The sequence below is a fragment of the Vulpes lagopus genome, chromosome 11 (assembly GCF_018345385.1).
Source record: "Vulpes lagopus strain Blue_001 chromosome 11, ASM1834538v1, whole genome shotgun sequence".
Taxonomy (NCBI): domain Eukaryota; kingdom Metazoa; phylum Chordata; class Mammalia; order Carnivora; family Canidae; genus Vulpes; species Vulpes lagopus.
The window spans coordinates 11669470-11813648 of NC_054834.1; the positions used below are offsets into that span (position 1 = coordinate 11669470).

Here is a 144179-nt window from a genome sequence, read left to right on the forward strand (position 1 = left end):
TAGTTAACATACAGTGTAATATTAGTTTCTGGTGTACAATATAGTGATTCAACACTTCCATACATTACTTGGCACTCATTGCAACAAGTGCCCTCTTTACTAAAATCTCCCACCTACTCCACTGTGAGTACAACCAAATTTCCAAAGATTGTCCCCTTGTTACAAATGTCATTAATGCGTGATGTGTAATGGCTAAAATGCTTCTAAATCAGCAATTCATCTTTATATTTATGCTTAACTGTTTATTGTCTGGGTATTTATTGCACGTGGATGTTCAGAATTACAGAATAGGTAAATGTGTTCTTGGATATTACGTTGCTGGGATAAAATCTGGCTTGTGGGACTCAGTAGTCGTATGATATCAGGGAAGTTGCTTCTCTGTCCTCAACTTATTTGTGAAATGGAATGAAAATAATCTCCTGGGTTACTGAAAAATTAAGTAACATATTAAAGCTTTGCACACAAAGCTCTCAGATTAAATGTTTGGCATTAGTGGTCCATATTAGCTATTATTACTTAGAGTCATGGTGAAGAAATAGTAAAAGTTACTTACCACCAGTGCTTTTTTCAGGTTGACTCATTCATCTAAGACCTAATCTTACTTTGTAATACTTTGTAATATTGCAGGTGATTTTCCTGGAGGTTGTTGTTTGACTTGATATACAAGCTAGATTCTGAGTTGTCTTGGTGGTGATGGTGGTGGTGGATAGTTTACTATCAGGTTGTTTTGTTGTTGGGGTGTCCCTTCAACCTAGATCAGAAATGTATAATGTGACCTGTCTCTCATTAATAAGTCTTCATCTTTCAAAAGAACAGAAGATACTAATAAATGACTTCTTTTAGACATACTACAGCTACAGCTCAAGACCACCTCTGCCTACTACACCTACCTCCTCCTCTTCCTCAAGAGCCTGATGTACTCCATCATCACCGCCTTCTGTCTGTTTAGGAGACCAGCGCCCTGTGGCAATGGGAAGAGTCCTAACACATGGTGGCACCAAAGGTCCATTGGCTTTTGTCGCTAAAAGTTTTTATTGAGGATCTAACTGGGCTTGCCTTCTGGTTTTGGGTTATTTCAGTTCACATGTGTCTTCTTCAATTGTGTCATTATTGCAGAACAGGTTTACAAACCCCTGGGCAAACAGAAACTTCCACTCTGCACCAAGAACAAATTCTGCCATGACTCAGTGGCGGGGCCGGGGGGCCATTCACAGGGGCATCAGCACTGCTCTCTCCTTGTGTCCACCAGTTCCTCCCTCTACCCAGTACCCATGCCTCTGAGTACAGCCAGCATATAGCTTCTAGTCACATCCCCCAGGGCTCTTTAACTGGATAACTGCCTGGAAGCCTATTTACATGTCCAGAACCTGCCATCTTTGCTACCTGAAGCTTGTACTGTCTTACATAATAGGCACAATAAAAACAATTAAATGTCTACTTTTGCCTCTGTGTACTATCATTTGGCGCCATCTGAGAGTCCAAGATAAGGGACAGCATGACAACTTCCAATTCAGTGCTGGTTGTAATACTGATCAACTCCACATTTCTAATTCTTGCCCTGAGATAAACCTTATGATGCTTTCTTTGGGGCACTGGCCCGGGAGAGCCATAACCAGTGAATATGCCCAGGTTATTTCCCCTTCAAAGGTCAGCAGGTTCATACTCATTTAAGACACTCTGGTGGTGACTGATGGGTGAACTCAGACCTTATAGCAGTGTTTCATGAGCACCATGTTTCCTGATTTCACAAGAACCCCATGAGAGCTGCACTAACATCAGAAAAGTAGAATGGTGGAGGTTTAAGTGCTTGGACTCTGAAACTCAAGTGCCTGGGTTTAAATCTTGGGTCTATAGCTATTTGAACTCTCTGTGCCATAATTTTCTCATTTGTAAAATGAAGATATAGTGCACCCTGTCCCTGGAGTTGTATGGGTGAGATGATCTAATTTGGGGGTACATGCCAGTCCTCAATGCATTAGCATCTACTGTTGGCAGCTCTACTTTAGAAACAATAAATAATATACCCACACACATTAGCACACACACACACACACACACACACACACACAAACACACACACATACAAAAGGTATGCACGAAGATTTATGTGCAATACCATAATACCATTTGTAACAGTCCCAATCAACTCAAATGCCCAATAAGAAATTAAACAAACTAAATGATGTCGTATGATGGGAGTAGTTTGCATCTACAAAAAAATGTAGACTGTTAAAAAAAATGGAAAATTAATCAGAAAGTGTTGTTGAAGAACTATGCATGGCATGACCCTACTAAAATTGTTAGATTATACCTTCATGTGGCCAAAATCAAAACACTCTGAACTAAGAAACCTTCCTCCAACCATTGTCTCTACCTTCCCACCACTTACAGGTCACATTCATTGCTTGTGCATCCTTCCAGTTTTTATGTATGTGAATATGAATTTATAGATAAAATATAAATGCACATAAACTAATTTTCTTCCTTCTAACACAAAGGTAGAGTACAATATACATTATTCTTGCACATCCTTGAGCTCTTTTTATGTCAGTATAGAAGGACACTTAGCTGCACAGTTATTTCACTGGTGACTTCTTAAGATCAATTCCTCACAAGGAATTGATACACCAATGGATTATTTCCAATCTTTTAGTATTATAAAATATACTGAAATTATAATAGTTTTATGCCACTTTGGACTTGTGTACTAGTCATTTTGGTAGAAATATTGCCAACTTACTCCAATAGATCTAGCACCATTGTGTACTTCTGCCACGATGTAGGTGGATGTCAGGACACTGCTATCAAACATCAGGATTTTGCTAATCTGACACATGAAAAATAATATCCCATCATGGTTTGAATTTTTCCCTGATGAGTATAACCATATTTTCATATGTCGAGTCTGTTTATATTTCTTTTGTATAATATTTGTCCAGTCTTTTGACCATGATTTCTACTGAGTAGTAATACTACCAAGTATGATATTCATTTACATGTGCGTATCTCTTCAAACGTGTGTAAAACAAAATGTTCAATGCATGGTAGGTGAGTGAACGAATATGTGATTTTTTTTCTCATTTTCTCATTAATCCTTTTAAACTAGAAGTTTTATGTGTTAGAATAAAACAATGTCTCACTTAAAATTGGGAAGGATTTTTTACTTACAATCAGCTTCAGTGAAACAGATACCTTTGAAAATCAAGTAAAGGTTCCTATGTAGAAGTAATATAAGACCCACCAGATGCAAGGAAGAGGAAATTTAATCTCGATCTACTCATTGATTCTCAGACCTCTTTAGGACAAATGCCTGGGCCTCTGCTTAGGGATCTAGAACTCTTTCTGCATGTGGAAAGCACAGAGGCACAGAGGGGAAACCAGCAAATGATGGAAAGCTGAGTGGGCTGATGTCCCTGCTGGGGCTCCTAGGCAGTGTCTCCTGTGGCTTCCAGTATCTTAGCACCTTCCTTCTCCAACCCAACCTCGGCTGCCCTGGAGATACAAACTGGGGGGAGGGTGGTGGTACAGGAGATGGCGTGAGTGGCAGGAGGGTGCTGGTGTGGTGGTGGTGCTTTATTTTGTTTTTTTGGTTTTGTTTTTGGGTTTTGTTTTTTTTCTGCCTACGTGCCCTGTCAAATGTGGTCAAGTCATGGAAAATGCTTGAAGTCAAACAGGCCTCTGCTGGTTGGGGCTGTGCAAGCAGTGGCTTGGTTGTTGTAAGATGAAATAAACCACAGCCAGCTTTGCTCACTCCCAAAAGATCACGGCTAATGAAAAGAAGATATTCATCAACACACACATGGTCTTGCTGTCAAACATACTCAGGCTGTGCTTGAGGGGTCCCCTATTTTATACCATGTTCCTCCAAGTAGGAGCCACATGAGTTGGGATCCTCTGACCAGGACTGTTGAGACACTGCACCCTCAGTCCACTCTAGACACTGTTCTGAAGGAAATAGCATGCAGACTTCCTGTAGCACTAGGTGATCCCTGACATTCCACCAGGATCTGCGCTCTTCTATGGCAGGTGTTTTACTGAGGTTCATACTTTTTAGTCTCGTTTCGTCAGCATAGGCAGGGTGACATGAAACTCCTGCCCATGAAGCACAGGGAGACTGTAGACGTCACAACAGCAGTTCTTCTCTCCCCACAAGAACACAGACATATGGAGGCCCTGAGTTCAAGTGTGTAATTTAATGTCAGACTGAGTCATCTCAGTCCCACTAACGGGACAAATGACTGCAAAGTGAGGCTGAGCAAGGCTCAGTAGAAGACATGCCCATCAGGTAAGTGTGCTGGGAGTGGAGCAGAGCTGATCTGACCTGCACAAATGGCTGCTTTCCAGCCAAATGAGCACCAGTCAGTATACACAACTGAGTTTTTCTTGAAGGACACAATGAATGAGGAAAGAAAACTAAGAGACACGCTGCCTTCCTATGAAGCATTAAGGTAAATATTCATGTTGGAAAGAAAGAGTTCACAATATAATTTAGTTTATTTTAATTCAAATTAGCCACACAAAGGGAAATGATGGCAATGTGGGTTCAAAATAAGGATCTCACACTATTTCAGAACCATACTTCTAAGAGAAAGATGTTACTTCATAATGAAAATAATACAAAAATGTCTGGTTACACTGTACATGTACTCGCATTCCCTCCCTGCCCCATTTGGTAATTCTAACACTTCAAGCCAAATGCATAATGCAAAACCAAAAAAATAAAATGAACCATTTTGATATGTTGTATTTATTACTCTGTAAAATTGTACAAAGAGCGCATAAGCGTGAGTTAAAAAACACAAGGGAAATGTCGGATGTTAAAAAAGAAATACAAAAGAAATCTGAGACATGAAACAAAAAATTCCAAACTGCGAATCAAATAAAAAGATATTTTGCTTACTAAAAAAGTGTTATTCCAATATATTAAGAAGTCTTTTGATCGGGAATACAGCACAAGACTTTGCTCCAACTATTCATGAACAGATCAGACTCCGTCTCACTGAACACAGGATGGATCATCACATTATCTTACCAGCCACAGGCAGGTCCTCAAGGTACATGGATCTGTACAATGTCTATGAGGTATTACAATAAATAAATTCTTTATTAGCCATTCATTAAAGTCAGCAGTGGACGTCACCTTCAACTTTTAATAGGGAGACCCCAGCTCTGGTCCTTTTTTTTCCCTGCAGTGACCTTCAATGATGGATTTTCACACTTAGAAAAAGAGAACATAAAAATATTTGAGATACAGTGTTAAAAAGTAAAGTGCTGCACTTTGCCTTATATTTTTATATATGTTTACATGCCTTATATATTTTATAAGAAAGTCCATGAAGATGGCCTGTTATAGATACGTAAAGACCTGGATGTAGCCCCATGAGAATTTATTTTAAGGCATTTTAGAACTTTACTATTCACATGTCCTCATCTTGGCTTGAGCCCTACTTTGTGCAACCACCAATGCACAAAGTAGGGCTGGAGCATGTTGGGGCCCTGGGGGTGTAGAAACAGGGTGTGCTCACTGGCCCCAGGCTGCCTCTGCAGCCAGTCCCCACCTGTCCCACTTGCTCGGCAGCTCTGAGACGGCTCTGAGACAGCCACCACTTTCCTACATCACTAATTAGGCAGAGCTGCTGTTACTACAATTCACTTTGTGTTTATTTGCTGGCATTTCCGAGGCTGAAGTGTTTTCCATTGAGGATCTGAAGTAACTCAACAATGTGGCTCCACTTGAAGCCCATCAGGCTACTGTTCTGACCAGAACATACCTTTCATTAAGCCATCTCCCCAGCACTTGGCAGACCCTGGTATCATGCTGGGCGAGCCTGAGTCCCAGCTCTGCCACTTGTCAGCTTTGCCGCTCAGCATCCTAGTACCATGTGCTCGGGTGTAGACAGAGACTAGCAGTCCCTCCGTCTCATACAACTGCTCCCCTCAACACACTGAGTTAGGGTTTGTAACTGAACAACACCTGACATGGAGACATTCTGGCCAAGTAAAGAATAATGAACTCATCCTTATTCTGTCTACGTGGATGGTAACTAGACTTATGACGGGGATCACTCTGCAGTAGTGATCTGTAGTATACACATATACCGAATTCTGATGTTGTGCCCTGAAACTTTCATGTTACCAGCCAATTTTACTTCAATTTAAAAAAAAAGAAGAAGAAAAAGAAATTTGAACTCTGAGGCATTTTTCACACTTGACAAATTTATACCAATGCAAAAGAATGTTAAGAGATTTTACATAAACTACAACTATAAATTCAAGTGAATAGGATAAATCTGGGTATGTATTTATACTCATATTCTTGAATTTGACCTTGAATCTACTCAAAGAAGTGATCCATATGTACCCAATTTCTTGTTAATGTTTCTGCTTTCAAAGACTCACTTTAACAGAAGTGGTACTCATAGTTCTAAAAGTGGTTTTTCACTGTCCTGTTTCTCTTCAGCTTCTTCTTCAGATCCTAGGAAAAGGAAAGAGAAAAAGTACTGTATTCGATTAAGGAAATGAACAATTTTTTTTAATTATACTATATGGGCACCAAATTTTAAGTGGGAGATACCGATGTTTAACCTCAATATCAAAGGTTTAGGTTAAAAAACTGTAACTATCAAATAAAGTTTTACTTATTTCCTGGAGGAAGAAATATTTAAAATAGAATCTATGACTCATACTAATCTGTTAAACAGATATCAATGAGGTACTATTAAAAATATTCAGAGAGAACAAGAATTAATTACCTACTGCCCTTCCCTAACCATCTCTTTGCTGACAAGCCTGAATATATTTTTTTAAGATTTTATTTATTTATTCATGAGAGACAAAGAAAGAGAGAGGCAGAGACACAGACAGAGAGAGAAGCAGGCTTCATGCAGGGAGCCCGATATGGGACTCAATCCCAGGACTCCAGGACCACGCCCCAGGCCAAAGGCAGGTGCTTAAATCGCTGAGCCACCCAGGGATCCCCAAGCCTGAATATTTATCAAGTGCAAATAACTTTAACCTTTGGTACAAATCATTCAATCTACTTATTTTTACAAATCACTGTACCCGGTGAGTAGGCATGGTGAAGACTTTCTAATGCTGAGGGTGATGGCACTGTAGGCTGTTACCAGTGAGCACTGGTATCACTGTGCTGGGTCCTGTCTTGTGAACCTTATGTTACTTGTACATTTGAGCCCACAATTTCACTCTGGAATTATTTCTTTAGGAAATATGTCTGACTAAATAACACTCATTTTCCATTAAGCAGATTCTGCTGCTAAAAATCAGGGGAAAAAATCTAGATTTCTGAGGGTAAAAGTTAAAAAATTATTTTACTTTCACAAAGTATCTTGTACCCCCTTACATTGATATAGTTCATTACAGCATTAGAAGTGCACATTTTATAAAGTAAAAGCATATACATAATGAAAAATTAGGATCGTAATTACATAGGATCATAATTACAAAAATAAAAACCTAAGTATATATGCACCAATCAGAAAGTCTATAAGAAAATAACCAGATGGCCTGAATCATTTCTGGATGTTCCAAAATATGTGCAACAAACTGACTTCATAATTTTTAAATTATAATTTTTTCAAAAAGGTTGTATAAATACCAGCAGCATGGCCACAATGATGTGAAATTACAAACACAAAACCAGCAGGAGACAAACTGAACTGTCAACACAGATGTGGCCGTAGAGTTGGAAGGACAAGATCTTCGATTGCTCTTCTGTGCCCGTTTTTTTGCTTTTTTGTTTGTTTGTTTTTTGTGCACGTTTTTATAAAAGGCAAGTGTTACTGTCAGAGAAGGGACACAAAACAGGAGTGGTGGGAAGACAAGGGAGTGGGTGAGGGATGAAGCCTCCTCACACAGAGGAGGCAGCCTGCCTCATAGCTGCTTTCCTCTGGCCAGATAATATGCCTCAAAGAAGACATTTTGTTCTTCTGAGAATGTCTGCCTGCATTACAGGCAATAACAAATTTGGTACAGGAGTATGAACAGCAGAGAACCTTAAGAAAAGATCGTGCCCCACATCTTAACCTCATAAGATGAGGTTAAGTCACGCGGGTGACTGCGTTCTCACTTTGAATAAGTCTAAGGCAGATGATCATACCACATCTTCCTGTTTCTGGGCTTACGTTCCACCCCACTTGTTAGGCTAATGGCATTTGAACCACAAAGAGCTGACATGTCTTGAAATTATTTGGGAGTTCTGAATAAAGCCAAACTTTTAATTAAAACATAGTAATAGGTATGTTTTACGTAATTTAAAAGTACATGCTAGCAGGCTTTCTGGTTATGGTCAAGTGAGGCTAACAAATCTCCTTGAAAAGCAGCTATACAACTGGACTAGATGAACAAAACCAACCATTTCAAAAGTTGGGAAATTTCCAAAGACATACAACAATCTAAGAAGCGTTTATGATTGAAAAGCTGCAGAAAGGAACAACAGTAGTGCTCTTACCTAGAGCTGATCCCATCCCTTCCCGACCTCCCAATATTCAAGTCAATAGATATGAAGGCTCTTTAAGACAGGCCAGGCCAGGAGGACTGTCAGCAAAATTACACAGCTGAAGGGAGCTGAGTTACTTTGGGGTGGAGAGTGATGTGATGGTGAACTACAAACTCAGTGGTGTGCAAGCAGGAAGGCCATGGGCTCTGCTGGTCTGCGGTTGTGGTCATGGCTGCAGCAAGCATATGCTTGGCTGAGGCTGTGTGCATGATTAGCAGAGACCCAAAAGAGCCCAAGCCAGCCAAAGACTCTTGGTCAATCCTGAGGCTTTGGACATATGCAGAGGAGATGTGAAAAGACTCAGGAGAGAGTACAAGCAGAGGAAAACTTGAAAATCTCTAAAATCTGAATACACTATTCTATATACACCCATAATATTTGTTAGAGAATGGAATTTTTTTATTTCCAGTATAATGTATACTGTTGTATTAATTTCAGGTGTACAAATAGTGATTCACCAATTCAATACATTACAATAAATATACTCTTAATCCCTTTCATCTATTCTACACATCTACCCACCTACCTCCCCTCTGGTAAAAAGTTTGTTCTCCATAATTAAGAGTCTTTTTTTTATTTATCTTTTTTTTCTTTCTTTAATCCCAAGAGTAAATGAAACCAAACCATATGCTATTTGTTTTTCTGACTGACTTATTTCACTTAACAGAGGATGGAGATCTTATCAAGGTGCTTGAGCACAATCTCCATCCAATCTTTGGCTACCACTAAACTATGCTGACACACAGGTGACCCTAGGGAGCTAGACTTAAAAAGAAATTAAAAAAAGAAAAAACTGAGTACAACCATCAACAATCGTATACTGCAAGGGACACAATTTCACATATTTAGCCTAAGCAATTTTTTAATTTAAAAAAATAACAATAAAAGCAAATTTTGGGGGAGAACAAAATTAGATTCTCGAGTTGCTACTATGTTTTTTCAACAAAATATTTTCAATTAAAAAAAAACAGAAAGGCAAAGATTCAGAAACTGTGTCTATTCTCAGGGGGCAGGGAGGGAAATCCTGACAATTCAATGGAAACTGTCTTTGAGTATGTCAGCAAAGTGTGAGTACTTTATTTAGCAAAGACTTCAAAGCAGCTATTATAAATATGTTCAAGAAAGTATAGAAAACCATGTTTAAGGAAGTAAAAGAAAGTATGACTATAATAAATGAACAAAGAGATATTCTAAAGGATGGGATAAATTATTAAAAAAAAAGAAAAGATAGTTTTTTTAAGATATTTATTTATTTATTGCACAAAGAGAGGCAGAGACATACGCAGAGGGAGAAGCAGGCTCCTTGCAGGGAGCCTGATGCAGGACTTGATCCCAGGAACCCGGGGTCACAACCTGAGCCAAAGGCAGACGTTCAGCCACTGAGCCACCCAAGCGTCCCAAAAAGATACTTTAAAAAGTAAAATGTGGGGGGTGCCTGTGGCTCAGTCAGTTAAGAGTCTGCCTTCAGCTCAGGTCATGATCCCAGGGTCCTGGGATCAAGCCCCTCATTCAGCTCCCTGCTCAACATCTGCTTCTCCCTCTCCCTCTGCCTGATGCTCCCCCTGCTTGTGCGCTCTCTCTCTCTCTCTCTCTCTCATAAAATAGTAAAATATATATATTTTTTTAAAAAGTAAAACGTAGAATAGAAAAATATAGTACTTTAAATGAAACATTCTCTAGGAGTTTAAAAAAATATTCAAATTGACAGAAGAAATAATCTGTGAATCTGAAGATAGAGCTGTATAAGTTATCCAAGCTGAGTAACAGAGAGAAAAAGACTTAAGAAAAACTGAACAGAGCTCAAAGACAAATGAGATAGCATTAATGGCATGGGACTCCCAGATGGAAGAGAAAGGGAAAAAAAAAAAAAAAAAGAACAGGAAAAATGATTTGAAGAAACAACGTCTCAAACTCCCTTATGGCTAAAACACCCAATTTTGTTGAGAAATATTAATCTACAAATCTAGTAAAACAAATAAGATTAGGATATACACAAATAGATTCACCTAACAGTAAACCTGCTGAAAGCCATGAGTGCATGAAAATAAAAATATAACACATCAAATTTCATAAGAGGTTGCTAAAGCAATGCCTAGAAGAAAATTTATAGCTTTAAATGCCTATGTTAGGAAAGAAGAAAAATCTAAAATCAATCATAGAAAAGAAAGCAAGCTAAACTAACCCAAATAGAATACAGGAAATAAAAATTGGAACAGAAATAATTGAAGTAGAATAAAGAAAAACAAGAGAGGAATATCAATGAAAACAAGTCAGTTTTTTAAAGTATCAACAGGTTTGATAAACCTCAACCTAGAGTTACAAAGAGAAAATGAAAGAAGACACAAATTACCAAAATCTAGAAGAAGAAAAAAAAAAAAAGGAACATCACTACCAATTCTATAGAAATTTAAAATGATTATAAGGGAATATTATGAATAATTTGTCAAGAACTAGATAATTCAGAAGAAATGATGAATTCTAGGAAAACACAAATGATCAAAAGAAATTAAAAATCTGAATATATCTGTATGTAATAGGCAAAGAAACTGAATTAGTCATTAAGATAATTCTTGGCCCAGATGGTTTCACTGACAAATCTATCAAACATTCAAAGGAGAAACAATATTAAGCATTCATAAGAAGAATTCATTTGGAAAACAGTGTGTTTGGAAAGACTTTCTAATGTACTCTATGAGATCACCTTTACTGATATTAATGCCCAGGACATAAGAACACTACAGACCAATAGGCAAAATATCAGGAGTATGTATTTTATATGTACATATATGCACAAATATTCTCAGGAAAATATAAGCAAATCAAATCTACAAAAATAAGAGTGGATTATACAACATGACCAAGTGGGATTGATACTATATAAACAGTTGATGTGCATCCAAATATTAATGTACATCATCATATTAATTGAATACAAGATAAAAACCGCATTATCATCTCAACAGATGCATAAAAAGCATGTGAAAAATTTAATGCCTATTCATGATAAGAACTTTCACTCTAAGAATAAAAGCAAACTTCCTCAACCTGATAAAGGACATCTGTGAAAACCGATAGCTAACATCATACTTAATGCTGCAAGATTGAATGAATCCCCCCAAAGACTATGAACAAGATAAGGATGTTTGTTCTTGACGTTTCTATTTAACATAGTTTTACAGTTCTAGACAGTGCAACTAGAAAAAAGAATGAAGATATTTAACAGAGTGAAAATTAAAAAAGTCTTTAACCACACATGACATAATCCTGTATGTAGACAATGCCATGGAATCTACATATACACAAAACCAAAACTAGAACTAATGAGCAAGCTTAGTTAGCATTGTCACAAGGTACACATTCCATACACAAAATATCAGTTGCATTTCTATACACTAGCATGACAATATGAAAGTGAAACTAAGGAAACAATTCCATTTACTGTAGAACCAAAAAGGATAAAACACTTAGGAGTTAATACAATAAAAGAAGAGCAAAACTTTGAAAATTACAAAACAATGCAAAAATGAGTGGGAAATATCAGAAAGGGAGACAGAACACGAGAGACTCCTAACTCTGGGAAACGAACTAGGGGTGGTAGAAAGGGAGGTGGGCGGGGGGGTGGGGGTGACTGGGTGATGGGCACTGAGGGGGGCACTTGATGGGATGAACACTAGGTGTTATTCAATATGTTGGCAAATTGAACACCAATAAAAAATAAATTTATAAAAAGAAGAAAAAAAACAAAACAATGCAAAAAAATTAAAGAATAAATAAATGCAGAGAGGGTCCACATTCATGGATCAGAAGATTCAAAATTGTTGTGATGGCAATTCTTCCCTAATTCAGCTATAAATCCAATGTAGCAGTCTTTATTCACAAAAATTAACGAGCCCATCTCAAAATTGACATGAAGACCAAAAATTGACATGAATAAACAAAATATTTTCAAAAAGAACAAGGTTGAAGGGATGATATGGTCACCCTGCAAAAGCAGTGTAGGAGGGCACACTCAAAATTTGATTTCGATGAGGAGACTGATGATGCCACACACACGGAGGGTGTCGAAAGGTATAAACCTTTCGTTCTGAGGACAGCAGGGTGGGCCTTTCAAGTAAGGCCTTGCAGGACTTGATTTCAAGGCTTACAGAAAGGTTAAGTTACAGTAACAAGCCAGTGTGCTACGAGTGCAAAGAGAGCACACAGGTCACTGAGAGAGACCTGAGAGCCCAGAAATAAACACTTACATTTATGGTCAAATGGTTTTTGACAAATGTGCCACATTAATTCAGTGCAGGAAGGGATAGTCTGTTCAACAAATGGTACTCCAACAACTAGATATCCAAAGGCAGAAGAATGAACTTAATTCCCTACCTCCTCCATACATGAAAATTAATTCACCATGGACGATAAACTTAATGGAAGAGCCAACACTATAAAATCTTCTAGAAGAAAATATAACAGAGAATCTTTGCAATACAGGATTAAGGCAAGGTATTCTTAGATATGGCCCCAAATACATTATCCATAAAAGAATACATTCTGATAAACTGGACTTCACCCAAATTCAAAATGTGTGCTTCAAAAAGCTCCATGAAGAAACTGAAAAGTCTACAGCCTGGGAAGAAATATTTGTGAATCATATAAAGGACTTTTATCTGATAAAAGACTCTTACTTAGAATGTATAAAGAACTTTTACAACTCAAGAAGAAGACAAACAACATAACTTTTAAAAAAAAAAAAAAGGTGGTGGTGGTAAAAACAGACATTTCTCCAAAGGAAATAAATGAATAACTCTCACAGCACATGAAAAGGTTCTCAAGGTCATCAGTCCTCAGCGGCAAATGAAAAGCACAAGGAGAAAGTACTTCACACCTTCTAGAATAACTAGAATGAAAAAGACAGCCTCTGCCAGGCACTGGTGAGTACGTGGAAAAACAAATCCTTAGATACTACTGGAGAGAATGAAAAATGGTACAGTAACTTTGGAGAAGACTTTGGCAATGACTTGAAAAGTTCAACAGAAACTCGCCATCATACACAGCGAGTCCTCTCCTAGGAATTTAAGAAAAATAAAAACAAATGTCTCCACAAGGACACGCACATAAAAGTTCATAGCAGGATTAGTCATTATAGCAAAAACTGCCAACCATTCCAATGGCTAACCACTGATGAGTAAAGAAAACACTGTACGTATATCCATAAAAAGGAATATTATTGAGTCACATAAAAGAGGAAACTACTTACACATGCTACATCATGAGTGGCTTGTCAAGAATATTATAGTAAGAGAAAAGAAGCCACATGTAAAAAATTACATATTCTGTGATAATATTTATGTTAATTATCCAAAAGGGGCATATTTTCAGGAGAGAAAGTAGATCAGCATTTTATCTAGGAAACAGGAGTGATGATTTGATAAAAAAAATATTTTTGGATGATAAAAGTGCCCTATAATTATACTATGATGTTGGTTTAAAAAGTACAAATTTACTAAAAGCCATACAATTGCATATTTACAATGGATCAACTTTATGGTATGCAAAGTATAACTCATTAAAGCTATTCTTTTTTTAAAATCAAGGTTAGGTAGCATCCTCAGTGGTGATGTTTTAATACACTTCAAAATTTTTAATAAAAAGTAGAAAACCTGTGTGTCAAATTTATTGATTATCTGTAAGGTGACTACAGAGTTGATCATCTAAACAAGAACATTTCCTAGAGATCAAAGGAGTATAATAATAATTACATGGACCCACAGGAGTAAGCTAATACTGTCCAGGGCAAACAAGCCTGTGTGGCTGGTTACTATTAGAAAGTATCAAAGCAGAATTACAGTGTCTTTCCCTAGATTTGCTTAGCACAGAGTATATTGTGCAACTGAACTACTCTTCAAATGAAGTCTTTTGATGATGAGGTGACTAACTTTTCCTCAACATCACAATGGGTTCACTTCAGCTGTCTGACTACACAAACAACTTCATCCCAATCACCTGACAAAGGACTGTGCTTCCTCGTTCCTTCTCCTGGATACACAGGTAAGCACGATATGGTTAGACCAACATGTAAACCTGCAAACACACCACCTTAATAGCCTTTAAAAGTAATCTATCAAAAGGTGCTAACTTTCAGAATCTCTGTGATACTAAAATTCAGGCCAATCCTTCACAAGGAAAAATGCTAACATTTTAATTTTTGTTGACTCTGATTTATTTCTCTTCCTTTCATCCATCCCTTCCACGGCTATAAATAAATGTACTCTGTGCCGGCACCACACTAGGTGCAGGAGAAAGTCAGGAGAAGGCAAGCAGCCCTCAGATGCCCTCTTCTCCACCAGGGGCCAACCAGCGCCGCATCAGTCCCAGGGCAGAAGAAGCACAGATGCCTGTTTTGCTTAATTTTCAACCACTGGCCTCATGAGCCAGTGGTGCTTTAGAGTTGAATCTTCTTTTCTAGGCACAGTTTTTAATTCCAATAACAGTTTTTAATTATAATTCTTTCCTAACTTGAAGGTTCAGCCAATGAAAATATAATACAATAAAGTAAGTCACTTTGAACACTCCTTCTCTCCCACTACACACCTGCATTTTGTCTTGAACAAAGCAGCTTCCCAGCAGAGCACCCTGACCAGGTTTGTTCCAGATCAGCTCTGGAACCCAAAGAAATGGAAATGCTCCCAACCACCACTAGGTGGGGGTACAAGTCAGAGGCAGGAAGCCAGTGGATTCAGACCTGGGAGCTTGATGAATAATGTCTAAGGTGGGATTCCTCCTGTTGTTATCCCGCTCTGAACTTCTAATTAAGTAAACACATCACTACTGAGAACTTTTATTACTCTTAGGAAAATGAAAGCTATACAAAAGCATGAACAAGAATGCGAACTTCCTCTTTCCAAAAGAATGAGTCCTATAACAAAAAAACTCAAGGAAATAACTCTCATGAGGTATACAAAAGGTTACTACTTACTTGAGTTTCTGTTGGCTGAGAAATACATTTTCTGCTAATTCATATCTGTATTTCATCTGATCCTATGCTTTCATATTTTAACCTGCTTTTAGAAGCAATACCAAGAGTCCAGAATACCATGTTACTTGGAGTTCCCCTGATTCGCTGTGTCTCAATTGCTGTGTCTCTGATCACTCACATGAGGCTTTCTGCCTGGAAACTGCTGTACAGTGTGTGTGTGTGTGTGTGTGTGTGAGTTTAATTACTCACTGAGCTCAATGCTGGGAATACAATAATGCAGTCTCTAACTCAGGTCCCCATCCCCACGGTAGGAACAGCGAGGTCAGCGCTGAGGGCAGGGAGCCAGCACGGACGACAGGGCTGTAGGAGAGGTTCCTAAGGAAATGCAGAGAACACCCTCCCAGCAGCCTGGGGGTGAGGGTGGGGTGGGAGAAGCTTTCTCTCCTCTGAGCGGAGAGTAGGACTGCCGAGGAACAGTGGGAAGGATAGAAAAAGCAAGCTGAGCAATGGCCTGGGGGTTTTGGTACACAGTGTTTTCAGAAAACTAAGAGACACAAGGAGACAGTACTGGGAGTTTGGATAACTGCCTGTGGGAGGTCAAATGGTGCTTTCTACCAGAATGAGGACCATGACTTACTTAATCCTTTCCCCTGCTGAAGGCTGTTGTGCAGGAGAAGATGTGATCAGCACTGTGTTTCCATTAATACTGAAAGGCCACACATGGATTAGCTGTGAGCATGGACTCCAGCCCTGAGCCGGGTTCAAATCCCAGCTCCATCTCTTACTCTTTGTATGACTTTGCACAAATGACTTCCCTCTCTGTGCCTATATATAATCATCTCTAAAACAGGGTTAATGAGACTTTCAAGTCCTAGACTGGTTTGAGGAACCCATGGAACAAGTCTAGTGTTCTACTTCACATGGGGCTGGGACAGGGTGACTGTGGCAGGAGGCAGGAGGCTGGTGCAGAAACCGAAGCAGGAGATGCTGAATGCAAGGTGGAGAAACAGGAGGTAGGACAATGATGAGACACAGGAGGCAGAAATCCAGAGGGTGGACATGGCCTAGTGAGTGATGGGATGGGAGCCTCTAAGAAAGGGCAGGTCCCCAAGGAGGCTCTGGTCTCCATCACCAGCAACCAGGTAGACAGAGCTCCATCCTCACACAGAGGGGTCCTGGAGGATGGTCAGGTGAGGGCATGACAGGTAATCAGAGAACATCCAGTCCCTTCCCCTGGTCTGCCTGTCTTCTGAGATGCAGAGGGCACGTCACAGGGTCTGTGGCCCTCGGAGACATTTATTTTACACTCTGGGTCTCACCACAGGTCCCACAGCAAGACCAGGTCTCAGTTACTTTCCTGTCTCCATGCCTGCTGTGCTCCATGTCTGCTCAGTGTTCTGAGAGCAGAGGGAGGGAGGAAAGGGAGGGAGGACTGGGCTTTTGAGTGATGAATGTAAACACAAAGGAGAATCACAACTTTTTTTACCTGCTTCAGATTCAGGAGGAGAATAAAACTGACCATCAGAAAGACCACCAGGTATAAGTGCTGCCCTCTCTGAAGCATCCTGAACTATCAGGAGTCCTGGAAGAGAAGAAATTCAGATGCTGGGAATGATGTCATACTTCTGGTAGCTTCTGGGCAAGGTTAATCACAATAAAATGCTGTTATCATTATATGAAAGGAAGGCTTAGCAAAAAGGTAAGCTCTGTTCAAATCAGGACTTCCAGGGTCTCCCTTCTAGCTTGGTACCTAGCTTGTCTCAGGAGGCTAATCTGGGGAGACACTCACTGTTTTCCTCTTCTGCCTCTTGAGGTAAGACTTTGAAATCCAGGAACCAGGTCTCAATCCAGGCCAGGAGGAAGGAAATGATGGGCAGCACGTAGCCGAAAGCCCCTTGAGAGAAAAGCTGGAAAGACAGATGTGAGCAGGAGAGGGAAATGCAATTACCAGGAGCTCACAATGGAAAATAAGGCTTCGCCATTATAGATGGTAATGGCAAGAGAACATGGGAGGCTGTACCTTTGAGAGGATCACTTTTGCGAGTAAAAAGGCACTGGTCACTGCTGTCGTCAACTGAAAGACACATCATCCAACATCATTTGCATTAGACATTTTACATTGGGAAGGCACCTGCTCCCAAAGATCCCTGTCTGAGCCAGAAGCTCCCAATGCCTGGAAAAGCTCTGCCTACACCACTCTGTCCCCAGCCCCTGAACCGACACTGGGCCAACATGGGCTTCTCCGTGGCTCCCGACTGACTGCTGGTGCTCTCCCTCCTCCCAGGGTCTAGCAGGCCACTGTGTGGGGAAACCAAGTTTTGTCCCCACAAGGTCCAACCTGCAAAGGCACTGTCCCCACAGAAGGGACCCCTGAAATGCAGAGCCGGGGCTCCCCCTAGTGGTTAGGGAGCCCAGAGATCATCCCACAGGACCTGGGCCTAGTCTCTCCATCCCCCAAAGAGGATTCCTAGCAACATGACCCCTGACCAGGGTGATACCAGCAGGAGCCTGACAGAACAGGGATCAGGGGACATGGGGTGTCAAGCTCTGTGAGTATAAACACAGTTGCAGAGTCAGTATTTTTTAGCAAATCACCCCCCTACACGCAAACATATATATATATATATATATATCTCCCCCCACACACACCCCAGCCAGAGTGAGCTGTGTCTGAAAGAGAGGAGGCATTTTACATTCTGACACAAATTAATTTTATAGGCTGACACTTAGTACCTTATTAGGTACCAGGTGAGTCCTCCTTCCAGCTAGCTGACCCCTCTCTGCAAATGTTTTTAAAAGGAAAAATAAAAAATAATCAAATGGATGTGCTAAGCATGACCTATCGTTTCATAATTTGGAGTAGATATTGGATACTTTCTAAAAACTCGGGGATCCCTGGGTGGCTCAGTGACTGAGCGCTTGCCTTCGGCCTGGGGCATGATCCTGGAGTCCAAGGATCGAGGCCCACATCGGGCTCCCCGCAGGGAGCCTGCTTCTCTCTCTGCCTGTGTCTCTGCCTCTCTGGGTCTCTCACGAATAAATAAATAAAATCTTTAAATAAATAAATAATAAAAACTCACTGAGTATCACTCACGCCTCTGAAACAAATATTGAGGCAGATGGCCTGACAAACACTAGTGTACGTTAAAGAAACTTTGGAGTAGAATGTCTCAAATGGGATGGCTGAAGAAAATCAGAAAGACACAATCACAGCTATTTGTTATCAGTAAAAATATATTCAGGACAGGGAGTCAAATCTGGCTAATGCTGTCAGCCTACATCTGAGACACATTAGCTTGGGACTCAGCTGAGGGTCTGATGTCCTGCCTGTGATTCTGTGGATGCTCGGAAGAGCTGGCTCCTGGAGGACCATGTCTTAGAAGAGGGTCCATCCCCAGCTGGGCAAGCTTTCCCGGCCCACACACACACACCGAGGCCTCACTCCAGAAGCAGAACTGCAAGTATTTTGGAGCTGCTCCCTCCAGCTTGGGGAGCTCAATGTTATCCCCATACACCTGCCTTATTAGAGCTCTTCAAAAGGCGAGTGTTCAGACATCTGTGGAAGTGGCAAAAATAACTGAGGCAGAACGGCTTATAATTCTTCTTTTAATCAGTAAATATTTACTGATGGTGAAGAGCAAGTGTCAAGGCTCCGTGCCAGATGTGAAGAAACAGAGACGAGGAAAAATACCACTGCCTTCAGGGCTCCTTAAGTTAAGTGTCTGACTTTTGGTTTTGGCTCAGATCAGGATCTCATGGTTGAGACACTGAGCCCCACTTCCAGTTCCAAGCTCTGCAGGGAGTGCACCTGAAGTTCTCTCTCCCTCTCCTGCTCCCACTATGTGCTCTAGCTCTCTAAAGTAAATAAATGTTTAAAAACACCACTGCCAAAACAAACAAACAAACAAAACAAAACAAAACAAAAAACCACCACTGACTTCAAGAAGCCTGAAGGTAACAATATAAAAGGAGGACAGGAACTTTTCCCTTTGATATTGGAGGGAGGGGAATAAAATAGCAAGAAAGGCAATGATCAAAATAAGGAGAGAACAAGTCATGAAGAATTACCAAGCAGTTTCAACCAAAGGGGAAATTTTCACAAGTATCTTTATGACAGAGGTACTGATCTCATCATTCATTTGCAAAATGAGGTAGAGGGTGCATTGGTGTTTGGCCAAGAACCATTTTTGGGTCTCTATATTCCTCATTTGGCTCAGTATCCGTTGAGACAAAGCTAGTTACTCATTGCCATTGGAAAGAAGCCCTGGAGTGTTGAACCTACTGAAGCTAGCAGAATTCAACCCAGATGAAAAGCACATTTTCTCCCAGCCTGTTGCTGCTGTGAGCAGGCCTGGGCCACCAGCACTGGAGAAGATGAACAACTCGCACAGACATACTCACCGCTATTGCCCACCAATGGCGCAGTCTGCATACAGCATATGCAAGTATTAACACTTTAAATCGAAAAACTGCCAAAAGCTGTATTAAGAAAAAGACAAAGTAAGTTTTAAAAAACAGATACAAATATAAAATAATGGAGTTTTATGAAGAACTCACCAAAGCGTCTTTATTATTCTGACTTAACTGATGACTGGCACTGGGCTACAGACCTGTATTTGGGACCTCTGCTTTAGAATTTATGTAATACTGCCCAAATAAGGATTCAAATTCACTTCCCATTATCAACACCATTTTTATTTTTATAAAAATAAAACACCATTTTATTTTTCCTTTCTATTTGAGTACACATATATTTCTGATATGCTGTTAAGACTGGAGAGAATGTTCTCAGAGTTGACTTTCCCACTCCTGGTACAGACACTCACTTTTGAAAGAGACAGGTTCTTAGTAAAGTCCACTTAGTAAAGCTCTGGGTTACAGGGGTACTGGGAGAGTTCTATCCAAGTAGCTACCACCCGATTATTTAGGGTAGCTCTGTGACATTTGTGAAATCCTTCATGTGTATTATTATCCCATGTAATCCCTTTGTCAACAATCCCATGTATCAATTACTGTCATTAATCCCACTATACACATAAAGTAGATAGAAAAATTATACAAGGTCACACAACTCCTTGGGGAGGAAGCCAGGACTTGAACCCAGGTGGTCGGGCTCTACTGAACCACTATGTCACAGCTGTCTTTGTAATTCTCATTTAGTAAGGAATACATATAGAGTAAGATTTTACCAATTTTCCTTGGAAGACATGCCTACTGTGGATAGAGAAGTCAGGTGACTCTTGAGCAGTGCCTGAGGGCAGGAGTCTGCCAAAAGTTTCTCACTAATCAAAACTGCTGAAAGGCTGGAGGCTGACAGCCTTTTTGCAGCCACTGACCAGAGGACCACACTTAAGATCCTTTTACGTAAATGAAGGTCACAGGTTATGTTTTGTTTTAATTTGCTGTTTTCATTAAAAATGTGTTTTCCAACAATCTGCAAACTGTTTAGCTTCTCTATTCATTCTAATTCTAGCCCTGCATTCTGGATTTGGCAAAAGGATAAGTCTTCTTCAGCCCTCTATCTCAAAGTCTCCCTGGTCCAAAGGTTTCCTGGAGGCTGTGTCCATTTCTAGGCCAGACATGTCAATCCTTTTAGTCTGAGCTAATGGGCCCTGACTATTTGTCCAGGACCACTGACTTCCTAAGCATAAAGGACAGACAACTCTCAGAGATCTGGCTGATAGATTAGCCTGGTTTCCTGGCTGAGGCTAGTTTAACATAAATTCGGCAAGGGAAAGAAGAGGAAAAAGGGAAATCAATCTTGCTATTATAGGTCAATTGTTTTTGAAGAAAGAAATGTCAAGAAATATGGGATCTATCACTCTCTGCCTCGAACTTTAATGACCTGGGATGAGTCAAGACACCGAACCAAAGAAACTCAATTTCCTCACTTGGAAAAATGAGGGAATTAAAATTATATTAGTGATTTTCCAAATATTCTGTAGCAACCAAACACTTTTTCAACACAATCTTATTGGAAGTCAAACATATCATACAGAGAAAAATGGAACTACTTGGGTTGCAAGATGTCAATGACAGGGAACCCTAACCTCTGCTTACTGGGAGTCACAGCTCCTTCCCCATACACACTTCTGCAGGCCCCTTCAGAAATAAAACAACAACAACAAAAAGCCTTCTAGTGTAATCTGAAAACCACTAGAAAATATACTTACTCAATTATGAAAATTCTCAACCAAAAATGATGATGATGATAGTGACAGCAGGTGGTTCTCTGAGCTTCCAGGATGTATCAATCATTGGCCTAAATGTTTTCCATGCATTATTTCATTTACTTTTCAGAACTAGGGTAATCTTATTTTACATATGAAAACACTGAAGTTTAGACCCAATATATTAAAAGATGTACAAATAGTGATAGTGGTGTGAATCAAACCCAAGTTTTTCTGACTGTCGTGCTCTTAACAACTGTGCATAAAGCTTCTGAAGGTAGTGAACAAAGTAGATAAAATGAATTTGGAGGAATTCACGGTGAATATGAATTGCCCACACTACACCTAACATGATGTTACAATCTGATTTACTTACACTATCAACTATAAAAAGATACTGGGGAGATATACCAAACCCAGTGCGCGTCACAGTGTGCCCTGGAAAGATTGTAAGCATTCTTTTGAATGAAATGAAGGCCTTGTCTATAGAGAATCACATCTGTGTAGTTCTACAACTAACTAAGGTTGCCCAGAATTATCAACAGATAACTTTCCTTGAAAACTCCAATTATAGAAAAATGAAATGTTGTATATTAATGAAGTACACTCAGAAATCTATCTCAAGGCAGGAAAGGAATGGCATTTTCATCGTGTTGTTATATAAAGAGGTCAATTTTCCTGTTAGTGATTAGGGTGGGTCACTGGCTTCTATGAAAAGAATAAAGGCTCCTTCTGACAATCATTATATGGTTTCACTCATACAGGGAATGTAAAAAATAGTGAAAGGGATTATAGGGGAAAGGAGGGAAAATGAGTGGGAAAAATTAGAGGGTGACAAAACATGAAAGACTCCTAACTCTCAGAAATGAACAAGGAGTAGTGGAAGGGGAGGTGGGTGAGGGTATGGGGTGGCTGGGTGACGGGCACTGAGGGGGGCACCTGACAGGATGAGCACTGGGTATCATACTATATGTTGGTAAATCGAACTTCAATAAAAAAAATATATATATTTTTTAAAAAGGCTCCTTCTCTTGCCGTTCCTTATCTCTCATTAATCATTTTTTTTTCCTTCCTGTGACAAGACGATTCATTACAAAGAGAGTGAGAGTGCACTGACTGGTACGGAAACTGAGAGGGAAGGAAAACCAGGGTTCAAGAGAGGGAAAGAGAATGGCATAGAGTGTGTGATCGACTCAGAAGAAATTCACTTGTGGTTAGATTCATCATATCTGAAGTGAAATGTAAAACAGGAAATACTTACGAATATATCAAAATAAGAGGAGTAGTAGTCATACTGCACCACCTCCTTCTCTAATGTGTTCTCAATGCCTCCATTCACCTAGGAAGGAGAGTGAGAAGTAAAAATGAGACATTTACGTGTGAAAATAATACAAGAAAACATACATGTAAGGTTCTGTATGCGCTTTTCTGCCTACCTTCTTAGAACCCTGAAATGTTAAAATAGGAGGAACAAAATACTCATTAACTCTAATAGAAAAAATGTTGAATAGCATTTCCCACTTCAATTCTGAATTCATTTATTCAACAAATATAAATGTATGATGAAAAACAATGCCTTGTTTGTAGTTCCTATTTTAGCAAATTAAAATGTTTTTAAAAACCGCCTCTTTTTTCTTCTAAATAAAATCTTCAATTATACAAATGTGTAATTTTAAGGGAGACAATTCACATTTGTCCAGAGCTGCCCTCACTCTCTGACCACTTTCCATTGTTTTAGCTCTTGGAAGGCCAACAGGTCCTCTAATCTTAGCAAAGATCAATAACATGGGATAGAAGTGTAGATATCCTCTCTGGTTTTTCTTTTTTATTTGCTGCTGGCATATGAAAACCCTGCACTTTTATCAACATATATTTTTAACTTGGTAATGAAATGAGGGACAAACCAGACCTACAATCATATGTGCTGAAGTTATAATAAATGATGAAAATCAGACCTAAGATTACAAACTTTCCTCTGCCAATTCTCCTACCAAGATGACTTTTAAATGATCAAGCTCAGAACTCTACATATTACACTTATAGAAAAAAAATTTTTTAAATAAAATAATAGGGCATCTGTGTGGCTCAGTGGTTGAGTGTCTGCCTTTGGCTCAGCTCGTGATCCCGGGGTCCTGGGATCGAGTCCCACATTGGGCTCCCCACATGAAGCCTGCTTCTCCCTCTGCCCATGTCTCTGTGCCTCTCTTTGCGTCTCTCATGGATAAGTACATAAAATCTTTTTTAAAAAATCAAGTAATGGAACGTGTGTCTGACAGTTAATGCAGTAGTCAAGCAGACACTAGAATCATTAGGGCCAGTGGATTAGGGAACATGACATGCAACAGTAAATTGGCATTTCCAATCTGGAGTACAGACATTGTTTATCCTGGCAAACTGATGGAGATGATCTGAAAAAGGACAAAGTGAAGGGTGATGGACCAAAGACCTGGATAAATGAGGAGAAAATCAATTAAGGAATGCTTTTGTAAGGCTTGCTAATTGGTCAAACTGGAATTAAAGTTGCCACAAGGAATGGATCCTCTTGGCTTGGAAACTTTTACAAGTATTTGTATTTGTTGCTTAAATGCAAATATACCATAAAAAACATTTGGTACTTTAAAATCCCCTAAGGAGGTTTCGGTTTCTGTGTAATTTGTGCAGACTAGCTACTGACCTGCTTGAATATAGATCTATATAGCAAATAGAATGGAAAACTTGGGAGCAAAGAAAAATAATTATTAAAAGCCAAACAATCATGCAGTGTTATCGCTGTGTGTCTCCAGACTAAGGACACTTAGCATATCTCAAATATTAGAAGAATGATTATTCCAACTGACCTACAGTAAAGAGGGGTTCTTAATCTCTATCCTCCTAAGAACGGCCAACAACCTGCTCATGCAGTTCTTCAATCAACAGTCAGTAGAAAAAAGGTTTTCTACAGTATCTGCACACTTTAAAAGACCCTGATTTGGAGGGTGCCTGGGTGGCTCAGTTGGCTAAGCAGCTGACCCTTGGTTTCAGCTGAGATCATGATCTTGGGGTTGTGAGATCAAGGCCCATGTCAGGCTCCGCACTCAGCATGGAGTCTGCTGGGGATTCTCCTTCTTCCTTCTGATTCTCCCCCTGCTCATGTTCTCCTCTCTCTAAAATAAATACATCTTTTTTTTAAAAAAAGTTTAAAAAAAAAAAAGATGGATTTTGTCTTGCCTTTAAATAGGGAAATCTAAATCTACATCTGTAGCTCCAACCTACACTCTAAATCTTATTTCAAAATCTTTGTCTCTAGCTCAGGGTGTCCACTATAGACTCGTCTTTAGTTTCACATGGAACCTCTCCTCACAGTTCTGACAGAGCTCATCCTGTTCTTCTACATTCCAACACGAGAAATCTTCAGAGTCGTTTTTGGACCCCGGGGATGATAAAACCAGCCTATCAGTAACTCTATCAGCATACTTATTTTTTTAGTATTTCTCTAAGGTTAGCTTTTTCTTTCCTAGTCCCACCACTGTACATGGGATTCCTTTAACAGCTTTAGAACCAATCTGTCCGCAAGGTAATCCAACTGGCAAACCACTGCCACAAGATCTTTATCCATTCACCAAATATTTCCTGAAAATGTATTAAGCGTCAAGTATGGTTCTAAATACAATGAATACTTTAGTAAACAAAATAGTATCTCTGTCTTTATGGAACTTACATTCTACCAAGCAGTGAGAGATGACAAACAAGAAAATAAGTGCCATGCAGAGAACAAAGCAGAGCAGGGTGACACAGTAATGGTTGACTTCTTTTGGTCCAGTGGTAAATGGAAAGCTTCTCTGTGGTCATATTTAAACTGACAGATTACCAGCATGATAGTCAGAATCTGCATCAAGATAAAGGCAATTAACCATTTCATTTAGAAGGAACAACTAGTATAAAGGCCCCCAAGAGAAGAGAGTTTGTTACACTGTGAGACCAGGAGGCACGTCTGGGCTGCTCTGGGTGGACCAGAACAGAGAGTGGGGAAGGAAGTCTGGAAGCTCCTTGGGGCTGTGCAAGCCATTTTACAGCATTTGGATTTTATTCAAAGTGCTCTGGTAGGTCAGTGAAGGGTTATAAATAGAAAGTAACATTATCTGATTTGTGTTTTTACTTTTAAAAGTCCCTCTGGCTTCTGTGAGGAGAATGGGCATTAGGAGGACAAGAGTGGAAATAGGGAAATCGGCTGGGCCTCTGGTATAGTAGTTTGGATGAGTGCTAGCACCGGCATGGTTGAGGGGACCAACTATAGAATGGAAAGAAGAGGTCACATTTTGGATATATTCTACAAGCAGATTTGACAGGGCTTACTTTTCCCCTGGATGTGGAGCGTGAGAAATACAAAACAAACAAGCAACTTAATAAACAATGAGTCTTCATTTTTGGCCTGAGAATCCTGCTTCCTTGAAGCAAGGAGGAAAACTGGCTACTTTGAAAGTCATAGATGAGGGCAAAGTATTTTGGTTACTGTTATGATTGCATAGGACAGCTGGGTCCCATTACTCTGCCAAAAGCCTAACACCCTTTGTGCTATTTCTTTCCTCTTTTCAAGACCAACACTACAAGGCAGTATAAGATACGTGTCTTATCTCCTCAGCCAAACTTCAAATCTTATATAATTTTTTTTGTGGAGTTCACCATGCCCTATGCCCTAGCACTCAGGAAACGTAGAGACATGTAAAAAGAACAATGGATGTGAGTGATTAGATTTAGAGACAGACCACAAATTAAAGGGATGAAAAACCCAGGTCAGGACTGACAATATAAAACAAACCGAATTAGAAACTAAATGTTAATAAATCATTTATTAATAATAAGAAAGAAAGAAAGAAAGAAAGAAAGAAAGAAAGAAAGAAAGAAAGAAAGAAAGAAAGAAATCTTTGCTTAAAAGGTCAAGATGTGCTATTTTACTATATTCTTATTTAGTCTTTTAATTTTCCAACAGGGGTAACTAGTAGTCAGTGGAAAAGTTGAGTCTTAAAACACATATCTTAATTTGAAAAGATATATGCACCCCTACGTTTACTGCAGCATTGTACGATAGCCAAGAAATGGAAGCAACCCAGGTGTCCATCAACAGATGAATGAAGATGTGGTGTATACACACACACACACACACACACACACACACACACACACGCTGGAATATTAGCCATGAAAAAGAATGTGATCCTGCCATTTGCAACAATGTGGATGGACCTAGAGGGTGTTATGCTAAGTGGAATAAGTCAGAGAAAGACAAATACCATATGATTTCTCACTCACATGTGGAACTTAAGAAACAAAATAAATGAACAAATGAAAACAAAGAGATAAACAAAACAGACTCTTAAGTACAGAGAACTGATGGTTGCCAGAGTGGAGGTGGGTGGGGTGATGCATGAAATAGAGGGGATTAAGAGGCATAAGCTTCCAGTTACAAAACAGATAAGTCACAGAGATAAAAAGTACAGCATAAGAAATATAGTCAGTGAGACAGCAGTATTGTTGTCTGGTGACAGATGGCGACTATGCTTATTGTGAGGACTGAGTAATATACAGGAATGTTGAATCATTATGTTCTGAAACTAATATACCACTGTATATGTTCATTATACTTCAATAAAAAAATTAAATAAAAATACCTTTCTTAATTGCAAGGCCTAGTGATTTTTTTTTTATAACATGTTGCATACAGGCAAAAACCGATCCCCTATGATGAATAACAGTGCACAGTCCACTTCACTTCCATTTCAATTTTGTTGAAGCAGTAAGAAAGGATGAGAGAGTGTGATCCCCCTCCCACAATTTCACTCACTTAAAAGCAGATAGTGATATTACTGGTACATCAATAAATGCTTTGATTTTGTGCTGTCATTAAAATTAAAATTAAATTAAATTAAAATTAAAATTTTTAAGTGAGTTCCCTTAAAACTACTGCTATGCTTTCCTGTTAAAAGATGTATTTCTTTTCATTTCTTAATACACAGTCATTAGCTTTGGAAACCTTAACTCCTTTGAAATACATATTAATTTAAATATTGTCTTTAAAGTATACATGTGGGACAAATAATAAAAAATATTCTAAATTACGATGTTTCTAAATTACGATGTCTTATCACTGGCTTGATTGGTTTTAAACAACTCTTGCCTGTGAGGAAAGCATTCTGGAAGTTTCCTATTTGTTGGTAAGGAATATAAACAGAGCCAAGGCTTTGGGAGAAAACAAATCTATTGGGTGATATATAATATATTATTTAAATGTATTTTCATCTGTTTATTTTTACCTTTATTAATGTAGCAACTGGAGAACTTAATCATCTGTGAGGCTTGCATTATATTTCCATTGGACAGTATTAGTCCAGACAATTATATGATAATATAACTGCATAGACTTGACAAGACAGAGATAAACCTCCAAATGTTTCTACAACATTTTTTTCCATAAAATATGAATAGTCCCTTTCTGAAACAGTAAAGAATGCATGAAAAATCTCAAACATGGGGATTAGAAAAGTAGGTTTAACAGCTAAAACATATTCCAGAGGCATGTTACCTTTCTGGAACAAGAAAAGGGTCAGGAAATAAATACTCAAGTCAAGCACTGAGCACTAATGCCAGTCATGAACAATAGGTAAATGGATGGGCAGGGTTGTGTTCCAATAAAACTTTATAAAAAAGGCCAGATGAATCTGTCCCCCAGGCTGCAGTTTGCTCACTCCTGGTATAGAGCAAAACACCATGAATTCAAACTTCAAAGTGAGTTTTAAATGACCTGGCTTTGCTTTATTTTTTTTTTCTGGCTTTGCTTTAAAACATGCCAATACAGCACAAGAAAAGTCAAAATCAGCTGGAAAAGAACATGGAATTCACGAAATGAGACAGAAATGATGAGAAAAATAAGAAAATTGTTTCCTGTCTCGGAAACAACTCTTATATAAAGTTATGGGAAAAAAACACTTACATTTAACTCTATTATCCACAGTAATGTTACAAATAAGAGGTCAAAGGTGACAAACAAACAGAAAGTCCTCCTGACATCAGATATGCCTTTCTTCTCTCTTCCTTCATAGGATTCAATCCTGGCCATGAGGTGTGTAGGGTTGATGGAATGGACGTCGCGCAAAGAAGCGTGAGAGCTCTGGCTCCCTGTGAGAGCGTTTTCCATGTCTTCTTGCAGGGGGTTCATCCTGAAGGAAGGTTAAAGGAGCCTTTTTCCAACTTCACCATCCCTAGAGAAAGGAGAGCTTTGTGTTAAATCAGAGCTCACCTACCACCACCATGCCAGCCCCACCACCCACCACCGTGCAACTGTTTCTTTAATGAGCAACAGTGTCTTAACTGAAGACATTTGTTTTGATGAAGACAATAAAGAGAAAGTGAAATAGGAAGCAATTCTAGATGTTATCAATCAATACTACAAAAGAGCTGTTACAGAAATGAATGAAATAAAGAAGAATGCAAATTTACAGTATTAAAGAGAAAAGACAGGATGCTAACCACATGAGAAAGGTATAACTGATAATCCAGAGCAGACCCGTCCTTTGCTGTGCCAGGGAGAAAACCTTTCCAACTCTGTGTCATTTCTCCTGAACCAGGAAAACATTTTCTGAAAGCTCCCCAGACAGTAGGTAACCAGAATATCTAAACTAGACAGGAAAAACATATTCCTGAAGAGGAAATGCATTTCCCCATCACCTCTGAATGAGTAAGCATGTTTCCTGGCCTCTTCTTGGAAAGGAAGTACAACCCCCACCACCACCACCAAAGTTCAGCATTATGCAAACACCTCTGTGCTAATTACACAAGTTACAGCTCTATCTAGAGATCCAGGGCCATCTCTCCCCAAGATCAGGATGTGCTTCTATAATAAAGGTAAAAGATTAGTAATCTAAGTGGTCTGATCACCTCACAGGTGATGCAAAGTCATGAAACAGTATGGTGAACAGTGTCGTTTACCAAATATTCCCGTTTCCCTCCCAAAGCATCTCTCCCCACGGGAGGATTCTATACCCCTGGCTCTATCAACCTCATGAGCCTTTCTTTGGCCAATGTATCGCAAGCAGAAGTCTGTGTGCCACTTTTGTCCAGATCTAGGAAAAATGCAGATTCCTTTCTTTCTAGCATAGTGACTGGTGATGTCCAGATAAAGAAAAGCATTTTCAAGGTGAGTGAAATAGATTTTGTTAACAGACTGCTGAGATTTTCCTAAAGCACTGTAGTCCCACTTGGTCCTATTCACAGTCCAGAACTATTTCTTTACACATGACCCTCACTTCTCTCCCTTCCCACATTTGGGAACAAAAGTCCTTCCCACATTTTCATAGATGTGGTAATAAAATGAATTAACATTTTTGAAAGCAATTTGGTTACATAAACTAAGATGCTTTAAAATATTCATCCTTCTTGGGCTAGTCATCTTACTTCAGCAAACCTAGAGAAAATTAACTATAGACCTTCAGGACAGAAACTGATCTATGTCAGTAGAGGTCAGGTTTGTGATTACTCTTGAGCAAGAAGTTGACTAGAGCTCACAAGTTTGGTCAAATTCCATTTCTTGGCTTGAGTAGTACTAGCATGGATGTAGGTTGTGGTTTCAGTGGTATATTGATTTGTGAATATTCAAAATGCTATACACTTATGTACACTTACATATTTATGAACTGTGTATGTGTCTCTGTTAAGCAGACCTTATCATTATATATCTATAATAGTTCTGGTTAGAAAACAATCTAAATATCTAACAGAAAGGTAATAATCATAGATAAATAGATAAATCATAGTACAGACACAGTAGTCATTGAAATACTTATACAGTATTTAGAAGTCAGAAGAAGGCTTATATTACAATAGTAACTAGCCTAAACTCTGAATATTAAATGGAACGCACATACACATACAGAGTATGTTCACAATTTTGTAAAAATAAAACCAAATTTTTAAAAGAATGTACATATGAAGCATATCAAATGTTAATACTGATTATTTCTCCCTGATAATATTATATCCCCCCTTTTCCTTTTCCATATTTTCAGATTCCCTATTTTGTACATAGTATATTTACAACAGGAAGGACTAAATTCAAACGTAATATTTTTATAGTCATGGACAGATGTCCCAGGACTTTATGAGGCTCTTCCCTACTTTTTCAATACATCCGAGTGACAGTAGATAACATCATCTTGGACGTTCTGAAAAGCTCAAAGAAGTCCACTGCAGTGCTTTGTAAAATAAAATAAAAAATTCCAAAAACCAAAATTATTTATACACAATTTCTTTCTCAATGAGATCATTACCATCCTAGGGGAAGGAATACCATTGGCATATTCCCCAGTATAGTTGCTCTTAAAACAAAGTTTGCAAAACACTAAATTTACATGCCAGGCTTCTAGGAGTTAATTCTAAAACAATAAAAAGGAAAGCAACTGTGTTTTCTGTGATGAAACACACATTTCAGAGTTCAAAAAGACACCAAAAATGCTCTCTAAATTTGAACCCAGATAAATACAGACCTATTTCTGTAACAATACATTCTACAGTAAGAAAAACCAATCTAAATAGTGTTTAAACCAACCTAATATTCTATTAGCAACTGTATCTAAAAATTAAGTTCTCAAGTCTACTAAACTGTACAGACAATCCAATGAATTCACAACTGAAACTCAGGACTGTTTTTAGGAAGAAAATCACTTCCAAGGTAATTAGATCATTTTCTCAGGCTCATTCATTCCTCCCTCCCTGAGCCAACTCCTCATGAATAAAAAATGGTAACAAAACACGAACCCTAGAAATCGAGTCTATTTCAAACTAAAACCTGACACCATACGATGGTATGCATCTGCCTTGAGAAATGAGGATCATTACATTATTTTTTAGATGCATGTGCACAACTGCTAACTAGCTAAAATTTATAGATATTTATATATCTTCAACAATAGTTACTCAAAGCACAGACTGTCGTGAGCAGACTGATTCTTATCAGACTGATCCTTCCCTAGGACAGAGGGAAATCTTAAAAGGGAGAGCTTCCTTTTAATGTATAAAAAAAGAGAAGAGTACTACATAAAGCCCCTTCCAACTCTACAGTCATAGGACTTCATGCTAACCTTGTTCTCCCAAGATTCAAGTGTGGATTCCTCCAGGAAGACGTCACTGAAATGCTCGCCACATTCCAATCCCCAGGCAGGGTCAAGCACATCTTCAAGTTCCCCTGGGACTGTAGACATGCCACTTCCGGTATTGCTTACCACAATGTGCCCTAATTACCCATTTACTCGCCTCTCTCTCCTGCTGGTCAGTGTGCTCCGTAAAGGCCTTGAGTTTGACTTGCACACCTCTGTGCCCCAGGAACTACCACAGTATAACTGCACATGGCGGGAACAAAACAACTGTTGACTAAGTCCATTCTACCATCTAGCACAGTGGCTTTCAAAATTCTCTGAATGGAAGAGACGACAACTGTTTTTTCTAAGGAAGAGCTTGGATATTCGCCCAGTTATAATTTTGGAACTACTGAATATTCAGTTCTTGGTACTGAGAGCCTCTCTGGGGTTGGCTTGAGGAAAGCTAAGCCTCTGTAACGTGGGTGTTACGCATTGATCAGCTGTATGCACAGGAACCTAAATCTACAATTCAAGATTTTTTCCAACTATTGGAAAAAAATATGGGGGATGAGGAGTGGGGTGGAGAATTATTAAAAAAAAAGACAAACATCTCCTTATCTTTTTCTTGGCTTCGTATAAGGAGATGAGAATCCCCTTTTGTTGTTTCAGTTTTTGAAAATGAGATTCCTATCTTCCTGCCTAGATGAATATCTTCCTGTACTATAATATTAGCCAGCTATTTTTATAATTATGCTGTTTTAACAACTGCCTAAAATTCAGTGGCTTAAGACAATCTACATTTATTCTCAAGCTCACAGGTCTATAGGTTGCCTGAAGTTCAGCTTATCTAGTAGAGGCTCAGCTGGGCAATGAGGCTTCTGGGGACAGTAGAACTTGGCTTCAAACTGTGTGTTCCATCTACTCTGATCTTTGTCTGTCTTCCTCCTTGGACCAGGACTATCTGGGTCATGTTCTTTTCATGGCAAGTGGCAAGAGCACATGAGACAAGCTAGGTCATGTAAATACATTTAAAATCTTTGTATACACGTCTGTTCATATTCTATCAGCCAAAGTATATCTCAAGGCCATGCCCGAAGGCAGCAGAGCTGGGATGTACGCTCCATTCAAAGAAGAGGAGAAGTAGTATTTGCTGGTTAACGTTCCAATCCAGCACAGCTATCAAGGTTCTAAACCAGGGTTGGCAAACTACAGCCTGAAGGTCAAATAATGGCCTGCTGCCTGTTTTTGAATATCGGGTTTTAATAGAACACCACCACACCCAATCTTATTGTCTATGGATGCTTTCACACTATGATGGCAGAGGTGAATTGTCACAACAGAAGTCATATACTACAATATTTACTATGGGCATTTTTCTAGAAAGAGGGATTACTGTTTTCATTAGCTTCACAAAGAAGACCCAGGTAAGATTTAGAGTTGTTTAGATTAGCAAAACTAGGCTAATTGATGAATATTAATTTTTCCAACACATGCTCTGGTTGCATGATTGGCAAAAACCTGTAATTCATTCTAATTTTTCAACAAGTTGCTCTAGTAACACCACAGGTTACATATACGCCTTATGGTGGCTTACCCGAGGGCCACTTCAGCAGTGCCTACAGCATAAATATGCTGCTCTTTGATTTAATTCTCTTTCCTTAATTCCACACTACCAGAATTGGAGAAAAACTATGCCCCATTTATGTTGGTAGCTTCATGAATGATGATATCCTTCCCACATGCAAGAACCGAAACAAAAAGAACTAAGATCCTTTCTGCTACCAAGGAGAAATGCTTACATCTTTGGTATTCTTCTACTGCACTCATCCCCAGGCTGGGTGCAAATGCTGAGCCAAAACTTCAACTCCATCTGCTTCAGCACAGAACTGATACTATCCAGATGGTAAACAGCAGCTGCTCTGAGCACTCACTACCACTGCTAGCATCAGACAAAAGTCCCACACATTCTTGTTACCTTCCTAGGAGGAGTAGAGAGAGCCTCTAGGCACCTACTGACGGTGCCAAACCATGTCTTTCAACCCAATCACCCAAGCTTCTTCTCTGTACTACTTCTGGCAACAGCCAGGACACTGTATGTTCTCCAAGAGAGTGTCAGAATGACAGACTTTAAAATCACTTAATTTTAGACAGACTTAAGTCATCATCTTAACCAAAGGGCTAGGGAGCAGACTTGGCTTATAGGCATGTTTTGATTGGTCTTGCACATTGTTTCCCAAGATTTTGAACTAATCGCTAACATTTTAAATAATAAATTTTCATATAAAAATCCAGATGTGCAGCTTCCCTTGAAAAGTTAAAAATAGAATTTCCAGGCCTGCATTTCCTTACCATGACAATAAAGTCAAGAAGCTGCTGACCTCTTTAGATGGGGCATGCACTTTCTACTTGGCCTAGGTTTTGATATAGCTTGGAGGCATTTGAGTTTGGCACTCTGACCTATTTCCTTGTTTTATAGACAAGGAGATGAATTAACACTTGAAGACTAGTCTCATCATATTGTTTCAAAGCTTTCTTCATCTTTGTTACCAAAGTTATTCTTGCCTATAAAACAAATGTATTCTTAAGAAAAATTATTTTAATTTTTCTTAAATTATCTTAAATTCTTAAGATAAATTTAAAAATAAAGAAAAGAGAATCTGAGGCCTATGTGGATTATAGGGACATGCCCATCTAAGAGATACTTTAAAATATATTTTAAGATTAAAACTTCTTTTACTCTTCTTTCTACTTCTACTTTTCTACTTCTTTCCTCTCCATCACTCTGTCTCCTCCCAGATTACTAAAAGGAACTAGGAGTTCCTTAGTATTTAAATGCTGGGGATGTAGGCAATGAATTTGAGAGTTCGTAGAGACATGGGCTGCCTCGCTGTGCCCACTCTATCATAGGACTGGGTTTCTTTGGGAGGAAGAAGCAGCCTCAGCTGGCTATCCTCTTGCAAGGCCCACATGTAATAAGACCTAGTTTATCATGGCAAAAGTCCTATCTAGAGTCTAAAGGTTCCAAGATTAAACAGCTAGAACTGGGAAATGGGAATATTGAGGAAATAACCTGACAATTACAAACATGCCCTGCCAGTAAGAGAAAGAGGCATGGTAACTAAGAAACATAGACGCTTTAAAGAATAAACATGCAGAGAAAGAGAGGATGTGGGAAGGGAGCTAAAGCCAACCTGGAGTGTCAAAAAACATAGTGAAACAACCTTCCTATTTTAAAGATATCAGTATGATGTGAGCAAAGCTCTGCCATGCCTAAGAGTTGGATATCCTACATGTCAAACTCAATTATTAACCTTTTGTAAAATATAAAAATGTCTACTTCATGTTTGCTTAAGTGAAGCTGCTTATATATTTTAAAACCTCCAAAGTGGTTTGTAGAAAAGATGTTCTAAACAAGGAAAAAGTATAATTCATTGCCCTGTACTTCATGCTGTTGGTGTTATGAGGTATGTCGATCTTAGCCTGGAAAGTAAAGGTCTGGTACAATGTTGATGAAAGTGCTTTAGAAAGACTGGCAGTGGGCAAAGTTAAGGAGCTGACGCCTCTGTGCAACACCTGGGCTTCCTGAGCTGGAGAACCAGGATTACAAAGCACTACAGGCAGTTTAACAAAATCAAGGTCAAACAAACCCTTTTTTGAGGGGCAAATAGCCCACTACCACTATGTCCACATTTCAAAAGTCTTGGTTTACTTTATGCCATATAATACTTCAAACTATGTCTACAAAAATATTTCTAAAATCTAGGCTATTGGATTGAATTTTATTATCTTTTATTTTGTTTGAGGTTTTTAGTTAAATTTTAGTTAACATACAGTGTAATATTGATTTCAGTAGAATTTAATGATTCATCATTTACATAAAACCCTCAGTGGTCATCACTAGTGCCCTCCTTCCTTAATGCCCACCACCCAGCTAGCCCATCCTTCACCCATGTCTTCTTCAGCATCCCTCAGTATGTTCTTTATAGTCATCAAAAAGAATGAAATCTTGCCATTTTCAAGGACACGGATGGAGCTAGAATGTATTATGCTAAGTGAAGTAAGTCAGTCAGAGAAAGACAATTATCCTAGGATTGAATTTTAGTAAAAAATTTAGTAAAAAATTCTATAAAGCACTTAAATTAAATCACCCTGTTTGGCATTACTTCAAATAAAAAAAAAAATCTTTCCTCAGTCAACAAGTCAAATTTTGCCAGTAGATCCCTATAAGTTTAACAATTGAGTGAAATATTTTTAAAAAATAAATGTATATGCATGTATAAAAACTCTGCAAAGCTTTTTACAGATCTGCCTATATCATCAGGGCTACAATGGGGGAGCAAAGAGGAGAATTTTGAAACAATTAAAATAATACTGCTCTCTGATAAACAATAAATTCAACACATCAACAATCAGAGTAGAAGTACTGTGTTCCTAAAGAAGTAAAATGGTTCACAGACCAAGATAGGAGAACACTGACAGGACATATGTACATCCCTCAAGAGGGGAAGAGGAAATGTGCCCATCAGAAAAGGGATGGATGGAGGTCAGTCCAGAAGACAGAAAAGGACTATCACAGCATACGGAAGCTGTATTTAGCCTGGCATATTCAAGTGGGAGTACCTTGACTGTTGCATTTTCAGTATCTCCAGTCCACGGGCCAGATTATTTCTATGATTAATATGATGGTATAAAGGTATCATCAGTGCCTTTTGTCACTGAACAATTTAATAATTCCCTGCATGCCTCCTACTACCTTTTAAAAATTGTTTCTTATTAAAATGTCATAGTGTAGATACATAAACAATAGACTGACCAGCTTGAAATAAACAGTCTACATAGCAGCTACAGTATTCACTGCATATGTGAGATGTGAATTAACCCATGGGGCTCTATAAACAGATGGTGACAAATCAAGTTTCTCGGGGAATCAAGAGAAAGAGCTGTATTATAACAAAGACTATATGATGCTGCTGAGTAATTTTGGAGGAAGTGAATGTCTGGATGTCGCCTGATGATCCTCAAAAGCATTGCTCTTTGAGAACTCCTAGAGATACCAACTCTCAATGGTAGTCATCTTTAAATATTAGCATATTTTGTGTATCATATGCAAGTAGTGACATTCCAAAAACAAAAGAGATGTATAGAAAGTCATACATTCACTCGAGTATTCTTCCAATATCTCCTTATAAACTTACAAGATACATAACAGTTGTGACAATGGACATCCTTGTCATATTCCTAACCCGAGGGGGAAAGCTCTCAGTTTTTTTCAATTGAGGATGATATTCGCAGTGGGTCTTTCATATTTGGCTTTTATGATGTTGACGTATGTTCCTTCTGTCCCTATGTGGTGGAGGGTTTTTATCAAGAAAGGATGATGTATTTTGTCCATCTACTGAGGGAATCATGCAGTTCTTACCCTTTCTTTTATTAATGTGGTGTATCACACAGATTTATTTGTGGACTTATATGCAATTATCAATAATTTTCTGTAAGTAAATTATTAAGATGACCACAGTTATCAGGCTCAAAACAGAGATAGTATAAATGAACTTGACTCTGTCATGGTAATACAGTACATTTGCTTATTTTAAAATCAAATTTACCAGTATTTGAGTATGAATACTAATTCATAACCAATAAAAGGCAGGGTAAGTTCAGCTAAAGCTTCTTAATAAGAATATAGATTCTGACATATATCCTCTTAACTAAGCAAATATAGCTAATATTTAGACAAGTGTAATACATTTGAAATCAGGTGTAAGATTTACCACTCAGTATCAATGACGTATGCCTTACCAGAAAGAACAGAGATAAAACATGCATCTTAAAAATGAATAAAATGTAAAAGCTAAGTAAATGATAGATTACAATCAAAATGGGAGGTTTAATAGTTTACTTTTTTAAAAATTCTATTGGTATTTTAATGACATACATATGGATGCAAATTATTTGAATACATAAGTTTTTTAAAGCTTGATAATTATTTTTTAACCGCTCCATCACAGACTATATGTTATTTTGAAGATATAATATTCTTATATGGAATTAGATTTTTTTCAGCATAAAACTATACTACTAAAAAAATCTAATTCAATAAGTCTTAAAATTTGGAACTGTATATAGAAAAAATAATTCATAATAGACACTCAGAGCAGTACTTTCTAAAATAACTACTGAGATAAATATATTTAAAAATTTTTGTAATTAAATTTAAAAACTGATAGTTAGACCTTAGGAAAATGTTCATATGGAGATGTTTATAAAAGACTTCTGAAGAGGCTCCTGGATGGCTCAGTCCGTTAAATATTTGACTCTTGATTTTGGCTCAGGTCATGATCTCAGGGTCCTGGGATCAAGCCCCACGTCAGGCTCCACATACTCAGCTGCTTGAGATTCTCTCTCTCTCCCTTTCCCTCTGTCCTGCCTTCCCCACTGCTTGTGCACACCTGCTCCCTCTCTTTCTCAATAAATAAATAGATAAATAAATAAATAAATCTAAAAAAAATTCTGAAAATGTTCTACTATAGAATCACTGAAGTAAGAACACATGAAACTCTCTGATATTGAATGTAAAGTTTCATTTTTTCCTTTTCTATATCAAGGATGAAAAGTGGATATAATGGAAGTAAAACACCTTACTCTGAAAAAAAAAAAATTTGTTTGTATAATAAAAAAATAACAGTAAAAATAGTGGAAAGTTGCACTTATAAAATTCACTTCCTTAAAGTGCTTTAATTACTTTTTAAATAAAGAATAAAATTTAAAAATTAGACATTTTGGGACGCCTGGGTGGCCTAGCCATTGAGCGTGTCTGCCGTCGACTCAAGGCATGATCCTGGGGTCCCGGGATCAAGTATCACATTGGGCTCCGTGCATGGAGCCGGCTTCTCCCTCTGCCTGTGTCTCTGCCTCTCTCTTTCTTTGTCTCTCATGAATAAATAAAATACTTATAAAAAAAATAGAGACTTAAATTATAAGGTTACAAAAATCACAAGTATCCTACAGGGAAAAATATTAAAGAAAAGAAAAAACAAGAGTATAATTAATAAATAAATCCTAAAGAAGAAAGGAGAAGGATAAATGTTCCAAGCTGGGGGATGGATACAATAGGATTCATTATACTAAACTCTCTACCTCTGTAAATGGATGAAAAATTCCACAAATTTAAAATATATAAATAAACCCAAGAAATAGGAAAATAGGTAAACTTAGACTGGAAATACTAAATCAAGAAGATGTAGATGGCCTGACTACAATGCACCATCCCAAAAAAGAAAAGTAAAAAAGTTTACAAAGAATTACATAGCAAAGGAATTAGAGCCAGACAGCTTGTTCGGTATTTCAAAATTTGATTTAAAAAGGGTAAAATATTGCAAACTGTTCCAGAACATTAAAAAAAAAAAGCTATCATATCATTAAATAAGGCTAGCATAATCCTGACATTATCTGACCAAGAATATACAAGGACAAAGAACACAAGTATAAACATATCCTATATCCTATCTATGAACATGTTATTATATAACACTGTATATACCATATATTAGCCTAGTAGCAAAATGAATAATTTCCTTAGCACAGACTGAGTTACCCAGAGTACTGGGTACTTAACTTACACTGGAATCATTTAAGCCTCACAATAGCTCCCATGAGTAGGATTCCTATATTCAAATGTATTTCCGAAACATGGCATACATAAGTCAAAACTCATACAAATAAAAACTAAACGCAATAAGGCAGATATTTCTACCCATTAAAATGTTTCTTTGCAAAAAAAAAATGTTTCTTTGCATTTCAAAAGTATGCATGAACAAAACATGATTCACATAAGCCAAAAAGCTTTGAAATTATATAAATTTTGACTGGTTTTCAGTTTAGGAGGCCTGGCATACTTTCTTTTTTTTTTTTTTTTTTTTAATCTTTTTTTTTTTTTTTTAAAGATTTGTATGTATTTATTTATGATAGTCACAGAGAGAGAGAGAGAGAGAGGCAGAGACATAGGCAGAGGGAGAAGCAGGCTCCATGCACCGGGAGCCCGACATGGGATTCGATCCTGGGTCTCCAGGATCGCGCCCTGGGCCGAAGGCAGGTGCTAAACCGCTGCACCACCCAGGGATCCCTTGGCATACTTTCAAACTTTGTGGACTCTTCATCTCCAAATTGACATCTACTGTCTTCCACTTTCCTTCAAGTATGGCTCTTTCAAGTCTCTCATTCTCCGTGTTTTGAAAGAGACAGGGTAATATATTAGTGATATAAGAAAAAAGCGCAAACTGAAAGAAAAAATTAACAACTGCAATGCTGGGTGGCAGGGAACAAGAGGCATCAGAAGAGGAGTGTGTGCCCATCTTTAGGGACACACGTGTGGACAGAGAGGCTACAATGTTGCTCTATCAGTATAAGTCAGAAATCTGGACTGTAAGAGGAAATTAACCAAACACCAAGTGTTAGTTTAATGAAAAATAAATAAATAAATAAATAAAGCCACTAAAGATCAAGGAAAACTCATTACTTATAAACCATCTGGCCTGTACTTCTGCAAAAAACATCTACAGATGATAAATATGCCATCAAAATTCAGTTGCAAAAGAAAATAACTAGTCTTTCTGGCTCACAGAGAAAGAAATTTATATGTCAAAATATATTGAAGGTTCCATTTAAGTTAATGAAACAAAACCACTTGCACGCATTATGTAGTAAAAGAAACTTCAGGTAAATAAATGATTTTAGGATGAGGAATTTGTAAGAACATCTACAAAGAGAAACATCAGTATATAAAAATCAAAGGTGTCTCTATCTTACGTTAGAAGTGAAACTTAACGATGTTTATAGCAGCAATGTCCACAATAGCCAAACTGTGGAAGGAGCCTCGGTGTCCATTGAAAGGTGAATGGAGGGATCCCTGGGTGGCGCAGTGGTTTGGCGCCTGCCTTTGGCCCAGGGCGCGATCCTGGAGACCCGGGATCGAATCCCACGTCGGGCTCCCGGTGCATGGAGCCTGCTTCTCCCTCTGCCTGTGTCTCTGCCTCTCTCTCTATCTCTCTGTGACTATCATAAATAAATAAAAATTAAAAAAAAATTTAAAAAAAAAAAAGAAAGGTGAATGGATAAAGAAGATGTGGTTTATGTATACAATGGAATATTCCTCAGCCATTAGAAACGACAAATACCCACCATTTGCTTCGACGTGGATGGAACTGGAGGGTATTATGCTGAGTGAAATAAGTCAATCGGAGAAGGACAAACATTATATGGTCTCATTCATTTAGGGAATATAAATAATAGTGAAAGGGAATAGAAGGGAAGGGAGAAGAAATGGGTAGGAAATATCAGAAAGGGAGACAGAACATGAAGACTCCTAACTCTGGGAAATGAACTAGAGGTAGTGGAAAGGGAGGTGGGCGGGGGTTGGGGGTGACTGGGTGATGGGCACTGAAGGGGGCACTTGATGGGATGAGCACTGGGTGTTATTTTGTATGTTGACAAATTGAACACCAATAAAAAATAAATTTATTATTTAAAAAAAAGTGAAACTTAAAAGTGTTTAAAGACATAATGAAAATCTTAAAATTCAATTAGAAAAATGGGCAAAGACAAGACACATAAGAAAAAAATGTATTGATACTCTAATAAAAAAGAATTCTCATCCGATACCTGTAAATTTTTTAGAGAAGCAAATTAAATTTATGAGATCATCTATTAAATAATTTCCTCAGACCTTCAGGTAGACCTCAAACTCTTAAATCTTGCCTAACCTACCACCTGGTCTACTTCTGCCTCCCTCTCCAGAACCACTCATGCTAAAAATCATAAGCACTTCCCTAAAGTAATCACATTCTCTGGAAGCTCTACTTGTATTTTTCTCTCTACCTGGAGTGCTATTCTCCTCATCTCTATGGCTGACTCATCCTATAAGCCTTAACTCAAAGGTTACTTTCTCAGGAAGCCTTGGCTTCTTCCACTCTTTCACACCTCTCTGCCCTGAGAAAAAATTGGCAACTGCAGTGCCGGAACTTCTATAATGACATTTATTTTACTGCATCAAGATTATTTTTGCTCTTCATTTTTTTTTAAAGCAAGTTTGCTTAAAATGTTGGGATTCATCTATTTACCAGTCCCTTCATTCTGGACAGTGAAAGTGGGAGAAATTAAAGACAGACAGACATGGAGCACCTGGGTAGGTCAGTCAGTGAAGTGTCTGACTCTTGATTTTGGCTCAGGTCATGATCTCAGGGTGCTGGGATCCACTCCTTCATCAGGTTCCCTGCTGAAAAGGAGTCTGCTTATCTCTTTCTGTCCCTCTCTCTGCATGTGTGTGCTCTCTCTCTCCTTCTCTAAAATAAGTAAATAAACCTTAGAAGAAAATACAAAAGACTATTGAAAATTGCATCAAAAACATGCAATTGAACAAAATAGATGCAAGATCCCAACACTGAAAACTATAAAACACTGCTTAGAAAATAAAGATGAAAATAAATGGAGAGATATATGATGTCTACGGATTCGAAGAATTCATAGTGTTAAAACTTCAATTCTTCCCAAATTGATCTATAGCTATGACTCAATCCTAATAATAATCCCATCAAGTTTTTTTGGTAGAAACTGACAAATTAATTCTAAAATATATATAGAAATGCAAAGAAATGAGAATATCCAAAGTAATCTTGAGAAAAAAGAACTAAATTGGAAGACTCACATGGCCTAACTTTGAGATTTTCTATAGAGCTTCAGTCATGAAAATGGTGTGGTACCAGCATAAGATCAACAGATTGATCAACGGAGCTAAGAGAGAGCCTAGAAATAGACCTGCACTTCTATGATCATTTGACTTAAAAAAGATGCCAGAGCGATCCAAAGGTAAAAAGAAAGTTTGTTTTTAATGAATCATCCCAGGACAACCAGATATCAAAACTGAACGGGGAAAAAAAAAAAAGAACTTTGAACCCTGACTCACACTGTACAAAAAATAAGAATGTGTGGGAGAATATTTTTACAACCTTTTCATAGGCAAGGATTTCTTATAGAAGACACAAATCTATAATCATTAAAAAATTTTGTATATGCTGTTTTGAAGAGTTCCCACTGGCAAATGTAGAAAAACCTCAACATGAAAACAAGTAATGACAAGATATGTTGGAAAAACTGAGGGCTGCCTGGGTGGCTCAGTGGTTGAGCATCTGTCTTCAGCTCAGGGCGTGATCCCAGATCCTGGGATGGAGTCCCTCATCGGGCTCCCTGTGGGGAGCCTGCTTCTCCCTCTACCTATGTCTCTGTCTCTCATGAATAAATAAATAAAGTATTAAAAAAAAAAGTTGCAAAAGTCCACAGTAGTGTTTATTGTAAGAGAGAGAGAGAGAGAGAGAGAGAGAGAAGTTCTCCTTTACAGGAAAAAAATGTCACATAAAAAAGAAGAAGAGATAATATAGTTGGAAAAAATCAATAATTTGTAACCCACAATTGGAGTAACTGAGCCATGTAAAAATCTTCAATGGACACTAAAAAAGATGTTGTTGAGAAATAGGATCTTCATAATCTCAAAGTCTTATCCCTCAGATTATCTAATAATTCCTTTGGGGATAATATATCTTTATAGTGAAGACATCTAGCAGCCACCATCTGTACCAAGTCTTCAAACAGCATTATCAACACTGGAATCAGCTGACATTATATACCCTCTGATGTGATGCAGTAAGAAATACATAACACCAATTATCTACTATGACATGCCCTTGCCAAAAATGTTTAACCTGATTTTACTCATAAAGAAACAGGGGTGCCTCAGTGAGTTAAGCATCTGCCTTCAGCTCAGGTCATGATCCCAGGTCCTGGGATCGAGTCGCCCCACACTGGGCTCCCTGTTCAGAGGGGGATCTGCTCCTCCCTCTCCCTCTGCACCTCCCCCTGTCAGTCTCTCTCATTCTCTATCAAATAAATAAATAAAATCTTGAAAGAAAGAAACAATCAGACAAACACAGCATCACAGCATATTGGGATGTTCTCCAAGATACGTATTGTGGACTGTTCAAAGAAGTCAACAGGGTTAAAAACAAAACAAGAACAGAAAGAAGGAAAAGTGTGCATACTCTTTGAACTTAAAACACATAGATACAATTATCAAATGCAATGCAGAAGTCTAGACTAAATGTTGAATTTAAGAAAGAAAAAGAGAAAGAGGAAAAGAAAGAAAGAGAAAGAAAGAAAGAAAGAAAGAAAGAAAGAAAGAAAGAAAGAAAGAAAGAAAGAAAAGAAAAGAAAAAAGAAAAGAAAAGAGAAAAGAAAAGAAAAGAAAAGAAAGAAAAGAAAAGAAAAGAAAAGAAAAGAAAAGAAAAGAAAAGAAAAAAAAAATAAAAAATAAAAAATTAAAAAAAAAAAAGAAAAGAAAAGAAAAGAAAAGAAAAATACCTATAGAAGACAACTGGGGAATTGATTATAGTTCAGTACTCTGGTTATAGAGAATGCCCCTATTCTTAGTAGATGCATGCTGAAGTACTCTGTAGTAGTGTCATGAAGTACACAGCTTAACTTATGAATAGTTCAGAAATACATGAGGACAGGAAGATGTTTTGTAATAGATTTGGCTCTCTATCCAACCAACTAGGACCTATAAACATACAAAGGACATACACTTAAATACAATGTGTATACAATATGTACATACATATGTAGCATATAGACATTATAAAGAGCAAAGGCAAATTTTCATTACAAAAAAAAAATCACTAAAGTATGAGCTACCCTTATGAGCACAGAGGCACTAAATTCATCCTAGAAAACCGCTTAAGCCATTCTACAAAACAGAACGAACAGGCATTTTGTATACATTTGCATAATTCTTCTGAATTCTTCTGTACATGACTGTTTGAGACAGTGAGACTAAAAGGAAAACCTCTGTAAGATCTCTAGGCATCCAAATAATTTTGCTCTTTATATAACTAACAAATTATCCCCACACAAATGAAAGTTGGTTGAAGACTTCTACTAAAGTACTTGTGACTGCAGATAGAAGTTGATTTGCATGAACTTTCAGCCAGTGTCAAATACCTAATGGTCTTTTTTGTCCATCGATGGAGGCCCCAATCAAATGATGGAGGGTACACTGAGCAACAGTCTAGGCTCTAGTTTGCTCAATTCTTTCGTGAAAATGTGCACAAGATAATTATTTGCTGTAAGCTTTTGCTAGCCAAATCTGTCCCACATTTGGTTCCATACAGTAGTACCCAAACTTTCCCCAGACACTTGGGGAAGGGGATTTTTTACAAGGTATCATGCACCGAGGCCCAGGCATACCATGTGCTGTTTTACTCATGCAGTTGATTTATTATACTAACTTGTACCTACATTTCAACACCACCTCCTTCTGTTCCTACTTCTCTTTATGAATTTAAGAATGTCCAACTCCATAGTCATCTCTCCATATATATTTTCCAAGGTTTTATTCCAAATATTTATTTTTTAGGTCTCATATTTCCTAGTGTTGTTTACTCACTTGGGATGTAACGAAAGCTTTTATTCTGTCCTGACAAATCTACTCACTCTTCGCTGCTACTTTCTGCTCTCTTCCCCCTGTCCCCAACACACACATTCAAGGTTTTCTATTAAAACCCTCAGTCCTTTCTAGCAGTCTTGTCTCACTCAACAATTTCTGCTAATATCAGACCAAAGTAACTGTGTGTGCATAAAAAGGATTTGACCTTTCAACAGTATGCTTCAAGACTAAGATTTATTTAGAAATTAATATTAGTGATGGGGAAAAATTAAAGTAGAAAACAAACATGTTATGGTGCTGCTTTTAGGTCAGTCTTCTTTTTTTTTTAAGATTTTATTTATTTATTCATGATAGACATGGGGGGGGCGCAGAGACACAGGCAGAGGGAGAAGCAGGCTTCAGGCCAGGAGCCCGACGCAGAACTCGATCCCGGGACTCCAGGGTCACGCCCTGGGCCAAAGGCAGGCGCTAAACCACTGAGCCACCGAGGGATATCCCTTAGGTCAGTCTTCTAACAACACTAATTTATCTCCCAAGCCCAAAGCTGTTTTTATGAAAACCTGATTTCTAAGTGATCTATTTCTATAGCAATAGTAAAAATATTTGTGAACTTTTGACACTGAATGTAGACATATTAATGTTTACAGATGGCTGGATAAATCCATAATGACGTTTCCATAATTTGTAAAGCAAACAAAAATATATACTGAGAAGCTGAATCTGGATGTGTACTACAACATTTTAAAATTGCATTTGATAATTTCTGAAAATTCAGAGTTTCCCAGAAATATACCATGTCCACTTTTATTGCTCCACAAATACATTCTGAGCACCAAAAAAAAAAATGTGTCAGGTCTTCCTCTGAGCAGTGGGGATGTGGTAATGAACAGACAAAAAAGTTCCTGCCCTCACAGAGCTTACTTTCTAAAGTAAGGGGGCTGAGGATAAACAGAAGAGCACTGTAATTCTTAAACTGGACAGTCAGGATGTCCTCCCTAGGAAGGCAGAGCAAAGATCTGCAAGGAGCAGTGTGAGGAGAAGGAAGAAGGCCAATGCCCTCAGGTGGGGTGCAGCTGGCCTGGCCACCTAGGAGTGCACACAGGTCTTTAGCTTTCAGTTTTGCTGGAGCGAAGTAACAGAATAGAGTTGGAGAAGAGGACAAGAGAGAGGTTAAGAAGGGACAGAGGAGTTTGCAGTCCACTTTAAAAACTTTAAGGAGACAGGAAGAAACTGGAAGGTTTTCAGCAGAGGCTCTCTAGCTGAGAGAACCATAGAAGCAGGAAGACCAATCAACGGACATGGCAACAATTCAGGGAAGAGGTGATACAGTGACTCAGCAGACTGGGATGGTAGCAGTGGAGGTGATGAGAACAGACTAGTTCTAAACACGGAGGCAAAAGCATTTGTTGATAGACTGGGTATGAGGTATGGGATAAAGGAAGGACTCAAGAACTGCCAGCTTTACAGCCAGGGGACACAGAGGGATGGAGTTGCTCCTTACTGAAATCGAGAAGTTTATGGATGGGCAAATTTGAGAAAGAACTTCTATCAGTTTAGTTTGGACACACAAAGTGTGAGGCACTTATTAACATCCAAGTGGAGGGACGCCTGAGTGGCTTGGTGGCTGAATGTCTGCCTTCAGCCCAGGGTGTGATTCTGGGTTCTGGGATTGAGTCCCACATCAGGCTCCCTAAATGGAGCCTGCTTCTCCCTCTGCCTGTGTCTCTGCCTCTCTCTCTCCGTGTCTCTCATGACTAAATAAATAAAATCTTAAAAAAAAAAAACATTCAAATGGACAGTAATTATAATTAAAGTAGCTGGAAATAAGTCAGGAGTTCAGGAGACAGATCTTAGCTAGACATAGAAATCTGAGAGTCGACAGAATACAGATGGAAGGTCAAACCATGAGACAGAACAGAAAGTTGAATGTTCTCCCTTCTTTCCATAAAAGTGAGAAAAAAACAAAGTGCCTTTATTTATAGAGCAGAAAATAAGTAAGAAAGTAGATCCACTAAAAGTTCCCATTTTGTTAAGAACAATAAGCGCTGAACACCTACAAAATGTAAAACCCCAAGGATATTTAAAAGGATTCAAAATGCAATGCAAGAGATCATCACCTAATCTCAGCAGAACTTCCATCTAATTGAGGAGACAGATAAATAAGAGAAGGGAACGACTGAAGAAAAAGAAAGGAAGGAAGTCAAGTGTGTCCCCCTGAGAATAACCATGTCCTTGGGTGTGGCCTAGTCCAGGAAAAGATGAACCAGTTGGAGAGAGGAAGGACATCTGACAATGTATATTTGTTCTTCCATAGATCACAGTTGGCAAAATGGCAGCATGCCATGGAGTGGCCAGTCATGCTGGGTAGTTCATATTGTTAGCTCACTACCCTGGTTGACAACTTGGTAGGGAGTTATGCGCCCCCACTGGCGAGTCAGATGGCTGGCATGTTACAGCTACATCTCATCAGTGTTCAAAAAAAAAAAAAAAAAAAAGTCTCTCTCAAGATGGGCTCTGGCAAACAAGAACATTCATCTCTTTCAGAAACTGCTATCAGGTGGCCAAGAATAACTGGAATGACATGGGGTCTTTATAGCTACCTTCCTGCAGCTTCTATTGTCTCTCTCCAAACTCTGATTCTCCTCCTAGTAGAGCTCTCCTAGTGCTCAAATAGATTTTCCAGCTTTTCTCCCCTTCTCAGCTTTAGCTCTAATGTCTAAACTCATATATTTCCTTCACAGCTCACCTAGAAACAACTTTATTTTAATCTTCTAGGTCACAGAAGCTATACATAACCCCATTTCCCTTCATGAGTCAAACAAAGTCATTTCCACAGGTATAAAAGACTGCTGATTTTTTTTGGTTGCTGACTACCCACCATTTTCCAGAACTTGTTCTTGTTCCCACAGAAGGAAATCTACTTTTAGCTTTCCTAAAAAATCACAAGAGATCAGTTATTATGGCTATTATGGAGTTAGCACTATTTTTCCCAATTTTGAATTCATTAGTACTCTCAACCATCAGGAGATGGCAATTCGGACAACCTTGTTGCTCCTGACCACACACATTCTCATGAATATTTAAAACTTCCTCTTAGGGATGTGCTGCCAGCTTTAGCGATCATGGAGTCAACAGTCATTATTTTCTAGACAGATGAGGTCTGTTGGAGGAGATCATCAAGAAGACGTGACCACCAGCCAACCTGTGAGCTGGACCTGGCCAACTGGAGGCTCCCCATCCCCTTTCCTGTCCTTGGAATGTGTATTCTGCTTGCCTTCCTCACTCCCAGAAGCTGCTCCAAAGATACAGCCTTGAAATAGAACTGTGGTGCTGAAGCCATCTGGACTGGGTGTATGACTGACTAAACTCGCTGGAGGCCTCGATGTAAACTTTTAAAGATTCTGGAGGCTGGGTGAGGAAAACTATTCATCTTGCAGCTGCTCAAACAAGCCTTGTAAGTTAAGTTCCTTGGTTCCTTACAACTGCCACAGCCAATGTGAAGTGAACTCCTCCTTCACTCTGTCCCTGTCCTATACACACAGGGGCCAGTTTCGGGTTACACTCTGGATGCTCCAGAGGAAGTTGTGAACCAACAAAATCCCTCAATTAAGAAACCTGAAATATTTTTCAGTGCATTTGAGGACATTTCTACACCACGTAATGCCACTTCTTTAGTGCTTGGTGCAAGCAATTTTCAAACGGAGGCTTTTGGTTCTCAGGACAAACTATAATCTTATTGATCTAGATCTGAAAATCAGTTAATAGCCCAAGGCAGTGAGCTCACTGGTCTCCTGGGAATCACAGGCAAGGGGTTACCAGTGTATACTTCTCTTGGTAACCATCTTTCTTCATCTCAATGACTAGAATTAAGAATGTGTTCATCACACATTCTCCATAGGCCTCTCCAAACTTCTCTTCTCTACACAGGAGGGAAATAGCAGCTAAATTCCAAGTAGCCAGCTGATGAGTAGACAGCAAACCTAAGGTGGCTATCCAGAAGCGAGCAGGGTTTCTTTTCATTCAACAACACAAGACTCCTTCTGTGGAAGAGGAGAAATAAGCGTTCCTGCAAGGATCACTCTAGCTGACAAAGCCATCCTCTACTCACCGCTCCTACAGTGGCTCCGACACAGGGAGAACTGGTACCCTAAGAGTGACGCCACGGAAGATAAGAGGATCAACCGCCCCTGGCATTATCCAAGGCCAACTTCCTAATTCACAAACGAGAGCAAGCCAATAAAAGGATTTGTTATTGACATCTTTGCCCAGGACTATCTACCAACAGGCAGACGTTACACATGTTATCTCCTCCACTCTGACATACAGATATGGCACACAGTTCCTAACATAATTACTAATCTCTACCGTGGATGAAGATCAGCTTGGTGCATATGACAGATAAGGAAAATCAATGGCAAAATCGTGATGCCTGGATTTTTTAAAAAAGTAATCTTTTCTTTTGTCGTCTGACTTCTTAGGTGGTCACACAGGAAACTGACCTTCAGGAGATCAGCACAAGTAGACTTTATCAACCTAGCTTACGCTTCAGAAAACAGAATCACAAAAGCAAAGACCAACTAATTGTAAGACTCAGGGCAACTATAGGGTGATATACCCAGAAAACTGAATTATAGCCTTGTAATGAGAATGGATGCAAAGGACGTTACAGAGGCAGAGGACATCACAAAAGTAGTAGGATCTCTTTAAGTTCTCAAGGTTCTCGATAAAGGTTTGAAACCAGCTCCATTATTTGCTCTCAATGTAACAAGAGATAAGCAATTACAAAATCAAAAAGAAAATTATAAGAATGACTTAAAAATACAGATAATGATGTAAAACATATACACTACCTGTAAATATTTCAAACATGTTTAAGGTAGGAAAAAACTGACAAATAATAACCCATGAGGTCTTGTGTACAGTTTTTACTACAAAGACAATGCATTTATTTTCATTCTGCCATGAGTTCCATCCTCCAAACTGGGGACCATGTCATTCCCCTAAGATCTCTATTGGACTTTCCCAGTTTTCCCAATTATCATTTATTCACATTACTCCAATAATTCAGACTCACTTCATCCTCGAAACACCCTCCATGCTGGTATCATGCTAGGTTTTTAAAAATGAAAACTTGAATGCTCATTTCATGCCTCTACTCCAAACTCAATTTCTCTCTAGCCATAGAGAACCAGGGCTCTAGCCATAGGAACCTATTTTTAGTTCCCAATACAGGAGGAAGTTCAACATGTATGCCTTTGCCCTAATGCTCCCTCTTCCTAGAGAGCCTTTTCGTCTGAGCCCTTAAACAACAACAATAAGTCATTGTTCAAGGAAGCTTAAGTACCACTTCCTCAAAGAAACCTTCTGTGGCCCCACTGCATGACACACATGGCACATATCTTTAATGGCACCTCTAATCTTTCACACATTTTTTCACATGTTCTTTTCTCAGTGCTATCAAGAGTTCCTACAAGACACGTCTATACTCTTTGCACCTGGGGAAATACCTGGTCATATGTTAAGCATTTGTTTGTTCAATTCATGAATCACAAATATCATTGTAAAGAAGTCTGGGGTCTGGGTACTTGTTAACCAAAATTAGGCAAGTTTACACACATGTCTGGAGTTTCAATATATTACATTAAAGGAACCAAAAATACTTGAACTTTCTTGAATTATTATAACTGACAAAACAATCAGAATGCCCCAATTTAATGATTTTGGTCATCTCTTTTTCTAATGTATTTGGAAAGGGGTTAAAGATTTTATTTATTTATTTGACAGAAAGAGACACAGAGACAGAGACAGAGAGAGCACCAGCAGGAGGAGCAGCAGAGGGAGAGGGAGCTGGAGCTGGATACAGGGCTTTATGCCAAGACCCTGAGATGCATGACCTGACCTGAAGGCAGATACTTAACCGACTGAGCCACACAGGGACCCTTACAGAGTATTCTGAATGCTATTTACTGAAGTCACTCCAAAACAACACACTACATAAACTGAAACAAATATATGGAAAAAGAGAAAGAAATCACTATGTGAATGGGACCCAAACAGACAGATGTGTAAGTATCTACCACAAGTAAGACACTATGCTAGAGCTATGAGGAAAACTAAGATGGAAAAGACGTGACTCTGATCCCCAAGTAGAATTAGTTTTATAAAGGAGGTAAAATAGTTATACAAATAAGGAGCAATCAAAGCCTAAGATAATTATAATACAGAGAAGACTGAACTTTAGGTTGTGGTGACCAGAAAAGGCTTCATGAAAAAGCTGGCCCAAAAGGAAACATGACTTTGCAAGAAACGGAAAGATAGTATATTTTGAGGAAGAAGATGAGTAGAATAGATTAAAAAGAGGCATAGGATCACATCCAGGAGCAGTGAGCCACGAATGGTCTGGGAAGGGGCCCCACGTGAGGAAGCTTCAGAAGGTGCAGCTGGACCAGGAAGGAGGGCAGGTGACAAGGCGCATGGATGGGGAACAGGGGAGCATGGGCTTGATTTCACACCGAGCAGAGGCATGAGGGCACACAGGCTCAACTAAAGAGGCCAGAGTCTGAGGATGAGGATAATGCACTGAAGACCACAGCCATCCATCTGCTACTGAAATGTAGGCAGAGGTGCTGGTCATTCAAAGTGTTAAATGTGGACTCAACTGATTTCTGGCTGTCAACAAAGAGAGGTATAGTTGGGGTTTGCTTCTCCAGGATACAGCCGTTCCAGGATTCCAGAATTTATGTTTTCTCAATGTCCTATAAAAATATCTATTTTACCACCTGGAAAAGTAGAGGGCATGAGAGAAACAGTTACCAACGTGCTGAAGGGCCAGAGAGTACAGAACTTTCAAATGGTCTGCACTGAGCAGCAGAGCGCTGAAAGTTCAAAGGGTGTCGGATGGCCAGCTTTCATTCTCATGATGGCTTACAAAGCCGCAAGACACCCACTTCTAGTCTGGGAGCCCCCTGCCATCCACCCTCATTTCCAGAGCCTTCAAAGGGAAACGTGCCCCCTCCCACATTTCTGCCATCAAATACACATACACTTCTCTATCATCTCACGCCGCTGCAAAGTTTACACACAAAAATACCCAGCCCAAAATGTCAACAGGATGAGAAATCCAGACACAAAGCAATCAGAACAGCAGCTGACAGAGAAGAAGGCCTCTCTAAGTGTCGGCTCTTATCAATAATGCCCAAAGTCCTGGCTGGCTTCCTACCTTGGCTGAAGAAATTTCTAATAGCTCTGGAGCTCCTTCCTTTGATGAACTTAACTACCATACAAATAGGAAAATGTACTTGAAACTCCCTAGTTCCACAGCTTTAGCTCAACAAGCAAGTAGTTAATTAAAAAAAAAAAAAAAAACGAACACCTGCAAATATATTTTCCTAAAACAAAAAGCAAACAAGAATATACCTGGGCGAGCAATAATGCACAGTATTTGAAAAGTATCCTGCCCTGTAAAACAGGGGTCGTGGAAACCTGTGTTTACCATAACTTAGAAGGTACTAGGCAAAATTCCTCTCAACTCCCAAGTTTTACACACTGAGGTTACCCACTGGTCCCAGGATATTTTTTTGGAAAACGAGAAGAAGTAGAGGAGAAGGGTTTTAAACTAGAGGGCTGACCAAACCCATTACTTACTTCCCCAATACTGCCCAGGAACATCCTGCAGGCTTAAACAGCTGAGGCAGGGATCCTGGGTGAGATGTCCTGCTTTGATGTGGAGTCACCACAACAGGTACCTTCCAGATCCAGATGGAGAACAAGCCAAACAAGTCAAATAGCACAGAAAGCCTCGAGCTCTGCAGGACATGGGGGCCTGCAACAGCTGGTGGGAGCCCCTGCTGCCTTGAGCCAGGGATGTGGACCAGGCTTCTTAGCTCAGCAGGACACCCACCGCTGGATAGGCTCTCTGGGCCTTTTCTAATCTTTAATATTAAAAAGTGGACTTTCTATTACTTTTTCCAATACCACCAAGACAGACAATAACAATTTTTACTTGCGACAATGTGCCTTCAACATCTATAACCCCAGAGACTTGAGCTCCTCTCAAGGGAATTGAGGGTCAGAAGTCAGATCCTTAACTGAAACGGTAAAGAGGTTCTGTTGAACCAAAGCCAAGAAAACCATAACAGTGCCTCTCTCAAAGATGAAATGATAAATAAAACTGAAGGGCTCTACAATCCACAAAAAAACTTTGCATGTTATAACATGAATCCTTACGTGTCTTTTAGACTCAAGCAAACATATATGTATAAGAGTGTATGACCAAGGATACCAGGTAATATAATTCTAATTTGACTAATGAAAGACAATCTCTATTAACTTATATAAGGAGAGTCAAAAAGCCACCAGAAAGTACTTTCTGGTAAACTGTTAGTTTACTATTATTCACCTGCCATATCCCAATCATAATGAACAAAGCCTGGAAATGAATAATGAGTATTTTTAAATTTGTAGGAAGATAATAACCCATTTTTCAACCATGAAATTCATGAAATGATTTTTACTTTTTTTTAAAATGATTATATATTACGAAGAAAGAGAAGTTATATCTCTGAGATAACCCGAAGACTTCCTCAATTCCAGGAAGAAACTCCACTTGCTAACAGAAACTATGAGCCTGCAATTCTAGACAATGTTCTCACACTTGGAAGTACACGGTTAAATCTGGAAAACCAGTAACAAATTTTGAACTCCATTTCAAAGATGTGGGCAATTAGGGGCACCTGGGTGGCTCAAGTCATGATCCCAGGGTCCCAGAATGGAGCGCTGTGTCGGGCTCCTTACTCAGCAGGGAGCCTGCTTCTCCCTCTCCCTCTCTCACTGTTACTGTGACTCTCTCTCTCTCTCTCTAACAAAATTATTTTTAAAAAATTTTTTAAGAAATGTGTGCAATTAATCCTTAAATTTTAAAGTCATTTTGAAACTACTATCTTTCTTCTAACAAAAATCAAGGATTCATTCAGAAAGTCTGCAGCTGCTCCTTGCTGAGAAAAGGTAAGGAAAACAAGGCAATGGACTGTACTAGCCCAAGAAATATTACTACCTTGAATGAGTTTATGGACAATAAATTCACCATGTTGAAATATTGTATTCTCAGGAGCGCCTGGGTGGCTCAGTCAGTTAAGTGTCTAGCTCTTGCAGGTTATGTCTCAGGGTCATGAGATTGAGCCCCACATCAGGCTCTGCATTGAGCCTGGAACCTGCTTAAGATTCTCTCTCCTCTTTGTGTCCCTCCCTCCCCACTCTCCCACCTGCTCATTCTTATTATTAATAAGAATGAAAAAAGAAATATTGTCTCTCAAAAAAAAGAAATATTGTATTTTCATATATGTAGAAACTCATTGTGATGGAACTTTTATGAAGTATAACAGAAAAAAATATTTGGCTGAGATTCAGTAAGGTAAGAACTTGGTGCCAGTTATGCTTTGAAAATCTGGGCCTCCACAGCTTGACCTTTAAATTGAGAGGACTGGGGATGCCTGAGTGGCTCAGTCCATTATGCATCTGCCCTCGGCTCTGATCACGATCTTGGAGTCCTGGGATCAAGCCCCACATCGGGCTCCCTGCTCAGTGGGGAGTCAGCTTCTCCCTCTCCTTCTGCCCCTCCTCCTACTCATGCCTGTGCTCTCTCCCCCCCTCCAAATAAATAAAATCTTTATAAAATGAGAGGACTGAATCATGACCTCTAAAATATCATTTCAAAAAATATAACTTCAAATAACAGAGATTTGTAGCTACTGCTATATATTCAGGGAAGCAGTGAGGTGGAGTAGCATGGGTTAGACTTTGGGGACAGGCTAACTGGAGTGTTCAAATCTTTACTCACTCAGTACAAGCTGGACAGCCAAAGGGCAAGCTTCCCTTCTGATCAAGAAGGGATCATATTTACCTCTACAATATGTTGGAAGGATAAGAATGTATGTAATGCACCTGACACACTGTAGGCACTAAATAAAGGCAGGCATTAAGTCTCTGGTCAGTTCAAAGTTCTCATGGAAAATGGTAATCCACTTGACAGTGCAGTTTCCTAGAACTCAGCTTGGACAAGAGCTGGGATTGACAGCCAGTTCTTTCCAAAGGGCCAACACATAAAGATAATACTGGAGGATTCATAGGAAGGAAGGATAAAAGCAGGGAGCTGAGAAGAAGCAGAGGCTTAAAGTCCTGCACATAATAATGAACACACACACACAAAAAAAAATAGCATGGGACACAGTGCTCAAGGGAAGAAGACATATTTTCATTGAGAGGTGACTACTGGTGAAAAAAATATGTAATGAGTTGCTGCAATGATTTCATAACCAAAATAAAGCAGAGAGCTGGCTAGAGTCTATGAATGTCACTAAATAAAGAGGGATTTGGCAATACACAAATCCTATGTCCTCTGCCTCACACCCAGCTCACACCCAGCTCACACCCAGCTCTCCATTGTCATCCCCCCGCCTTCACTCTCTCCAAGGTTCACTCCATTGCACATAGCTTCTCTTCTACCCCTGGAACATGCTCCTTTGCACTGCAGTGTCTGCCTGGAAACTTCCACCAATCTTCCTGTGGGCTGACTCATTCCAAACATTCACGTCTCATGAAACTGTCACTTCCTCAAGGAAGTCTTCTCTGATTACCATACCTAAATCCCCTCCTACTCTCCCACATCCCAGTCACACTCTATCCCCTTATCCTGAACTATTTCTTCTACCATTTATCATTACCTAAAACTGTCATTTCCGTTTACATGTTTATTGTGTCTCCACCAAAATGGAAGGTCTTTAAGGATGTAGATTTTTCAGCACTTAATCCTCAACATCTTCAGGCAAAATGCGGCAGAGACGAGGTACTCGTCCGATAAACTTGTTCAAAGAATAAATTCAAATGATTAAAATGGCCATCCTGTGAACATCAGGAAGGAAAAGTCCCCCCAAAAGTGACTTCAATTCCATATCTTTAATGCAGTTTTATGCAATAATGCAGACTTAAAAGTCCAATGTTTTTGACAGCAAGATTTAAAGAGAATGATTGTTTTATGAAAAGAAGAAAACATTATATATGTATGCATATATTGTGTAGTGCACATTTTTCACTTTATGGGCATGAATCCATCAATAAAGCAAAGGTAATGAAAGTTTTATTTTTTGAGATCCTGCTTTTAGAAAGAGAGGGTATATAGGTGGGAATGATCCTTCAGAGCCCTTCTCAACAAAGATTCTAAGGGAAACCATCTGAACTAGTTCCAGTATATTTGAGAGATTGGACCTGTTAGTTTGTTACCTTGCTAAACTTATCCAAACTATTAACTGAGTCAAGTGATGAATTCAGTGATTCCATCTGTGAAATAGAAGACAAATGACATGGTGAATAACTGGCGCATTAATGGAAGGGTAAGAAAAGCTCCACAATGTTAACCCATATTTGAACAAAAGAGAGGGGAGGAAAAAAAAAATATATCTCTTTCTAGAAAATCCTCAACAAAAATCATCATGCTGCTGAGATTTCAAAATATGGCCGGATACCATGGGTGGGCAAGGCAGTGAAATGAAACTACCACCACGACCCTCATAACTTGGGCTTTAATTTTTAAGATTTTTGAACACAGATTGTCTTAAATGAGTAAAAGAGGCCAGGGACCGTCCTGGCCTGCACAGCCCAGGCGTCGCCCTGGTCTCCCTTCCTGGTAACTCCGGAGGGCCCCAGGCGGGAGGGTGGGGCGGGACCGGAGGCTGAAGGGATGCAGACCTCACTGCCTGCATCCAGCCCCGCATCCCGGCCCGGGCGCCCAAACGAGGTGGGGCTCTGCCATCTGCAACTTCACCCGCGCATCCTTTACGAACAGCCGAGCCCCTCCTCCTCCCTCCTCCTCCCGGAGGACCGCGCAGCGCCCGGCAAACGCCCCGACCGGGCTCGGGCTCGGGCCTCCGTCCGCGCGGTCTCCCGCGAGCTCCCAGCAAGTCATCTGACCCCCCCCCGCCCGGGTGACTCAGTTTTCCAATCTGTCAAATAGGGTCACGGGAAACCCAGCCTACCTTATCGGGGGGCTTCGGGCCGGCCGCCCCAGGCTGGCCCGGGGACAGCGGTTCCGTGATTGCGCCCGCGGGAGCCCCAGCGGGCGGAGGGGCGGGGCTTGGCGGGGCGGGACCGGGGAACCGAGCCCCGCAGCCGACGCGCAGCCCACCGCCCGCCGTCAGCCACCCCCGCTCCTCCTCCAGAGCCGGGCCCGTGACGTCAACACGCTGACGTCGACGCACAGAGGCCCCTCTCGCCCGGGGGACCGCAGACGGGGCGGGGGCGGGGCCGTCACAGAGCCGGCGATTGGCGGAAACGTCTGTCGATCACTCGCTGCCCAATAGGCGACGCGGATCCGGGGGAAGGGGGCGGGCTGGCCTGCCCCGAGGGGAGGGTGGGAATCTGGAGTCCGGACCCTGAGAGCGCGGAGCTGCTCGGACCTGATGGTCGCCGCGCGCCGTTGGGAGAAGCGGCCGCTTCCCCTTTCTCGGGGATTCTGCTTCTTGGGCTTTCCTACAGTGTCTCGCTGGGGACTGAGGTTCCAGTTCGCGGAAAGCGGTCCTGGCCTGGATTTCGCGGCCCCTGGCACGTCGCACCGAGCGCTCCGGGAGGGAAAAGCGGGACCTTCCGCCCCTGAGCGCGGGCCCGCGGCCGCGGTGACCCAGGTCGGCCCCGGCCGGGCGGCCTCGCTCTGCGCCCCGCGGCGGGGCTGGCGCCCGACCTCCGTGTCGTCACGCTTGGTTATCCTCGTCTTCTGCTTTCCCACGAGATGCAGCGCCTTTCAATTACCTTTTAAGTCCTAATTGAACTTTTTTTTTTTTTTGACCAAAAGATGCTACATTTAAAGATGAAGAAGGTCCTAGAGTGAAAATTCTTCCGCTTCCAGGCCCTCCCGCGGTCAGTTCGCCTATTGGAGGGAACCCGTGTTGTTCTCTGGATGGACAGGCCAAAGGCGCCCTAAGTGCTGCTATTAGTTATTAAGTAACACATAATGATGGATGTGCACGTGCAAATTGGGCCGAAATCCTTTTCCGCCGCTAATTGCAAACCCGGTCCCTATAGGACACCTAGTTCCCATGCATTTGCATGTGTAGGGTTCCCCGCCCCACCCCCCAATCAACATTACATCCTTGGGATTTTTCCGTATTATATATAAATCTTCCTCTTTTTTTTTTTTTTTTGGAATACTACGTGGTAGTCTTGGGAACTAATAGATACAATTTATGATTTCCTTATTCATTCATTCCTTGAATATGTACTTGGTTTCTTTATTTTCCATTGGAAGCGTTGCTACTGGGTGTTATGCTATCTGTTGGCAAATTGGACCACAACTAAAAAAAAAAAAAAAAAAGGGGTTGCTACATTCCGCCTAAGTTCATGCTCCTTTTTGTGACCCACATCCAAGTGTTCTCTAGGGTAGAAATACGAGCAGGTCGGTGTGCTGCATGGAGAATGTACATTTTAAATCCCCGTGGTGGGTTCTCTTCATTTGCTCCTTTAAGTAGCTGTTACAACTTAGCATTCCTACCCGTGGTATATGATGAGCAACTCCCTGCACCCTTGCTAAAATTGAAAAAATAAAATTAAAAAAAAAAATTCTGAGACGATCAGTGTGAAAAAAAGTTTTGAGGGATGACACATGTGCAAAAGAAGTGCACTGATCATGAGTGTATGTCTTGGTAGGAAAACGAATGATCTTGTGTAAGCATCTCCTAGGCTAAGATTTTAAAGGTTTACCAGGAATATAGAATCTCTCCTCATACTTGTCTCAGTCATTGTTCTACAGATGAATAGCTACTATTACAAAATTTTCCGCCAAAATTAGTTTTGGCTGCCTGAACCTTTGTAAATGGACAACAGATAGTATGTACTCCCCCATGGCTCTTTTAGCTCAACAATATGCTTGTAATACTGATCCGTGTTAAAGAAGGTAGTAGTTTATTTTCGTTTTTGTATACGCTTCCAAAGTTTCTCCATTGATTCTAATACTGCTTGACATTAGGTTGTTTGAAGTTTGCAGTGACAACAAGTGATACTACTATGAATATTCTTGTCCATCTCTGTTGATGCACCTAGTTACCCATCTGATTTTGGCATATACCTGGGAGTAGTGTTACTGTGCCACAGGATATGCATATATTCACTATTAGTAGACCCTGGCAATTAGTGTTTTGGTTTGCCAATTTACAACTCACTAGTAGTGAGTAAAAATTCCAGTTGCTCAACGTCTTTGTCGACACTTGATATTCTCAGTTTTGTTTTGTGCTCATCCTCTTTTTTCTTCAAAAAGTTGCGTGTATGTAATGTCTAAATCATAATGAGTTTAGACAGTGTGCATATACACGATACCATCACCACAAACAAGATAATAAACATATCCATCATCACCAAAATATTTCTTGTGCCCCCTTGATTTTGTTGCTTTTTGTTTCTTCCCTGTAAGAGAACATAGCATGAGTTCTACCCTCTTAACAAGTTTTTGAGTGCACAGCACCCTATTATTAACTATAAGCTCTGTGTTGGACAGCAGATCTCTAGAGTTTATTCATTTTGTACTATAACTTTGTAACCATTACAAAATTCCCCATTTTCCCATCTCCCATCTTCTGGCAACCACCATTCTAGTTTCTGCATCAATGAGTTTGACTATTCCAGATTCTTCATATAAGTGGAATCATGCAGCATTTGTTCCTCTGTGACTGACTTATTTCCAGGCATGTTTTCCATGATGATACAATGTCTCCTGTTCCTCACACCAAACCTCATGAAAACCCCAAACTGGGCTAGTCTTCAGTGTCTGCCCTGAGGATAATCATCATGAGGGGACCACAAGCAGGTAAGAGGTGCTGTGGTGAGTGTGGGTCACCTTCTACTCCTTTCTGCCTGCCGCCTCTCTTAGCCCCCACCTCAGACTTCCCTAGACCTGGCACCTAAACCTAAAAGTTTCTCTGTAGCCTCCCCATTCAGGTTCCGGGGACCCATGTTTGCCTAGATGGCCAGGATAAGTTTTGGCCCTGGATTTTGTATTCCACAAATCCCTAGGAATTGTCTGGGCAAGACAGATGCTATAAAGGAAGAGTGATGTTTGAACCTAAGTGAGACAACGTCAGAGTAAGAACTTGTCTCTGGTTCTGCAACTGGCCTTTCACATGACTTTTAAGTAATCAAAACTACAAAATGCAATCATTTGTGACCCGAATAAGTTTTTAAGGCCAGAAATGCATGGATTATCTCTTTAGCTTTTGGCTCAAAGTAATTATTACTTAGATGAAAGGATATTTAAAATGAAAAATGGGGCAGCCTGGGTGGCTCAGCGGTTTAGCGCCACCTTCAGCCCAGGGCCTGATCCTGGAGACCCAGGATCCAGTCCCACGTCGGGCTCCCTGCCTGGAGCCTGCTTCTCCCTCTGCCTGTGTCTCTGCCTGCCTCTCTCTCTCTCTCTCTCTCTCTCTCTCTCTCGTCTCTCATGAATAAATAAATAAAATATTTTAAAAATGAATTTTAATGAAAATGTAGAGGTATAGAGAATATTCCCTTCTACTTTTTAAATGCTTGAAAAATGCACAATATTTTCTAAGTCTATCCATGATGTCACAAGTGATAGAATTTCCTTCTTTTTTAAAAGCTAAATAACATTTTATTTATGCATATGCCACATTGTATTTACTCATTTATCTGTTGATGGCAATTTGGATTATTTCTGAATCATGACTGTTGTGAATCATGTTGCAGTAAACATGGCAGTGCAGATATCTCTTTGAGATCCTTATTTCAATTTAGATATGTACCCAGGAATGGAATTATTGGATCATATGGTAGAAGAAATATAAAATATAAACAGACCAATAGATAAGCAAGGAAATTGAATCAGTAATCAAAAACTTCCTAACAATGAAAAGCCCAGGACCAGAAAGCTTCACTGGTGAACTCTACCAAACATGTAAAAGATTAACACCAATCCTTCTCACACTCTTCCAAAAAATTAAAGAGAAGCAACACTTCCAAACTCATTGTACAAGCCCTGCATTACACTGATATCAAAACCAGAAAAAGACACCACAAGAAAAGAAAATTGCAGCTCCATATCTCTGATGAACATAGATGCAAAAATCTATAAAAAAGAGTGCTTAGTGTAAAAATTTGTGACAAATATTCTAGCAAACAGTTCAATGGCATATTAAAAGTATCATATACCACAATCAAATAGAATTTATTCCTGGGATGCTCAAATGTAATCAATAAATGTTTATTGATCATATCATAAAAATCATGATTATCTCAATAGATGCAGAAAATGTATTTGACAAAATTCAACACCCTTTATATTAAACATCTCAAATTAGGTATAGTAAGAATTCATTCAACATAATGAAGGCCATATGTGAGAAGCCCACAGCTAACCTCCTGCTCAGTGGTGGAAAACTAAAACCTTTTCCTCTAAAATCAGGAATAAGACAAAAGTGCCCTCTCTCACCACTTCTATTCAACATAATACTGGAAGTCCTAGTCAAAACAATTAGAAAAGAAAAAGAAATAAAAGGCATCTGAGTTGGAAAAGAAGTAAATTGTTTGTGGATTATATGATCATATATATAAAACCCTTATAATTACATGCACACACACACACCTATTAGAATGAATAAGTGAATCTAGGAAAGTTGCAGGGTATAAAAATCAACATAGAAAAATCAGTTGCATTTCCATACAGCAACAATGAACTATCCAAAAAGGAAATTAGGAAAATGTTCTCAGGTACCTTAGTATCAAAAATGATAAAATATTTAGGAGATGAAAGATTTGTACACTGAAAATAATATACTAGTGAAACAAAGAAAACACAAATAAGTGGGAAGAGTCTTTTCATTCATGGATTAGAAGGCTTAATATTATTAGAATGTCCATACTACCAAAACTATATATTCAGTTCTATACCCATCAAAATTCAAATGGCATTTTATACAGAAATAAAAAATAATCCTAAAATTTATGTTCAACAACAAAACACCCAGAATATCCAAAGCAACCTTGAGAAGGAAGAACAAAGCTGGAGACATCACACTTCATGATTTCAAAATATATTACAAAGCGGCCATAGTTAAAACAGTATGATACTGCCATGAAAAGACTCATAAACTAATAGAGCATACTAGAGAGCCTGAAAATAAACCCACACTTATATAGGCAACTAATCTTCAACAGTGGTATCAAGAATACACAGTGGGGAAAGGATAGTGTCTTCAGCAAATGGGGTCAGGAACACTAGATATCTGCATGTAAAAATATGAAAATAAACTCCCTCAAAACACACACAAAAATCAACTGAAATAAGATTAAAGCTTTAAACAGAAGACCTGAAATTGTAAAACTTCCAGGTGAAAACCTTCAGGACACTAGTCTTGGTAATGATTTCATGGGTATATGGATTGGACATCTAAAAGACAGGAAACAAGCAAAAGTAGAACTACAACAAACAAAAGCTTCTTCACAATAAAAGGGAAAAACAGAATGGAAAGGCAGCCTAAAAATGGAAGAAAATATTTGCAAACTACGTATCTGATAAGATGTTAGCCCCTCTCCCCACAAAATATATATGAGGAACTCCTACGACTCTCTGACAAAGAAAACAAAAACAAATAGCCCGGTTAAAAAAGAGACAGGAGACTTGAATAGCTATTTCTCCAAAGAAGACATTAAATTGGCCAACATATATATGAAAAGATGCCTAACATCACTAATCAGAGAAATGCAAGTCAAAATCACTAAGATATACACCCCACACCAGTTGGGATTGAAATGAACAAAAGATGGCAAATATTGACAGAATGTGGAGAAGTTAGAATTCTTGTACACGGTGGGGATGTAAAATGGTACAGCCACTATGGAAAACAGCATGGAAGTCTGTTATACAGAATGTTATACATTCTGGTGCATACGTAGGGGAATCACACTGTAGGTTTAATTTGCATTTCCTGGATGACAAAGAGTTTAGCACTTTTTCATATGTCTATATGCCACTTGTTCAAGTCTTTTGCCCAATTTAAAATTAGACTGTGTCAATGATTTCTAGGAGATTTTTCTATATTTTAGGTATGAGTCCTATGTCAGATATATGTATTATGTATCTTTTTCTCACTTTGTGACTTACTTTATAATTATAAAATATTCATTTTACTAGAATGTACAACAAATTAATATTTTTTCTAGTTTCTGGAAAATTCAAGGACTTTAGAACATTAATTTCATTTACCCAACTCCTGATTTGTGGGCAATTGTTGTCATGTATTTTAAATTCTATTAAATTGAAAAACCCAGCAAAATATTATTATGTAGAGAGAAATTTAGATTTATTCATATATTTTTCCTTTACTCTGTGTTTTATTACTTTTGGCTTTTCTGACATTACATTTGAAATTTTTGTGCTGTTTGTTAAACAGTTTTAGAGTATGTCTGCTGATTTTCTAATGATGACATCCTGGCTATCTAAGATGATATATCTATGCTGTCTCTCCTGGCTGTTTTGGTGACTCTCTGATGCAACTGTTTTCTTTTCAAACTTAATCCAGCATTGTGGTTATTCTTGGTAGGAAGTTGGTCTGATACCAAATAGTAAATTATAGCTCAAAATGGATCAAGTATGTTGACAGGTGTGGATAATATTATTTTGGTGTCCCTTAGCCTAGAATAGTGATGTGCACCACAAGAAAAATATTTGGAAAGACATAAGTGAAAAAGGTGGAGTAGGCAGCTCCAATAACTTACTCGTCCACAGAAACATTAAAAAATTAAGCAAAAACTGTCAAAATCAACTCTCTCAGAAGTCTGGAAAACAGACAAAAGTTTACAATACAAGCATGTGTTGAATCAAAGAAAAGGCAACTGTGTAATGGTAAAATAGTTTGGGTTGTTTTTACTTGCCCTCAACCAGGCCCCTTCAGGTTCTGTAGTGGTCTTGAAGATGGGATCCTGTGTTCCCAGTGTGGGACTCTGGTCCCTGGGTAGGAAAGGAACAGACAGGAATAGAAGGTATCCAGATTGGAAAGCGAGAAGTAAAACTATAGATATTCACAGATAGTATAACCCTATAAATAGAAAATCCAAAGAATTTTTTTAAAACCCTACTAGAGCTAATAAATAAATTTAGCAAAGTTGCAGATACCACATCAACACAAAAAAATCAAATGTGTCTCTGATCAGGTGTTTCTCTACACTAGCATAAACAGTAAGAAAATGGAATTAAGAAAACAATTCCATTTACATTCACATAAAAAAAAAAGCTAGGAATGAATTTAACTAATGAACTGAAAAGCTTATATACTGGAAACCATAAGACATTGCTGAAAGAAATTTAAGAACTAAATAAATGGAATGACATCTCATGTTCATAGGCAGTATTTCTCAAAGCTCTCTACAGATTCAGTGCAATCTCAACCAAAATGTCAATACCATTTTTTTTAGAAAGGGAAAAGCTGATCTTCCAATTCATATAGAATAGCAAGGGGCTCCAAATAGACAAATCAGTCTTGAAAAAGAAGAACGAAGTTGGGGAATTCATACTTTTTGGTTTTAAAACTTAGAACAAGGCTACAATAATCAAAACCATGTGATGCTAGAATGGAGACATATGGAGCAATAGAATAGACTTACTTGAGAGTCCAGAAATAACCAAATATCTATAGCAAAGTGATTTTCAACAAAGATGCCGACAGCATTTAATAGGGTAAAGAATAAAAAAAAAATAGGGTAAAGAATAGACTCTTCAACAAATCATGCTGGGACACCTGGACATACATATGCAAAAGAATAAAATTGGACCCCTACCTCACTGGTGTGTCAAAAATTATCTCAAGAGGAGGCAATAATCTAAATATAAGAGCTAAAACTCTTAGAAGAAAACATAGGAAATAAATTTTTAAAATGAAGAAAACATAGGGGTAAAACTTTATGTCCTTGGATTTAGCAGTGGATTCTTAGCTTTGATAATAAAAGTGTGAAAAACAACAAAAATAGATAAAATGGGGCAGCCCAGGTGGCTCAGCAGTTTAGCGCCACCTTTAGCCCAGGGCCTGATCCCAGGGTCCCAGGATCGAGTCCCACGTCAGGCTCCCCGCATGGAGCCTGCTTCTCCCTCTGCCTGTGTCTCTGCCTCTGTGTGTGTGTGTGTGTCTCATGAATAAATAAATAAAATCTTTTTAAAAAATAGATAAAATGGACTTCCTCAAAATTAAAAACTTACGTGCATATATCAAGAAAGTGAATAACATATCAAGAAAGTGAAAGCCTGCAGAATGAGAGAAAATATTTGCAATAATGTATCTGATAAGAGTCTGGTATCCAGATTATATAAAGAACTCCCATGACTTAACAACAAAAGACAAAAAAAAATAGGCAAAGGACATGGATAGACATTTATTCAAAGTAAATCTACAATTGGCCAATAAGACATGAAAAGATGCTCAATATCCATCATTAATTTTAGGAAAATGAAATCAAAATCACAGTGAAGTACCACTGCATACCCACTAGAATGACAAAACAAGAACAACCCCCACACACAATAAAAATGGAAAATAAAAGTATTAGCAAAGATATGGAAAAATTAGAACCCTTGTCCATTGTTGCTGGGAGTGTAAAATGACACAGTTTTTATGAAAAACAGTTTGGCATGCCTCAAAAAAGTTATATATAGATATAGTATGACCCAACATTTCAACTTATAGGTGTATAAACAAAATAATAAAAACAAGTCAGATCAATACATATACATGCATATTCACAGCAGCACTATTCGCTATAGCCAAGAGGTGGAAAGAGCTAAAAAAACACATCAATGAGTAAATGGGTATGCAAAATTTGTTATACACACACAATTGAATAATATTTAGCCATAAAAAGAATAAAATATTGAAACATGCTACAGTTTGAATGAACCTTGAAAACATTATGCTAAGTGAATAAAATCAGACACAAAAGATTGTATGATACCACTTATATGAAATGTCCAGAATAGGTAAATCCATAGAGAGAAAGTACATTTATGCTTATCAAGAGAGGGTGATAGAATGGGAGCAAAGCAAGTGCTTGAGGGGTAAGAGGTTTTCCTTTGGAGTGGTGCAAATGTTTTAGAACTCTATAGACATGGTGATTGTACAACGTGGAATGCGCTAAATAAATGCCACTGAGTTGTTTACTTAAAAATGTTAATTATATGTTATGTGAATTTCACTTCAGTTTAAAAAATAGCAATTTGCTAACCTCTCCCCGCCCCAAAGAAAAATGGTTAAAGAATTTTCTTCTCTTTCCCCAAATCCCATGGATTTGAGGTAATGAAGAGACCTATAGCTGTTTTAAATAGGGAAGAATTATCTAAATTACAGTATTCTACTTAAGCTATATAAGTGTAAAAATAGAACAACACAGAAAATTCTGTCATTATATGCCCAACTTATCTGCCCTCCTCCAACTTTCCATTTGGCTAGCTACACCTTTTTTCTGTCCTAGATCAGGTCAGGGGCTTAGAAATGTTTGTTGAGGGCAGCCCGGGGGGCTCAGTGGCTTAGCGCCGCCTTCGGCCCAGGGCATGATCCTAGAGACCCAGGATCGAGTCCCACCTCGGGCTCCCTGCATGGAGCCTGCTTCTCCCTCTGCCTGTGTCTCTGCCTCTCTCTGTGTCTCTCATGAATAAATAAATAAAATCTTAAAAAAAAAAAGAAATATTTGTTGAATGATGACACAATGAATAAGCATTTTACAGTGTTCAAGCAGTACAATGCTGCTGTTTAATCTGTCCTCTATACTGCCACTATGGGATATGGGTCTCTATGGGATATGAGGAAAGCCTGCAGGCTTGCAGTAGTTATGTTTATGATGGAAATCAGTAAAATGCATCAGTATGGATTAGAAAGGAAGTAATGAATATGTATGTAAGCTATTAAAGAAATAGAATGGACAAGATTTGACTATTGTCTTTATTTGGAAAAATGGGAAAATAAGAATTGGGAAGAGGGGAAGGGTTAGAGAATTTCACTATTCGGAATTTAGGAGGAAAGCTAGATTGAACAGGGTCTGTGTTCTAGCCTCTCTTTTGGACATTTTGTGTTTGAAATAGGTATGCTTCATTTGGAATTGTGTGTCTTGTGTGTCTTTATAATCTAGATTACAAACCTAGAGAGTTCAAGGGCACCTGGGTGGCTCAGTCAGTTGTTTGTCCAACTCTTGGTTTTGGTGCAGGTTATGATCTCAGTCATGAGACTGAGCCTAGCTGAGCAGGGAGCCTACTTGAAGATTCTCTCTCTCTCTGCCCCCACCCCCCACTCAAACACTCCCTCTCTCCCTCTTCCCTCAAATAAATAAATATTAAAATATGAATGTATATATATATACATACATATACATAAGAGATTAATTGTAACTTGGATCTTAGGGAGTAAGTAATATAAAGCAGTAAAAAAGTAGGTGGAAAATGGAGAAGGATAAGCATTAGAGAAAAAAAATGGAGGTAGCAATGTGTGAGCAGCCTGAAGGTAGCCTTGACTGAATGGTACATGGAACGATAGGTCCTTTTATTATTTAAGCTGGTAAATCACTTTAGATTCTGAGAGAGGCTGTTTGGTCCTATGATGACAAGAGGGATTAACACATTTTGTTCTGATGTTTTCCCTTTATTATTTATTAGTTTGCAACTGCAAGAGTCTGGGCTTTATCTAAAAGGGGTAATCTTAGTATTTAGGAATTTGACAAAATTAGGAATTTGACAAATCACAAGTATAGATTACAGTTAAGTTCCCATAAAATACTACTGCTGTATAAGTAAAAAAGTTAAAAACCTGGGATTGGAGGTTTCAATAAAACACACACACACACACACACACACACACACACACACACACACACAAAACACCAACACCCCAATCCTGGAGAATGCAATAGTGGATGGCCGTTGGGAAGGTCAGTATGTGTACTGTCCAAAGAGACATGGGCTCGGAGGCAAGTTGGGACATTGAGTCTGATCCAGGATATACCTTAAATGTTGATTCACCCTTAAACAGAATGGAAATTCCTATAGAAATTATTGAAAAGACAACTTCATTTGTAGCAATTTAATTACTAGAAGTGGAGAAGACAAAGGAAAACATGATTTATGAGCCCAGAGCTAATGTTAGAACTTGATAGAATTTTGCCAACTCAAACCATCAGTGAATTTGGCCTTTCTCATCCTGTTCTCTCCTAATTTAAGGGATTTGGTTGCATCTTGGTGAAGCTGTTTAGCTCACCGCGGTCTCTCACGTAACGGGACCACAACCCCAATGAGCATCCTCTTCTGCTCCAGAGTGAGTCAAGACAGCCAGGAAGGAGGCTCTCTTCTGCCACTGTGACTCATGGCACATGAGACTGAGCTGGTCCCCTGGGGTATGGAGCCACTGCACACCCCTCTTCCATGTGGACCTGATGTTAGCCAAGGCTGGGCAAACCACCAAATCCACATGTCAAATTAGGCCTCTGTCTTGCAAAGTTGCTAAGAAGTCATACAGAGTTCATTGGTTTATTCTTCCCAGTGATGTTTGTAAAGTTTTCACACAATGCTTATGTTGGCAGGAAGCAGCTCCTATAAGATTCTAGTGGTAACGTGAGGGCCAAAATAATGGCAATATATGCAGGAAAGCAATGCTTACCATTTTCAAAGAGGGTTTACCAGTTTGCTTCTTTGACCCGTTGGGTTCTCCTAGTCTTTTTGTAAGGGCCGCCTTTCCATGTCACAACAAAGAAGTAAAGGCATTGTTAGTAATTCTTAACTTTGGAAAGCACCATATTGATGTAAAATTTCTCCATAAAATCGTGCTATCCATAAAGAGGTTTAAAAGAAAAAAGAAAAAGAATACAGACAGAACTATAATGCTAACGTTCACGCTTGGTGAAATTCACTATCAGCAGAAACTGATCGAGTTAGTAAGGATTTGGGGTTGTTTTCCATTTAAAAATTATAGGGAAAAGAAGATTGGATGTACCTCATGCTCCCTTCCTTCTTCCTCTTTTTGCTACAGAAAAAGGAAAAAAGAAAACACGGACTTCACACCTGGCTTCATTTTTAATGCTGCATATCGATAATTTCAAAAAAAATTCATTCCCATGAGGTTCACTAATGTCTGGTTATAACAGAGTGGACAGTATTTAGGCAGACTCATTACCTGTACAAAACAAATGTACATAACCTGTTAATTCCAAATTCTGACTTTAAAAATCAGTAAGTGATATATAAATATATACTCCTTGCAAGTAACTCCAATAGGACAGATGTAGAGTGCATGAAGAAGAAAAATCTTTTTTTTTTTAAGATTTTATTTATTCACAAGAGACAGAAAGAGAGAGAAAGGCAGAGACACAGGCAGAGGGAGAAGCAGGCTCCCCAATGAGAAGGGAGCCCAATATGGGACTCCACTCCAGGATCCCAGGATCATGACCTGAGCCAAAGGCAGACGCTCAACCACTGAGCCACCCAGGTGTCCCAGAAGAAAAATCTTTCAAATGATCCCCTTTTTAATCCATCCCCAAAGACGGCTGCTATTAATCACTTAGTATACAACTTTTCTCTATATTAATATTAAGTACATTACCATTTGAAACTAATATACTGGACAGGCAAAACACATTGGATATACATTTAAAAGATCTTCATTTTCGTATTTCCTATTGTGTCTTTTATACAGGCTCAGTGGGAAATTTCTCTCTCTGCCAATAGGTTAAAACTGGGCATATCTATTTACTCTTCTGCTCCTTCCTAGTTAACTCTAAATTATAAATTATGGTCCTATCTTAGAAATTAGAATGCTAAACACTACATGTTGATCAGCACTTGAGTCTCCCAATCACAAACCATCCCTCCTTCCCCCAATCACAAACCATCCCATCCTTCCTTGTAATGACTGGGCTCATTACAAGTGGACCATCTGCTGCTAGAGAAAGGGTGCTCCTCTTCTCTCCTCTTTTTAGTACTTCTTTCCCTCTTACTGGCAGTCACCCACTCTAGTTGGAGCTAGAAGGATGGGAAATAGGGAAGAAAGAGAAATGGCTATGGGAGGTAGGTAGGAAAGTGTTAATTTTTATTGAATTCTATAAGAAGGCTCCATGGTCTCTGGTCCTGGGTGTTTTGTATTATTTTAACTGTGGTTAAAAAAGTAAAAATTACCATCTCAGCCAATTTTAAGTGTACCATTCCATAGTGTTAACTATATTTACATTGTTGTGCAATGCTCTCTAGAACTTTATCATTTTGCGAAACTGAAACTCTGTACCCGTTAAACAACAGCTCCCCATTTCCCCTTTCTAACAACCCTTGGCAACTACCATTCCACCCTCTGTTTGTATGAGTTTGACTACTTGAGATATTTTGTGTAAGTGGAGTCGTACACTATTTGTCTTCTTGTGACTGACATATTTCACTTAGCATATTGTCCTTAAGGCCCATTTATGTTGTAGAATGTATCAAGATTTCCTTCTTTTTTAAGGATGAATAATATTTCATTATATATATATGGTACTTTTTTTTTAATCCATTCATTCTTCAATGGACACTTGGGTTGCTTCCTCCTTTTGGCTACTGTGAATTACGTTACAATGAACATGAGTATGCAGAGCATTCTAATTCCTTGTCTCAATTCTCTTGGAAAAATACCGAGAAGTGGAATTGCTGGGTCTTATGGTGATTCTATTTTTAATTTTTTGAGAAGCTTTACATTCCCACTAATAGTACATAGGGTTCCAATTTCTCTACATCCTCACCAACATTTGTTATTTTCTGGGGTTTTTATTGATAGTTCATTGCATTTATCTAATGGTTGGTGATGGTTACCATTTTTTCATATCTTTGTTGGCCACTTGTTTATTTTCCTTTGGAGGAATGTCTGTTTGGGTGCTTTGCGCATTTTTAAATCAAGGTTTTGTTGTTGTTGTTGTTGTTGTTGTTGTTGTTGTTGTTGTTGTTGATTCATAGGAGTTCTTTTTATGTTTTAGATACTAACCCCTTATCATATATATGATTTGCAAATATTTTCTCTTCTATTTTGTAGGTTGTCTTTTCATTCTGCTGATTACTTTTTTTGATGGAGAGAAGTTTTTTAGTTTGGTGTACACCCATTTATCTATCTTTACTTTTGTGGCCTATGCATTTGGTGTCGTGTCTTTTTTTTAATGTATTTTTTTAATCTTCATTTTTTTATGATAGTCACAGAGAGAGAGAGAGAGAGAGAGAGAGGCAGAGACACAGGCAGAGGGAGAAGCAGGCTCCACGCACCGGGAGCCCGACGCGGGACTCGATCCCGGGTCCCCAGGATGGCGCCCCGGGCCAAAGGCAGGCGCTAAACCACTGTGCCACCCAGGGATCCCCCATTTAGTGTCATATCTAAGAAATTATTGTCTAATCAATTGCCACAAAGTTATTCCCCTATGCTTTTTTAAATACAGTTTTACAGATTTATGTCTTACCTGTAGGTCTTTAATACATTTTTAGTCCATTTTCATGTATACTATAAGGTAAAGGTCCAATTTCATTCTTTTGCATGTTGTTCTGAACAACAAAGATTCACAATAGCCATGTTTTGGTTTTGAAAAGGAAAGAAAACATTGTTACTATTATAGAGACCTAATAGAAACAGAAGAGGAAAGGAATCTACATATAGGCAATAAATAAGAATAAGGCAAAGTTACATCAAATCAGCTACTTATGATATCCAACCTCATCAGCTGGGGAAGCCCCATGGAAACAGCCAGGCTGGAGTCCCAGTTGAGAGGCCTGGGTGGAGTATCCTCATGTCAAGTGAGACTTCCAACTGACCATCCCCAAAGGGCAATATTTATAGGCAAATGACAGGGTTTGAAGTTAAACATTTGTTTGCCTACGTGCAGTTTGGAGTGAGCTGCATTTCTATGCTATCATGGTTTTTATGTTTTCAAGTAGCCTGGGCTATATGGATATGACTCCCCTCCCACATTCAATTCTGGAAGGCAAGCCCAGCCTGGAGCAGAAGATGTGAGACAAGATTTGTAGTTCTTTGCATCCAGAACAGAAGGTCCAGTTCTGACCTGGAGGCCAGATCATATATTCTAAATAACCAGGCTCCCAAGATTACTCACACAGCATGAGTCTCACAACCATTTCTTAACCTGCCTATGAATATGGAGGTCCGGGTGGTCGCTTATGCCAGACCAATCACAGAAACATCCATATAGAACACATGTGAATACCTAGTTTCCCAGCATCATTTGTTGAAGACTATTCTATTCCCATTGTGTGGTCTTGGCACCTTAGTCCAAGGTCATATGACCAAATGCATGAGGGTTTATTTCTAGCCCCTCTAGTCTGTTCTATTCGCCTGTATGTCTATCTTTATGTAGTACCACTATGTTTTGATAACTGTATTTTTGTAAGGTTTTGAAATCAAAGAAGTGTGAGGACTCCAACTTTGTTCTTTTCCAAGATTTATTTGGGGTGCTTTGAGATTGCATATGAATATTGAGATTTTTTTTTCTATTTCTAAAGCATTGTCATTGAGATTTTCATAGGGATTGCATTCAATATGTAGATTGTGGGATGCCTGGGTGGCTCAGCGGTTGAGCATCTGCCTTTAGCTCAGAGCTTGATCCTGGAGCCCTGGGATCCAGTCCCACATCGGGCTTCCTGCATGGAGCCTGTTTCTCCCTCTGCCTATGTCTCTGCCTCTCTCTGTGTATCTCTCATGAATAAATAAATAAAATTGTTAAGAAAAATCTGTAGATTGCTTTGGGTAATATGGAGATTTCAACAATATGAAGTCTTCCACTTCATAAACATATGATGCCTTTCCATTTATTTGTGTCTTCTTTAATTTCTTTTATCAATGTTTTGTAGTTTTAAGTGTACAAGTTTTTTTTTTTCCATCTTGGTTAAGATTATTTCTAAGTATTCTGTTCTTTTTAGGGCAGCCTGGGTGGCTCAGCGGTTTAGCGCTGCCTTCAGCCCAGGGTGTGATCCTGGAGACCCAGGATCAAGTCCCACGTCGGGCTCCCTGCAGGGAGCCTGCTTCTCCCTCTGCCTGTGTCTCTGCCTCTCTCTCTCTCTCTCTCTCTCTCTGTATCTCATGAATAAATAAATAAAATCTTAAAAAAAAAAAAAAAGAACTTACAACCTCTGTTCTTTTTAATGTTGTTGTTGTTTTCTTAATTTCCTTTCTGGATTGTTTATTGTTAACATATAGAAACACAACTGATTTTGGGGTACTGTTTTTACATCCCACTACTTTGCTGAATTTATTTTAACAGCGTTTGTATGTCTGTTATCTGTGTGTCTGTGTTTATTTTTTAGTTTTCTACGTATAAGCTCATGTCATTTGCAAACAGAGATGATCTTATTTCTTCCTTTCCAATTTCCATGTCTTTTTTTTTTTCTCCTGATCAATTCCTCTGGCTAGGATTTCTAGTACTATGGTGAATAGAAGAGATGAGAATGGCCATCCTTCTCTTGTTCCTTATCTGCAAGGAAAAACTTTCCGTTTTTCTCCATTGAGTATACTGTTGGATGTGTTCTTTTCTTATATGGCCTTAATTATGTGAGGTAATTTCCTTAGATTCCTGGTTTTATGAGTGTTTTATCATGAAATTGTGTTTAATTTTGCTGTATGATTTTTCATCAATTGAGATGATCATGTGGGGTTTTTTTTCCTTCATTTTGTTAACATGGTATACTAAATTGATTGGTTTTCATGTGTTGATCCATTCTGACATTTCAGGAATAAATCCCACATAGTCACTGTGGAATGCTTTTAATGTCCTGTTGAATTCAGTTTGCTAGTATTTTACTGAAGATTTTTATACCAATATTAATCAAGGATATTTGCTTCTAGTTATTTTTTTCTCATAGTGTCTTTCTCTGGCTTTGGTTTCAGGGTAATGCTGGCCTCCTAAACTGAGTTTGGAAGTGTTCCTTCCTCAATTTTTTTGGAAGAGTTTGAAGAGTACTGGTGTTTTCTTCTGTAAATATTGGTAGAATTATCCAGAGAAGCCATCTGGTTCTGAGGTTTTCTTTTTTGGGAGATGTTTGATTACTGATTCAGTCTCTTTAGTGATTGATTATAGGTCTGTTAGGATTTTTTTTTCTCTATGAGTTGGTCTTGTTAGAGTTTATATTTCTAGTAATTTATCCATTTCTTTTAGATTACCCAATTTGTTTGTGTATAACTGTTCACAGTGGTCTCTTTAAGGTCCTTTTTACTTCTATGGCATCAGGTGTAATATCTCCTCTTTATTAATTTATTTTTTTTACTTCTATTTTAATTTTTTTAGAGAGAAAGAGACCATGCAAGTAGCAGAGGAAGGGCAGAGGGAGAGGGAGAGAGACTCTTAAGCAGACTCCACACCCAACACAGAGCCCTACATGGGACTCCATCTCATGACTCTGAGATTATAACATGAGCCAAAACCAAGAGTTGGATGCTTAAACAACTGAGCCACCCAGGCACCTGTCTTTTATTTTTTATTTTATTTATGTGGGTCTTCTGTTTTTTCTCAGTCTAGCGGAGTTTGCCAATTTTATTGGTTTCCTAAAAAAACAACTCTGTTTTGTCTTTTTCAATGTTACTCTATTTCATTTATTTTTCCTCTAATCTTTATTTCCTTCCTTCTAATAACATGGATTAAGTTTGTTTCTTTTTAGTCCTGAAGATGGAAAGTCAGGTTGTTAATTTGAGATATTTCTTCTTTTTTAATGTAATTGTTTACTGTTATAAACTTCCCTCTTAATACTGTTTTCACTGCATCCCTTAAGTTTTGGTATGGTGTTTTCTTTTATTCTTTGTTTAGGATATTTTGTTCACTTTTGACCCATTGTATGTGTAAGAGTGTGTTAAGTTCTATGTATTTGTGAATTTTCCAGCTTTCTTTTTGCTATTGATTTCTAGTTTCATCTCATTGTGACTGGAAAAGATCTTTGGCATGATTTAAGTCTTCTTAAATTTGTTAAAACTTGTTTTGTGGCCCAACATGTGATCTGTTGTGGAGAATGTTTCATGTACAATTGAGAAGAATGTGTATTTAGCTGTCTTTGGGTATAATGTTGTATATACTTGTTAGATCTTATTGGTCTATAGTGTTATTCAATACCTCTGTTTCCATATTGCTTTTCTGTCTGGTTATTTCAGCCATTTCATAATAAAGTCCTCTTTTAATATAGAGGACTATTAAAATTTCCTTCTATAGTGTATTGTTATTTCTTTCTTCAATTCTGTCAACTTTTTTCCTAAATATAAGGGAACTCAGATGTTAAGTGCATATATTTATAATTCTTATATTTTCTGATGAATTGACCTTTTAATTATAATAAATTGTCCTTCCTTATCTCTTAAGACAGCTTCTGTCTTACCTATTTTATGTTATAATTACAGTCACCTCACCTATTTACTATTTGCCCATTATGTATTTTCCTATCTTTCTGCTTTCAGCCTATATGTGCCCTTAGATTTTAAAGTGAGTTTCTTGTAGACAGCATATAGATAGACCTTATGTTTTTCTTTTTTTTTTTAATTTTTTTTTAATTTTATTTATTTATGATAGGCATACAGTGAGAGAGAGAGAAGCAGAGACACAGGCAGAGGGAGAAGCAGGCTCCATGCACCGGGAGCCCGACGTGGGATTCGATCCCGGGTCTCCAGGATCGTGCCCCGGGCCAAAGGCAGGCGCCAAACCACTGCGCCACCCAGGGATCCCGACCTTATGTTTTTCAATCCATTCAATAACTATATCTTTTTATTGGGAGGTTTAATCTATTTACATTTAAAGTAATTAACAATAGGGTAGGACTTATTATTACTGTTTGTTAGTGGTTTCCCATATGTCTTGTAACTATTTTGTCCATCTTTTTCTCTTACTACCTTCCTTTGTGTTTCATTTATTTTTTTTGGTAGTTACATGCTTTGATTCCTTTCTTATTTCTTTTTATGTATCTTCTATAGTATTTTATTTGTGGTTACCATGGAGATTACAAAAAACATCTTAAAGTTATAACAATCCATTTTATTTTATTATTTTATTTTTCTTTAATTTTAAGTATATTTAGCATACAGTATTATATTGGTTTCAGGTGTACAATATAGTAATTCAACAATTCTGTACATTACTCAGGGCTCCTCAAGATAAAGTACTCTTAATCCTACTATTAATCCCCTCTACCTGCTCCCCAATACATAACGATCTGTCTTAAACTGATAGCAATTTACCTTTAATTGCATACAAAAACTCTGTGTTTACATCTCTGTTCACTTTATGTTTTTGACGTAATAAATTACATTTTTATACTGTTTATCCATTAACATAGATTTATAGTTATTTTTAATGCCTCTGTCACTTAAAATCTGTGCCAGAATTAAAGGTGATTTATGTGCTGACATTGAGGATTCTATGTTTGCCTATACGTTTCTCTTTACCACAAAGTTTTATAATTGTGTAGGTTTTCAGATTGGTGTCCAATGTCTTTTTGCTTCAACACGAAGAACTATTTTTTAGCATTTCTTGTAGGGCAGGTATTGGATTAGTGAACACCTTCAGCCCTTATTTGTCTAGGAAAGGCAAATTAATTTGTCTTTTATTTTTGAAAGGCAGCTTTGCCATTTTTCTTCTTTGGCAGTTGTCTTCTTTCATCATATTGAATATATCATCCTAAACCCTTTGGATTGCAAGATTTCTATTGAGCAATCCACTGATAATCTCATGAGAGCTCCCTTATATGTGATGAGTCACTTTTCTCTTGCTGCTTTCAACATTCTTTCTTTGAGGCTTTTGACAATTTTGACAATTTTGACATGACCCTTTTTGTATTTATCCCATTTGGAGTTCTTTTTATTTCTTGAGCTTTTATATCCATTTTTGTTCCTTTCCCTGTCTCTTCTGTGACTCCCATAATGCATATATTACTTCTTTTGATCATGTTCGTAAGTCCCTTGACTCCTATCACTTCTCACGCTTTTTTCTCTTATAATTCTGACTTATAATTTTATATTATTTTTTATTGGAGTTCAATTTGCCAATATATAGCATATCACCCAATGCTCATCCCATCAAGTGCCCCCCTCAGTGCCAGTCACCATAACCCCAACCCCTTGCCCACCTCCCCTTCCACTACCCCTTATTTGTTCCCCAGAGTTAGGTCTGACTCATAATTTTAAATGACCTATCTTCATGTTCATTGTTTCTATCTCCTGCTTCATCAACTCTGTTGTTGAATCCTGCTAGTGAATTTTTCAGTTCTGCTTTTGTATACTTCTGACTCAGAGTTAGGTCTGACTCATAATTTTAAATGACCTATCTTCATGTTCATTGTTTCTATCTCCTGCTTCATCAACTCTGTTGTTGAATCCTGCTAGTGAATTTTTCAGTTCTGCTTTTGTATACTTCAGCTTCAGAATTTTTCCTTGATCCCTTTTCAATATATTCGATTTCTTCATTAAAGAAATTATTCTCATTTTGTTCATGCAAAATGTTTATCAGTGTTCTCTTTTAGCTTATCAAGCATCTTTAAAATTGCTATTTGTAATGGTTCTTTGTCAGGTAATTCATAGATTCTCATTTCTTTTTTTTCCTTTTTCAATTAATTAATTTTTAATTTAATTTAAATATCAATTGATTAACATATAGTATATTATTACTTTTAGTTGGAGAGGTCAGTCAGTCTTATAAAATACCCAGTGCTCATTGCATCATGGCCCTCCTTAATATCTATTACTCAGTTACCCCATCCCTCCACCCCTGTCCCTTCCAGCAACCTCAGTTCGTTTCCTATGATTAAGAGTCTCTTATGGTTTATCTCCCTCTTTGGTTTAATCATGTCTTATTTTTCTCTCCCTTCCCCTATGATCTTCTGTTTGTTTCTTAAATTCTACAATTGTCTTTCTCCGATTGACTTATTTCACTTAGCATAATACCTTCTACTTCCATTCAAATTATTGCAATGGCAAGATTTCATTTTTTTGATGGCTGAGTAATAGTCTGTTGTGTATATATACCACATCTTCTTTATCCATTCATCTGTCAATGGAGATCTGGGTTCTTTGTTTTTGTTTTTGTTTTTTTTTACTTGGCTGCCAGTGTGAGCAGGTGCCATTTAGTTTTAATTTCAAATTACCTATAGATTTTTGGGAGATCTGTCAATGAACTATATAAATAAGACATAAAAGTGTAGAATCCAGTGAACTGGATTCTAAAGTATAGAACTCAGTGAACATTATTTCAGAAACTGCTGGGCTTGAGATCTGTCTCAGGAGAATCCTGGCATGTTTCTTATAGAGTACATTCTTGCTTGTGAATGTCTCCAGCTGTCAACAGAGAGGTGCCAGAGCTGTGAGGTGGGTGAGGATGAGCACTGGGTGCCTGCTCCATGCTCTCACTGGGAGAGCATAGTTTAGCTATTGTGGACATTGCTGCTATTAACATTGAGATGTAGGCACCCTTTTGAATCACTCCATTTGTATCGCTGGGGTAAATCCCTAGTAGTGCAATTGCTCGGTCTTAGGGTAGCTCTATTTTCAACTATCTGAGGAACTTCCACACTATTTTCCAGAGTGGCTACAACAGCTTGCATACCCACCAACAGTGTAAGAAGTTTCCCCTTTTTCTACATCCTTGCCAATATCTGTCATTTTTTTGCCATGCTAATTTTAGCCATTCTGACTAATGTGAGGTGGTATCTCATTGTGGTTTTGATTTATATTTCCCTGATGCCAAGTGATGTTGAGCATTTTTTCATGTGTCTGTTAGAGCCGTTTGTATGTCTTCTTTGGACAAATATCTGTTAATGTCTTTTGCTCATTTCTTGATTGAATTATTTGTCTTTTGGTATTGAGTTTGTTAAGTTCTTTATAGATTTTGGGTACTAGCCCTTTATCTGATAAAACATTTGCAGATATCTTCTCCCATTTTGGTTTTGTTGACTGTTTCCCTTGCTGTGCAAAATCTTTTTATCTTGATGAAGTCCCAATGTTCATTTTTGCCTTTGTTCCCCTTTTGTCTTTGGAGATGTATCTATCAAGAAATTGCCATGGCCAATGTTTAAGAGGTTACTGCTTGTGTTCTCCTCTAATATTCTGATGGATTTCCCACATTTAGGTCTTTTATCCATTTTGAACCTATCTTTGTGTATGGTGTAAGAAAATGGTCCAGTTTCAGTTTTCTGCATGTGGCTGTCCGATTTTCCCAACACCATTGTTGAAGAGACTTTTTTACCATTGGATATTCTTTCTTGCTTTGTCAAAGATTAGTTGGCTACGGATTTGAAGGTACTTTCTGGTTTCTCTATTTTGTTCCATTGATCAATGTGTCTTTTTTTGCACCAGTACTATACTTTCTTGATGATTATGAATTTGTAATAAAGCTTGAGGTCTTGAATTGTGATACAACTAACTTTGGCTTTCTTTTTCAATATTCCTTTGGTTATTTGAGGGTCTTTTCTGGTTCCATACAGATTTTAGGATTATTTGCTCCAGTTCTGTGAAAAAGATTGATGGTATTTTGATAGGATTGCATTTAATGTATAGATTGCTCTAGGCGGCATAGATGTTTTAACAATTTTTGTTCTTCTAATCCATGAGCATGGAACAATTTTCTATTTCTTTGTGTCTTCTTCAATTTCTTTCATGAGTGTTTGATAATTTTCTGAGTACATATCTTTTGGCTCTTTGGTTAGGTTTATTCCTAAGTATCTTAGTTTCGGGTGCAATTGTAGATGGGATTGACTCCTTAATTTCTCTTTCTTCTGACTCATTGTTAGTGTATAAAAATGCAACTGATTTCTGTGCATTGATTTTATATCCTGCTATTTTGCTGAATTCCTGTATGAATTCTAGCAATTTTGGGGTAGAGTGTTTTGTGTTTTCCACGTAGAGTATCATGACTTCTTTGCTGATTCAGATACCTTTAGTTTATTGATTTATTTTTCATCTGATTGCTAAGGCTAGGATTTGTAGTACTATGTTGAATAATAAAGGTGATAGTGGATATCCCTGTCTTATTTCTGACCTTATGGGAAGAGCTCTCAGTTTTTCCCCAATGAGAATGGCATTCACTATGGGTTTTTGTGTATGATTTTTATGATATTAAGGTATATTCTCTCTATCCCTACACTCTGAAGAGTTTTAATCAATAAAGAATGCTGTACTTCGTCAAATGTTTTTTTCTGCATCTATTGAGAGGGTCATATGGCTATTTTCCTTTCTTTTATTAATATAGTGTATCACATTGATTGATTTTCAGATATTGAACCACCCAGGAATAAATTCCACTTGGTCATGATGCATAATCCTTTTAATATACTGTTAGATCCTATCGGCTAGTATCTTGGTGAGAATTCTGTCATCCACATTCGTCAGGGATATTGGTCTGTAATTCTCCTTCTTGGTGAGGTCTTGTCTGATTTTGGGATCAAGGGGATGCTAACTTCATAGAAAGAGTTCGCATGTTTTCCTTCCTTTTTTATTTTTTGAAACCACTTCAGAAAAATAGATATTAATTCCTCTTAAAAACCATAGAAGATACTAGAGAATCCCTTTCTGGAATAATAAAAGAACTAAAGCCTAATCAAGTCAAAATTTTTTAAAAAAGCTATTAATGAAATGCAATAAAAAACAGAGGCTCTAATTGCTAGGATAAATGAGTCAAAAGAGAGAACTAGTGATATGGAAGACAAAATTTTGGAGAATAAAGGAGCTGAGAAAAAGAGAGATAAACAACTACTAGATTGTGAGGGGATAATTTGAGAGATAAGGGATACCATAAAGTGAAACAATATTAGAATATTGGATTCCAGAAAAGGAAAGGAAAGAAGGTATATTGGAGCAAATTATAGCTGAGAACTTCCCTAATCTGGAAAAGAGAAAAGGCATTCAAGTCCAGGAGGCACAGAGAACTTTCCTCAAAATCATAAAAATAGATCAACACCTTGACATATGAGAGCGAAGCTTGCAAATTTCAGAGACAAAAGAAGAGAAAATCCTGAACACAACTCAGGACAAGTGTCTATAACCTACAATGGTAGAAACATTAGAGTGGCAGGAGAGCTATCCACAGAGACTTGGCAGGCCAGAAAGGACTGGCATGATATATTCAGAGTACTAAATGAGAAAAATATACAGCTGAGAGATAAAAAGCTTCTAGGACAAACAGAAACCAAAATAATTTGTGATCACTAAACCAGCCCTGCAAGAAATATTAAAAGAGATCATTTTAAGTGAAGAAAAAGCCAAAAAGTAACATAGATCAGAAAGGAACAGACACAATATACAGAAACAATGCCTTTACAGATAATACAATGGCACTAAATTCGTGCCATTATCAACAGTTACTCGTAAATGGGCTAACTGCTCCAATCAAAAGGCATAGGGTATCAGATTAGAGAAAAAAGCAAGACCCATCAATATTCTGTCTGCAAGAGACTCATTTTATACCCAAAGACACATCCAGATTGCAGGTGAGGGGGTGGAAAATCATTTATCATCAATGACATAATCAACATCCAAAGAAAAATGGGGTAGCAATCCTTAGACAAATTAGATTTTAAACCAAAAACTGTAATAAGAGATGAGGAAGGACACTATGTCATAATTAAAGGGTCTATCCAACAAGAAGATACAACAATTGTATTTATGCCCCTAACATGGGAGCAGCCAATTATATAAAACAATTAATAACAAAATTAAAGAAATACATTGATAATACATTAATATCAGGGGACTTTAACATCCTACTCACAGCAATGGACAGATAATCTAAGCAGAAGATCAACAAGGAAACAAAGGCTTTGGATGACACACTGGACCAGATGGACTTTACAGATATATTCAGAGCATTCCATCCTAAAGCAACAGAATACACATTCTTCTCTAGTACACATGGAACATTCTCCAGAATAGATCTCTTATACTGGGTCACTAATCAGGTCTCAACCAGTACCAAAAGATTGGGATCATTCCCTGAATATTTTCAGACTACAATGCCGTGAAACTTGAACTCAGTCACAAGAGGAAATCTGGAAAGAATTCAAATACATGGAGGCTAAAGAACATCCTACTAAAAAGTGAATAGGTCAACCAGGAAATTAAAGAATTTTAAAAATTCATGGAAACAAATGAAAATGAAAACATAACTCTTCTAAACCTTTGGGATGCAACAAATGTGGTCCTGAGATGGAAGTATATAGCAACACAAGGCTTTTTCAAGAAACAAGAAAGGTCTCAAAATATACAACCTAATCATACACCTAAGGGAAGAAAAAGAACAGCAAATAAAGGCCAAATCCAGCAGGATAAAAGAAATAATAAAGATAGAGCAAAAATCAATGAAATAAAAACCAAAAGAACAGTAGAACAGAAACTAGGAGCTGGTTCTTTGAAAGAACATGATTGATAAACCCTTGGCTAGACTTATCAAAGAGAGAGAGAGAGGGAAATTATGAATGAAAGAGGAGAGATCGTTGGGACACCTGGGTGGCTCATGGTTGAGCATCTGCCTTCGACTCAGGTCATAATCTGGGATCCTGGAATCAAGTCCCACTTTGGGCTCCCTGCAAGGGGCCTGCTTCTCCCCCTGCCTGTGTCTCTTCCTCTCTATGTGTATGTCTTAAGAATAAATAAATAAAATCTTAAAAAAAAAGAAAGAGGAGAGATCACAACCAACACTGAAGAAATACAAACAGTTATAAGAACATATTATGAGCAACTGTATGCCAACAAATTAGGCAATCTGGAAGAAGTGGATGCATTCCTAGAGAAATAAACTTTCAAAATTGAAACAGGAAGAAACAGAAAACCTGAACAGACACATAACCAGGAAAGAAATTGAAGCTGTAATAAAAAATATCTCACCTCAAACAAGAGTCCAGGGTCAGATGGCTTCCCAAGGGAATTCTAGATCCCCATTTCCTAAGTTTTGTTTCTGGATATTTTCCATTATTTTTTTTTTGTATATTGTGTGATTCTTTTGAAATTGGGATATTTGAAAAAAACACCACTTCTCAGTCTTTTTGGCCTGGCTTTGTACAGGGGAAGATTTTCAGCAATGAAGCTGACTAGAGATTCTGGAATATCTCAACTCTCTTATGTGTATGTGCCTTCTTTAGGCTTATACATGTAATTTCTGTGTTAAAGAAGCTTGACTTTGTTTCTTTTTCAGGAACTTGTAATATTTTGCTTTCCCTGATTCCTGTATGGTAGTGTAGTCTCCCTAGTGTTGCAAAAGCCACCATGTTAGTAGCCTTTGTTCTCAGTAGCCTCTAGGCATCCCAACTATATTGGTTCCTGTCAGAGCTGAGTGAAGTAAGACAAAAGGAACAGCCCTCTGAAAGGTCAAAGTGACAGATGTTCCATGCTCTATGTCTCCCTTTGGAGAAGCTACAAGTTGGAAGTTTTCTACCAATGTGCTGTTCTGTGCTGCAGAAGGGGAGGGGACATGGTAGGTCAATGCAACAAACTTTCTTACCAGACTTCATGTGTCTCTTCTTGGCTTTGCCCACATCAGGGGTGCTGCAAACTCTTACCTGGTTTCTTGAGTTCTCACAAAGGCAATTTAGCCTATACATTATTGAGTTGGTGTCTCTGTGGGAAAACAGGGGACTGGAGCTTCCTATTCCACCATAATGCTGGTGTCACTCCTGAGCATGGGTATTCTTTGTGTGTTCTTCATGCACTGACAATTTTACTTTCTCTGTTTCAAATTCTCTATATAGTTTAGTAAATAATTTGGGATATACATCTACTTTATCTCCAAATTTAGCATTCTGTTTACACATATGGACTTGAAGTTCCCATAAGGCTAGTAATGCATTCTTATCTTTGGGTTTCTTACTCCTCAGTCTCTGTTATTTTAGTATGCACTCCATTTTGATGTTCTTCTGGGGTCCCATCTCAAGGTCAACCTCATAAGTAGAGGCTAGCTCTCCTTTTTATTGTGATCCACAGGAAATATTCTTGCATCCTTTGCACCATGTCAGTTTAAGTTTAGCAGGCTTCCAGAAGAGCCCAGTTTCTTTGTCTCTGTTCTGCACCCCCAGCATGATAGCTGTAGCCCCTCTCCATTAGAGTCCTGGTGGCTTTGCCAGATATTAGGTTTCTGTGACACCCAACTGCACAACTCCCATAGAACTTATATCATGCCCTCTGAGTGCTCTTACAGGACTCCTTCTTGAGAAAGGTTAGTATCTTCTAAAATGCCCTGTACCCTTCCACTTGCTGTATATGTGGCAAACATGTATAATTTGTTCTAAAGAACTCTTTCTTGTAAAATCTTCTCTCAGCTTTAACGAGTTTTACTTACCCTATTTCAAATTCTGAATACAGTTAGGTAACTCTTTTAGAAGACAATCTTATATCTTTAAATTTAACATCCTATTTACACATATAGAATTGCATTTATAGGTGCCTATAAATTTCCAGTTACGTGTGTGTGTGTGTGTGTGTGTGTGTGCAGGTGTGTTATTTGTATGTTTTACAAAAATGGGATCATACCATGTGTGGCAAGCAGAATAATGGTGCTACAAATATGTCTACATCCTAATGCTCACAGCTTGTGAATATGTGATTTTACCCGGCAGAGGAGACTTTGCAGATGTGATTAAGTTAAGGATACCAAGATGGGGAGATTATCCTGTACTACCTGGTTGTGTCCAGTGTAATCATGAGGGTCCTTGCAAATGAAAGAGGAATACCTGAGAATCTGAGAAGGAGATGTGATGATATGGGCAGAGATTGAAATTATCTGATTGCTGGTCAGGGCTGTGGTTTGAGGAATGTTGGCAGCCTCTAGAAGATCAAAAAGACAAGGAAAAATTATTTTTTTTCATAGAGCCTCCAGTGGAACATGGCCCTGCCAATATCTTGGTTTCAGACCAGTGAAATCCATTTGGGACTTCTGACCTCCAGAAGTACAATGCAGAAAATTTGGGGTGTTTTGAGGCATTAAGTTTCTGGTAATTTGTTGAAGCAGCAATAGAAAAGTAATAAGTGTTTGATTAAATGAAATATAGAAATCATAGATCAATAACCTTGGAAGAACCAGGTATTAGTCACCCCTACAACCTAGGTTCCAAGTGCACCCGTACATTTCCCAGGCTTCCTTGAAGTTGAATTGAGACTAATGATGGCCAGTAGGGTGTTATTTCCAAGCCAGCTAAAGGCTGGTGAGCTTTTGTCACCTTCCCACTTCCCTTTCTCGGCAGCGTCAAAGGCCATATGTTTAAAAGTGTTGCTACAATAATGTCCACAATAGCCAAACTGTAGGAGACTCGGTGTCCATCGAAAGATGAATAGATAAAGAAGATGTGGTCTATATATACAATGGAATATTACTCAGCCATTAGAAATGAGGAATACCCACCATTTGCTTCGACGTGGATGGAGCTGGAGGGTATTATCCTGAATGAAGTAAGTCACTCGGAGAAGGACAAAGATTATATGGTCTCATTCATTTGGGGAATATAAAAAATAGTGAAAGGGATTAAAGGGGAAAGGAGAGAAAATGAGTGGGAAATATCAGTGAGGGTGACAACATGAGAGACTCCTAACTCTGGGAAATGAACAAGGGGTAGGGGAAGGGGAGGTGGGCGGGGGATCAGGTGACTGGGTGACAGACACTGAGGAGGGCACTTGACGGGGTGAGCACTGGGTGTTATGCTATATGTTGGCAAATTGAACTCCAATAAAAAATTATACAAAAAAATAAAAGTGCTGCTATGATAGAATTGCTAAAAGATGGTGGTGGACAGTCATTTTACCTTAAAGTCTTGGTTTATCACAAGTCTTTACCTGCACTGTAAATAAAAATTATCAATATCAATAATGTCATAAAGAAGTTATCTTTTTTCCCTAAAACATTAGTTTGCCTTTTACAGTTAGATATTTATTCAACTAGGGTTTATTCTCTATATTAGGTAGTAATATAATTTCATTCTATATTCATAGCCAATTGGACAAGCCTCTTTTTTTGAATGGTCAACCCATTTGCACATATTTGTCATTATGTATTTGTGTATGTGTGTATATGTATATATATATTATATATATACACACACAGTATATATATATATGCACTATTTTGAGTAGTCCTCATTTCTATTTTATTTGCTTGATATATCTATCCCTGAGCTAATACTAGACTGTCTTAAAATCTATTGCTTCATAACATGTTTCCCTTCCTTTTTATCAAATTTGCCTTTGAGATTTTTGGTTCTTTATTAGTATCAAATGGAAAGTCTGGTGGGATTTTGTGCTTATATTTAATTTGTATATTTATTTAAAGAGAATTTCTAGAGAGGCTTCTAATTTTTGGAGTTGCTATTTTTTTCCTCTTAATTTAGGTTTTCTTTTCCATTCTTCAAAAATGTTTTGTGTACATAAACCACATCTTCTTTATCCATTCATCTTTCGATGGACACCGAGGCTCCTTCCACAGTTTGGCTATTGTGGCCATTGCTGATAGAAGATGTGGTTTATGTATACAATGGAATATTACTCAGCCATTAGAAACGACAAATACCCACTATTTGCTTCAACGTGGATGGAACTGGAGGGTATTATGCTGAGTGAAATAAGTCAATCGGAGAAGGACAAACAGTGTATGTTCTCATTCATTTGGGGAATATGAATAATAGTGAAAGGGAATATAAAGGAAGGGAAAAGAAATGTTGGGAAATATCAGGAAGGGAGACAGAACATAAAGACTCCTAACTCGGGGAAACGAACTAGGGGTGGTGGAAGGGGAGGAGGGCGGGTGTTGGAGGGGAATGGGTGACGGGCACTGAGGTGGACACTTGACGGGATGAGCACTGGGTGTTTTTCTGTATGTTGGTAAATTAAACACCAATAAAAGTTAATTAAAAAAAAAAAATGTTTTGTGGTTTATTTATTTGTGTGTGTGTGTGTGTGTGTGTGGTTTATTTTGTAAAAAATCATTAGATTTTTTTTCTGGACACTCATAAATTTTGGTCACTGTTATAAATGGAATATTTTTTCTACTACCCTAATAGTAGAAACAGTCTAATATATAACTGGACATATATGAGGATACTATAGATTCTTTTCTTTGTATCTGACAATATCATTAATCACTCTTACTGAGTCTAAGGGTTTATCTGTAGATATACTTGAATTTTCTATATAGACAATAATAGAATCTGAAACAGAAAGTTTTGGCTCTTCTCAACTCTTGCATCATGTGTTTATTTTTCTTATTGTTTTAACTAGCACTAATGTTAAAAGGCAATATGACATGAAAAGATGCCCAACATCACTCATCATCTGGGAAAAATCAAATCAAAACTACAGTGAGGTATCACCTCATACCAGTCAGAATGGCTAAAATTAACAACATAGGAAACAATAGATGTTAGTGAGGATGCAAAGAAAGGGGAACTGTCTTACTGTTGGTGATAATGCAAACTTGCAATTACTCTGGAAAACATCTTGGAGATTCATCAAAAAGTTCAAAATAGAACTACCATAGATCCAGCAACTACACTACTAGGTATTTAACCAAAGGATACAAAAATATTCTTTTTTTTAAGATTTATTCATGAGAGACACAGACAGAGAGGCAGAGACATAAGCAGAGGGAGAAGCAGGTTCTTCACAGGGAGCCCAATGAGGGACTCGATCCTGGATCCCGGGATCACAACCTGAACCCAGGGCAGTCACCCAACCGCGGAGCCACCCAGGTGTCCCAAAAATATTCATTCAAAGGAATACATGTACCCTGATATTGTTAGCAGCATTATCAGTAATAGCCAGATTGTAGAAAGAGCCGAAATGTCCACTGACTGATGAATGAATAAAGAAGATGTGGTTGGTGTGTACACACACACACACTGGGATATTAGTCAGCCATAAAGAAGAATGAAATCTTCCTATCTGCAATGATGTGGAATGAGCTAGAGAGTATTATGCGAAACAAAATATGTCAGAGAAAGACAAATGCCATATGATTTCACTCATATTTGAAAGTTAAGAAACAAAACAGATGAACATAGAGGGAAAAAAGAGAGAGGCAAACCTCTCTCTATTCTCAACTATAGAGAACAAACTGAGTGAGAGTTGCCAGAACGGAGGATCACTAAATCCTGCACCTGAAACAAACCAAAACAAAGGCAATGTGAATTCCCTCTTGTTTTTTTTTTTTTTAAATTTTCTGTTTCATTGATTTTTGCTCTCATGTTTATTATTTTCTTTTTCTGTTTTCTTCATATTATTCTTGTTCCTTTTCTAATGTCTTGATTTGAATGTTGAAGTACTTAATTTTAAATCATCTCATTTCTAAAATATACACATTTGATTATATACATTAAACTCTAAACCCCACTTAACTGCATCTTATAAACTTTGATATGTAGTACTTTCATAGATGTTCGTTTATGATTATTCTATTATGATATCCTCTTTATATTTTAAAGGTTTCAAATATGGAGGGTTAAAGGAAGTTTGGCTTTTAAATAATCGTAATTTTTTTCTAATTTTATTGTATTATAGTCAAAGATTATAATTTACATGCTAATGATTTTTTAACCAAATACCACCAAAGAATACTCTATGCATTGCAGCTTTTCTAAATATTCCATTTACACATTAATATACTTTATATGTTTCTCTGAAGCAATCGTTATATACACAGGAGTGTAAATATACGAAATCAAGTAGTTAATTCTGTTAAGTGTACTGTATTCTAATTTTTGTTCACTGGCTCTATCATTTTATAAAGTGCATGTAACCATTCCCCACTGTAACTGGATGTGTATTCTTTCCCTATAGCTCTATTTTTGCCTTATACATTTTATTTTTATTGTGATATGTAACATAAAATTTACAATTTTCACAATTTCTGAGTACAAATCAGTGACATTAATTACATTCACAATGTTATATAACCATCACTGCTATTTCCAAAACTTTTTCATTAGCCCAAACAGAAACTCAATAACCATTAGACAATAACTCTCCATTCTTCCTTCCCCTGGCTCTGACTGTCATTAATTTACTGTCTCCAATTATGTGTCTATTCTGGATACCTACTTGGAATCATATGTCCTTTTGCATCTGGTTTATTTTACTTAGCATAACATCTAAGAGGTCTATCCATATCATAGCTTGTGTCAGAATTCCTTTTTATTTTCAGGTGTGTTCAAAACCCAAAACATTCTCTTTTTTTAATATTTTATTTATTTATTCATGAGAGAGAGAGACGCAGAGACATAGGCAGAGGGAGAAGCAGGCTCCATGCAGGGAGCCCGATGTGGGACTTGATTCCAGGACTCTGGGATCACACCCTGAGCCAAAGGCAAATGCTCAACCACTGAGCCACCCAGGTGTCCCAAAACCCAAAACATTCTGATTAGTAATTTTTTTGACTGTCTTTTGTTATTTTATATGTTTTAGAATTTAGTTTGCAGCTTCTTTTGCAGTGGAAAGGTCTCTCTCACTCTCCCTTTCTGTCTCTCAGTCTCTTTGTCTCAGGTTGCCTCCAGTAGAACCATCTGGTTTCCCGGTCTAGAACCAGGTCTGTGTAATACAATGAGTTAATGCTCACATTCTTCTGTGACACAGACATAAAGCAGATCAAGATCTGAGCCAGCAGTGGTTGGTTTCCATTCTTGTTTATGAGGCTGTTTACAAGTCTTCCCATTTCCTTATGCCCATAGCTTCTTAAAAGCTATAGCCACATGCTGTATTGGGCAACCACAGTTGGGTTTTTTTTCTTCTCAGTGCCCTTTCATGACCAGCACGACTCCACCCCAATCCCTGGCATTAAGTCATGAGTCTAGCTCTCTAATTTCTTGTCTTGGATGGATCTTTTTCTTGTATGTTACCTTACATAGCTGAAAATCCCAGACTGCTTCCACACCCAGAGCCTTGCAGGCCTATTGGTGTAACCCTGCTGACCACTTGCATTTTTTTTTTCAGTTTCTGGTCCAGAGAGATGTTTATCTTGTTTTCAATCTCAGCTGTGTCTTTTCATATTTTATCTTCCCCTGCCTTGAATCAATAAAATTACTATAATCCTTTTCCCCTTTATTAATTTGGAAGCTGTAGCTTGTATTTCTGTTCCTTAATGGCTATCGTTAAGGGTTTTTTTTATTTTTTTAAGATTTTATTTATTTGTTTATTTATTTATTTGAGAGAGAGAGACAGAGATAGCAAGACAAAGCACAAGCAGGTAGAAGAGGGAGAAGCAATGTCCCCTACTGATCAGGGAGGCCAACTCAGTGCTCAGTCCCAGGACTCTGAGATCATAACCTTAGCTGAAGGCAGATGCTAAACCAACTGAGCCACACAAGCACCCCAAGTTTTTTAAATGCAGAGAAATGTAACATTCTAATAATGAAGTATATGAGAATATATTCATTCTGTTTAAAGAACAATTATAAAATGTCTACATCTTTACCAATATCAAGACAAAAAAAAGAATATCATCATGCCTTATAATCTATCTATGGGGCCTTCTTGGATTAGTCTCCTTTGCTCCTTTTTAGTGATAATTAATGTACAAGAACTTATATTAATTCTTTATTTCCTGACTTTTATGCTTTTCTTTCCTATCTATGTTTGTATCCTTTAACAAAACTAATGGGTTTTTTGGTTTTTTTTTTTAAACTAATGTTTGTCTACTTTTGAAAATAATGTAAGTGAACTGCTTGTTTTCCTATTTGCTTCTTTTACCCAATATGACATTTAAGATTTATCTTTATGCATCAATGTATATGGTTAGAGTAATATATTACAAAATTATCCTTTCCATATTGAATTGTTTTGACACCTTTGTTGAAAATCAATTGACTCTACATATGTGGATCTATTTTTGGAAACCTTATTCTACTCCATTGATCTATATGTCTATCTTTATACAGAAAACACAGTGTCTTATTTTGTGTAGCTTTATAATTCTCCAGAGAAACCATCTGGATCTTGATATTTCTTTTAAGTTGCATTCAATTTCTTTAATCATTATAGACTATGAAAAAAAAATAGTTATAGACTATGAAAACTATTTCTAACTGGCTGAGTTGTGGCAATCTGTGTTTCCAAGGAATAGGTCCATAGCATTTAAATTGTCAAGTTTATGAGTATAGAATTTGTTCGTAGGGATGCCTGGGTGGCTCAGCAGGTGAGTGTGATCTGGGAGTTCTGAGATCAAGTCTGCTTCTCCCTCCACCTATGTCTCTGCCTCTCTCTTCTGTGTCTCTCATGAATAAATAAATAAATAAATAAAATCTTTTTTAAAAAAAAGAATTTATTTGTAGTATTTCTTTATTATCCTTTTATTCTCCTAAAAATCTTTGCTGATCTCTACCTTTCGAATGGCATATTTAGACTATTTACATTTAATGTAATTGTTGATGTGTTACAGCTTAAGTCTAATATTTTCTGTCTTACGTTTGTTGTTGTTGTTTTTTTCTGTTTTCTTTTTTCCTGACTTTTTGTGGGTTACTTGAACATTCTTAAGGGTTCCATTTTTATTTGTTTAGGGTACCCTGAGGTATATTTCTTTGTATAGCTTTTATAGTGGCTTCTCCAGGTATTACTTTATATTTATACATAATTTATAACAATCTATTAGTGTAATTATTTTATCACTTTGAGTGAAGTATAAAAGTTACTTCTCTTTACATCCCTTTACAGTTTCCAATTGACTTAAGTATTTCCTCTTTATACATTTATAACACCAATGTGGATGGTATTATAAACCACATTGGTGTTACAAATAGTTTGATTACACCAGCAAAAATCATTTAGAAAACTCATAAGGAGGAGGAAAATCTATTGTATTTATCTATATTTTTGTTTATTCTTTTTTTCCCTTCTGATGTTCCAAAATTCTTCCTTCTATCATTTCCTTTCTGTTTTTTTTTTCACTTTTATTTTTTTTTATTTTTTATTTTTTTAAATTAATTTTTATTGGTGTTCAATTTACCAACATACAGAAAAACACCCAGTGCTCATCCCGTCAAGTGTCCACCTCAGTGCCCGTCACCCATTCCCCTCCAACACCCGCCCTCCTCCCCTTCCACCACCCCTAGTTCATTTCCCAGAGGTAGGAGTCTTTATGTTCTGTCTCCCTTCCTGATATTTCCCAACATTTCTTTTCCCTTCCTTTATATTCCCTTTCACTATTATTTATATTCCCCAAATGAATGAGAACATACACTGTTTGTCTTTCTCCGATTGATGACCTCTTTAGCCATTCTTTGAGAATAATTCTACTGGCATGAATTCTAGTTTTCCTTCATGTAATAGTTTTTCAATGTCCCCTTCATTCCTGAAGGGGATAATATCTCTGGATATAGGATTCTAGGTTGAGTTATTTTCTATCAGCTCTTTAAAGTGCTGTGTCTCTTCCTCCTGGCCTCCTTGGTTTCTAATGAGAAATCTACCACCATTTGAATTGTTTTTCCCCTAAAAGTAAGGTGTCACTTCTCTCTTACTGCTTTCAAGATTTCTTCTTTGTTTTTAGTTTTTATAAGTTTGACTATGACATATTTTGGTATGGATTTTTTTTTGGCTCATTCTCTTTGGGATCCCCTTAGCTCTAAAATCTGTAAGAAAGGTTTTTTTCCCTAACTTAGGAAGTTTTCAGCCTTATTTTCTCATTTTTTTCAGCCCCATACATTGTTCCTCATCTTCCAGGATTCTGATTACAGCAGTGTAAGACTCATCCACAGAGTTGTAATTATCTATGTTTTCTTCAATCTCTTTTCTCTACATGTTCTTCAGAATTGATAGTTGTTGAGTCTATCCATTAGTTATTGTGTTTTTCACTTACAAAATTTCCACTACTTTTTATCTTCTATTTCTTTGCTAAGACTTTTATCTTTTTCATTCCAAATTTCACTTCATTTCAGTTGTGTTCACAATTGATGAGTATCTAACTACTCACTGGGTCTTCTGTGACACTACCCCAGTATGGAGTAGGACAGATATTTTGTTATTACCAGACAGGGGATGGAATTCCAGAAGTGACTGAGTATGGCAAAAGGTAAGATCAAAGAAGTATATAGTACTTCTGTATACAGAGTCCACAAAGGGCTCTGTAATTCCTTGAAGATGTTTTAATAATGAAAAGGTATTCTTAAAAAATTTGTTTTCTTTAGTCATTTATATATCCTTTCTTAGATGCTCTTTAAGCCACAAAACATTTTCCATAGCCTGATTTTTTTTCATTATTTATTCTTAAATGAGTTTTCTACCATGATCTGGTTTTCTCAGGTGAGTGGATTCTACCTAGATTCTAATTTTCCATTTTGATGCTATCTTAGGCATTCTCTTAGTTCTCCAGCATTGCCTGGACAGGTAGGAAAGAGACCTGGACCATTGATGCATCTGTTAGTCCTTGTCCTTTTCCATCCACTCATTTCCTCTTTGGTAAAGTTACCTTGCCAGATGTAGCCCTAGTGTACACAGGCCTCTTTGTTAGGTGTAGAACAGCCTTGTCTTTTGGGAAAGACAGTCCTTTCCTGTTGGCCTGTTTTATGGTGTTACTACACATATACTCAGTCCCATGTTTACTTTACCAAGAACCTCTTGAATATATTAGCCATAAACCCTGATCACTGGGAAAACCATACCTCAAAGTCATTGCTACATTGTCCTTGGTCTTCTTTTCTCAGTAAATGCCTATTCCCAGAGGTCTGACTTCAACAAGGCATTTGCCTGAAACACTTTTCTAGAACTGCTTCCCTGTTTGCCTGCTACTCAGGAAATCCTCTGCTGCATCTGACTTTACTACCCAGTGGTCCCTGAATTTTCCCTTCACTATGGGCAAGGACATTGGTCTGAGTCTCTCTGTCTTTCAAACCCTGCTTCCAGCCTTTGCTTCATAACTAAAGTACATTTTTAGAATTCAGAGCATTTATGCTTATTTGTTCTAATCTGGTCTGATTGGCACTGTGTATAATATATAATCTTGAGATTTCATTATCTAGAATAGCTGTTAGCAAATGCCTGCTCTCTGGGGCTGGCATTTCTTATCAACTTCTTGTACTAACAATGCAGGTTATGCTCTCTTGCCACACACATACTTTTTGGATACTTTTAAAAGAATGTCATTGGAGAAGAGAGAGGTCATACATATGCTTTGGCTCACCATCTTTTTCCAAGAAATATGATCATTATATGCTAGGTACTTTCTAGTTATCAATTCCATTTTACTTTAAACTCTAAGTTTTTTACATTACTAGGCTTTGAAATATCCACCTATCACAATATAATTATCCTCCCTTTTCAATTACTTCTCCCTACCCATGTATCTTTTCTCAAACATGACTAGTAGTACATTCACAATTTACCTATAATTCACCCAAGAAAATTTGTTGATGGGGACGACATTCTACTAGTATCTATACCTGAAGTTTAATATACATGCTTCTATGTTTTTTTTGAGCTTCCATTTTTCAGGACTTTCCAAGCAGTTTTTCAACCCTACAATGTATAGAATAGAATGTGGTCAGCTTTTATTGATTGATTGATCAATTGAGAAAGAGAGTGTTAGCAGTGGGGAAAGAGAATCTTACGCAAGCTCCGTGCTCAGCACAGAGCCCAATGCGGGGTTCTATCTCACCATCCTGAGATCATGACCTAAGCTAAAATCAAGAGTTGGATGCTTAACTAATTGAGCTACCTAGGTGCCTCTGTGTTCAGGTTTTATAGTGAAAATGGTATCCTTCAGTCAATCTTCAAATAAGGAACTTCTCTCTGTTTTGGGGGGTTCATGTCAGGACATATTAAAAAATATTTGATAATCCTAGGTTTATCCTCTCCAAATCACATTAAAATTCCTCCTCAGTATAAAATATTTGTAGGCTACATCTCTACTGTTTATTTCATGTTTATTTAAAAAATGTGAGGAAGTTCTCACAGGTGGGACAAATTGCTTCTCCATGAATTGCTTTGGTTTCTTTATCACCACATTCTTTGTCACATGAAAGAGTAATTTACATAATATTCAAGTTCAAGTAATTACTTTACTCTTGCAGCATGTAGCAGGATGTAAGTGTGGTTGGGAAAATGTGTGAGTATACATCTGTATGTGTGTTTATGATATAATTCAACACTTTTTTAAAAAAGATTATCCCACCACCACCACAATACACATACACAAGTGTACACCCTTGCATGTACACACATATACACAAACTGAAAGTATTCCATAGTCCTAAGAGTTTTATAGTTATATATAAAAATGAGGGGATTTCTATGACCCAGGAGTTACAAAATCTGTTTTATGTTCTCATATCCTGCAAACCATGAGAAAGCAAAACTTAGCCTTTGTGGCAAGGACAATTGCAAACCAGAGTAAACAAGTCCCCAGATGTGCTGAGCCATCAATTTATCAGCTTCACTAGGAACATTCGATTTACTCTAAAAAAGATATGTTGTGATTTTTCACATCTATGCGACATTTACCATTTTCCCTACATATAATAGTTCCCATTCTTTCAAAGAAAATGATGCAGTGTTTCTTTTTTTTGAAGTCACATTTATTCATGAAAATGTTGCATATCACATTTTTTAATTGGAGTTCAATTTGCCAACATATAGCATATCACCCAATGCTCATTCTCTCAAGTGCTCCCCTCAGTGCCCATCACCCAGTCACACCAACCCCCCACCCACCTCCCTTTCCACTACCCCTTGTTCGTTTCCCAGAGTTAGGAATCTCTACATATCACATTTTGAAAAAGTAGAGGACAGACAGAGCTCTTTACTGAATTACAAATAAATCCATCCTTGGCTGACTAGGCCTTCTGTCATGTAGGTGATCCTTTTTATTTGTTGTTTTTTTCTTGTGTGCTTTCTTTCTGCTCTTCTAACTTTAAGGCTGCTAATTAAAGATGATCAAGGAAAAAAACGTGTTGATATATGGCGAGACACTATTTTAATATTTTGTAGGACTTAGAATTGGACCAATCCCCCATGGAATTTGTGACATACTTGGGAGAACAGAATCATTGTGGAAGTTGGAGAAAAGATATTTTGACCAGCAGATACCTAAGGAGTACTCCTACAAGTGCAGGATTCTCACCCTGATTTCCCTTAGTTATGGGTGTTCTGATGGCGTACGCATAGTGATTCCTGTAATATCTACAAAGAAACTAGCCACAAGACCACATTAGTTTCTTAGGGTTCCCCTAATCAAGTACCACAAACTGAGTGGCTTAAAACAATAGACATGTGTTGTCTCACAGTTCTGGAGGTTAGGAATCTGAAATCAAAGTGTCAGCAGGACCATGCTCACTCTGACAGCTTTAGAGAATATCCTTCCTTGCCTTTTCAAGGTTCTGGTATAGCCACAGTACTTGGTGTTCCTTGGCTTGCAACTGTGTCACTCCAATCTTTGCCTCTGTCAACACATGGTGCTCTCCTTATGTATCTGTCTCCAGGCAACCGTCTTTTCTTATCAGATCAGTAATTATTTTGGATTAAGGACCCATCTTATTCCAGTAACACGTCATCTTAACTAATTACATCTGCAACAACCCTATTTCCAAATAAGGTTACATTTGGAGGTGACATATTTGAGATTTGGGGGGGGGTATAACTTAAGCATATATTCATATGGGGACATAATTAAACCCCATAACAAAGACTAAACCCTATCTTAGAGGTACTGGAGAGGTAGTAGTCAGGTTACATAGAAATGTTCTAGAGGACAAAGAATAAGATAGAAGTCCAGTCATAAGAATTGGAGCAAAAGGTCAGAAAGTGAGATACTGCCAAAGAATACTGTTAGCAAACGAGAGAAGAAATTGTGGATTGTGGACAAAGTTAGAATTTATTCTAGTACCATAATATTGGGGTCATGGGAAGAGAGTGGATTGTGGAAATTGGGAGCCAGGTAGGCACAGATAATCTTTAACATTTTTATTTCATATTTAATGACATGAATCACTTTGTGTAGCCCTTTATTTATTTTTTTAAATTTTTATTTTTATAATTTTATTTTAATTGGTGTTCAATTTGCCAACATATAGAATAACACCCAGTGCTCATCCCATCAAGTGCCCACCTCAGTGCCCGTCACCCAGTCACCCCCACCCCCTGCCCACCTCCCCTTCCACCACCCCTAGTTCTTTTCCCAGAGTTAGCAGTCTTTCATGTTCTGTCTCCCTTTCTGATATTTCCCACTCATTTTTTTCTCCTTTCCCCTTTATTCCCTTTCACTATTTTTTATATTCCCCAAATGAATGAGACCATATAATGTTTGTCCTTCTCTGATTGACTTATTTCACTCAGCATAATACCCTCCAGTTCCATCCACGTCAAAGCAAATGGTGGGTATTTGTTGTTTCTAATGGCTGAGTAATATTCCATTGTATACATAAACTACATCTTCTTTATCCGTTAATCTTTTGATGGACACTGAGGCTCCTTCCACAGTGTAGCCCTTTAAATTTTTCAAAAACATGAGACTATCTTTTATGTGCCAGGTCCTCTACTGAGTAGTGCAGCAGATATAGTGATGGAGACTACCTTGTCCTTTAGGGCTTTCTAGCATTTTGGCAAGGCAAAATTATGGCATTTAGACACAACTGTTACTATAAAGGGCAATCAGACTGATAATTGGTGCATAAATGTGTTATTGAATGGAGGGGAGGGACAAAATAACTCGACAGAGAGTAAATATTGTTTCCCTCAGCCTGCCACTCCTTCTCCACCCCCTTTTATCTGTCTTCCTCTCTTAGTTCTGCCTTCTATGTTGATCTGATCTTGGCAAGCATGTCTCCCTACTTTACTGTGACACTGAAGCCAAAGGCTTCTGGTACAGACTGGATTTTGTGTTCTCTCAAAATTCATATTGAAACCTAATGCCCAATATGATGGTATCTAGAGCCTTTGGGAGGTGCTTACACCATGAGAGGGGTAGTACCCATATAAAAGAGACCCCACAGATCTCCCTAGCCCCTTCTGTCATGTGAGGTTACAGTGAAAAGATGACTGTCTATGAGGAAGTTGGCCCTTACCAGAATCAAATCTGCTGGAGACTTGATCTTGGACTTCTTGGCCTCCAGATCTGTGAAAACTAAATTTCTGTTGTTTATAAGCCACCTAGTCTATAGTATTTTGTTATAGCAGCCCAGAAAGACTAAAACAGTTTCTCTTAGTCTTTATTTCTATTTTGATGTCTACTTTATGGATTATTAGATGGGTGGAAGGAAAGAAGAAGAAGAAAGGAGGATGGGAAGGATGAAGAGAGATCCTCAGTGTGCCAGTGAGAAAACATTGAGGAGGGGAATTGCTTGGAAAACATATATATTAACTCTGAAATCTAACCCTGGCTCAAAACACTGTGAGGCAAAATCACCTTCTAAGCCTTCATTGTAATTAAGTTTTTAACCCTGCAGGCTGCTACCTCACTGTTAACTCTGAGGAATCAGTGAGTTTATGCATACTATGACAGGAAAAATATAATTTTAGTGGTTGACTTGCACATATACACTTTTCCCCAATCAGCAAAATGGGAATACCAGCAGATGCACTCTTTCCTATCTTTGCCTGAGCATAAGAGCCACCTGGGGCAACAGTTAAATGTCCAGATGTCTGCCCTAGCTCCAATGTATCAGCCTCTCCAGGGGAGGGGATCTCAACATCGGTTTTTAATTTAGGAGAGCCTCATGATCAGGCAAGTTTGGAAACACTGAGCTAGTATAGGGAAATATTTCTGAGAAAAAAAACTAGTAGAGCACTCAACTTACAAATAATGTAACATGTATTTAGAAATAACTATCCCATTGACTAAACACACTTTTTAAGTAAGGAATGTCTAGTTGATACCTTAAATCTTTTCTAAGTTTGAGGATGATATACATACCCATAAACTTTCCTCTCTGCCTCATCTTCTGTAAAAATAATGTAATCATATTGAACTTCCTAACTGGCATCTTTTAACTAAATGAGAATTCCAAGTAATTCTTCATGAAATACTGTTATTATTTGTTTAAAAGAAAAGTTTCTGTAGAAACAAAAGGAAAATCAACCTGCCCCTTATATGAAGGGAAGAAATGATCTTTATTTGAGCACTTACTATGATTCTTATGCCATATACCATGTAACTATCTTCAAATCAAGGCTTGAGTTTCCATTTTACTGATTAAGAAGGAGATTGGGAAAAGCAAAGAGGCTTTCCCATGGCCACAGAGTATAATATGGGCCAAGATCCAAACCCAGATAATTTATCAGTACAGCTAACTCAGTAACTAAGTGGAGATGAAAGTCAGAGAACTTATGTTGTATTTTAAAAACAAATCTGCCATAATATATGCAAGAAAGGAAAAGCTTACAAATGCTTATTTTAACCCTAGAGGATCTAGGCTGGTTTTGTATTGGCGTTTGTGTTGATTATAGCAACATCAGTGACATCACAGACAGTGGGTTGAATTCTACAAGGGTAATGAGTAAGTTTAACTATAGCAAACAAACAATGACAATACAGTGTCCCACAAAAACAAAATAAACATCCCTGTCTTCTAGTCTCTTGTCATGCAGAAGCAAACCATAGGAAAATTTCTTGGAAAAGCAAAGTCAAAAATTTTATATCAGAATACAGAATAATGGGGCTTAACTATTTTCCAGCTTCTCTCAATATCTTGCGTGCTGTTAATTCTACAGATCCTTATATCAACTATCTTCTTATTTTTTCAGATTTTTCTTTTTAACTATTTTGAAAGCTAGTGGTCTCTTATGTTGACTATAATTTTAACCAATGATAAATAAAACTATTCAGTTTTATAATTTTCTAATACCACCCTAAGCAGGATCTCAGTGAAAAATGGCTACTGACTCATTTATGTTATTTACCCTTCAAAGATAAACTATAAACATCTACTAGAATCTGTGTCAGGAAATATTTTGATGCACAATTTATTAAGTATTTAAAGAAAAGATACCAAACTTGGTAGGACATCAAAGAACTTTCCAGAGAAGCATTACAAAAGGAAAAAATAATGCCACAGTATAGCATACAGTGTTTTAGAATGTATACTGGCTTTCATATAATTCTGACTTATATTCAACCTGTGAGATAAATTTCTCATGTATAAGTTTTACTAGTAACTTATTTAGGTAAATTATACAGCTAAGTTACTAGTAACTTCTCACCACTCAAGGATAGTGTGGATTCGACTGTAATAATTCATGTAAAGCATGTAGCATAATGTCTGTAGTCACCAATAAAATTTAGTCATTATTAAAATTGTCTCTACAGCATGTCTCCTTCAAAATGAGCAGTCCTGTTGGAATTAGAAAATGTTAAACATGTTTGTGTTGCTGGTTGGTATATCAAAAAACTTGAAAGCATCATGTGGTTTTATAAAAAAAAAAATCACATAATACTATAGTAAGATCCTTGGGAGAGATGAAATATTTATATAGAAGTTCGTCACACATATGAAAAATTACAAATGCATACAAAAGTAGAGAGAATAGTATAATGTGTCCACCAGCAGCTTCAACAATCATCAACCCATGGCTAGTGTTTTCTAATGTAGCCCCTGGACCATTCTTCTCCTCCATCACACAAGTTATATTGCACAAATTGCAGAATCATATCATTAAATAAAAATTTTAATCAGCTTTAATCTCATTAAATAAGATCAATTTAAAGGATATGAAACTGACAAATATGATCTAAAAATCAAAAATGTGAAAAAGTCTCATGCTGTGGACCTTCATTTTTTAAAACAGAAGAATAAAATAATATTATCTTTCTGTCAGATGTTTCCTATTGAGCTCTCAAATATGTTTGGAGAAGTAAAAAATTACTGAACATTTTTAATATTGATATGTTTTGAATGACTATTATTTGATAATACTATCTAATCATTTATTAAAGAGTAACAAAATATTCTAAAATAAATGTAGTTATCACAGGATCTGTTATTTGGTAAGGGGTATGTGGCAAGGTACTAATTCATTTCTCAAAAAGACAAATCAATTTCTACTGAGACTAGAGATGACCCTTATTTTTTTTATACTTAGATATGTAGGTTATAGTAATATGAAAAATGGGTAAGTCAAAGAGGAAGAAATGTCTGGATGCAGAATGTAACTGAACTAAAGACTTGGTGTAGGCACAGCCCCACATAAGTACTATAGAATATTCACCATCCTGAGATGCTGGCAGGATCACAAACTGGCTCTAGAACAACATGCAGAACATTTTCTTCCTATGATAACGTGTATTAGTCATCTACTGCTGTGTAACAAATCACATCCAAACTTAGAGCCTGAAAACAGAAGTCTTAAAAAAAAAAGATTTTATTTATTTATTCATGAGAGACACAGAGAGAGACAGAGACACAGGCAGAGGGATAAGCAGGCTCCTCATAGGGAGCCCGATGTGGGACTCGAGCCCAGGACCCCGGGATCACGCTCTGAGCTGAAGGCAGACCCTCAACTACTGAGCCACCCAGGTGTCCCAAAACAGAGGTCTTATAGTCTCTACTGGAGGAATCTGAGCTTAGACAATCTGGGTCCTCTGGCTCAGGGATTTTCACAAGCTATAACCACAGTGTTGTAGGCAGCCATCTCCACAATCATCTGGGGCAGACCTGCTTCTAGGCTGTTTTGACTGTTGCCAATGGGGATCAATTCCTCACTGGCTGTTGTACTAAATACCTTAGTTCGTCCCTGGCTGTTTTGTTCAAAGGTTGCTCCCAGTTCCTAGTGATGTGATCTTCTCAGCCATGTCATTAAAGCCAGCAAGACAGTCTGCTAGTAAGATAGAAGTCATCATTTTTGTAACCTAATCAATTAAAGTATTCTACTCACGAGACACAAGTCAGAGGTCCAGCCCTCATTCTGGGAAAAGGCGTTACACAGAGTGTGACTACCAAGAGGCAGGGGTTATTGGGGTCATCTGGGAAGTTGGTCTATTGAGTTAGGTCTTTATAAGCTTCAGCCCAAAGCCACATTTCCTTTTGCATTAAGATTTTTTTCTACCACATCACAAGAAAATCTTTGACCTGCAATATATTAAGCCAAGAAATTCACAAATATATGAGGAGATTGCCTCAAAATAAGCAAAATTTTCATTCTTAGATATGTGTGAAAATTATAAAGTTACAGAAGCAGCAGAAATTCTGAAACATGACATCCATACAGCAATGACTTTAGTACAAATCACATCAGTTTATATAAACAGGATATGTTAATTGGTCAGCACAGCACATTTTTTATGTTTTTAATGTGAATGTCTTTAGTTAAAGTATGTTCTTTCTGATTCCTTACTGACCCCTTCACTGTTCCTGGACCTTTGACAACCCTAAGTGGTTTCTCACGTAACTAACAAACCCATCACCAAATCCATAGTATTGGAACTCCCCATGGTGTCCACTTGGCAAAAGTTTTTTAGACATTTCATAAATCTAAGATTCTCAGTTTCTTAGTGACGGAGTCTTTTAGAATCTCTTTCATGTTCTTGAAGAAGACTAGCATAATGGAGGGACAGCATATAACCTTCATTGTTATGCTTAGTATAGGTGGTCAGCAAACCAAGGTAGCAGATATTTTAGGTTTTGTGGACCACATATGGTTTCTGTCATATATTCTTTTTTTTCTGTCATATATTCTTAATTTTGTTTTGTTTCTATTTAAAAATGTAAAAACTCGCTTAGTTCCAGGTCGTATGAAAATGACTGCAAATTTGATTTGCCCTAGCAGTTTTAGTTTAACTCTGAAAGATTAGTTTTCTGAAAGTTTTTGATGTTCAAAAACGAATATACCATGTCTCTATTTTAGACGGCACATTTGTTACAAATAGCGATTCAAATTTATTTATTATTTTGTGTTTTAAGAAATTTAGTTAATATTTTCCTTTTTACTTACTAACATATTAATTGAGTATAATATTAAATGAATGAAAGGCTACCTGTCATGCCTGATACTTTGTAGTGCATTTGATTTGAGAAAAATTTCTTCAAGAACTTTGAATGCATTACTCTGTTAATAATTTATCTCTTTTATTCTTTTCTACCCTTTTAATGAATTTGTTATTATTAAGATATTAGGCCTCTTGAATTGATCCTTTTTTATCACATTTTTCCACTCATTTTTGGGTTTTGGTCATGCTCTTTGGGAGATTTTCCTAATTTTTATCTTTCAGTCTTTGGATTGTCCTTTTAATAGTTCTAAGAGCTCTTTTTTGTTCTTCAGCTGTCTGCATTTATACATTTTCTAAAGTTTCATTCAGTTTACTCTTTTAACTCCATTACTTTGTAGTTTTCACACAGATAATATTGTGATTACTGTTGTGTGCTCACATTTATTTGCATTTCCCTGCTAGCCTTCTGTGGACATAGCATGTTTTACGGCAGTCTTCCTCTTTTCACTATAAGGAAGGGATGCAATGTACTGACCGATGGGGTGGCTAATAGCTAGTTTTCTTTTATGCGGTTTTCCCCACCATTCTTCTTATTTTGCCAACATGGCACCAACTTGATTCTTAGCAAGAGTCTCCATCACTCTTTTTTTGTTAAGCACAGGTAGTACTGCTACATGCTCATATGTTATAAATCATTTCATGAGTTCCTGGGGCTGGATCCCTAAGGAGTTTGTAGATGCCTATCAGGATTATCCTCCTGCAGAGTAACAGAGAGCATTTGTTATCGATCACTGATCACTTCCTGATCCCCATTGGTTGAGGGTTCCTCAACAGGTTACTAATACCCGAGCTTTTGGTCTGCAAATGTATTCATGCAGAGTGGTCTTTTGTGTCCTGTGCTACAATAATGAGAAGTCCTGAAGAGGGAGCATGGGCAGCTGATGTATTAGTCATGTTAGTATGCCATGAGACAAAATGTTCACAGAGTTTTTTGCCATAGCATGGCTAAAATCAGGGATAAGGCTGAGAAAGTGTAAGACGGGTACAAATGACATCTGATATAGGGAATGAGGTAGGAAATTTCAGGCAAAAGATGTTAGAGAGACTCCTTCTGCAGATACTGTTCCCATGAGACATAGAGAAGCTTAATAAAAGCAAAGACAGGTCCTATTTGTTGTTACCTGCCTGTACAAAGACAATAACCTATCCAAATAAGTCTCAGGTGAAAACAGCTCCTTACAACACTTAAATCTGATTCAACGGAATACATTTTAGACCAAGATCTACAAGCAACACCAAAAACCCTCTTAGGATGCCTGGGTGGCTTAGTGGTTGAGCGTATGCCTTTGGCTCAGGGCGTGATCCTGGGGTCCTAGGATTGAGTTCCACATCGCGTTTCCCACAGGGAACCTACTTCTCCTTCTGCCTATACCTCTGCTTCTCTGTCTGTGTCTCTCATAAATAAATAAATAAAATCTTTAAAACAAAAGCAAAACCCTCTTCTCATTGCCATTTTTTTTTTTTGCATTACATCCTTATTTCAGGATCCACCCAATGCTGTTAAAGTTCACAACATGACAATAAGAAAGTGGGCCAGCATTAGGGAAGAGGGAAGGAACTAGGGATACATGCTCTCTTCACCTATAGCCAGGGACATTTATCCTTGGAAATCTGTCATAGTTTCTCTTCTCTCTTTGGTCCTTATGATTTTTAGCATCCTCCCACAAGCTCTGAAGGATCTGGACTTTAGCAGACAACTCAGAAGAGGATTATAACTTCTCAATAATTGTTAGATTCAGTGTGTGCCAAAATTATGTGTCACTCTGTGTGCGTATGTGTGTGTGTGTATACACTATATGTATACACTAGGGGAAATTAGTCTCACAAAGACAATGGATAAACTTTTGCAAAAAAATAAAATAAAAAAAAATAAAAAAAAAAAACTTTTGCTGAATAACTGCAAAACTGACACAAAATTACATGTCACTGTGTGTGTGTGTGTGTGTGTCCAGTAGGGGAAATTAGTCTCACAAAAACTATGGACAAACTTTTGCTGAATAGCTGCATTTATAGAAAATAATAGAGGGCAGGTATGTAATGGAATACTGGAGGACAAAAGTAAAAAGAATATTTACCTCTAACTCCCACTGTTTATGGAAATCTTTTATAATACAATTTCTATAGGATAGTCTCCTTATAAAGCTTCCTTTAAAAAAAGGAAAAAGAAAAATTTTTAAAAATTAAAAAAGGAAAAAGATACAATGTGAGTGAAAGCAACAAAGAAAATTTTAAGAATGTGGAAAATACCATCCATCCCATGTTGCTGCAGCGGCAGCAAGTTTGAAGGAGGGTGTTCTGACATTCATAGCTAAAGGGGTAGGTAAGGATTAGAGCATGAAATACCACAGTAAGTTGCCCAGGCATTATCCTCTGGGCATTCACTGAAGAGTATTAAGCATGAAAATGATGTAATCAGTCTTCATCTAAGAAGAGTGATTGGAAATTTTGTGGAAAATGAAAATGAAGGGACAAAATGAGTAGCAAAGAGGGTATGTAGGCATCTTCTGCATCTCCTTGAGGGTTATGATGGCAGCCTGATCCCTGGCAGTGAAACTATAGTTGGAGAAGAGAGTTCTGGTACCAGAATATTTGGGGTATAATCCACGACTAAGAGTGTGGTATAAATAGTGAGGAAATAAGGAGCTAAAAGGTACAGCAGGTTTTAAGCTTGAATTTGGGTGGCTGCTTGTATAGCCAATGCATATTGGATTATGTAAAAATGCTTGAGGAAAGAATGCAGTAGGAAGAGATTGCTTATAGAAATACTAGATTTAGATTCTCTCAAAAGTTAATAACTGGTCCAGCCAGCTAGCGAAAATCTCAAGAAGGGGAGGAAGTTGAGTTGGAAATACAGAATTGGAAGTCAAAAGCATACTGATGATAGTTAAAAATGACATAGGATGAGTTAACTTTACATACCTTTTTTGTCCATGGTTATGGGCAGAGGGCTGAGAAAATAATCCAAAATTAAAGAATATGTGATAGAAAGAGATTCACCCATAGAATTGGAGATAGAAGTAAGAAAGTAGTGTGTCTTGGAGAATAAGGGCATAACACATTTCAAAAAAGGGTAGCATTAACAGTGTTACATAAAGTACAGGGATCCAGTAAGATAGAAACTAAAAATGACTGGTGACAATACTATTATGGACTCCCAACAAGAGCAACTTCAATGGAGTGCTGAGAGTGGAAACCAGAATTCAGCAGATCTGAATGGCAAATACATTGCACATCTCATCCTTCAATCTAGGATCTGTGGATCACTAATTATGGTGCTTTTTGGGGGGAGGAAGGGTGGTAAAAGAGCAGGTAGGACAGAAGAGATCAAACATTTAAGAGAGACAGTGGATGATAGAAGGAAGTGCATGAGGTCAAGGGCTGGGTGGCTGCCCATCACCTAAGTAGGGAGAACTTAGACCAAAGGAAAGAAGGTAAAAATGGATAGGTGATAAATAAATTTGCAGATAGGATGGAAAATTCAGAATGAGAAAAAAATTAAAAATACTCAAACCAACCATTGAAAGCTTTGAATATACTCTGAGTAGAATTTAACACTGAGAAGATATGTGAGGACAAGTTATATTGTGAATTTAATGGCAGACAAGTCATGGTTTACATTAAGAAGAGTCATTGAATGGAATGAAAGGGAAAACTTACATTAGCTAATAAAAGTGCAGATAGAAGGCACCAGTGACTTGTGAAGTCAGAGCCTAGAAGTCAGGTTTTATCAGTTTGCAGAGTTGTTCAATTAAGTACTAAGTCCCCTAGATAAAGTAGGAAAAAAAAAAGTGGGTTATTCCTTGTCTTTTAGCCAAGGGTCAGATAGTATGCAGAGTGGATAGCAGGAGAATAGAGTATAGGTAAACCCAAGGGGCTTGTAAAAAGGTAGAGAAGATCAATCATGAGGTTCAGGGCAGGTAGGAAAGCTACCAGTGAGGGGACACTTGGATGAGACAAGATGAAGAACTGAGGAGAGGGAGGTCTCTAGGGTAAAGATAAGGAGATCCTCCAAGAAGAAGGTCATGAGGTGTTGGTAAGAATGTGGGATATTGAAATCTATGATTTCTAAGGCCTGAACACATTCTTCAGACCAAGATCGGACAGACTGGTTTTGGGGCTTCAGGATAGAAGATGAAGACCCAAAGAATTATTTCTATCCCATGTAACAATCTTCATCAATACCCTAGATCAATACTGGAGGATAAAGTAGCACAGTGATTATCTATTTACAACTTTTCTGATTCCTGCCCCTTTTATCATTCAAGAGAAATCTGGTTAAAAACAGCCATTAATGGGAGCCTGGAAGAGCTGACTATGCAGGAGAATGGGAAAGTTAATCTATTAGACATTCCCTCAATCACCACTCAGACATAATGTGATTATGAGTGGTCTCTAGTGGGAACATTTGCAAGGTGGGAATATTGTACCACAGGAAATATCATATTATATCCTTGTTTCAGTATATTTTAACAAAATGCTATGTGATGGAATAATCTGATACTAGGTGTAATGTTTAAAGATACGTCAAAGAGAGGATGACTTAGCCTAGAGGTTTTGAAACACTACGGAAAAAATGGAAATCTTGGGTTGTTCTCATTAACTATTGTGGATAACCACTATATTTCTCAATCTGCAAAGTATGCAAATTGTAGAATATTCACAAAAAAGTTTTTGGAAAATGGCAACAAAGATGTAGATAATCTAAATGATTTTTCTTCCAAAGGATATTATTAGCATTTAACTTGGTTTTCCATTGTACCCTTAAATATTATCCCCTACAACTCACACAGGAAGTAGAGTATACTATACTGCATTTTTCTTTTGGTTACAGGTCTGTCATCTTTGAAAGCTTTGTGAACTTTTTTCAATCTAAAAAGCATATGACCCTAGAGTAGAAATTACTTTAAACATTCTTTTATTATTAGATCACTTTATAACATTATTCAGATTTTTCTAGCTTCTTCCTTCAGGGTTGGTACTCTGACTTAGGGGGAAAATAAGGCTAAAGCTTAATGGAATAAGGTATATTGCCAATCTAAGCAACTTTTTAATACATCTTAGACTGAGCTGGTGAAGTTCAGTAATTAGCATCATAAACACATCATTTTCTTTGCTTTGCCGGTTTAGAGTGTTTATGTACTCTATGGGTATAAGTCTTTTAAAAAGTCCACCCTTGTACTTAAATTTTCTATTCCATCAGCAAAGTTTAGTTGAATGGGGCCTAAAATATGCCTTCTGATAGAATGAGGTATCCTCCAAATTACTGACACCAAACTCTGCCGCTCAATCAAGGGTGTATACATTTAGGAAAAAGACACTGTTTGACCAGTCAAATGTAAATGTTTAATAATTTAGAAACACAAGAACACAGCTTGCTTTGATTTATTTTGCAACTTTCCAGCTCCAACCCAGCCTCGGGCAACCATGTAATCGAAGTTCCAGCCAAGTGAGACGTTTCTTTTTTTTTTTTTTTTCTTTTAAGAATAAGGGGAAAATAAATATTAAAAATTTAAAAGGGCAAATTGAAATCCCTTACCATCTCAGGGTCACAGAAAAAGAATAGAGGTGCAAAGTAGGCCATCATGAACCTAAACCAGTGGGTGGTACAAGAACTGATTGGAAAGCTGGTGACAGACTTTCAGAAGCCTTCTGTGTGTATGTGAATTAACTCCCCACACAATAAATTCCTTTATTTCAGTTTTTCTAACTCCAACATATTGCTCATTTTTTTCCCAGTCACCAAAGGAGATCTTTGTTTACATGTTCTGTCCTCTACTTCAAATTCACTGGAACTAAATCTGAATGCATCTCTTCCAACCCAACTCTCACTCCTAAAGATAACTCGATAACACAGTTTGCCTTCCAAAGAAGGGTAGATATTCAATGAAAAAGGCTATACAATGTGTATTTCCCTGCTTCCCAACTCAATGGGGCTTTTTTCTTTGCAGAAGCCTATGGGAGATTAATTCAGTGAGACTGAGGGTAGGGCATAGTGAGCGCAGAGGCAGACATGTGATTTCTGAAGGAAAATCTCTTCAGACTAATTCACAAGGGAGAGAGAGCTCTAATGTTTCTCTTGTGGTTGTGTTGTGCTTTACTGCACTTTGTAATAAACGCTCTGGTCAAAAGACCCAAGTTCTGATGAAGTGGCACAAAACTGCATGTCATCCCACAGCCTCAGAAAGGAGGTCTCTCTGTTTTTATTTTAAGCATACCATAACATGGGATCCCACCAGTCTTTGAGAACTGAAATATAACAGCACACAACTGTTGTTTGGATTGCCTGTAAACCACAAAAGAATAGCCGCAATGCCAGCAACTTTCCTTCTCAGCTCCAGCCAAATGTTCTAAAAGCTGTATCCTGGAATTCTAATGTGGAATATCATTGATTTCAGGGGTGGGGGGGTGGGGAGTGGTTTTAGAAGACAATGACTGATTAGTTCTAATGCAATGTATGGTAATAGAAAGTGCCTTAGATAGGAACTTTTCTTCCACCCCAGTAACTAACCCTGCAATTGAGGTCAAATCATTTGGAGCCCTTCATTTAACAGATGAGAAAATTAATGTTGATAGCAATGAGTTTCCTTATCTGTAAGTGAAAAAATCAAAGTTTGAATATCATGGTCTATAAGACCTTTCTAGAATGCTAAACTCTCCCTTTTGGCTTTGGGAGGGGTTGTATCATTGATGTAAAAAGTATTAGTTACTTAATACCCTCCATTTTAAAGATATATGACTTCTCAAGAAATTATTTTTCTTAATTCCTAAGGAAATTAATCAATGTACTAATTTTTTTAAATGATTTCCTTGGCTAGTTACTTCTAGAACTGATTGACTAGAGGGGATATGCAGTTCTGCTTCCTGGGAAATCAGAGATTAGGATACAGGTACTTCTCAATTACAATGAGATAGAGTAATCAAATTCCTACTTAAAGGAATAATGAAGCAGGACTCAGAAATTAGACAGTAATTAGCTATTATTGCCATGGATATTCACTAGAACTCCCTCTCCTTTCCCCAGAGGACCAGAGCAAGGATGGTGGCTTTAGGGAAATTTGAGCCAAACCTTGGAGATAGGCTGCTTCTAGGTTGGTAGAAGGGAGTTGGGAAGCAGTAGAAGATGATGCATAGTTTATTTCAACTTTGACTTTGGGTTATTTATGAATTTCTCTTTGTTGAGATTAGTTGACGGTTGAATATATGTCTATATTACTCTATGTCCAGAACAAAATGGAAATTTACCAAGGTTGTTTCTGATCTAATCGTTTGATGATCCTCAAATCCATGCTCAGCATTTTCTTCATATTTACTCTTTATCTCATATCTGTACTTAAAGATACAGAAATATTTTCATCAGTAAGAACACTGGCATATAGTGGGATTATAAGAGAAAAATATTTTGCAGAACTGGAAACTTCATTTAAATATCATTTGTTGTTCCACAGCATACTCCCCTAGCTCTTAGATGGCAAACAATAATCACATCAATTATTTTTTACCAAGAAGGGATTTGGGGATCATCCACTTGGCATTGAACTACTGAGGATGCTTCAAATAGTCAGTCCACATCAAATCTCTGAAGCCAAGGTGATTTAATCCAGCAGAGTAATTCTATTGAACAATAGAGAGATTAATAGGCATAAAGTTCACCGAATCCAGATGAACCATACTTTTGTAACAAGGTCGAGTGTTGCCATAAAGGAATGTTGTTCTACTTTTGATGAAAAAGGGGATGGTCATTGAGACAAAGATAGAGAGGAAGTGCTTTCACATTAGGGGTTAGTAAAGAAGGTAGGAGGGTAGAGTGGTAATTGTGAGCAATTACATGGCTGTGACTAAAAATCCCTCCAAATTCAACCACCCCAGAAATTTAGTGTGGATCTTGTAAAAATGTTTTTATATGTATACTCAATTAGTCTCGTAAATAAGACTGAGGTCGTGGGAGTACTCAGGCCTACAATGGCGCAGAATTATCATAATGGAAAAGGATACTAAGGAGAGCTTTCTTCTCCCTGTGGACAAATGATGGATGGCAGTAGTGGTTGTAGGTCACCAAAGCTTTTTTTTTTTTTTTTTTTTTTTTTTTTTTTTGCAGTGGTTTCCTGCCACTGCACCTGCCCGGGACTCAGCAACAACATGAAGCAGCAGGAACCCTACCTGGGTGGCTGTGTTCCCTGTGTTTCAATAGCGACACCGTGTGGCAGCAACTGTAAAAAAAAAAAAAAAAAAAAAGATAGAATGGCCTCTGCCACTGAGGGAGCAGATTTTCTGGTTCTTTCCGCCTGGGTAAGCATCACTGGGTGTTTTGGAGTTCTCACAGGAAGAAGAATCCTTGAGACAGAAGGAAAAGAAGCATTGCATCCAGATGGACCATGGCGCTACCTGAAAGGGAGCTTTTTCTTTTCTTCTTCAATAATGGAAAGACAGAGGAGCACTCCTGTCTGCCTTCTGGAATGATGTCACTCAACAGAGAAAATCAGGATAACCAGTTTTAGGGCTCACAAAGATCCAGTGTGAATGGCAAAGCAAACCAAACTACATGCCTACCTAATTACCACATAATTTCTCTGCAGCAAGGGCCTTAGAGTAGAAACTAAAAGTTTGGCCTTTGCTTCAGACTTACCTGGGCTTAAACCTACTTCTGCCACTTACAGTGTTTGACTTTGGAGAAGTTATGTAAACTCTGGGACACACCTTTCTTATCTGTATAATATGAAGGAAACAACACACCTCGTAGAATGATTTTAAGAATTTAATGCATGAATCTACATCAAATGCTTAGCCCAGTATTGGATTCAGTCAACTGACATTTGCTGGATGCTGTTGGTTTTTTACCTTTTTATGATGTCTTGCTGCTTACCTTGCTCTAAGCCTCCTTTACTTTCACTAATTCAGTATTATTTCCATAAGGTAGTAACCAGATCTTAATTTCTGCCTTATTTCTTCTCTTTTGACTTTACATCTATATTTCTGAAATACACTTCAGTATTAAGTTATATTTTTCTTGGGTTTGGTTTGGTTTTGTTGAATAGAAAGCTATGCTTGAGACTTTCTGGTACAACTATAATGTACAGATCACACAGCTAAACACCTATAGAGGCCAGATGGGATTATAAGTGATTAAAGCTGACAAGATGAGAAAAGTAAGCAGGGCCTCATGTGAGAACACATGCTCTCTTTATAGAAAGGACTTGGTAGAGTCAGTCTTTACCGGCCGTTGGCAGGTAGAGAGGCAAGAAATACAATTTTATAACATGGAACTCTCGAATCTTAAACATAGACCAGTACTACAAATTTTTGAAAACATCTTGGGCCAATCAAAACACGTTTGTGGGTGAGAGTCAGGCCTTGTCAGTTTGCAACCTCTAAGCCATCTTCCTGGGTAAATACAACTTTGGATGAGGGCCACCTAGTGGTAAAAATGATAATTAAGAGACAGTAAGTAACTTTTACACAGTGTTTATAGTTTATTATTATAATGCTAAGTATACATGGTATTGGTGTCCTCTGATCTTTTCCTAAATAATTATCCATGGACGCTAGTGGAGTCAGTTAGTTTTAGGAATCTCTTTTATCACAAGCTGTGATATCGTAAAGGTGGCTGGCTAAACACTGCCCCAGAATTCTAAGCCAGTAAGATCACTTACGTTCCATCATAAGCGTCTTGGGGATTCTAGTCTTATAAACTCTGCTGTCTGAAATCACTCTCTAAGCCTATGTCCTAATTTTTACTTTGTCTAGAACTGGTATGAGGTGGGAATGAGGGAAAAGGGAAGAAATGATGAGTTAATGATGAGTAAGAGGGTAAAAATTCAGGCTATCTACCATTTTTGTCTAGTTCCTTTTCCTCTGTTTTTACTGAATACCTATTCCAACTTCTGAGATTAATTTTTCTTATAAAACCATGATATCTTAATTTATTTCTTTGTATCTTAAGATATTCCTTCGTATATCTGTTAGGCCCATAATGATGACCTTTCAATAGACCAAAGGTCACAAATTATGGCCCATTGGCCAAATATGACCTATCACATATTTTTGTAAAAAATAAAAGTCTTACTGGAACACATGTATGCTCATTTGTTTGCGTAATGTCTGTGGCTGCTTTCTTACTACACCTGCAGAGTTCAGTAGTTGTGACATATAGCCAAAAATATTTATCTGGCCCTTTACAGAAAAATTTTACTGACTTCTGCAATAGAATGTCTTTTGATTACTGAATGCATGGTATATATTTTATTACTTATAATATTTCTGCATATTCATATTTTAAATGTGTCTCTTTTAAATAGAATATTGCTTCATTTTATTGAATCCAACCTTAGTTTTTATTTTGCATTAAATATTTTGCATTATTTAACTGCCAAATTCAGTTAAACTGACATATTCGTCATTTATTTTTGCCATCTTATTTTGTGATTTTTGTTTATCTGTTTTTACTCTGTGGTCCATTTTCCCCTCCTTTCAAGCTTTAGTAGATTGTTTTATTTAAAAACCCAATAACACTTTTAAAGCTTTTGTTCTATTTCTCCTTGTAAATAAGCACTCTTACATTTTAAACACACACATGCGACTCTGGAAAGTTGAATATTAATCAGTATTTTTATCCCTCTCTCAAAATACTTTAAATAAGTTGTAAATAATAATTATAATACTTTATGTATAAATTCTTATTCATATTTACCCCAATATTTGTCAGTTCCTTTATTTACCACTGATTCTTGCTTTGAAGTTCTTTTTTTAGGTTACATTTCCTTCTTCTGGAAACGTATTTCTTAACTGATGTTTCAGGGAAGGTCTATCATATTAGAAATTGGAGTTCCAGAAGGGAAAAAGACAAATGATAGGGAAAAAGTAGTATTTCAAAAGATAATCTTTCCAAAATTGCATAAATCTGACCAGAGATAAATAATATAATCAAGAAGTGTATAAAGTCCAAGCAAGGTAAATACAATGAGAGCCACACTTTGACACGTCAGAATCAAACTGCTGAAAATGAAAGAAAAAAATCATTAGAAGTATGCAAAGAGATAGGGGATCCCTGGGTGGCTTAGCGGTTTGGTGCCTGCCTTTGGCCCAGGACGTGATCCTGCAGTCCCAGGATTGAGTCCTGCATCAGGCTCACAGCATGGAACCTGCTTCTCCCTCTGCCTGTGTCTCTGCCTCTCTCTCTTTCTGTGTGTCTTTCATGAATAAATAAATAAAATCTTTTTAAAAAATGCATTGCTTTTAAAAGAGTAACAATATGGTGGACAGCTGATTCCTTAACAGAAATGATGGAAGCCAGAAGACAGTGTAATGACACATTTAAAGATGAAAGAAAATAACTGCTTTAGAAATATCTATTATTTATAGTTGCAAAAGAAATAAAAAGTTTTCAAATGGACAAAAACAGAATTTACTATCAGCAAAAACATTACAATGAACACTATAGGGGATTCTTAAGACAGAAGTAAAATGATCCCTGACGAAAGAACAAAAATGTGAGAAGGAAAAATACCAGTGATATTGGAAAATGCATGTATAAATATAAAAAATATATAATAAAAACTAAATAGCAATATTTGGTGATTTTACCATATAGAGAATTAAATGTGTAGTAGTAACAAAATGTCAGAGGATGTTAAAAGAAGTTTAAAAAATCATAACTTTTCTCATTGTTAAATAGAGTAAAAACTATGATATGAGATGATAATAAGTCTAAGTTTCAAAGGATGCATATAGTAATTTCTGAGGTAACTATATGTATATATAAATATATATAGTATATGTGTGGATAAATAGAAATATATAGGTATACAGTGTAACTATACCTATCTATAAACATAAACTATGTATCTATATGTAAATATATTTAGATATATCAAGCTACATAAAATATATACATCTATTCCTGTATTTACATACATTACAAGTTAAGAGAGGGAAAATTAGAATAATAAGATACTTGATCAGTGAAACATAAAACAAATTGTATAAATAGAAAACAAATAGTTGGTAGATATAAAAGCAATATTATCAATAATTGCATTATGAATATACTAAATATTCAAGTTAAAAAACAAAGATTTCCAGACTGAATAAGTAAACAACACTAAACTATATGCTCCTTAAAAGATACAAGTTTTAAATGTAAGAATATAAAAAGATTGCAGCAGGATAGAAAAAGATATTCTTTGTATACTTTTAGTAATATCAGATACAGTGAACTTTAGGGCAAAAAATGTTAATAGAGTCAACAACAGACATTTGATTTTGCTAACCACATAAATCTACCAGAAAGAAAACAATCCAAAATTTGTTTGTACCTGGTAGCTAATCACTTAACAACAAAAATTGGCATAATTTAGGAGAAAAGATAAACTCAGAGGTACAGTGGTGAACTTAAATATGCCTCTCTCAGTAGCTGATAGACCAACCTTTAAAAAATAGTAAGCATATAAATATCGGAAAACATGATTGACCATATTGACTAAGTGGCATATGCAGAAAACTACACCCACCAATGACAGTATGCACATTCCTTTCAGAGCCTATGGAACAATTACCAAAATTGGTCATGTGCTGGGCCATAAAACAATTTCCAACAAATTACAAAGGTTTCAAATAATTCAGAGGATGTTCCCCTACCACACTGTAGGTACTCTAGGAATCAAAAACAAAAGGTAACAATAAAATATATAGTTACCTAAATATTTAGAAATTTAATAACATTTTTTCTGTTTATTAAAATGTTTAATTTCAAAGAAGGCAAGGCAAAAAAAAGAGAAGGCAAGACAACTTGTTTTAAAAAGAATAAAACATTACCAACAAAGCGTCCAACCAGCTACCAGAGAACTTCCTTTCTAACATTGACTTTCTGAAATAATGATTCTTTTTTAATAACATATTTCTAAGCAATTTTGAGTAAAAGAAGAAATCAGAAAGAACTAGAAAAGAAGGCTGAAAATAAGTTATCTATTTATCTATTTCAAGAATATAGAAAATGAACAAGTTAAACTCACTTTTAATTAATTAGAAAACAAATGCAAACTAGAAAATAGGAAATAAACCAAAAGTATCCTCTTTAAAAAGACTAATAAAGTTGATAAACTTTGGGGAGAGTGATCAATGAGAAAAAATAAGAGAAAGGCAGAACTTATTAATTTCAAGAATGGATGAGCACTGGGTATTATGCTATATGTTGGCAAATCGAACTCCAATAAAAAATATACAAAAAAATTTTTCAAGAATGAGAGTAAAAATGGTTTTATCACCAAACAATATCTGTGTACCTATCTATTCTTTGGCTAACATTCCACAGTCTTGTTCTAGTTTTACAAGTTTTGAATAAAAGTAGAAAATAATCATCTTAACATGTTTTTTAAGACACTTTGACTATTCTTGAATCTTTGCATTTTCACAAATTTTAGAAACAGCTTGTAAAATTTTACAAAACGACCCTGGTGTATTCATTGAGTTTGTATGAATGTATGAATTGATTTTGAGAGAAATGACAAGTTTACAAGGTATTGAACATTTCTACCCATGTATCTTCCATTTCTTTAGGTCTTATCTGTTTTTAAATAATGTTTTTCTCTATAGGGAATTGCACATCATTTGAACTATTGGTTTTTAGATATTTGATATTTTTAATTGTATTTAAAATTGTATATTTTGCAAAATTTTATCTTGTATTTCTTGGCGGTACAGTATGTGGAAACACTTTTTAAATGGGGATGTGACATAATCACATTTGATATTTAGAAAAAACTGTGGACAATGTGGAAAGTATATTAGAAGAAGAGCAAAGTTAGAGAGCAAGAAAATATAGTAGCTTTCTGCATGTGATATAGTCTAAAATAAAATTGTGACAATGCAAAAAAATAGTTTAAAGGGAGATATTCATAGCTTGTGTGACTATTGGATATGAGCTGAGGGAGAGAAAGGATCCAGAATTACTCTAAAATGTGGAGGGATTATAGTATTATTCACAAAGGTGGAGGAAGAAACACTGGGGCTTGAAAGAAGAAAGCCAGACCTAAAACTGAAACTCATTGAGTTTAAAATGGAACATCTAGGTAAAGCTCTCCAGGATTTAGCTGAATTTAACACGGGTATGAAGTTTAGGAGAGAAATCTTAGCTTACATTATTATGTAAGTGGTAGGTACAGATACCTACAGAGTTTCAGAAAATTACTTAGGAAGTGTGTAGGAAGAGAAGGAAGCTGTCAGATGTAGAACCGTAGATACATCAATATTTAAGAGATAGGCAGATAAGTCAGAGCTTAGGCATAGGATAAAGGCATAAGATAAAGAAGTAGGAAGAAATTAAGAAAAAAAAAGGCCAAGGTAAAGGAAAGATCAGTGTCAAACACTGCAGAAATCTAGTTACAAAAGAGTTGAAAAGTTAGAAAAAAAATCTTTTGAATTTATCACAAGAAATGTCATGATGACCTAGGAGGATATATCTAGCATCTTGGAAGTGAAAGGCAGATAATGAATCTTAGTCTACTCTGCAAGCCACCATGAACTATACTTTTAAAAGAACGAAAGGGAAAAGAAAGATCAAATAAAAATCGAGGGAGAGAAGAGCCAGTGGCTATTTTTAATGTAGTAAGCATGAAAACAAACAAACAAAAAGATAGTATATATCACTAGTTCTCAAAATTTAGCATGTGCAAATACATTGTCAAGGACACTCAGATAAAAGAGATTTCTGAGTTCTGCCTCACAGAATTGCTGATTTAGTAGGTTTGAGGTGAAGCCCTGGAATCTGTTTTTAACTAAATCTGCCAGGTGAATGTGAGGTGTGTATTGGAAAGACCACAATTTTAGAAACACTTCAGGAAAGGGAAAGTAAACAAGAATAAAACTGATAGAGGTTTAGAAATAAAGAGTTGGCTGGTCAACTTGCATATTACTGACAAGAGGTTATTGGGATTATTTTCTGATGGGACTAGCATGTCACTAAAGCAGGCCTTTTGATATATTAAAATTTTTTAAAAAGCAAAACAGAAGTTTAGATTTTAATCCTGTTGTAGGGTTTTTCTGAGTCTTCGTTTTTACAGAATCACCCGTTTGCTTTGACTGTCTCCTTCCTATCTCTGCTCTGTGAGGTCATGGGGACAGCCCTGGAGTCAGAACACTTGTCATTTTGTATCCTGGTGTCTATTCTGAGTGTAAGATGCTCCTTTCCATTGTTAAGATTCCCGAGGCGTTACTTTTTCTTTTTTTTTATAACAAATTTATTTTTTTATTGGTGTTCAATTTACCAACATAGAGAATAACACCCAGTGCTCATCCCGTCAAGTGCCCCCCTCAGTGCCCGTCACCCATTCACCCCCACCCCCCGCCCTCCTCCCCTTCCACCACCCAGAGTTAGGAGTCTTTATGTTCTGTCTCCCTTCCTGATATTTCCCACACATTTCTTCTCCCTTCCCTTATATAATAAAAAGCAAACCCCATATTCCTCCCTAAAAATAAATAAATAAATAAAAGATAAAACTGATAAAACCTAGCACATGGAGATATGGGAGGGATGAGGCCTAGGGAATTAGGTGCTAGAATAAGCATTATAAAGGAAAAATACACTTGTTCCTCCAGGACAGGAGGGAAGGAGCAAAGTTTGCAATAGATGCACCTGTTTGTTGTAAGCATATGAAGATGAGTGAGTTTTGTTCTGAAGATTTCCTTAATTCTCTTTAAAATAAGCAACAAAATCATTAGAAACCATGGACGAGGCTGAAGAGTAGAGACATGAGGAAATAATTTTTAAATGACTATTTTCAGGGAATGGAGAAGAGACGGGATGGTCGTGAGCATGACGGCATTGCTGGACACTAAGGCCCAGGTGATTCGCAGTAACGGGTCTCCCCTTCTCTCCCACCAGTCTATACTCGGTATTGAATGGCTCTGAAGTTAGAGTGTTTGCAACATGCTTGGAAGAACAAAAAGGTAGGCTGACTATGCCAGTTGTCGATTTATTGTCCTTCGTTTCCAAATCCACCCTTCTTGACCTGCTTTGTGATACTGGGGCTGCGCCCTATAAACATTTCTCCGAGCCAGTGGCCACAATGCGAAGCCTTGTCAGGAGAGTGCTGGACGGACACTCTAAGAGGAAGGGAGCTTCTCCTTACACTGATGCTTTCCTTCTTGATCCTGAGGCACAGCTGCTGAGGATGGCTTCCTTGCCAAGGACACTTCCTGGACGTGGGCAGCTTCTTGATCGGTGGTGTGCTGGACCCCAGTGGGTGGCTTCTTGGCAAGTCTCATCCATGCTTGAGGATGGAGTGGAATGCTCCTCTCAGTTTGCTTCTTTCTTGAGCTGTTTCCCACAGCCCAAGAGCGATGAGTGTTCTTTACACTGCTTATTTTTTAGAGTTCTCTTTATCCCTTTTGTAGCTAATCCTCTGTTACTATGTTTTTATGTTAAAATTGCCCTGCTCACAGTAATCACTGGTATCATTTTACCTCCTTACTTCATCCTGAATGATTACACTGATTGAGAATGTTTCCTTTGAAAACAGCAATTTGAATAAGTTAAAAATCTATATTCACAGAAGGTTGAATAATGAGACAGATTTTTGAGGGTAAGATGAGGCAGGGAGTTCGGTCAACTTGAATCATTGCTCCCCGCGCTCAGTGACAAATACTGGTTTGTGTGAATGTAAAGACGAGTGGTTCACTAAGAAGAAAAGTAAAAGGAACTATTGAATGTCCACATAAGACATCTGGAGAGCCATTATTGTGGCTAATAGTTTTTGCAAAAGTACATTTTTATGCATGATTTTCTTCCCATCTTAACAGTGACAAAACATCTGCACAGATTTGCCTCTTTCCAACTTGCTTGAAAGTTCACAAGATATATGAGATGTTTTGACAAATTATATTTAGCCAGTTGTTTTTATATGTTAATAAAATATAGTTTTCTGCTATGCCAGCTCCAAATCTACTCCCACTTGCCCTGCTTTGTGATCCTGGGCTGGACCCTGTAAACATTTCTCCTTGCCAGCTGGACGGTATTAGGCCTTGTCAAGAGAGTGCTGGAGGGACACTGTAGAGGAAGGGGCTCCTTCTCATAGTGGTGCTTTCACCACTTAATTTTCAGGATAGTACTTATGACACATATAAAGCTCTACTTTTAATTCATGACTGCTATAGGAAAGGAATATTCTTATTTAAAGAAAAATCTCCACTTAAGTACTTATTTTCTATCTTTAGGAAAGCAAAAGTGAGAGTTCATGCTTTGTTGATATGCATTATCAGCATTTTTCTGGCCATGGGTGAACGCTTTATTCATTCACCAAACATAAATACACACATCACCGTTAGATACCAGGAATGAAGAGATGCAGAAGTCAAGATCACTGCCCTTGAGAAAATCTAAAATCAAACAATTACTTTTTCTAACATATTCTAAAATTCACACTTTTCCCCACATTCTGACACTTAATGTCTAAAATTGGTAGCCCTGAGCCATGCCAGCCGTCTAGCTGATGGCATCTTACCCCTTATAGTTACTAAGGACCGGGATGCAGTTGGGAATCATTGTCATTGCCTGCATATGGGTGAATTTGGGCTTAGCAATTCACCTAGTCATGTCAGTAATATACCACTAGTCGAAAGCCTGGTGGAGGCAGAGAGAAAAAATGGACAGAATAGAATCCCTCCCTCAAAGGCACATGAAACAAGAAAGACATTTCTCTGACCAGAAAGAGACTCCTCTAGGATTCATAGTAAGAAAGAAAATGAAGTGGGGTACCTATCAAGTATGAAATTGATGGATTAGAGATTCTCCATTACTGATCAAGCATGCTACTTTTTATTTAATTTTGTGGACAAGCACTGGGAGAGCAAAAGGAAAAGCTCAACAATAAATATAATGACTGTGTTGCTGCGTCTGATGGCATGACTAGACAGCTTCAGCTCTGAACACCTTAGTCAGCAAATATTAAATACTCATTTAAAAAGTAATGTGAACCCTAATTATTTGAAAATATTCCACTGATTCCTTCTGGTAGACTTTTTAATGTCAGCATCAAACACTTGAAAAGCAGATGTCGGTAGTCTGGAAGAAAAGCTCGGACACAAGAGTGGACCCTCTTCTTAGCATGTGATGTAACAGCACATCTCCTGATGCCCCAAAGGTGGTATGAGGGAAAACATGGGCATCGACACCTCTAATTTGGAGGAGTTGAACTCTGAAAGGGAAGAAGTTTTAGGAATGATAAGCAACTTTTTTGGTAACATTTTCTTTTCTTTTCTTTTTTATAATTTATTTAAATTCAATTTGCCGACATATGTATAATACCCAGTGCTCATCTCATCATGTGCCCTCCTTAGTGCCTGTCACCCAGTCACCCCATCCTCCACCCTCCTCCCTTCTGCAACCCTTTGTTTCCCAGAGTTAGGAGTGTCTCATGGTTTGTCTTCCTCTCTAATTTTTCCCCATTCCCTCCTTCTCCTTAGAGTCCCTTTCACTATTTCTTATATTCTACATATGAATGAAAGCATATGATGATTGTCTTTCTCTGATTGACTTATTTCACTCAGCATAATACCCTCCAGTTCCAACCATGCCAAAATAAATGGTAGGTATTCATCCTTTCGGATGGCTGAGTAATATTCCATTGTATATATAGAGACCACATCTTCTTTATCCATTCATCTGTCGAAGGACATCGTGGCTCCTTCCACAGTTTGTTTATTGTGGACATTGGTGCTGTGAACATTGGGGGGCAGGTGTCCTGGCATTTCACTAAATCAGTATCTTTGGGGTAAACACCCAGTAGTGCAATTGCTGGGTCGTAGAGGGTACGACCATTTTTAACTTCTTAAAGTACCTCCACACTATTTTCCAGAGTGACCACGCCAGTTTGCATCCCCACCAACATTGCAAGAGGGGGTTCCCCTTTCTCCACATCCTCACCAATGTGGTAGCAGTTTTCATATGAATAAGCATTAGAGTTACATATGATAAAAATCTGGGTCTGAATATGTCTCAAAGAGCTCTTTCAAAGCGTGTAAATTTAAAAACATAACATGATAGAATTGGCAACTTTTTTCTTTCTAGTGGTATATAAACGATGTATTTTATAATTGGTAGCATCGTGGTTTCAGTGAAATGTGGTTCATAAAATTGCCATATAGAGAGATGACATAAAAAATATGAAGGGTTTCTTTGCTATAGACTTGGAGCTTGTTATCACATATTACTAAACATCGATTAACTTTTAACCTCTGGAAGAGACTAGATAAATATTTTACCAAGTGCTTAGAAACAAATTTCTCTATTTCCAATCCCCCATTTCTTCAGATATATTATTTCTATATATACATTCTTAGAAGCAGAGCAACTAGATTGAAAATCTAGTATGGAAAAAGTAACAAAATTCCATAATTCACATAATTGGTATTATATTCTGGAACTTTTTTGGTAAATTCGTCACACTTCCATGCAACACTTCTAAGTGTAGCTTCTGTTAAATTCTGACCCATGCCTCATTCCTTAAATAGTGAGTATGGATAGAGAGAGAGCTTATTTTTGTAGACTCACCTGTGAATGACATTGAGCCTGTTAATTATATAGCTCTTTCCATCCAAAGAGGCAAAAAGAAAGATTTCAGTGATGCTTACAGGATATTTATGACATAATGAATACCTGTACTTGCAGTGCACGATAGGTTGTGTAGTACACCAGTTCCTTTTGAACCAACAGTATGGCTGTCATAGAAGAAAGGCTCAGGGCACAAACCTAACCGTTTGGTTTTCTGCAGTCCCAACCTAATGTTTCTTTCTTCTGTCCTTGCTTATTTTACCCTCATTAGGTTCATACAGAGTTTAAACTTATTCCCCACCCAGAAACCCACAGGAATCAAGCAAATGTGTTTTGATGGATTTTTGTAGTTTCCTTTCAGATCCAGATGTTGGACAGTAGCCACCTTAATAAAAACACTTGCTGCGTGAGGCAGGTTAAAAAGAGAAGGAAATCTGAAGAAGAAATCAGTTGGGAAAAAACTATGTTCAGCATATCCGCAAATTAGAAATTTTATTGGTTGCTAAATAGTAACTCAAAATTTGAATTCTATAATCCCTGGAAGTGACATTGACTGCCACTCACCGAGGCTGACCTGGCTTTAGCCACTGCTGAGTGCCCAGTCGGCCAGCGGCAGGGACTACTAACATTCAGACCCCAGTATGACACCATGCTCTGGGTTGACTGTGCATTGAAAAAAGGAAACAATTAGATTTCTGTAAGATTAGTGATCACTGCTTCCAGAACTGTTATTAATTCAAGGAGATTCGAAATGTCACAATGGTCCACCAGTGAGAGCAGGGACTTACAGAGATCAGGAGATCAATGGAGTTTCAGCTCAAGTCTTTCTCACAGTGGGTCCAGTAGGTCTTTGAACTCATCCTCTGGTTATTTCCCCAGTGCCAGAAAACGTAATCGGACTAATAGGCATAATTCGCAAGTAGCAGAATCCCAAACAATTTCAAATATTAGTGGTATTAGAATTGCCCTGAGGTCTTATTCAAACACAAATTTCTGTGTTTCTGATCCAGTAGGGCAGGAGTAGAATTCAAGAAGTTGCATTCCCAACAAGTTCCCAAGTGCTACTGCTGCTGTTGGTAATAGTGTCAGCCTTCGAGAACTACTGACTTAAGCCATGATATGATTAAATATTTTTATTTAATTTCTTACCATAAATATTAAAGACCCCCGAGATGCTATATGGGTCAAAGAAAGGTGTTGTGAGGGACTGAATGGATCAGTGTAAGCATCCAGCCAATATAAATGATGAGAAAATTTGGATATTGTATCTGTAGATACATAACCAATGAGGGAAATCTGCACAATTCAGGAATTAATTCTTAAATTTTGTTGTTAAGAGAGCTTTTATTAAGTTTGAAATAAATGAAACTTTTTTCAGTCTTTCATTCTTTCTGCAGCATGAAGATCATCTAAAATCAGATGAACTAGAAGTGGAAGCTTTAAAAATAGTATATTGCAAAATATTTTCTTTTTCTTTTTTTAAAAGATTTTATTTCTTTGAAAAAGAGACAGACATAGAAAGAGAGCATGAGTGGGGGGGAGACGGAGAAACAGGCTCTCCGCTGAGCAGAGAGCATGACACAGGGCTCAATCCCAGGACTCTGGGATCACGACCTGAACCGAAGGCATAAGCTTAACTGACTGAGCCACTCAGGTGCCTCATAAAATATTTTCAATAAGAGTTTGATAAAGAACTATGTATTGGTTTCTTAAGGTTGCCATAACAAATTAGCACAAACTGGTTGGCTTAAAGCAATATAAATTTATTTTCTCACAGTTATGAAGGCCAAAAGTCTGAAATCAATGTGTCAGCAGGGCCACACTCCCTCTCAAGTCTTTAAGGGAGAATCTTTGCAAACGTTATTAGCTTCTGGAGGCTCTGGGTATTGTAGAAACAAAACTCGAATCTCTGCTTCTCCAGTCTCCACATGGCATTCTTCTCCCTGTGTTCCTGAGTCTTCTCCTCTTCTTACAAGCACACTTGTCATTAAATTTAGGGCCCACTCAGTTAATCCAGAATGACTTCATCCTTAATTACATTTACAAAGACCCCTTTTCCATAAAAGGTCACATACATGGGTTCTAGGGGTTAGGGCTTAGACGCAAAATTTTAGAGGCCATTAGTACTCATGAAAGAATCCTTTCTGATTTAGTGTTGACTAAAACTTCACGTATTTGGAATTCTGAGAAACAGAGTGGGATATACTTCTGTAGATAAACTGCTATGTAGCTATAGGAAAAAAAAAACAATGATGATAGTTTTCATACCATTCTTTTATTGGGAAATAATTCTTTGTTACATCTTACTGAAGAGCAAAACCTCATGTGGTAGATTGTCTGCAAAGTAGACTATCAGTGATTACTCCTGTCCCAGTAAAAGAGGAGCCTTGAATTCCCTTGAATTCAAGTTGGCTCTTTGACTTGCTTTGACCAGCTGAATGTGGCAGAAATTATTTGGTATGATCTATGGGCATAAGTCTTAAAAAGCTTTGCAGCATTCATTTTTACCTTATTGGATGCCAGCTACGATATAAAAAAAGTCAAATACACTGAAAGAAAAGAAACCACATGAACAGAGAGGTATTGGAGGAAAAGAGGTTACAAACAAAGAAAAAGAGGAATGGGATGCTCAGGTGGCTTAGTCGGTTAAGTGTCCAACTCTTAATTTTCAGCTCAGGTCATGATCTCAGGATTGTGGGATCGAGCCCTGCATCAGGCTTCATGCTGAGTGTGGAGGATTCTTAAGATTATCTCTCTCTCTCTTGGGGTACTTGTGTAGCTCAGTTTGTTAAACATCTGCCTTCCACTCAAAGTCCTGGAATTGAACCCCACAGCAGGCTCCCTGCTCAGCTTAGAGTCTTTTCTCTCTCTCCCTCTGCCTGCCGCTCCCCCTGCTTGTGCTCTCTCGCTCTGTTAACAAAATAAATAAAATCCTTTAAAAAATAAGATTCTCTCTCTCCGTCTTCCTCTGGCCTTTCACCTAAGGGCATGAGCTCACACACTATCTCTAAAAAAAGAAAGAAGAAAGATAAAGAGAGCTGGCCAGTTGGAAACATGTGAGTTAACCCCTAGCTGAGCTGCCCTTATCCAAATTACATGGCGCCAAGAGCTGTCACTGCCAAGTTATGCTCAAGTTACAGAATTATGAGCAAATCCATAATCATAATGCAGCAATAGACAATTAAACAGTTCTTTTTAAATTTAAAATATATATATACATATAGTACTCCCTTATTGTGAGAAAATTCATCTTAGTTTTTATTGTTAAAAACTTTTTCAAAAGCATCAAATGATTGTCTTCTGATTTTCTAGTTCTTTTTTAAAATTTAATTCAATTCATTAACATTTAGTGTATTATTAGTTTCAGAATTAGAAGCCAATGATTTATCAGTCTTATATAACACCCAGTGCTCATTACATCATGTGCCCTCCTTAATGTCCATCTCCCAGTTACCCCATCCCTCCATCCACCTCCCCTCCAGCAACCCTCAGTTTGTTTCCTATGATTAAGAATCTCTTATGATTTGTCTCCCTCTCTGATTTTGTCTTGTTTTACTTTTCCCTCCCTCCCCCCTGTGATCCTCTGTTTTGTTTCTTAAATGCCACATATGAGTGAGATCATATAATTGTCTTTCTCTGATTGACTTTGCTTAGCACAATATCTTCTACTTCCATCCATATCGTTGGAAATGGTAAGATTTCTTTTTTTTTTTTTTTTTTTTGATGGCTGACCAGTATCAGAACAATACATTTGTATTGGGGGGGGTAAATCTTGAGTAGTGCAATTGCTGGGTCATAGGGTAGCTCTATTTTCAATTTTCTGAGGATCCTCCATACTGTATTCTAGAGCAGCTGCACCAGCTTTCATTCCCACCAACAATGTAAGAGGGTTGCCCTTTCTCCACCTCCTTGCCAACATCTATCATTTCTGACTTGTAATTTTAGCCATTCTAATCAGTGTGAGGTGGTATCTCATTGTGGTTTTGATTTTTATTTCCCTAGTGCTGAGTGATCTCGAGCATATTTTCATATGTCTGTTGGCCATTTGTATGTTTTCTTTGGAGAAATGTCTGTTCATGTCTTCTGCCCATTTCTTATTTTTTTCTTTTAAAGATTTTATTTTATTTTTTTTGAGAGAGAGAGAGAGAGAGAGAGAGGCAGTATGAACAGAGTAAAGGGGCAGAGGGAGAGGGAGAGGCAGACTCCCCACTGAGCAGGAAGCCTGACTGAGGGCCTGATGCCAGGACCCCTAGATCATGACCTGAGTTGGAGGCAGATGCTTAACTAACTGAGCCACCTGGGCACCCCTTCTGCCCATTTTTTGTTTGGATTATTTGTTCTTTGGGTTTTGAGTTTGATAAGTTCTTTATAGATTTTGGATACTAGCCCTTTATCTGATAAGACCTTTGCAAATATCCTAGTTATTTCTGTCAGTTATTTATTTTGCTGTGAATTGAAGTGGTAAAACTTGAGAGGGTCAGTAAATAACTTGGTAATAAGGGGCAATTGTCAGACAGAGGAGGATGTTATTATTCCTTTCTACCTTTTTGCTTTTGCTAGGAATGGCTGGGTGGCTGTGAAAATGTTGGAGATAGAGAAGTACTTGAAAATAAAGTTATAAATATATTAAACCTAGTTGAAAACATGAATTTCAACTCAAGGAATTTTGACTGAGTAGTAAATAGCCATTTCATGTGATGGATTTGCAAAATATATTAAGAAAGTTGAAGACTTTCACTTTCAGACTGGCATTCAGTGTCTTCCCACTGCTCAGCAATTAGTCTGTATATATTAGGCTGCCTCCAATTGGTACGTTAAACTAATCAATTAAAAGACAGAGATTGCCAAAATGTATTCAAAAATTGTCTCTTGTGCTTGGAGATCAACTATGTTCCATAGAAATAGCACCCAAAAGAAAGCTGGATGGCTATGCTAATATCAGACAAAATAGACTTTAAGTCAAAAATTGTTGCAAGAGACAAATAATGATATTATCTATCAAGAAAAAGTTTAAATTATCAAGAAGTTATAATAATTATAAACATATATGCATCAAACAATAGAGCCTCAAAATATGTAAAGCAAAATAGCAGAACTAAGGCAGAAATAGTTCTACAATATTAAACATTTTTTTAAAGATTGTATTTATTTATTAGAGAGACACAGGGGGGTGGGGGGCAGAGGCACAGGCAGAGGGAGAAACAGGCTCCGTGCAGTGAGCCCAACATGGGACTCAATCGTGGGTCTCCAGGATCACACCCTGGGCTGAAGGCAGCGCTAAACCACTGAGCCACCAGGGCTGCCCTAGTTCTACAATATTAGTTGGATACTCCATATCCCACTTTCAATAATTGACAGGAATAATGGATAGAAATGTACAATTACAAAAACTGAAAAAGAAATAAATAGAAAATATGAACATACCAATAACTAGTAAAAAGTTTGAATGAGTAATTGAACTTCCCAGAAAAAAAAAAAGCATAGTATTAGATGGCTTCACTGATGAATTCTACTGAACATTTAAAGAATTAAAACATTTAAAAAACACCCATCCTTCTCAAACTCTTCCAGAAACTAGAAGAGAAAGGAATACTTCCTAACTTGCTGTATGAGACCAACATTATTCTAATACCAAAGCCAAAGATATTAAGAAAATAGAAACTACAGACCAAAGATCCATATGAATATAGATGCCAAAATCAAATATAATTTGCCAAATATACAGACTAATGAAGTCAGTCCAATAGCATGTTGAAAAGACCAAGTGGGACTTATCTCAAGAATGCAAACATATTTCAATATAGGAAAATCAACCAGTGTAATACATATTTCATTATTATAACAAAAGGAAAAATTATATGATCATCTCAATCAATGCAGGAAAAGTATCTGACACAATTCAACACCTTTTCATGGTAAAAAAAAAAAAGAAAGAAAAACACTCAGAAGACTAGGAATAGAAGGGAAATTTCTCAATGTGATAAGGGCATTTTTGAAAAGCCTATAGTTGGCATTGTAGTCAGTGGTGAAAGAGTGAAAAATTTCCCCCAAGATCAAGAACATGATACATATGCCTGCTTTTACCACTGCTATTCCATGTTGTACTGGAAGTTCCAGCCAGAAAAAAATGGGCAAGAAAAAAAATCATTCAAATTGGAAAGGAATAAGTAAAACTATATTTGCAAATAACATGATCCTATAAAGAAAAATCCAAAGAATACACACACACACACACACACACAAAGTGCTAGAGCTAATTAAAGAATTTGATTAAATTACAGGATAAAAGGCCAATACAAAAAACAGTTGTAATTCTATAAAATAGCAATGAACAATCTGAAAAGGAAATTAAGAAAATAATTTCATTTAAAGCAGCATCCAAGAGAATAAATTCCTAGGAATAAATTTGACCAAGGAAGTGAGAGATATACACTGAAAACTATGATGAATACTATAATCTTTCAACAATATTGTTGAAAGAAATTAAGGACACAAATAAATGGAAAGACATCCCTTCTCCATGTACTAAATACTTAGTATTGTTAAGATGACAATAATACTACAAGCTATCTAAAAATTCAATACAGCACCTATCAAAATTTCAATGGTCTTTTTTTTTTTTTTGCAGAAAAGGAAAGCTGAACTTCAAATTCATATGTAATTTCAAGAGACCCTCAATAGCCAAGACAGTATTGAAAGAGAAGAATAATAATAAGGATCATACTTCACAATTTCAAAATTTGCTACAAACCTATAATAATCAAGACTGAAGTACTGGCATAAATATGGACATATAGACCCATGGAATAGAATTTAGAGTACAGAAAACAATCCAGGTAGAAGCGATAAAAACAACCTAATATGAATATGTAGTAAATATAAAACTGTAAAACTCTTAAGAGAAAACTTAAGGGTAAATCTTAATTTAAAACCTTGGATTTGGCTAGCCAAAACAATCGTGAAAAAAGAATAACAAAGCTGGAGGTATCACAATTCCAGATTTCAAATTATAACACAAAGCTGTACTAATCAAAACAGTATGGTAATGGCACACAAATAGGCACATAGATCAATAGAATAGAAAGCCCAGGAATAAACCCACATTTTTGTGGCCAATTGATCTTTGACAAAGGAGGCAAGAATATGCAAAGGGAAAAAAAAGACAGTCTTATCAACAAAATGGTGTTGGGATAACTGGACTACTTTCTTGTACCATACACAAAGATAAATTCAAAATGGACTAAGGACCTAATGTGAGACCTGAGACTTTAAAAATCCTAGAAGAGAGCACAGACAATAATTTCTCCAACATCAGATGTAGCAACTTTTTTCTAGATATGTCTCTTGAGGCAAGGGAAATAAAAGCAAGACTAAACCATTGGGACTACATCAAAACAAACAGCTTCTGCACAGCAAAGGAAACATCAGCAAAACTAAAGACAGACTATTGAATGGGAAAAGATATTTGCAAATGACATCTCTGGGAAAGGATTAATATCCAAAATATATAAAGGACATATAACTCAAGACCCAAAAAGCAAATAATCCAATTTAAAAATGAGCAGAAGATGTAAACAGACATTTGATGGCAAGCAAACACATGAAAAGATGCTCAATATCACTCATCATCAAGAAAATGAAAATCAAAACTGCAGTGAGATATCACCTCACACCTTGTCAGAATGGCTAAACTAAAAAACACAAGACGCAACAAGTGTTTATGAGGATGTGGAGAAAAAAGAACCCTCATGCACAGTTGGTGGGAATGGAAACTTGTGCAGCCACTGTGGAAAACAGTATGGAGGTTCCTCAAAGTGTTAACGATAGAACTACCCCATGATCCAGTAATCACACTACTGGATATTTACCAAAAAAAAAAAAAAAACATGAATCCAAAGGGATACATGCACCCCTATGTTTATTACATGGAAACAGCCCAAGTGTCTATCAATAGATGAATGGATAAACAAGATGTAGTAAAGATGTAGTATGTATGTGTGTGTGCGTGAGTAATGGAATATTATTCAACCATAAAAAAGAATTAAATCTTGCCATTTGTAATAACATGGATGGAGCTAGAGAGAGTATCATGCTAAGCCAAGTAAGTCATACAGAGAAAGACAAATACCATCTGAGGGACAAATACCATAGGGAGAACAAACTGATGGTTATAGGGAGGGGGAGCAGTGGCAGATAGGTGAAATAGTCAAAGGGCTTTGAGAGTTACACTTGTCATGATGAGCACTGAATCAAGTATGGAATTGTTGAATTACTCTTTTGTACACCTGAAACTAATATAACGCTGTATGTTAACTATGCTGGAACTAAAAACTTCGTTTTTGAAAAGGTACAGAAGAACCCCAAAAAAAGCACCTCGGATTTAGCACTGGATCCTTGCAGATGACACCAATAGCATAAACAACAGAAGTAAAAAGAGATAAATTGTACCTTATGAAAATTAAAAGCTTCTCTGCATCAGAGAACATCGTTAAGAACAGGGAAAGACAACTTACAGAATGGGAGCAAATATTTACAAATCATATATCTGATAGGGCTCTAGTATTCAGAGTATATAAAGAACTCTTTTATCTCAACAACAACAAAAAAAAAGATGAGCAACCCAGTTTTAAAATATACAGATGACTTAAAATGACATTTTTTTCAGAAAATATACACAAATGGCCAACAAGCACATGAAATGGTATTCTACATAATTAGTTATTAGGGAAATGCAAGTCCAGACCGCAATAATTAGGGAAGTGCAAGTCAAAACCAAAAAGAAATACTCCTTCACATACTAATTAAGAAAAGAGAAAATGAGGGTTAGCAAGGGACTATAGAAAATAGAACACAAGGACATTGTTGGTACGGATATAGAATGGTGCAATCACTGGAAAGCAATTTGGTTTCTGAAAAAAAAAAACAAATTTGGTTACTGAAAAATCTAAACATAGAATTAATATATGATTTCATAGTTCCTCTCCTACCTATTTATCTTCCCAAATTGAAAAAAGTACTCAAACATATACTTGCACATAAATATTCATAACAGCACTATTCCCAATAGCCAAAAAGTGGAAACAAGCCAATACCCAGCAATGGATGAATGAGTAAATAAATTGTGGTATAGAGACGCCTGGGTGGCTCAGGGCATGATCCCGGGGCCGGGATGGAGTCCCATATCCCACTCCCTGCAAAGAGCCTGCTTCTCCCTCTGCCTAGTCTCTGCCTCTCCCTGTGTTTTTCATAAATAAATAAATAAATAAAATCTTTAATAAATAGATTGTCATATATAAATTGTGGCATATATGTACCATAGAAAATTATTCAGGCATAAGAAGAAATGAAGTGCAATGTATATGATCCTCAGAAAGATGCTAACTGGAAGACACCAGAAACAAAGATTACATATTGTCTGAATTCATTTATAGGAAATCTCCAGAATAGGTAAACCTGTAGAGGCAGAAAGCATATTGGCAATTGCTAAGGTCTATGGGACGGAAAACGAGGAGTAACTGCCTTATGGGTGTGAGTTTTTCTTTCAGGGTGGTGGAAATGTATTGGGACTAGATGGAGGTGTGGTGGCTGTACAGCAGTGTGGCTGTACCAAATCTCATTGAACTGTACATTTTAAAATGGAAAACTGTGTGGAGATTCCTCAAAGAGTTAAAAATAGACCTGCCCTACGACCCAGCAATTGCACTGTTGGGGATTTACCCCAAAGATACAGATGCAATGAAACGCCGGGACACCTGCACCCCAATGTTTCTAGCAGCAATGTCCACAATAGCCAAACTGTGGAAGGAGCCTCGGTGTCCATCGAAAGATGAATGGATAAAGAAGATGTGGTTTATGTATACAATGGAATATTACTCAGCCATTAGAAATGACAAATACCCACCATTTGTTTCAACATGGATGGAACTGGAGGGTATTATGCTGAGTGAAATGAGTCAATTGGAGAAGGACAAACATTATATGTTCTCATTCATTTGGGGAATATAAATAATAGTGAAAGGGAATAGAAGGGAAGGGAGAAGAAATGGGTAGGAAATATCAGAGAGGGAGACAGAACATAAAGACTCCTAACTCTGGGAAACGAACTAGGGTTGGTGGAAGGGGAGGAGGGCGGGGGGTGGGGGTGACTGGTTGGCAGGCACTGAGGGGGGCACTTGACGGGATGAGCACTGGGTGTTATTCTGTATGTTGGCAAATTGAACACCGATAAAAAATAAATTTATTATTAAAAAAATAAAATGGTTAATCTTTAACACCAGATTTTACTTTGAGAGATCAAAAAATGAATTACTTTATTGATTAGAGGCAAGAATATCAAACAGGCACTTGCAAATATAATGAATTGAAGCAGATGGAATGACCTAATTTTAAAAATGTCTAGTAGTGATTTTCATCTTTGCCGCCTATTCTAATAAGCTATTTGATTGCTATAATGTGCGATTAGATGCATCTACATAATGCTTGCCTTGGACTGAAGGGGAATGAGTGAATATGAGATGGAATCAGAATATCTGAGTTACTAACCTTTTCTAAAACCAGAAAGAACCCCAAAGAGCTAACTCCCTGCTCTACCAGCACAAACCCACAATTCCACAGTGCATTCTAAAGCAAGCACATCTGGTCCTACCTTGTAAATCCAGACACATTGCTTCTTGGCAACTCCAAAAGTCTCACCTCAGAATGATTTGTGATTTTCGTTATGTGTAGCTTATTCTCTAAACTACTAGTTAAATCTCTCTTCATTAATACATAAGCATATTAAGAACCTCAGCTGTCATGTGGAAAATTGCCTTAATGCAACAGTAGTCTCCAAATACACTTTATCATCAAACTACCGCAAAGAGGCTCCTAGATTAAATTAAGACACTTGGATCATTCAGTTTATTGAATTAAAACACGTAAGAAGAGGAAAAAGAAGTGGTAGGTTAACATATTAAGTATAAGTTCCAAGCAGAGCAGAAGGACCACGCTACTTAGATCCCAGCTTAAGCAATGTTTATTTGGCTTGCTCTTCCCTCCGCCGCATTAGCATTCTTTGTTGATCTTGGAGTTATGAGGACCAGAATTAAGGTTGAGCAAGGGGGATAAGCAGATGGAAGGTACCCAAAGTTAACCATACACAGTTGCTCTAGCAAAAAAATACAGGACAAATACTGGTCACAGCTGTAGTTCACCAGTGAGCCTAATGAGCAGCTACGCATTTTATGTGTATTTCTTGGGTTGGCCAGTGAGGCCAGTATGGGTGTCAACAACAGATGATAAATATAAAGCATCATGAATAAGTGAGTGCTTAATATGTCTCATTTGTTAGCATATCACACATATTAGATGCCTCTTGGTCCTTCAATCTCTACTTACTTCACCTATGGTTTAACGTAACTCACAAGTTAATAACTTGATAATCTATGTTGACACATTTAAGGGCTTTGTCCATGTTGTAAAAAAAAATACAATTACTTATCCATATTTAACACATTTTATGAGTCTCTCCTATGTCTGAAAACTACTAACTTATTCATTATCTGTATGCTTAGCATGGCTTTCAAGTTTTATACATCCCATTTGTTCTTCTCGTGTTCCATAGCAGAGTTAAATACTCATAGTTAATCTATGAAACATTAATTAATGGGAAATGACATGTTAATAGCATTAGCTATGTTCAAGGTATTATGTTTTATGAATTTTACATATAGTAAAATTTACTCCAGGCTTTTAGCCGATGGGTAAAAATTAGATAAAATTAAACAGTGATAACCCACATTTCACTGACTAATATTCTTGTCTAACACAGGACCCAGTACTCCTCAAAATTCTCTGGCAGATAGGTAATTTGGAGAATCCTGAGTGCCTCTGTACACTCACAAATAGAAATAGTCTGCATCTCATCTGCACTGTACTTCACTGGTGGATACAGTGCATATAGCAGATACAGTTTGTTTTGAATTTTTCCCTCTTGAGCTCAGTGAGGCTCTTAGATATGAGTCCAGTGTGTGAGCTGGGTAAAACCATATCTTCATGATCCTAAGTGATTTTGAAAATGCAGTGTCTGAGGCTGCCTTACTGGATCATGCTTAATATTCTTGAATTTCTTTAAGAATCTTTTTTTTTTTTTAAGGTACTGTGGTCCTGTTCCAATGGATCTCTTGTGGTCCTACCCCACAGATTGATCAGGAACAACCACATATATATGTCATTGAAACTGACATGCCCACACCCTCACACATATCACATATTTATTTACTCCAAATCTTTTTAACAAGTTTAATGATAGATATTTTCACAGTTGAGGCACATGAGCTTCCCTGGACATGAAGAAAGTTGTGCAAGTATGATAGTCCCTGCTTAGGCCTGCTACACTCAAGCCCTCAGAAGCTTTGTCATACTAGGAGTGATGGCATTTATTTCTATATCATTTCAAGGGAACCAAGGATAGAAGATGCCTTGTCATCACTAAGGATAAGCTCCTAATAATGATGCTAGATGACACTTGTCAGAAAGAAATGATATCTGGGCCCTGATTGTTATTTCCAGGTGATGGGGCTTGTGCTGAGGTATAATCATGCCCTTCTTATCCCTTCCATACTGTTGCAGCAGTACAGCTTGTCATTAAGTTGGGGAGTGAAAACTGGACAGATGATTAGTCGAGTATTGCTCTCACAGATTTCTCTTCATATCTTCTATGAGCCTCGGCAACAGAATATGGAAATTAATCTCTACACCCAATGTGGGGCTTGAACTCACAACGCTGAGATCAAGAGATCAGATGCTCCACCGAGTGAGCCAGCCAGGCACCCCCTAGGAAACAGAAACTATTACGAGGCCTTATAAATATTATAATTTCTATCCTATCGTGCCAGATTACATTCTGGTGACTGTAGGAAGTGTTGTACCCAAAGACCAAGTCTAACAGAAATCTTAGAATTACAAAACTAACTCTCTAACAGTAGCCTTTTCATGAAGACTTAGCCACTTGAGTCTGTCATTTTGGAGGCTAAAAAATCGTCTACTTCCTTTAAGGAAAAGTTTCAACCAAGAGGCAATATTTAAGCAGATCCCCAGAACTCAAAGTCAATGGCATATTTCAGAACAATCAAATTTAATATGGTTTGAGGTTTTGCAATAAAATCTCATATGATCCTAAGCAAAGAGTGAAACTCCCTTCCCAGAGTCCAGGAAAGAACTTGAACTGACGATACTAAAAAATAGGTTAAACCAAACCAAAGGAAGCAGACAGTAGGATGAGAGGCTCTGCCAGCACAGGGTGGACTGGAACAGATAGTCACATACATTATCATTTTCCAAAACATCCTCTCTCCTGGAAGCCAGTGTTACCACTTGGCCTGCCAAAGGCCATGTGACCAGGCCATTAATAACAAACTCAGGTCAACCATATCCTATGAAGATCTTAACCCATTCATCTCACAACAGTGCTGTTTTGAAGATGAACTAATATGTTTCTGTGTTGAAGGAACTTGAAGATTTGGGGTATCCCAGAAGTTGCATAAAGGGACATTTTTCTTTTGGAAGTTATATAGTTTGTTCCTCACTGAGGACTGCAGAAGATGACAGTTAAAAAATGACAGTTAGAATTATGCCTAACATTTTAAGCCAAATCACTATTTATGGAAAATTATTTTCTGTGTTTGGATATTCCTCAAGCAAAAAAAAAATTAAGTAAGCATTCTATTTAAGCACATGAAATAAAAATTTTACTAGTTACTAAAATGCTACTTTACCCTCTCTAGGCAGACACTGTATTTAGAATGTTCATTCACTTTCTAATTTAATCTTCTAAATAACTCCGTTGTGCAGAGTTTAAAGTTACAGAAACTCAGGCCTAGACGTATTAGGTAATGATACCTTAATCCCATAAAGCCGATCAGTATGGGAGATTGGCTTTTTGGGATTAAGGTTCCTCCCCAGTCCCTCCACTACCCATATTATTCCCAGAGAAAATACAACCAAACTTTTCTTTGCAACTTAAATATTCATTTCTTAGTGAAACTTTTTTCAATTTTTGGGGGGATAAAATACTCATAACAAAATTTACCATCTTAACCATCTTAAGATGTAACGTTCATTGATATTAAGTACATTTATATTGTGCAACAGTCCACCATCCATCTCTGGAACTCTTATCATCTTGCAGGATAGAAATTCCATGCCCAGGGGATCCCTGGGTGGCTTAGCAGTTTAGCGCCTGCCCTTGGCCCTGGGTGCGATCCCGGAGACCTGGGATCGAGTCCCACGTCGGGCTCCCGCCATGGAGCCTGCATCTCCCTCTATGTCTCTGCCTCTCTCTCTCTCTCTCTCCTCTCTCTCTATGTCTATCATGAATAAATAAAAAAAAAAAAGAAATTCCATGCCCATTAAACATTCTCTCCATTCTCTCCTCCCCTCAGCCCGTGCATCCACCATTCTACTTTCAGATTCTGTGATTTTTGACACCTCTAGGATCTCACATAAGTGGAATCACACAGTATGTGTCTTTTTGTGACTGGCTTATTTCACTTAGCTTAATGTCCTCAAGGTTCACCATGTAGTAGCATGTCAAAATTTCTTTCCTTTTTTTTTTTTTAATTTCTTTCCTTTTTAAAGCTGAATAACATTCCACTGTATGCATATGTGGATTTTACTTTGCATTCATTTGTTGATGAACACTTGGGTCTCTTCCTATCTTAGCTATTGAAAATAATGCTGCTATGCACATAGGTGTACAAATAAATATGTGAGTTCCTGTTTTCAATTCTTTTGGGTGTATACTCGGAATTGCAGATCATATGGTAATTTTATGTTTATTTTTTTTTAAAGATTTTATTTACTTATTAGAAAGAGAAAGGGAATACAAGCAAGGGGAGTGGCAGAGGGAGAGGGAGAGGGAGAAGCAGATTCCCCTGCTGAGCAGGCAGCCCAACATGGGGCTGGATCCCAGGACACTGGGATCATAACTTGAACCAAAGGCAGATGCTTAGCCAACTGAGCCACCCAGGCACCTCTATGTTTAATTTTTTTGAATAAACACCATATTCTTTTCCATTTTCCATTTCTACCAACAGTGCACAAGGGTTCGTTTCTCTGCATTCTCACCAATGCTGGTTTTTGGTTTTGTTTTAGTTTTTGTTTTTATTTTGTTTGATAGTAGCCATCCTAATGAGTGTGAGATGGTGTCTCATTGTGGTTATAATATGCATTTCCCTGATTATTAGTGATGTTGAGCATCTTTGCATGTGCTTACAATATATTCTCTCATGGTTTATAATCTCTTTAATATGCTGTTGAATTCAGATTGCTAGTATTTTGTTGAGGATGTTGGCATCAATATTCATAAGGTATATTGCTATATAGTTTCCTTTTCTGGTAGCAACTTTGGTTGGCTTTGGAATCAGGGTAATGCTAGCCTTATAGAATAATTTAGGAAGAGTTCCCTCCTCTACAATTTCTTAGAGAAGTTTGAGAAGGATGGTGTTAGTTCTGCTTTAAGTAGTAGAATTCACCAGTGAAGTCATCAAGGCCAGAACTTTTCTTCACTGGAAGATCTTTTTAACTACTCATTCAATCTCCTAACTAGTTATAGACAAATTTAGATATTCTATTTTTACATGACTCAGTCTTGGTAGGACTTGTGTTTCTTGAAAAACATCCATTTCATCTAAGTTATCCACTTTTTTGGTGTATGATTGTTCATAGTACCTTCTTAAAATGCTTTTTATTTACATAGTAATGTTCCCATTTTCATTTATGCTTTTAGTATGATTTTGAGTTTTCTTTTCTTTTTCTTAGTCAATCTAGCTAAAGTTTGTCAATTTTGTTGATCTTTTCAAAAAACCAACTTTTGGTTTTATTGATTTTCTTTCTATTATTTCCCTATTTTTATTTTATTTATCTCTATTCTAGTCCTTATTATTTCCTTCCTTTTGTTATACCTGGGCTTAGTTTGTTCTTTCTTTCTTTTTTTCTAATTTCTTAAGTAAATTTAGGTTCTTGAGATGAGATCTTTTTTTTTTTAATGTAGACATTTATATCTATAAATTTCCCCCTCAGCAGTGCTTTCACTGCATTCTATAAATTTTGGTGTGTTGTACTGTTATTTTCATTTGTACTTCAGTATTTTTTTATTTCCCTTATGATTTCTTTTGTTCATTGGTTGTTTAAGAGCGTATTATATTAATTTACACAAATTTGTGGGATTCCCAGGTTTTTCTTCTGTTATTGATTCCTACCTTCATTTCATTGTGGTTGGAGAAGATGCTTTAAATGACAAATATTTCTAAATCTACTGAGGTTTAATTTGTGGCCTAATATGTTGTCTATCTGTATAATGTTCCATGTGCATTTGAGAAGAATATGCATGCTGGTATTTTGGGGTAGAGAGTTCTGTATGTGTATGTTAGATATAATTGGTTTATTGTGTTGTCAAATCCGCTGTTTCCTTATTTATCATCTCTGCCTGGTGCTACCCATTACTGAAAGTGGAATATTGAAGTTTTTCAGTTATTATTGTAGAAATACCAGTTTCTCCCTTCAATTCTGTCAAATTTTGCTTTATATGTGATGATTTGTTTATTAAGTGCATTAATGTTTATAATTGTTATATCATCCTGTGTTGAGGATTTTATTTATACATAATGTCCTTCTTTGCCTTTTATAAACTTCTTTGCTTTAAAGTCTATTTTGTCTCATATTAGTATAGCCACTTCTGCTCTCTTTTGGTTCCTATTTTCCTTAGATATCTTTTTCCATTTATTTCACTTTAGTTCAGTTTGTATCTGAAATGAGAATGTTGTAAATAACTTATAGGTGCAACTTAAGAAAATACATTTTCCAACCTCTGGCAGTTTGATGGACTAATTTACATTCATAACATCTTTATCTCGATAACAAAAACTGGGCTCATATATAATATGGGCTTCATCCTTTTCAGATACTGATATCCCCAGAATTACATATTTGTACATTGTATGTATAGTAAGAGAGATGAAGAATGTCTTCCATAGGCTCAACAACAGCCAAGGAAAGAAAACACAAAAAGACAAACAAATATAAAAGATCACAACAGAATGTGCAAGAGGGTTTGTGAAAAAAATGTAAATTGATCTAACATGTATAATTAGATTTCCAAAAAGAGACAAGAGGAAGAACAGACCAGAAGAAATATCTGGAGAGACAATCACCAATAATTTTCCAAAATTAATAACAGATACCACCAAAACAGACTCAAGAACCTCAGAAAACAAAAGCAGGGTGAATACCAAAAATAAGCAAACAAAAACACCTGAATATATATAATCTGCAAATTGTTGAAACTTAAAGACAGAGAAAATTGATGTTATCTATTCTGCCTTCTATCTTCTATACAAGTACAGTCGATAGGCCAAACATAAATCACATCCAAAATCCTAGATTTGGTAAGGAGATGTGAAAAAGTAGTTTTTAATTTTCCAGACTCTGCAAACCAGAATACACACTAGAAAGATAGTGGCTTGGAGCTTGAATACCAAATCAGTGTGCCCACCATACAATGTACATTTAAATGGTTTTGCTTTGCATATGGTTTTTATGTGCCTCATAAATATTCAAAAGTGCATAAATACAAACAGATGTAAATGTATAATTTATGCAGGAAATTACAATTTGAAAATTACAAATACAGTATCTATATGTATAGATACAGTATCTATATATATATAGTTGTATATATGTATATTTGACCTTTTAACAACTCAGAAGTTAATTCTACATATTACTTTTGACTTCTCTTCAGCTACAAATAGCCTACTACTGACCAAAAGCATTACCAATAACATAAAAGGTCTGTTTGGAGAAAAGTGATTTATTATTACTTTAATATGGATTTTTTATATTACTGTGCAATTTAATATTTTCACATGTTTCTTGTCACCTGAACTTCTTTAAATTGCCTATTCATATATTTTACTCTTTTCTTTACTCTTACTCTTTTCTTTTCCACTTGTTAAAGCTTATTTTTATTTATTTTTTTATGATTTTATTTATTTATTCATGAGAGACACAGAGAGGCAAAGAGAGAAGCAAGCTCCCTATGGGGAGCCTGATGCAGGACTGGATCCCAGGATCCCAGGATCATGACCTGAGCCAAAGACAGATGTTCAACCACTGAGCCACCCAGGTGCCCCTAGAGCTTTTTTTTTTTAAGTTTTTTTTTAATTTTTATTTATTTATGATAGTCACACAGAGAGAGAGAGAGAGAGGCAGAGACATAGGCAGAGGGAGAAGCAGGCTCCATGTACCGGGAGCCTGACGTGGGATTCGATCCCAGGTCTCCAGGGTCGCGCCCTGGGCCAAAGGCAGGCGCTAAACCGCTGCGCCACCCAGGGATCCCCTTATTTTTTAATTATAGATATTAATCGCTGAAATGTCATTACATGATTTTTTTAAATCTTTGGTTTTATTGCCACAAAATTTTAATACTGAAAGCTCAAATTTACAAATATATTTACATATTTTTAATAGCTTCTGGGTTCCCAATATTAAGATCTCCCTTGCCATAGATTATATACAATGTCTTAAATTGTATTGTAAAACTATTATTCTTATTATAATTATTATGACATTTATGTGTGTAATATACCCAAAAGGTTTCTTTTAATGATTAAGAGTGGGATCTAATTTCCTTCCTTTCTGAGAGCTAGTAGTGATAACACTATGTATTAAATTTCTCACCTTTTATCATTTTCTAAAATGACAACTTTAGTCAAATATTTAAGGTATCATATCTGTCTTCCTGAATAACAACTCAGTCCATAACTGTGCCAGTATCATATTTGTTTTCCTAATATCTTTGTACTGAGTTCTGATAGCTTCAGAAACAAGTCTCCCCGTGGTCTGTTATTTTTTTAATAATTGACATGGCTATTCTTGGACCTTTTTTCCATATAAAATTTAAGATAACTTAATCCAATTCCAATAAGAAACTCTATTAGAATTCTAATGAAATCTTAGTACACTTTATACTGTTTGATAAGATTAACATTTTTATGATGGCAATTCTTTCAATCCTAGAACATATGCTTAAATCTTGATATGTCTTTCACTAAAATAATATCATTTTTGTATATATACATGTATATATATATTGTGACTTTTATTACATTTATTTTTAATATTTTATAGTTTATTTCTGTTATCAGTGGAGTATTTCTGTTTGACTTCAGTCAAAAAGTTAGGTGCTTATTGCTAAAATAGAATAACTCTAGTGATAAGTATACTTATCTTTTGTTTTTAAGATTTTTTATTTATTCATTCATGAGAGACACAGAAAGAGAGTGGGAGAGGCAGAGACACAGGCAGAGGGAGAAGCAGGCTCCATGCAGGGAGGCCAATGTGGGACTCGATCCCGGACTCCAGGACCACGCCTTGGGCCAAAGGCAGGCACTAAACTGCTGAGCCATCCAGGGATCCCCCTATACTTATCTTTTATAAGCAACTTTGTCAGATACTCTTACAGATCTTTTTTTAATCTATTCTAACTAAAGTCCCCTTGAACTTTCTAGTTGTATATTATTTGCAAAATGTATAGTGTTATTTATTTCAAGTAATTGAGCCAGTTATTTAAATTTTATGTTATTACATTCACTAGAAATTTTTAGACAATGTTTAGTAATAATGGTGACAGTTGATACATCTAACTATATCTTGATTTTTAAGTAAAATGGCTATTGTTTTACTATTTAGCATAAGAGTTACTACTTGATTTTGGTAAAGAATCAATCATATTTTAGTCTTTCCTTGCATTCTAATATTACTCAGAATTTCTATAAGAAATCTCTATTGAATCTTAACAACCATATTTTCACCACCAGTTGTTATATTCGTATGAATGACTTTTCCCTTTTAATCTTTTTTTTTTTAAAGATTTTATTTATTTATTCAGAGACACAGGCAGAGACATAGGCAGAGGGAGAAGCAGGCCCCATGCAGGGAGCCCGATGTGGGACTTGATCCCAGGTCTCCAGGATCACACCCTGGGCTGAAGGCGGCGCTAAACCAAGCCACCCAGGCTGCCCTCACTGTTCATCTTTTAATGTAACAAAATATATTGAAAAAATCTGGCAATGTATCAAAATAATAGTAAACTCAAATAAGTAAGATTTGTTTTAGGACTGTAGTTTTGGTTCTACATTTTAAAAACTTACTTTCTAATATTTGGTACAATTTATGCATCTATGTCTACATTAATAAATGAGACTCTCTCTCTCTCTCTCTCTCTCTCTCTCTCTCTCGATACTGTCTTTAGCTTTAAAGTTATCCTCGGTTCACAAAGTTATTTGGAGAGTTTTCCAGTTTTATAGCAGCCTAAAATAACACATTTTTTAAGAATACATAACAAAGTTTGAAAGGAAGAAAGGAAAATTCTTAGGTGCCTAAAACAAAAATGGAAACACAAAGCTAGAGTGATGAATAGGAATTTGAGTCAGAACTGAGTTTCCTACATAAAGGTGGATTCATGCTGAGCCATTTATTTCAAGGGCTAAGTTTTTGTAGAATTTTACCTTACTAACTTGTGAAACTATAAGATTCTTATCATCTATCTGAGGCCTTACATGGAATAGGGAATTACCTTAAGACATTATAACAGGAAGCCTGTGCCATGCTGAGGTGTAGAGTATAAACGATATTAACCATGTAAACTCAAGGCAAAAATTAACATTAAAAGACATTAAAACCATTTGACCCATAGAGGCTCCCAATAAAAGCAAAGATTGTGGAGAGTATCTCCAGAACCTATAGAACAACCTCTACCAGAGAAGTAAATAGTCAAAAATCAGAAACCACATTGGTAAACAAATCACCATGAGGATGATTCAGTAGATGTAGCAAACGGAAGAATGAACAATTCAAAACTAAAACTGAAAAATATGGTAATTGGAATTTTAAAAATTCAGTGAATAAATTAAATAGTAGATGAGACCGGCTAAAGAGAGTTGATACATTGGAAGATTGATCAATAGAAAATATGAAAAAGACATTAATAAGTACAAATAATAGGACAGGAGGAATCAATTTAGGTCTAAAAGGAGTTTCATGAAGAAAGAAGAGAAACAATGCAATACTGTATGTACAAAAGGTTCATGAAGGAAAAATTTCCAGAATAAAAAAAAATGACTTTACAGACTAAAAGATTATACTGAGTCCTAAATGTGATAAGTTAAAATAAATCACCACTGGATAAATCACATTAAAGCAAAACAGAAATTTAGAGATTAAAAGTGATTTTAAAAGTACTTTAGTTCCATGATGTAACTTTTCAGTATACCATGTCCTCAGCCTTTATATACACTTTTTCCATTAACCATTTCATTCCTTCCTTGCATGAACTCTCTTTTTTCTCCACAGAACTCTCTTTCATGCAATCTAGTTTCATCATACATCCCAAAGGATATGGGTGACCTAGTTTCATAAGCATACTTAGAAACTGTTGTTCTTCCA

General features: G+C 37.4%; 1 protein-coding gene and 1 gene segment (V, D, J or C); one reads left to right on the top strand and one right to left on the bottom strand.

The window, feature by feature from the left end:
* The window catches only part of LOC121501693, a 14312-nt gene extending 12896 nt beyond the window's left edge, over window positions 1-1416 (top strand). The window contains 2 exon segments of the C gene segment in view: window positions 844-1003; window positions 1117-1416. Coding sequence covers window positions 844-1003; window positions 1117-1183 — 227 coding nt within the window.
* A 3059-nt stretch (window positions 1417-4475) lies between these two features.
* On the bottom strand, window positions 4476-57469 carry STARD3NL (STARD3 N-terminal like). 2 transcript variants are annotated; one of them, XM_041723253.1, is made up of 10 exons: window positions 57268-57469; window positions 56516-56572; window positions 28614-28881; window positions 22911-22988; window positions 19881-19958; window positions 17500-17553; window positions 17269-17386; window positions 16966-17061; window positions 6400-6475; window positions 4476-5217 (listed from the first exon to the last, which is right to left on the bottom strand). In XM_041723253.1, the coding sequence occupies exons 3-9, from the start codon at window positions 28836-28838 to the stop codon at window positions 6417-6419; spliced, it is 708 nt and encodes a 235-aa protein (XP_041579187.1). In that variant the 5' UTR covers window positions 28839-28881; window positions 56516-56572; window positions 57268-57469; the 3' UTR covers window positions 4476-5217; window positions 6400-6416. The 2 variants fall into 2 exon arrangements, with proteins under 2 accessions (XP_041579187.1, XP_041579186.1); XM_041723252.1 differs by lacking the exon at window positions 56516-56572.
* Window positions 57470-144179: the final 86710 nt, after the last annotated feature.

Excerpts from the sequence above, each read along its gene's own strand:
- STARD3NL (XM_041723252.1), bottom strand. The coding sequence starts at position 28,838 with ATGAACCCCCTGCAAGAAGACATGGAAAACGCTCTCACAGGGAGCCAG. Across the intron at positions 17,387-17,499 it reads CAAAAGTGATCCTCTCAAAG|CTTTTCTCTCAAGGGGCTTT; the intron begins GTACAGCCTCCC and ends CTGTCTTTCCAG. Across the intron at positions 17,062-17,268 it reads AGAGGCAGAAGAGGAAAACA|GACTCCTGATAGTTCAGGAT; the intron begins GTGAGTGTCTCC and ends CTTCTCTTCCAG.